This window comes from Ornithorhynchus anatinus, chromosome 6 (assembly GCF_004115215.2).
Source record: "Ornithorhynchus anatinus isolate Pmale09 chromosome 6, mOrnAna1.pri.v4, whole genome shotgun sequence".
NCBI lineage: Eukaryota > Metazoa > Chordata > Mammalia > Monotremata > Ornithorhynchidae > Ornithorhynchus > Ornithorhynchus anatinus.
The window spans coordinates 2,364,739-2,486,634 of NC_041733.1; the positions used below are offsets into that span (position 1 = coordinate 2,364,739).

The 121,896-nt window shown below is 50.9% G+C and overlaps 1 protein-coding gene across 1 annotated transcript; it reads right to left on the reverse strand.

Annotated features, from left to right (window-relative positions):
* Positions 1 to 11,164: 11,164 nt before the first annotated feature.
* On the reverse strand, positions 11,165 to 121,170 carry CHM (CHM Rab escort protein). Its single transcript, XM_029067881.1, is given in 18 exon segments — positions 11,165 to 11,853; positions 15,578 to 15,738; positions 22,888 to 22,986; positions 31,608 to 31,704; positions 33,427 to 33,490; positions 36,045 to 36,149; positions 47,435 to 47,512; positions 67,622 to 67,847; positions 72,230 to 72,350; positions 75,255 to 75,371; positions 79,853 to 79,885; positions 79,888 to 80,191; positions 89,207 to 89,331; positions 89,729 to 89,801; positions 98,292 to 98,358; positions 111,005 to 111,136; positions 116,630 to 116,696; positions 121,075 to 121,170. Coding segments are annotated over 18 exon segments (2,175 nt in total). The 3' UTR covers positions 11,165 to 11,643.
* Between the last annotated feature and the right edge of the window lie 726 nt (positions 121,171 to 121,896).

Consider the following 121,896-nt stretch of genomic DNA (forward strand, 5'->3'; position numbering starts at 1 on the left):
GTCACCCATCGCCGGGGACAGGTTCTTTCGGAATCGGGGCGGCGAGAGAAAGAGAGGGGCCGGGGATGGAAAACCCGAGTTTTGTATAGAATTCATTCCGCGGGGCGAATTGAATTATTTAGACGCGACAATCGGCCTTCCCTCTGGGGGGAAACATGGTGTTAAAGCTTCCCCTTTGGGAGGAATACACTGATATATTACTCCCGTGTGGGTGGACACCCGAGCCCACTTATGATTTACCCGCAACGCGGTGAGGCGGCTGGCTCCCACCCTGTGCTCACCCCACCCAGGAGGAATCCACCTTTGCGTTAGAGAAGCAGCGTGGCTCAGTGGAAGGAGCATGGGCTTTGGAGTCAGAGGTCATGAGTTCTAATCCCAGCCCTGCCACTTGTCAGCTGGGTGACTGTGGGCACTTCACTTCTCTGGGCCTCCATCACCTCATCTGTAAAATGGGATTAACACTGTGAGCCCCACGGGGGACAACCGGATTCCCCTGTGTCTACCCCAGCGCTTAGAACAGTGCTCTGCACCTAGTAAGCGCTTAACAAATACCAACATTATTATTATTAAATACACATGCATTAAACACGAATGAGTTACATATGAGTTACGTACACTTATGCATTAAACCCAGTTATGCATTACCCACTTAGGGTTACCGGCACCCTGTTCACGTCCCACTCGGGAGGCACCCACTTAGACATCAAATCCACTTATGTGCTACTCGCACTGGGTGAGACGGCTACCTCCCACCCAGTTCACGTCCCCCTGGGGAGGCGGCACCCGTTTAGACATCAAATCATTTTAAACGTTACATACCCACGGTGAGGCATCTGGCTTCCAACCCCACGAGCTCTCTGCAGGACGGGACACTCACCCATCCCACGGCTCCTCACTCGGTGCAGGCCGAGCGGCCTTCTCACGCTCTGGACGGAGGCGACTGCTGCAAATCCCATTCCTCTGCACAGAAGGTTAGAGGCGGCAGGTATTTTATCACCTGTGCCTTTAGGCCGTTCCAGCTTCCGGCCTCAGTTTATCCAATCTCTGCCCTCCCCCCCCCTCCCATTCCTAGTTCGATTGGCACGGGGGCGAGGGGCACCTTCTGTATTCCCAGTTTGGGCTGTCAATCTGGCAGTTTTGGTTGTGGGCTTCCGAGTTCGGCCTGCTGGCTCAGGAGGTCACGAGATACCATTTGACCTTGAGATGGTCGGGACCCCAGGGTCACCTGGGACAAGGCTTTCCCTGATTAAGCTCTCTTTTCCCCTGCTCCTTTTCCCTTCTGTGTCATCTCCGCGCTTGGGTCTGTGGAGTTGGAATTGGAGAAGCAGCGTGACTCAGTGGGAAGAGCCCGGGCTTGGGAGTCAGAGGTCATGGGTTCTAATCCCCGCTCTGCCACTCGTCAGCTGTGTGACTGTGGGCAGGTCTCTTCACTTCTCTGGGCCTCAGTGACCTCGTCTGTAAAATGGGGACGAAGATTGTGAGCCTCACGTGGTACAACCTGATTACCCTGATTATCCAAGCGCTTAGAACAGTGCTCCGCACATAGAAAGCGCTTAATAAATACCAACAATATTATTATTTATTGAGAGCTTACTATGTGCAAAGCACTGTACTGAGCGCTTGGGAGAGGACAGCAGAACAACGGGCAGTAGAACAATCCTGCCCAAAATGAGCTCACAGTCTAGAGGGGGAGACAGGCATTAATATGAATAAATAAATAAATATATAAATTTACCCTGTGTAGAGCACTGTACTAAGGGCTTGGGAGAGGGCAGTGGAATGGAGCTGGTAGACACGGTCTTTGTCCATGATAAACTTTGAGTCGCTTCACTTCTCTGGGCCTCAGTTACCTCATCTGTAAAATGGGAATGAATAATAACGATGGTATTGGTTAAGCGCTTACTGTGTGCCAGGCACTATTCTAAGTGCTGGATAGAAACAAGATAATCAGATTGCACACAGTCCCTGTCTCTCGGGGGCTCACACTCTTAATCCCCATTTTACAGATGAGGGAACTGAGGCCCAGGGAAGTGAAGTGACTGGCCCAAGGTCACACAGCAGACAAGTGGCGAGCCCTATGCGAAGGCTCCGAGCCCTGTGTGGGACGGTTTCAACATCCTTCCAACAGAGCAGCAGGAGGAACCAGGTGGGTCTGAACCACAAGGAGAGGCCAAAGTCATTTCCCGAGACTCAAAAGAAAATCCCCTCACCGCGCTCTGGCATTGGATGGCACAGCGGGCCATTTGGGGGGGGGGGGTGTTTCCTGATATACTGTCCTTGGGGGTCAGCGAGGCCTGAGTCTGACCCGAAATTTAATTCAGATGCACGTTTTATAGAATCTGCCACTGGAAGGCAAGTCATATTCTGGCGAAGGCGGAGAGTCCGAGCATCTGCACCAAGTCAAACAAGGCCCCGAGGAATAGGGGAAACAACTCCGGCTTCTGTCCTCTACCTTAATTACCAGGGAAAAGACATTTGATTGAACTACAACAGGTAGGAAGAGAGTTGAGAATTAACGGGCTATATTCCAACTCTAGCCCATGCACATTTATTTAGCAGCGTGGCCCTGTGGAGAGAGCAACCGCCCTAGTAGTCAGGAGACCTGGGTTCTAATCCCGGCTCCGCCACTTGCCCGCTGCTTGACCTTGGACAAGTCACTTAACCTCTTTATGTTTCGTCTGTAAAATAGGGGCTAGCTACCCATTCTCCCTCCCACTTTGCCGAGCACCATACTGAACGCTGGGGCACATACAAGGTAGTCAGATCGGACACGGTCACATGGGGCTCGTGGGCTAATAACACGGATGTTATTATTACTATTTACCCCATCGCTCAGCACCGAGGTACGTCTTATCAACTGCACCCTCAGTCGATTCCGCCCACCCTATCTGTAAATACTTTTGATGTCCGTTTTCTCCCGTTAGAGAGTGAGTTCCCTGTGGGCAGCGAATGCTCCTTGTACATGTTGTACTTTCCCAAGCCCTGAGAATAATGCATTGCATCCAGGGGGTGCTCAATAAGCTCCTTTGCCTATATTACACAGTCCTCTAGACTGTAAGCTCCTTGTGGGAAGGGAACACACCCGCTAGTTCCGTTGTTCTATACCCACCCAAGCGTCGGGTCCGGCGCTTTGCGTATAGAAAGCGCTCGGTAAATACTATCGATCGATCAAAGAACCGTAAGAAAATCATTCGATCTGGGCAGCGGCCGGACTCACTGAACACCCCACTGTCCTCCCTCTCGAGCGGGTTTATCTCAGAGCATCCGGCTAGTTTGTGATATACAATCGAGGGGGTGTCTTCCCACGGCCACGGCTACTGTTATAGTTATTGTCTGGTAGAGTTATGGCCCTAGAAGTAGTTTCTATTAAAGTTTGCTTTGATCAGACGTCCCATGCAGACCACGGTGATATCTGCTGGATTCTTCCCTGTCACGTCTCTTCGTCTCGATTGCCCACCGAGATTTACAGTGCCGCCGCAAACTCCCACCCAGATAGCGAGGCCCCCTGCTCTTATTATACCAGAGACCCGAGGCCTGTAAATAAAGATAATGGGGGAATTTGTAACAAATGCTACGCCCACTGAGAATGTAATTTTCGAATGCCAGACCGTCTCGCCGCTCCTCAATTTCTCGAGGCTTTGGGCAGGGTTTCGGGTGGTCTGGGAGATACCGAGTTCCATGAATAAAAACAGCCTAAAAAGTTCTGACACGGCACCGACGGTTTCCCCTAGGATTTAAGCCGACCTAAAGCAAGTCGGAAGGCCCGAATGGCCGACGTTAGCCTCTCGCATTCGGCTCTTTAGGGACGCCGATTTGCAACTGGCGGCATAAGATTTCCCACAGGCGAGAGAACGAGTTTGCCGTTCCGCAAAGGGAAAAACTTCAGCTGAGGTTGAGGAAGGGGGAAAACCTTTACGGACATCGTATTATCCGCTTCCACTGAGACAGAGCATGGCCTAGGGGATGGGCCTGAGTTCTAATCCCAGGCCTGCCATCAGCCTGCTTGTACGACCTCGGGCAAGTCATTGAACTTTCCTGGGCCTCAATTTCCCCATCTGTAAAATAGGGATTCATTACCTGTTCTCCCTCCTCCTTAGACTGCGAGTCCTGTATGGGACAGGGACCGTGGGAAGCAGCGTGGCTCAGTGGAAAGAGCCCGGGCTTTGGAGTCAGAGGTCACGGGTTCGACTCCCGGCTCTGCCCCTTGTCAGCTGTGTTGACTGTGGGCGAGTCACTTCACTTCTCTGGGCCTCAGTGACCTCATCTGTAAAATGGGAATTAACTGTGAACGTCACATGGGACGACCTGATTACCCTGTATCTACCCCAGTGCTTAGAACAGTGCTCGGCACATAGTAAGTGCTTAACAAATAACATTATTATTATTATTATTTCTGACTTGATTAACTTTTCATTCATTCATTCAATAGTATTTATTGAGCGCTTACTACGTGCAGAGCTCTGTACTAAGCGCTTGGAATGAACAAGTCGGCAACAGATAGAGACAGTCCCTGCCCTTTGACGGGCTTACGGTCTAATTGGGGGAGACGGACAGACGAGAAGAATGGCGATAAATAGAGTCACTCAACCCTAGCCTGGGCCTGGCCCAAGGCAAGTGCTAAACAAATACCACAGTTATTATGGTATTATTATACCACGACGACGCACCTTTTGAACATCATTTTATGTCTCTCTTCCCCACTAGAGTGAAAGCTCCTTGTGGGCACTTAATGTATTGTTCACTGCTCCCTGTGGGCGCTGAGTAAATACTATTTACTCAGGGAAGCAGCATGGCTCAGTGGAAAGAGCCTGGGCTTCGGAATCAGAGGCCCTGGGTTTGACTCCCGGCTCTGCCACTTGTCAGCTGTGTGACTGTGGGCGAGTCACTTCACTTCTCTGGGCCTCAATTACCTCATCTGTAAAATGGGGATTAACTGTGAGCCTCACGCGGGACGATCTGATTACCCTGTATCTACCCCAGCGCTTAGAATGGTGCTCTGCACATAGTAAGCGCTTAACAAATACCAACATTATTATTATTATTATTATTTACAACTACTCCTGCTTACACTGTAGCACTGAACCAGCTGGAACATTTAGCTCCTGTTCACCCCAGTGTTTAATAATGAGAAACTCTTCACCTAGTGGAAAGAGCCCAGTCCTGGGAGTCAGAGGCCCTGGGTTCTAATCCCGACTCCGCCACTCGTGTGCTGTGAGGCCTGGGGCAAGTCACTTCATTTGCCTGCGCCTCAGGTACCTCATCTGTAAAATGGGGATTAGGACTGTGAGCCCCGGGTGGGACGGGGGATGTGTCCACATGATTAGTTCGTCTCTATCCCAACACTTTGTACAGTGCCTGACATTCAGAAAGCGCTTAACAAATACGGTTGGGAAAAAAAATAATGCTGCATGGGGTGGGAATGGGCTAGCTCTACCTGGTGTGATTCCTCACTCTCAACAGAAATGAATCAAATGCACTTGCGGGGAGGGAGGAAAATGACTTCTCTCTCGGTTTTTTTTTATGGTATTTGTTACATTTTATGTTATTTGGGATGTTTTGAAAAGGGTGTGTCCATGGAATCGCTATGGGTTGGAAACAGCTCGACAGCATCTGAAGATTTTTAAGCGCTGACTATAGGCCTAGCGCTGTACTAAGCACTGGTAGGCAGATCCTACCTCTCCTACCTCTGCTCCCTTCTCTCTTTCCACCGCCCAGCCCGCACGCTCCGCTCCTCCGCCGCCCGCCTCCTCGCCGTCCCTCGGTCTGGCCCGTCCCGCCGTCGACCCCCGGGCCGCGTCCTCCCGCGGTCCCGGAACGCCCTCCCTCCTCGCCTCCGCCGAACCGATTCTCTTCCCCTCTTCGAAACCCTACTTAAAACTCACCTCCTCCGAGAGGCCTTCCCGGACTGAGCTCCTCTTCTCCCTCTCCCGCCCCCCTTCACCTCTCCGCAGCTTAACCCTCTTTTCCCCCCATCTCCCTCTGCTCCTCCCCCTCTCCCTTCCCATCCCCTCGGCACCGTACTCGTCCGCTCGACTGTATATATTTTCATCACCCTATTTATTTTGTTAATGAAATGTCCATCGCCTCGATTCTATTTAGTCGCCATCGTTCTTACGAGACGTCCTTCCCCTCGACTCTATTTATCGCCATCGTTCCCGTCCGTCCGTCTCCCCCGATCAGACCGTGCGCCCGTCGAACGGCAGGGACCGTCTCTATCTGTTGCCGACTCGTTCATTCCAAGCGCTTAGTCCAGTGCTCTGCACATAGTAAGCGCTCAATAAATACTATTGAATGAATGAATACAGGATGACCAGGTCCCCCATGCGTCTCACAGTCTGAGGAGAAGGGAGAACAGCTACTGAATACCCATTTTTCCAGATGAGGGAACTGAGGCATAGGAAAATGAAATGACTCGCCTCAGGCCACCCGGCAGACAAGTGGCGGAGCTGGGATTAGAACCCAGGTCTTCTGACTTCCAGTCATGAGCTCTTTCCACTAGGACACATGGATCCCCACCCGCCACGAGATGGGATCTAAGCTCTGATGACTCCCAAGCGTCTCCATGGCCGGACAAGGCTGTCAGGGAGGCTCCAGGGGCGGGGCAGAGTGGTGGGATTTGAGCCTTCATTTCCTTCTCTCCCACTCCCTTCTGCGGCCACCTGATTTCCCCCTTTCGTTCACCACCTCCACCGCCGTCCCCAGCACTTATGTACGGTTCTGTAATTTATTCATTTACATTAACGTCGGTCTCCCCCTCTAGACTCTAAGCTCGCTGTGGGCGGGGAATGCGTCCGCTCCATCCTACTCTCCCAAGCGCTCAGTACAGCGCTCTGCACGCCGGAGGAGCTCAAATACATATGATGGATCGATTGGTGAGGGGCAGGCACCCGTCAGCTGACCTCCAGCTCCGGCCTGGTCAGTCTGATCAGCGGGCTGGGCCGGGCAGAGGGAGGGGAGGTCTAAATCAATTAGTCAGTGCTAACAGGAAAATCCTCATTAAGGGGAGGAATGCAGACATCACAGAGCCCTTGTTTAAAAAAAAAAAAAGGTCTGAATATTGTATGTGTGCCAAGGTACTTGAAGGATAATACAGCTACTTGTTTAAAAATTCAATTAACCTTATCTTTCTGGAACTTGATTTATGAGTAATCGCCCGGATAAATGGCCAGTTTTTTAAAGAGCCGTGTTATCTTTTGAATGTGTCCTCTCTGACGGGCCTTAAAAACTACTTCAAATCCCCCGAAAACGACCCCCACCCCGTATGCCTGAACTGTTCAGTTCGGGAACAATTCACGGCTCAACGGACGATATCTGTATAAAGGCAACGTCCACGGTCTCTTCCATCTGTTGCACGCAAGCCCTCGGGTACTCGACCGCCATAGAGAGAAACGTTTCTGATTCTCATCCATCGTACAGACGAGGCAGGAAATAGTGGATGGAGCCCGGGCCTGGGAGTCCGAAGGTCCTGGCTTCTGATTCTGGTTCTGTCACTTGCTTGCCGTGTGACCTCGGGCGATTCGCTTTACTTCTCGGTGCCTCCGTTACCTTGTCTGAAAAATGGGGATTGAGACTGTGAGCCCCACCTGGGGCAGGGGCTGTGCACTGTCCCGGAACGCCCTCCCTCCTCACCTCCGCCAAACCCTCTTCAAAGCCCTACTGAGAGCTCACCTCCTCCAGGAAGCCTTCCCAGACTGAGCCCCCCTTTCTCTCTGCTCCCCCTCCCCTCAGCACTGTGCTCATTTGTATATATTATTACTCTATTTATTTTGTTAACGAGGTATATATCTCCTTGATTCTATTTATCTTGATGATGTTGTCTTGTCTTTGCTGTCTCCCCCGTTTAGACTGGCAGCCCATCACTGGGCAGGGATGGTCTCTATCTGTTGCCGAATTGTACATTCCAAGCACTTAGTACAGTGCTCTGCACATAGTAAGTGCTCAGTAAATACCACTGAATGAATGAATGAATGAACCTGATTTCCCCCAGTGCTCTAGTACAGTGCCTGGTACACGGTAAGGACTTAACGAATACCACAATTAATAATCATTATTATTTAGGCCACCATCGTCCTAGCCCCGGCAGGCCAGCCCGTGGTCTCCCCGCACATTGGCCCCATTTCCGGCAGAGAAGAGGTGCCCGTTTTCTTCTTTGCTTTCCCCTGGACCCCAGAGCACCCACATCCCCTTCCCCTCACGCAAGCGATCCCACCCCCCGAAAGGAGTTCTGTCTCATCCCTTGGGAAACGCAAGCACGAGTCGCCGCCTCGAACTTCTTCGAGGGTTGGGAGATTAACCGTCACCCTCGATGAGCAAACAGATGTGAGACATTCGCTTGCAAGTCTATTTTTAATTTCCCGATGCGGCTTACATAGAAACACAAGAAGAAAAAAAATAACACGGTCTTCGTTTCTGGAAGGCCACTTGAAAACCCACCCTTTTGGAAAATCCCGCTTTCCTTTCCCGACTTGCCGCTCGCCCCAGGATGTAGACGACGGAAAGAACGACCCATACATTGCATGCTTTCTGATATTAACTTAGGAACAGCAGCTGAGACTACGGCAAGAGGCAGGAGACTCCATTACCAACGGCTGGAAATTCATTCTTTTCTGCAAGCAAACTGAATCCGGTCTTCCAAGACCACACAATCACTGAGCAAGCAAAGAAGATTCCAACTCATCTCTTTGGAGGCTCCAAGATTTTCCTGGGGGCCCCTAGCTGAGAGGACATTGAAGAGGCAGACTGTAAACATTAACGGGAAGGTTTATTCCGTGCAAGCCGAATACCGTAAGAGGCGGAAAATGAATAAAAATTATAAACCGGGAGAGCCGTGTTCTTTTTTTAAATATAGAATACATTGACCTTTCTGGCATCCATCCTTGTTTGCGGCAGGCACGCTGACTGGAAAAGGATGGAGCAGAAGAAATGGATTCTTTCTGGTACTTTCACTATTGATTATAGCCCAAAGGTGAGAATTCCCCACTAGACTAAGATAATGATAATATTACTAATAATTATGGCATTTGTTAGGCGCTTACTACGTGCCAGGCACTGTACTGAGTGCTGGGAAGGACACAATTAAATTGGGTTGGACACAGTCCCTGTCCTACATGGGGCTCACGGTCTCAATCTCCATTTTACAGAGGAGGTGACTGAGGCTCAGAGAAATGAAGTGACTTGCCCAAGGTCACACAGCAGAAAAGTGGCAGAGCCAGGATCGGACCTTCTGACTCCCAGGCCTGGCCTCTATCCACTACGCCGTGCTGCTTCTCAACTCCTTGAGGGTGGGGTTTGTGTCTGTTAACTTAATGTTTCTCTTCCAAGTGCTTAGTCCAGTGCTCTGCACTGAGTAATCAATCAATCAATCAATCAATCAATCAGTCAATCACATTTGGGAAAGTACAAAATAACCAAGTCGATGGACATTTTAACTATTTTAACATTTTAACTATTTTGCCTTTATGGGTGTAAAATAAGAGCAGGGTCGAAGGTTTGAAATTCTCCTCCCTCCCCCACACCCCAAATTTTACTTGGATATTCAATTTGCCTTCACCGCTTGTATGAACTGAATGTATCGCGCTCTGACAATACCTCAATTCTACCACGAGACCTAGTTTCCGGCTTTCCAAACTGTAAATACTTCAGCTTGGGTACTAACGGTAGAGGGCATGGGAGAAAGGTGGAGGAAAAAAAGCAAAACCAGCTTTTAAAAAGAAAAACTTCTATTACATTCTGAAGCAACCATCGTTGCGTCGAACCCTATACTTCAGTGAGACTTAGAATCACTCTTACAATGACTCTTCTGCCCTTCGAAGCCCTACCGAAGGCACATCTCCTCCGAGAGGCCTTCCCAGACTAAGCCCCCCTTTTCCTCAGCCCCCCTTCCCTTCCGCATCACCTCGACTCGCTCTCTTTGCTCTCCCCTCCCTCTCCCTGTCCCACAGCACTTATATATAGCTATCATTTTAATTATATTGATGCCTGTTTACTTGTTTGGATGTGTATCTATCTATAATTCTATTTATATTGATGCCTGTTAATTTGCTTTGATGTCTGTGTCCCCCCTTCTAGACTGTAAACCCGGTGTGGGCAGGGATTGCCTCTCTTTATTGCTGAACTGTACTTTCCAAGGGCTTAATACAGTGCCCTGCACACAGTAAGCGCTCAGTAAATATGAGCGAACGAATGAACGGACCGAGGAACATCGCGATAGACTGTTTGCTCCTCGAAGGCAGGGATCATGTCTACTAACTACTGTGGTCCCCCGAGCGCTCAGCACAGGTCTCGGCAAAGAGTGAACACTCAATAAACATGCCCACGGGGGCCTAACTCCGAAAGACGCTCAAATAACACATTCCGTCTCCTCCTCCGACTTTCCCGCATTCATTCCCAGCATCCTGAGCAGCATCCACCCATCAGCCACATCATGCTCTACGGCACAAACTCATATCCATCCTCAGCACTGCCGTGTCTACGTTTAATCTACTGTACATCCAAGCACTTATTTGGGTTTCTCTACTCGTAGACCTTTTTACGTTTGTCGGACCTCCCTGCCCTGCAGGATTCTGAGTGCTAGAAGCCTTGGGCTTTCTTCATTTCCAAGCTCTCTGGGGGCTTCAGATTTGCCTGCGAGAGGAGGAGTCTGCGAATACCTCACGTTATCACAGAAAGCCTTTCTTAGGCTCCCGATGCCTCAGGGGGACTTCCTCCTATAAACTCCATCACCACAGCACCCTGATGATGGAGGAGGAGGCAGGGAGATAGCGTCACGGTTGTCATGGTGAAGCGGGTCGCCCAAGCTCACGGGTCCCGGGGGAGGGGGTGGCCGGACGAGAATCAATCAATTAATCAATCAGCGCTATTTATTGAGTCGCTTACTGTGCGCAGAGCACTGTCACTAAGCCCTTGGGAGAGTTCAATACAATAGAGTCGGAAGACACATCCCTTACCGAGACCAAATCCGCCCACCTTCTCCCCAGACTGCGGGGCTTCTGTTGAAACGCCAACGAGTTCGTTCTTAACTCAACCGAAGATTCGAAATGAAAACATTCACCGTCTTGGGCACGGAACGGTGTACCACGGATGAGAAGCTAACTTTGCTTAACCGGAGCGAGAGCTTCTTAGGCAAAATTTTCAACCTTCTGAAACTCAGAAAAACACCACTATCTCAAATAGGGACACGGACTTTATTTCAGGCCGACTGGACTATGTCATTTTATTCCTTCTGATTCGTACGAACCCGACTTGGAGGGGAACTTCACTTTCCTCCTTTCAGGAAGAGAACGCCATTTGGAGCAAGTGGAGGAAATGTGGTCTGGAGACCTCAAAAGACAATCAAAGGCCCCCCTTCCCTCCCTCGGCGCCCCCGGCCCCAGAAGGCGTGGTCCGCGGGAGGCTGGTCACCCTGCCCTCGGCCGAGGAACGGCCACCGGTTGGCCCTCTGCGAGGTGCCGAGGAAGCGGGCGTCCCCGGACTCTCCTTGGAACAGGACCACCTCCCCGCCGGACTCGCCTTTACCAAGTTGCGAATTCACGACCGAGAGGTGGGTGGAGGTCGATCTGGAACCGGGCTTCCGCAGCGGAGGTCGGACGGAGGCCGGGGCCGGGTCAGTGGAGGTGTGGGAGGAGTCTCCGGGCTAGCGCTTGCCTATTCTTCCGGGAGCTTGCTGCCCTCGCCCTCCTGGCCGCCCTCCGGCCCCGGGCCGCCCTCGGGGGTCTCTGACTCGGGGGTGGACGGGTGGTCAAATCCGGGATCCTCCGGCTGGCTCCCGGCCCCGTCGAAGACGATGTCTTCCGGGTTGGGTGGAGGCGGGCAGAACTCTTCGTTGGGGAGCAGGTGCTGGAACAGGCTCTCGGCCTGGCCGGGAACAGAGGGGAGAACGGGTTTCAGTTAAGGGCAGCTCTGGAAGTGCATCTACAGAGAAGCAGCATAGTTTAGTGGAAAGGGAACGGGCTTGGGAGTCAGAGGACGTGAGTTCTAATCCCAGCTCCTCCACTTGTCTCCTGTGTGACCTCGGGCAAGCCACTTAACCTCTCTGGGCCTCAGTTACCTCATCTGTAAAATAGGGTTTAAGACTGTGAGCCCCAGGTGGGTCATGGGCTGTGTTCAACCTGATTATTCTGTATCCACCTCACCACTTAGAACAGTGCCTGGCACATAGTAAGCATTTAACAAATGCCTAAAAAAAAAAATGCCCACCAAAACCCCACTTTGGTAGATCTCTTGCCAACCTGGGGCTTCGTCTTCATCGAACCTCTTCACGAGAAGCAGTGTGGTCTAGTAGAAAGAGCACGGGCCGAGAATCAGAGGACCTGGGTTCTAGTCCCGGCTATGTCACTTGCCTGCTGTGAGACCTCAGGAAAGTGTCCATTCTCTGTGCCTCCATTTTCTCACCAATAAAATGAGGATGAAATACCTGTTCTCCCTCTCCCTTAGATTGTGAGCTCCATGTGGGACAAGGACAGTGTCCATTCTGCTTCTATCACACTGCCCTCAGTGCTTAGTATATAGTAAGCGCTCAACAAATACTGCGACTATTATTATTCTTATGCCACCACATAGCCAGAACTTGTCCCCACCGTATGAACTCCACTGGGACATCCCTGACCGGTGATTTCCCACATTTTACTTCTTCTCCTCAAGATCTTATGGTCAAAGGGTAGGAGAAGTGGGTTAATGAAAAGCTTATAATAATCATCACCTGCCCAAGACTGGGTCTGATTCTGAAAGTTAAAAAGTCACCTAAGAGGCGAGGAGTTGTATTTTCAGGCTCGGCACAATCTGGAAAAACACGTTAGGATGATTTCCAAATGGACGCCGTCTCCAGAAACAATGGCCGGAGTGACCCCTTGGGATACGGTGGCTGCAACTGATGCGTCAAAGCAGAGGAAGATCATTTCCCATGCCAGCTCACTGGCCTAGATTTACTTGCTCTACAAGATCTGACACTCTTCCACTTCCTGGTTTGTGTTGCATAAGACCAAGTCTCAACTATTCATTACCGGTCCCAAACAATAATCGCTAACATTTCGTTTATGCTTGCTCCGAGGGTTTGACTTTGATTGAAATTGAACAATTTAAACAGCGGAGTACGCTTTCAGGTCTACTAGTTTTTGAGTTAACCTTATTCAATTGAAATCGTGCAAAAGAGTCAATAATAATTTCCCTTTGTTCTGGCATTCACTCTCAGTAATTAACTGAGTAAGTGGCAAGCCGGCTGAATGTTAGGTAACTACAAGTAACTGGTGGCGAAGTTTTCCTCGGCCGATTTTTCCAAACCCGATACTGAAATCTCGCCTTGCGTTTCATTCAATCGTATTTATTGAGTGCCGGGTGCAAATACTGAGCGCTTTGGAGAGTATAATACATCCACAGACAGACACGTTCCTGCCCACAACGAGCTCACAGTTCAGAGGGGGAGGCAGACATTAATATATATAAATAAATTACAGGTATATACATATGTGATGTGGGGACGGGAGGCGGGATGAAAGGAACAAGTCACGGGGATGCCGAAGGGAGTGGGAGAAGAGGAGAGGAGGGCCTAGTCAGGGAAGGCTTCTCGGAGGAGATGTCTCTTCAATAAGGTTTTGAAATGGGGGAGAGCAAGGATCTGTCCGATATGAGGAGGGAGGCCTTTCCAGGCCAGAGGCAGGACGTGGGCCAGAGGTCGGAGGCGAGAAAGACGAGATCGAGGCACAGTGAGAAGGTTGGTGTGACCACTGTGCTTCAGGTCAGAACTCCCACTGGCGGAAAATCAATCGACGTACCTTTAAATTATTTATTACAAATTACTTATTTTTTCATATTAAAGTCTGTCTCCCCTCTAGACTTGTAAGCTCACTCTGGGCCGGGACTATGTCTGCTAATTCTGTTGTACTGTACTCTCCCAAGCGCTGAGAAGAGTCCTCTGCACATAGTAGGCGCTCAATAAGTACCACTGATTGATTGAATCAATCAGTCAATAATAATAATAATGATGGTCTTTGTTAAGTGCTTACTATGTGCAAAGCACTGCTCTAAACGCTGGGGGGGGTGGGGGTACAAGGTGATCAGGATGCCCCACGTGGGGCTCACAGCCTTCATCCCCATTTTACAGATGAGGTAACAGGCACAGAGAAGTTAAGTGACTCGCCCAATGTCACTCAGCTGACAAGAGGTAGAGCGGGACTCCCACGCCATGCTCTTTCCACTGAGTCACACTGCTTCTCATCAATCAATCAATCAATCACTTTAACAGAGCGCCTGATTGGGTGCAGAACAGTGTACTGATGGCTTGGAAGAGTACCGCAAAGAAGGAAATATGATCCCAGTATCTTCTGCTTCCAATCTGCAGAATACTTTATAACAACAACTGTGACATTGGTTAATGGTTTACTTCAAGCGCTGGGGTCGACACAAGACGATCAAGTTGGACGCTGTCGCTGGGGCTCACGTGAATTCCATTTTACAGATGAGGAAACTGAGGCAGTGAGAAGTCCAGAGACTTACTCAAGCTCACACCTCAGGCAAGTGGCAGAGTGCAGTGTGCACTGTACAGTTTCCCCACCCGGAGGGTTGGTCAGCCGGAGAAGTGACTTATCTGTAAAAGGTTCTCAGCCAACCCTGAGTTCTCGGCAAACCCTGGGCCCACGTCTCTGGGTTTGGTGCAAGATGAACTTTGCCCAGACAGAAGAAACTGATGCGGGGCAAAGAGCGGTCCACGATTCACGCCGGATTAGAACTCTGACGATTTTAGGTCTTTTTGCCGGGAGGCTTTATCAGTGTCATTTTTTTTTTTTTAACTTAAAAAGTCTTTTGTCTAAAAGGGGTACATCAGTTTAAAATATAAATAATGGGTTAAAATTCACCTTTTCATGCGGTTCAATCATCAGTAATAGTAATAGCTCGGACTACTTTCTGTGGGGAGCATACTTCATCTATGGAGCTACTTTCATGGGAAGTAAATTACTGCTCCGTCAAGCAACACGGAGGTTAAATGTTATCCCGTAATTACAGTCTTCAGACTCCATATCTGAGATGGTGCCGGGGGTTTCTGTTACAAACCTCCGGGGCAAAGGGCTTACTTTTAGGTGTAGAACAAAAAGAAATTAAGAACTTCCTCAGTGGGAAAGGCAAGAAATGCACCTGGCTAAAACGAGCCACAAGTACCGTGGGAAGATCAACACTAAGTAACCATCCCAATTAAGAGAAGCAGTGTGCCTAGTTGATAGAGCACGGGCCTGGGAGAGAGAAGGACCTGGGTTCTACTCCTGGCTTTGACGCTTGTGTGCTGTGTGACCTTGGGCAAGCCACTTCACCGCTCTGTGCCTCAGTTACCTCCTCTGTAAAATGGGGGTAAAGACTGTGAGCCCTCACTGTGTCCAATCTGATTACCTCGTATCTACCCCAGTGCTCCGAACAGTGTTTGGCATACAGTAAGCGCTTAAAAAAAACACCACAATTATCGTTTAGGGTATGCTGCGAAGCGACGGCTAAAAGCAATCCCTGTTCTCCGATCGCCCATCTCCCCCAGGAAATGGGTCCCTCTTCTCGCTCCATCATCTCCCAACTCTTTTCCCTTTAAGGCAGACGGCTTTACCTGCTTGACCGCGTGATCGCTGCCTAAAGCCCCGCTGGGTCCAGAGCAAACGTAGACGTTGGACGGTAGATCGGTATACGAGTCCCTGGCGATGCCGGAAGAGTCCCTCATGTTGAAATAGAGAGCCCACAGAATGCCGGGCTTGTCCGCGTCTTCATTTCCTAGATCGAAAGACGGAAACCAAACCGCTCAACGAGGGGAAATCAAGAGACGACGTTACTAACTGCTCGACCGGAAGCTCCGGAATCAGAATGACTAGTTAGTGCGTGGATGGGTACGAGGATGGGCACAGGAGGTCTTCCAAACTCCCAACGCTTTTTCACACGGGATGAATCTGACGTCAGTTTGGAAGGTACAGGCCCAGCTGGCTCTCGGAGATTGAAAATATCGAGCAAGTGCGTTGCGAGTCTCCTGCCTCACCTCTCCGAGGGTATTTGTCGACTCCTGGCCTCCCAGGATACGACCCGATCGTATTTCCTTTCTCAGGGGGACTATTATTTGGAAATGCAGCCCCAAATAATGAAAACACCGCCAGTGTGGTGCAGGGAATGTTAACTGGGTTAAGACGGTCATTAGAATATTTTAAGCAATCAATGAAGAGGATTTACTGAGCACCTACTGTGTGCACAGCACTGCATAAATGCTCGAAAGAATTCAGTAGCGGTAGAAGACGCCATCCCTGCCAGACAATACCCCTTTAATTTTGCATCAGGATCATTAAATTCATAAAAGGTTGGCACTCTAAGGAGAAAGCCGGGGAAACCGAAAAGCCCATAAGATTGATAGATGCTCCTGGAAACAAGAGGATTATCAGGCTTTGACCTTAACATCTTTGGATGGCGAGAGAATTGCTTCATCTTTCTCGGGGGTCAGTTGGCAGCTAGGAAGGGTGATGGCCGGACAGAAGAGATGGGAACCGGAAACGACTCGGGTCTGTCAATGCCAAAGACGGACAGCGGGTTGCAGAGACTTGGCTGGGGGCCTTACGGTGGCTCTGGGAGCCGAGATCTGTCTCCGGACCTACCTGGTCTCCTCCGCCGGTTTCTGAGGAGATACATTTTTTTCTTTTAATGATAATACTAATGTTGGTATTTGTTAAGCGCATACTATGTGCACAGCACTGTTCTAAGCGCTGGGGGAGATACGGGGTGATCAGGTTGTTCCACGTGAGGCTCACGGTCTTCACCGACATTTTACAGATGAGGGAACTGAGGCACGGAGAAGTTAAGTGACTCGCCCACAGTCACCCAGCTGACGAGCGGCGGAGCCGGGATTAGAACCCATGACCTCTGACTCCCAAGCCCGGGCTCTTCCCACTGAGCCACGCTGCTTCTCTGTACCTTTATGCTTTATGTACCATATCTAACGTTACGAGCCATCACACCCTCTCTGGCGATTCCGGGATGGCCGGGACTCGGTCTTAGCACTGGACCAGACAGGGCCGGGGATAAGTATTAGATTGGATCGGTCAGGTATTTGGGAAACAGGGTGGCCTAGTGGAACACGGATCCGGGCGTCAGATGGGCCTGGATTCTAATCCCAGCGCCGCCCCTTTTCTGCTGTATGATCTTGAGCAAGTCACTTCACTTCTCTGTGGCTCATGTTACCTCCCCTGTAAAATGGGGATGAAGACAGTGAGCCCCAAGTGGGACATGGACTGTGTTCACCCTGATTAGCTCGCAACTCTCCCAGGGCTTAGGACAGTGCCTGACGTATAGTAAGCGCTTACTAAATACCACGAAAAGAGGGGCCTCAGAGGTGTTTCTCGGGAAAAATGAGTCATTCTCTAAGGACAGATTGTTTTCCTTTTGGAAGAATGGGCTTTGAAATGGTAATGATTCGATGTATTTTATGTATGTTATCCTCGAGACTGTAAATTCCTTGAGTGCAAGGAGCGTGTCTACCAACTCTGTTCTTCTGTACTCTCCCAAGAGCATAGAACAGTGCCTGACGTGTAGTAAGCGCTTAATAAATAGCAAAAAAAGAGGGGCCTCGGAGGGGTTTCTCGGGAAAAATGAGTCATTCTGTAAGGACAGATTACTTTCCTTTTGGAAGAATGGGCTCTGAAATGGTAATGATTCGATGTATTTTATGTATATTAGCCTCTAGACTGTAAGTTCCTTGAGTGCAGGGAGCGTGTCTACCAACTCTAGAGAAGCAGCGTGGCTCAGTGGAAAGAGCCTGGGCTTTGGAGTCAGAGATCATGAGTTCGAATCCCGGCTCTGCCACTTGTCAGCTGTGTGACTGTAGGCAAGTCACTTCACTTCTCTGTGCCTCAGTTACCTCATCTGGAAAATGGGGATTAAGACTGTGAGCCTCACGTGGGACAACCTGATTCCCCTGTGTCTACCCCAGCGCTTAGAACAATGCTCTGCACATAGTAAGCGCTTAAGAAATACCAACATTATTATTATTATTATTATTATTATTAACTCTGTTCTACTGCACTCTCCCAAGAGCTTAGAACAGTGTTCTGCACCCAGTAAGCACTCAATAAATACAATCAAAAATTGATAATGCCTGGCCACACAAGTAATGGGACAAATTTTGAGAAAAATTGAAAAAGAAAAATAAATGGAACTCTAGAGGATAAAATGCTTCCCTTGAGGATGGATGTCTTGAACAATATATGTATATATATACATACACATATATATGTATATACACACACGCATATAAAGTGTCCGTCTCCCCCATCTAGACAGTAAACTCCTTGTGGGCAAGAATCATCTCTACCTTCACTATTGTACTATACATTGTCCCAAACGCTTAGTACACTGCTTTGCACACAGTAAGTGCTCAATAAATACCATCGATTCACTGATTGATTGATCTTTTCCCCAAGAACAGGATTTAGCATCCTTCCCAAGTAATTTACAACAATGAACGAAACCCGTCGGGCAGGGAAAATCCAGGCTCGGTCCTGAGAAGCAGCGCTTTAATGTATTGGAAAAGTTCCCAAAGGCTCGTAAAGTTACTCGTTCCTCAGTTAAGGCAGGAAAATGAATGGAGCCCTCCCTTTCGGGTGACTTTGCCTCTTTGACCTGCCATGGCCCAGTGCACACTTTATCTGGTGATTCATTTTCAATAACTCCAACAGTATTTGTTCTGACATTTTAATTAAAATACGGCCACTACCTCATCCTGATGATGAAAAGGCCCGAGCGGTGGAGGGGGTGGAGGCGAAGGGGTGGGGAGGGAGGAGGCCCGGCTGTGGCGCACCTGAGGAGCCCTCTGCTCTTAGAACCGACCAAAGAATTCCTGTCAGGCCCTCAACCCCTCGCCGGCTGAAACGGGATCCCTTCAAACAGTGAGAATGAGGAAGAGAACAGTTCTCAGAGGCCGCCAGCTGCTGAGAAACCAAAAATCATCTCGCGACCGTCCTTCTTCTCTAGTTTTATTTCTCCTCTTTTTTTTTTTTCCAACAGGAAAAGTGTAGGTTTTTTTTTTTTTTAAAATGGACATTCCAGAGAGTAGGCGCCCGGGTGGGACTTGTTTTGAGAACATTCTGCCCCGACAATTCTGGCCTGGTTGAGTCTCCAGGCCGAACAAACAAGTATCAGAACACGGAGAATAAACGAAGGGGGAGAAAGTTCAGTATTTACGTAAGCGGGGCCCGAATCAAATTGAATTACCACGAGAATAATGGTCTGATTTGGAAAATGCAGTTGAAGTACAATTTACAATCGCGAGCTTCAGCAACAACTGAGGATATTTACGAAGTTTAAAAACCGGGAAAAGCTATCGGAGGCTGAGGGGCGGTGGCAGAGGTGAGACGAGCACAGGCCATGAGAACTCTGAAGATTTATGAACTTCTTCCTGGCTCATCCCAAAAGACGTCGGCCTTTGCTTGAGAAGGCAGCGTCTGTCCTTCCAGCGGCCCGGACGAGGGCTAATGCACATGACGAGAGGGGAATCGGTCAATCCAGCCGTTTATTGAGCGCTTACTGTGTGCAGAGCACTGTACTAAGCACTTGGGAGGGTACAACAGAACAGAGGTGGTAGTCACGTTCCCCACACGCATGCACGGAGGGAAGAGGATACACTTGAGTGTGAGCAGGGATGCCAACACTCAAAGGAAGTGTTGAAGAGATGAAAGTGATTCAAGGATGGGACCTGGCAAAAGCAACCCCAGTGGAATGATGATGATGATGGTATTTGTTAAGCGCTTACTAGGTGCCAAGGCCTATTCTAAGCCCCGGGGTAGATACAAGGTAATCAGGTTGTCCCATATGGGGCTCACAGTCTTGATTCCCCATTTTACAGATGAGGGAACTGAGGCACAGAGAAGTTAAGTGACTTGCCCAAGGCCACACAACAGACAAGTGGCAGAGCCAGGATTAGAACCCATGACACCTGACCGCCAAGCCCGTGCTCTTTCCGCTAAGCCACACTGCTTCGCGGATGGAAATGGAAGCGGAATGGAAAGCAATTGAAACCGGAGGTAGCGTGGCCTATTGGAAGAGGCTGAGACTAGGATTCAGAAAACCTAATCCCAGCTCCGCCGCATGCCGGCTGTGTGGCCCTGGGCAAGTGATTTAATCTCTCTGGGCTTCTGTTTACTGGTCTGTTTCAGTGGCGGTGAGATAGACGACGAGCTCTCTGAGGGACTAGGACTGTGTCTAACTCGCTAACCTAGTATCTACCTGGGCTATTAGCAACTAGTGAGCGCCTAAAGAAGGCCACAATTAAGATAAGGATGATCCAACAGATGGCAATAATGTCGGTATTTGTTAAGCGCTATGTGCAGAGCACCGTTCGAAGCGCTGGGGGAGATACAGGGTCATCAGGTTGTCCCGCGTGAGGGTCACGGTCTTAATCCCCATTTTCCAGATGAGGGAACTGAGGCACAGAGAAGTGAAGTGACTCGCTCACAGTCACACAGCTGGCGAGTGGCAGTGCTGGGATTTGAACCCATGACCTCTGACTCTCAAGCCCGGGCTCTTTCCACTGAGCCCCGCTGCTCTCAGTGTCTCTCCATGGTAGATGGTAGGTGACTGACAGGCAAAAGACCCCCAGATACCCTAAAGACCTTCTAACTTTTAACCCAGACGGTTTGCTTCCGTCACAACGGCAGCAGGCGTTGCCCTCCTGGAGCAAAATCCCAAGAACGGCCAGAGGAGGGATGCTTTGGTGCCTGTTTGGACTATGGCAAAGTCAAAGGTGGGAGGGCCAACCCCTCCTACCTTATCTCACTCACCTCCCACTCCAACCCGACCCTCACACCTCGCTCCTCTAACACCAACCTGTACCTCCATCTCGTCCCTCTCTCCAACCTGGACCTCCCTCCGCGTTCACGGCCGAAAGGCCGCCTCTCTCACCATCTCCAAAGCCCTGCTAAAATCGCATCCCCTCCAGGAGGCCTTCCCTGACTAAGCCTTCATCTCTCCCATTTAATCTCCCTTCTCCTTTGCCTAAACTCTCTGATCTTACCCCCGAGGAACCTGATGTTCACTCCGTCCCACCGCTCTTCAGTACATAACTCTAGATTCTCCCTTTCCCCCGTTGATAATTTATTTGAATGCCTGTCTCCCCGCTAGACTTTGAGTTCCTTGCGGGAAGGGAACTCTGAATTATTCTCTCCCAAGCACATCATACAGTGCTCGGCACACAGTAAGTGCTCATCAAATACCACTGATTCGTGTAGGGAACACCGAATTGACATCTGGAGTAGTGGCTAGAGCGCGGACCTGGGAGTCAGAAGGTCCTGGGTTCTAATCCCAGCTCTGCTACTTGTCAGCTGTGTGACTGTGGGCATGTCACTTCACTTCTCTGTGCCTCAGTTCCCTCATCTGTAAAATGGGGTTTAAGACTGTGAGCCTCACGTGGGACAACCTGAATAACCTGTATCTACCCCAGCGCTTAGAACAGTGCTCTGCATATAGGAAGCGCTTAACAAATACCAACATTATTATTAATCCCGATCTGCCACTTATCAGCTCCGTGACCTCGGGCAAGTCACTTCTCTGTGCCTCAGAAACGTCGTCTGTAAAATGGGGATGAAGACTGCGAGCCCTACGTGGGACAACCTGATCACCTTGTATCTATCCCAGTGCTTAGAACAGTGCTTGGCACACGGTAAGCGTTTAACAAATACCAACATTACTATTATGTGAAATAAACTTATCTGGCAGTGAAACCACAGGAAGATGATTCAGTTTCATTCACTTCCCTGAAGGGCATTCTCACTCTCGGTGTCTCTCAATGCACCTAGGGCCCATGAACCCTCTAGGTGCCAAATGAACAGTGTTTTGATGAGACCAGGGCAGGTGGGCTTCATTTGGGGTTTCATTCATTCATTCATTCCTATTTATTGAGAGCTTACTCTGTGCAGAGCGCTGTACTAAGCGCTTGGAATGTACAATTCGGCAACAGATAGAGACAATCCCTGCCCAACAACGAGCTCACAGTCTAAACTGGGGAGACAGCAAAACAAAACAGAACACAACAAAACAAGCAGTCTGGTGTAAACATCAAGATAAATAGAATCACAGATATATACACATCATTCACAAAATAAATAGAGTAATAAATAATATATATAAATATGCACAGTGCTCTGGGGAGGGGAAGGGCGGGAGGAGGGGGAACGGAGAGGGGAGGAGGAGCAGAAGGGGGGGGGCTGTGTGGGAAGGCCTCCTGGAGGAGGTGAGCTCTCAGTAGGGCTTTGAAGAGGGGAAGAGAGTTAATTTGGCGGATGTGAGGAGGGAGGGCATTCCGGGAGAGTGATACAACCGGGACAGGCGCCAACGGGGAACGGTGAGGAGGTGAGCGGCAGAGGAGCGGAGCGTACGGGGTGGACAGTAGAAGGAGAGAAGGGAGGTGAGGTAGGAGGGGGCAAAGGGATGGAGAGCTCTAAAGCCAACAGTGAGGAGTTTCTGTTTCATGCGAAGGTTGATAGGCAACCACTGGAGGTTTTCGAGGAGGGGAATGACATGCCCACAGCATTTCTTTAGGAAGATGATCCGGGCAGCGGGATGAAGGATAGACTGGAGCGGGGAGGGACAGGAGGAAGACTCTGCCCTCTAGACGGTTTGCTCGTCGTGGACAGGGAACGTGTCTACCAACACTGCTGTATCGTACTCTCCTATGCATTTAGTACTGTACTCTGCTTAGAGTAAGCGCTCAGTAAGTATTATTGACTGACTGATACTCTCTCCAGAGCATAAACCAAGTGCTCTTCACACAATGGAGGCTCAATAAATACTATTGGCTGATTCAGGGGTTTTGAGGGACAACGAGAGAGAAAATGGGTTTCGAAGGTCAAGCTGCCTCTGGGCCATTAGCTGTCCAAGACCCCTTCTCCTTACCTGGCTCGGTCTCGTCGTATGGGCGGAAAAGTTTCTGCACCACCGGTTCTAAATCTTCTCTTGCCGTTCCGGAGGACGTGCAGGTCAGATGGACCAAATCTATCCAGGGACGACGGTGTCAATGGTAAAGAGAGGAGGGAGAAAAAAAAGTTAACATCTGCTCATCCCCATTTATTTCTGTTAATGTCTGTCTCCTCCATAGATGGTAAGCTCATTGTGTGCAGAGTATCGTAATGAGCGCTTGGGAGAGTACAATACAACAGTAAACAATGTTCCCTGCCCACGATGAGCTGACACCCTAGAGGGAGAGACAGGCATTAATAAAAATAAATTACAGATATGTACCTAAGTGCTGTGGGCCTGGAAGGGTGATGAATAAAGGGAGCAAGTCAGGGTGACACAGAAGGGAGAGGGAGAAGAGGTAAGAAGGACTTAGTCAGGGAAGACCTCTTGGAGGAGATGTGCCTTCAGTAAGGCTTTGAAGGTGGGGCGTGACAGTAACTGTCAGATCTGAGGAGGGAGGGCATTTCAGGCCAGAGGGAGGATGCGGGTGAGGGGTGAGCGGCGAGATAGATGAGATCGAGGTACGGTGAGAAGGCTGCCATTAGAGGAGCAAAGTGTGTGTGCTGCGTTGTAGTAGGAGACTAGAGAGGTGAGGTGGAAGGGGGCAAGGTGATGGAGTGCTTGAAAGTCAATGGTGAGAAGTTTTCGTTTGATGCGGAGGTGGATGGGCAACGACTGGAGTTTCTTGAGGAGCGGAAAAACATGGCCGGAACGTTTTTAAAGAACAATGATCTGGCCGGCAGAGTGAAGTATGGACTAGAGTGGGGAGAGACGGGAGGCAGGGAGGTAAGCAAGGAGGCTGATACAATGATCAAGGCGGGATAGGGTAAATGCTTGGATTAACATGGTAGCAGTTGGGATGGAGAAGAAAGGGTGGATTTTCAGCTTCCCCTCACACTGGCTTCATCTATTGATAGGGTTTATTGAACGCCTGCTGCGTGCTGAGCACAGCACGAAGCATTTGGAGATACAGTGGTGTTGCATTCTGATGGCTGGGTGATAAACGGGACCTCTTTTACAGACAACAAGGACTCAATAGATGAAATTGACTGTTGATTGATTAAAAAAGCATTGGAGGAGGATGCTAGCCAACAGGAAGAGAGAGGTGTGCAAATAACCCCTTAGCAAAATGCAATCTAGAACAGGGAAACAGGCCCTGGGGAAAGTAGCCTCAACACCGAGAAGTCCAACGTCCAGGGCCAAGGAGGAGGGGAGGGGCCAGGAAGTCGAGAGCCGGCCGAGGGCCGCGAGAGTCTTGATATGGCACTAAGTCAAGATGCTCCCGGTGGGATGTACAGAATAATCAAAGATGCCATATAAGGTGAACCCGTGCTCCTTAAACCGATGAGACGGAGCTGGCAGAAGAGTACCCGGTTCTGGTGCGACGGTGAAACGGGGAAAAGTTAGGGGTTATTAAAAATGGAAAAACAGAAAAAAAACCAAAAAGAAAAGGTGAAACAGAGGACAGCTGGGAATCAGAGCTGAATACAGACCATCTAATTTTGTCTCGGGGTGGCCTCGGGAAGCTTGCAATACGCTGATTAATCAATTGACGGTTTTTATGGAGCGCTTACTGAGTGCAGAGCACTGTACTAAGCGCTTGGGAGAGTACAATTAGCAGACATGTTCCCTGGTCATAATGAGCTTACAGTCAATTTGCTCCTACTAACTCTGAAACACGCGGGTAGCTCTTTCTCCCTGCCATTTTAACAATAAAGACAGAGGCACGTGAAGTCATTATTTAAATATCGTGCAGAGGGATAAAAAAGGGAAAATTTCCCACACTTCTAGGTTGCCGCGGGCCCTACCTCTACTGCGATGAGACTGAACAAAGTGAAGATGAAGGTGAACGCCATAAGGAGACGACACAATTTAGTGGCTAAGAGGCACTCCAGTACTTCTGGCCTTGAGAAGGCCAAATTCAAGAACTGATTTGGCCTGCTCCTTTCCTAAATTTTCTAATTTTCCAAGAACGATGTCCTAGCAGAAAGAAAAAAAAAAAGGATATCCTCATGGACGCGACCCTTAAAAGATAATCAATTTTTTTTGGGGGGGGGGGGGGGTTGAGCCACTGAGCTATAAATCACCCAAGTTCACATCATTTACTTTCTATAAAGCCCGTTTTATTACCTTTGAGGCTGTGGTGGTGAGTCGCCAAGTCTCATCAGTATATATTTTGATTATGTTTGATTTACTCAGGTATAACTGCATTAGTTACAGTGGTTGCCAACATTTGTCTTCAAGTAATTCTTCCAGCAGGAAGAACGATGAGTTTAGCTCATGATTTCATCATTACGGCCTCAATTTTTAGGGCAAGTGAAGGAGTTTGGTTCCACTCAGCTAGCAATAGCGATTATGTGCCTGTCACCTATGCGATGTGATCAAGGACTAGATGTATTTGTATACTTACCTTAAGTAATTGTTTGAAGGGGAGAATCAGTCAGGTTAAAACCCATTTACAGCTAATGACTTAAAAATAACAGATTTATAGAATTTACCCGCTCTGGAATTCAGTCTCCCCTCCACACCCCGGCCCCCCCGAACACTATATTCTTTCAATATTTTGATTTTCATTAAGCCATCAGAACTGATGAGATCATCACCGGCTGAGTCTCGAAGACAAGACGGACGTGAAACGTCGGTGCTTGCAACGCATCAAACGAAGGACGAAGAAGAACAATGAAAAGAATCCCCAGAAAGTTTACCATTTTCTGAGTCCCGGTTGAAACAGAACGGACTCCAACGTGCGCCTTCTTAGATCACTGAGAATGACATCGATCGTCTGCACTTAATACAGTGCCCGGCGCATAGTAAGCGCTTAAAAATACTATATTAATAATTTATCCTGGCTGTAAACAGGGGCAGAGTTAAGGATCCTTTTAGCTTTTTACGCCTCACTCTAAAATGAAAAATCGGGGGAGGCGGGGGGCTCTCAGAGCCAAAACGAGTTTCATGAGCTCCCTCGATTTCCCATTACCTCAGCTCGGGACGAAGGGCAGACTTCCCTTTTGACCCGGAGAACTGATAAATCGGGATGGTCCCCCCGACGGCGATGGGGTAAGCGAGGGAACGATCATCACATGATCTATCCCTTAATATATTTCTTAAGGATTGAGGGCCTCGGCCTGAAAACCACTGGCTTCTCACGCTCTTCGCGACCTCACGATTTGCCTTCTGAAGAGTGATAACTTTTGAGGAAAAGGAACTCTTCCTTTGAACCTCACTAAGGAAGGAAAGATTTCAAACCTATGACTCTTGAGATGGGGTTTCAGCTACGTACGCCTATTCTTCTCCCTAGGAGAGACTGACATTCCAGAACTAAAACCTGGTAGGGCATCTCATTGGTTAGTGGCCACAAACCTTAAAATCAGATTCATTTATTTTCACTAGACATGCCCACAAGGACTTTCAGACACATGCCTTTTAAAATAGTCAAAGGAGTTGAACGTAGAAGCTTTCGGGGTCTTAAAGTCTCCCCTCACCTTCCCTAGTCAGTCTGATGGAAAGTTCTTTGCAATTCTGCGACTCAGGAAGTTCACAGCCAAAGAAAGGAAAATGATTAACACTGGGCAGAAGAAGCTGCCTCCCACTTAATAATGGCTGTTTCTGCCGTTCGGACAGAAGCGTGTCCGGGCCGGAGAGAAGCCGGGGAGGACGTTAATTTCATTTAGTGACAACAACGGATACGGAGATTTCCCGAGGGCTTCCGAATGTCTCCCCTCAGGGAATCCGCTGGAAATTAGACAGCAACCACCGGCAGTGAAGTGAATATCTTTCTGGCAAACCCTTCAATACATCTCAAATTGAATAATAAAAAAAAAAAGGACTCGAAGGGCGGTATAATGAAATTGAATCGGACGGATCAGAGGAGCCGACTCAGACGACGATGACCTCACCGGATGGCTGGGGCCACAAGAGCACGGGCCTGGGAATGAGAGACCCAACTTCCAGTCCAGGCTCTGTCACCGCCAGCTTTGTGACCTTGGGCAAGTCATTTAACTTCTCCGTGCCTCCGCTTCCTCCTCTAATAGAATGGAGATAAAATACCTCTTCTCCCTCCCTCTTAGACTGAGGGTCTCGGGTGGGAGATGGACCGTGACCCATCCCGGTGTATCCGAGGAATGGAGACGTCGGGCTCACGGGGACACCGGCAGCCCTGGTTCCCCTAATAATAATAATGATGGTATTCTTTAAGCGTTTACTATGTGCCAGGCACTGTACTAAGTGCTGGGGTGGATCGAAGCTAATCGGGTTGGACACAGTCCCTATCCCCATTTTACAGATGAGGTCAATGAAGCCAGAGAAGAAGAAGAATTGTGGTATTTGTTAATGAGTCTGTTGTTGGGCAGGGATTGTCTCTATTTGTTGCCGAATTGTACTTTCCAAGCGCTCAGTACAGTGCTCTGCACACAGTAAATGCTCAATAAATACGACAGACTGAATGGATGAATATATCTTTTATCCCCCCTAGTGCTCGGTGTCTAGGAAACCCTATTTAAAGATCTTCATTATCAGTACGGTCCCCCTGAGAGTTCTGCAGGAACCAGGAGAGACAGTGCGGCCCAGCGAAAGAGCATGGGTTTGGGAGTCAGAAGACCTGAGCTCTAATCCCGGCTCTGCCAACTTCTTGCCGTGTGACCTTGGGCAAGTCACTTAACTGTGCCTCAGTTATCTCATATGTTAAATGGGGATTCAATATCTGTTCTTCCTCCTACTTAAACTGTGAGCCCCATGCAGGAGAGGGACTGTGTCTGACAACTTGTAGCTACCCCGGCGCTTACAACAGTATTTGATACATAGCAAGTGCTTCACAGACACCATTAAAAAAAAAGAAAAAAGTCACAGATCTGCCATAAGAGTGACAGCTTCTCGAGGACAGGCAACAGGTGTCGTCAATCCATCACCAGTCTTTATCCAACGCAGACTGAGTGTGGAGTGCTTGGCATGATGCGCCGAAACCAAGACCCAGGTTCCGGGCCCCGGAGGTGCTTGCAATTCCCCGGGGGAACCAGGCGAAAACTGCTGATAAATAGTGAGAATGGGAGGAAGGACAAGGGCACAGAGGAGGCTGCACAAATGTGTCAAGGAGGAATAGCGGAATAAAGAATTGAAAGGACAAATAAAAAGGTTCAGACGGACAAAACTGCCAAGGATGAGTGGTGAAAAGTGCGGGCGCTAGGCTGATGCGCTTGAGGCGTGGTTAATCAGTGAGGGAAGACTTAAAGAAAGAGGTGGCATTTTGGGAGGGCTCTGAAGATCGGGAGCGCTGCGCTCTGGCAGATCCTGTGGGGAGAGAAGGCCACGTTTTCAGGCCGGGGTGGGAGACGAAGCCAGCAGGGGTCGGTCCAACGAGAGGCAGAGTTAGAAGGTGAGCGTGAGAGAAGAGTGTGAGCTGGGGAGTAGCGGCCGAAGAGAGTTGACATGCTAGATGGAGAAAGCTGGAGAAAAACCCGGAAGACAAATGCGAGGACTTCTCGCTCGATGACGGGAGGTTTCGGAGGACTAGAGAAATGGGTGTCGAGCAAGGGCTTCGCGAGGATGATCTTGGCGGCAGAGTGGACGGCCTGAAGCAGGGAGGGGCTAGAAGGACGCTAGGAGACTGATCTGATCAAATCAAGGCCCGGGCGGGCAGAGGTCGCTGCCTGGGTGGCGAGGGAGGGGTGGATCGATAAATCCAGTGGGATTTGTCGGTGTTTCAAACATGCGAGCTCAAAGAGTCAAGGATGACACCAAGGATTCAGGCTTCCGGGATAGGGAGGATGGTGGAATTGTTGACAGCAACAAAAAGGTTAGGGGGTGGAGGAGGAGAAAGAGGAGCAGGAACAGGTGCCAGTTTAAAAGGGACGTTCAGAATTAGACAGGTAATAATAATAATAATGTTGGTATTTGTTAAGCGCTTACTATGGGCAGAGCACTGTTCTAAGCGCTGGGGGAGACAAGGCGATCAGGTTGTCCCACGTGAGGCTCACAGTTTTTAATCCCCATTTTACAGATGAGGGAACTGAGGCACAGAGAAGTAAAGTGACTTGCCCACAGTCACACAGCTGACAAGTGGCAGAGTTCAGTTTGAGGTGTTGGCACGACTGTCTTGTATCTACCTCACTGCTTAGTACAGTGTTTGGCACATAGTAAGCACTTACAAAAACACTATTACTATTATTTTTATTAACGCTATTATGAGGGAACACGGGATTGTAGATCAGGTAAGAGAGCAGGGATAAAGAGGCAGATTTGGAGTCAGCCGTGCGGACGGAGCAGCTGACGCTGTGCGAGAGGGCAATGCGGTGACATAAGACTATGAGCAAATCGATCGATTGCTTTTTTAATTATTAAGCGCTTACTGTGTGCCGAGTACTGTACTAAGCGCTTGGGAGGGGAGTACAATATAACAGAGGTGGTAAACATATTCCTCGCCCACGAGCTTGGGGTCAGACCACTGGCTTATCCTGTCTCTCTCAGAATGGCAACAGGATGCTCGGAGGAACCACAAGACGGAGGCCCCTCTCTCAAACCTCATCCAGAAGCAGCACGGCGTAGTGGATAGAGCACGGGCCTCGAAGTCAGGTGGTCACGGGTTCTAATCCCGGCTCCCCCATTCTTGTTTGCCGGGTGACCTTGGGCACGTCACTTCACTTCTCTGGGCCTCAGTTACCTCCTCTGTAAAATGGGGATCGAGACCGTGAGCCCCACGTGCGAGAGGGACCGTGTCCAGCTTGATTTGCTTGGTATCCACCCCGGCACTTAGTACAGGGCCGGGCACATAGTAAGCGCTTAACAATTAATGTAATCATTCGTTATCACTATTATTATTATCCAGGGGACCCGGAGCTAGGTTGAAAGGAGAGGTCCCGAATCCCGGATAAACGTGTGGTGGGGATTTGTTGAGGGGGCCTTGGCTTTCCGTTTCTTTGAGCTAGAAACGGGAAAGGTTAACCCATGTCTACCTATGACTCTGGAAACCAAAGACGTATACGTGAGATCATGTATCTCATCATCGGGAGAAGCAGCGTGGCTCAGTGGAAAGAGCCCGGGCTTGGGAGTCAGAGGTCATGGGTCCGAATCCCGACTCTGCCACTCGTCAGCTGTGTGACTGTAGGCAAGTCACTTCACTTCTCTGTGCCTCAGTGACCTCATCTGTAAAATGGGGATGAAGACTGTGAGCCTCACTTGGGACGACCTGATGACCCTGTATCTCCCCCAGCGCTTAGAACAGTGCTCCGCACATAGTAAGCGCTTAACAAATACCAACATTATCATTATTAGTAACGACCGACTGAGCTGAAATGAGGGGAGGGGGAGAGGGAGCGCGGGGAGGAGGAGGAAGAAGATGAGGAAGAGAAGAATTGCAAGATTCCTAAAACCAAGTGCCACGACTCCACTAGTGGACAGAGTCCACTGGTTGTTCCCCTAAACCAAGGTACTTCAGAGCTAGGGTTTAGGAATGACAAAGAACGCTCTAAAATGCTCCCCGAGCAGGAAGAAGTTGGTTGGGAGCGGAGAGTTGGAGGGCCACTTTGGTGACAGTACTAATGGCCTAAAAGGACCGATAGAGACGTAGTTGTACGTAAGGTTCCGAGATGATGGTACAGATAGAGAGATTGGATCTGAGCGCACGTGGGTGACCGAAAGGGCATCTGGGGCCAACAGCCCCATCCCCCACTGCCCGCGCCTCCCCCTCCGCCCCTCCAAATCCACTGTTGGGACCCTGCTTAGATTCTCCTACGGGACAAGAAACTTAATGTAGAAAAGAAGGACGGATCCAGAAAGGAAGAAGGACCTGATGGCCCAACTCCTGCTACCCTGACACGGATTAGCAAGGCAGGGTGGGGGCTTTTTCTCCGCTGAGGCCATCTGAACTCCGCCACGGTCCCTCGTACTGGAAGTCCCCCGTGGGCGGGGGAATAGGCCCGGCCTGATCATCTTGTACCCAGGCCAGTACCGTGCTTGACACGTAGGAAGTGCTTAACGAATGTCACTATTATGAGCATTTAATAATCCGACGTGTATGTGTGTGTTTGTAAACTCGTTGTGGGCTGGGAATTTCCCGTTTATTGTTGTATTGTATTCTCCCAAGTGCTTAGTACAGTGCTCTGCACACGGTAAACGCTCAATAAATATGACTGTCTGAATGAAATGATTAGATACCGCCTCTCGACAGGAAGTAGGGCTATCCAGTCTTGGGAGATTTGTTGCCGATTTGTCCATTCCAGGCGCTTAGTGCAGTGCTCTGCACATAGTAAGCGCTCAATAAATACTATTGAATGAATGAAAGGAGATGCTGCACGTACCAAGGATAAATCAATGGGGGCAAAAGTTTCCTTGATCAGCAGTGACTTACTGCAGCATCTTGTTCTCCCTGCCTTTTTTTAAAAAAAAAAATGGCATTTGTTGAGCAATGACTTTGAACCAGGCACTGTACTAAGCGATGGGGTAAATACAAGGTTGGACACAGTCCACGTTCCACAGGGGTTCACAAACCCATTTTGCAGATGAGGCAACTGAGGCACAGAGAAGTTCGACGACTTGCCCAAGGTCACGCAGCAGGCAAGCGCCCTTATTCCCCGTCTCCCCCCACGGCTCCCTCCTCTCCCCTCGTCGTCCCCCGCCCGGCCGAAGAAGAATGCACCGGTACGGGATGCGGAATCGACTACGCTTACGGGTGCCCTTCATGCACGTCATGGTGGAGGAACACAGCTCGATGACCCGGACGGCCGGATGCCCCGCCTCCTCCGGGGGAACCGTCAGAATGGAAATCTGAAAAGGACACGCGGGGAACGTTATACGCGCCGTTACACGCCCGTTTCAATCTTTCACTGTGGCTCACCGCCAAGCTGAGGGTCTCTTTCGACACTTAAATGGATGTTTAAAAAATAAATAAATGAATGTAATAAAAAAAAACCCCACCTTGGCACGGGAGATTTTAGCCCAGGAACCGTTTTCATCGCAGAAAACAAATATGCAGGCGTGCTTCTTAATATCTAATATTTATATCGCCCCCCCATAAAAAGATCCACGCTTAGGCTGTCAGTCAATTCGGTGAACATTTCAGCAACCTCTGATGATAGCTTGGGAACTTTCTCTCCATACGGTTTTCTAAATTACCATTAGGATGGGATATTACCAACCTTAGCTTTTGCAATCTACATAACTTTACAGTTTAGGGTGCAACTTTTTTAAAAAAAACACACATATATTTCGAGCATCGGTAATGTCTAAAAAAAACCAGCTGGGGATTTCTGAATAAATATAGATGCCAGTCACCGCCATTCCCGTTTCTCCAGACTGAGATGACTCCCGCCAGGCGGGAACGACAAATGTGCAAGGAATGACGTACGGTTTCAAAGGGAATGGCTTAAAAATTCATTTGCTGGCTCTGTTCAAGAAACTCAGACCGTTGCCCGTACCCACGAGAGCTGGGGAGGAGAAGCAAACGCGTCGGCAAACGATACCCTCTGGGGCACGGGAGATTGGATCGGGCCATCTTAGATCCATAGCACCATCGCTTCCTCAGCTAGTTGGAGATCGGCTCTCGGGCTCCCTCGGCTGCTTCTCTTCCGAGAGGCGGAGGCCGTATTTTTAAGAACAGTATCCACCCCCTTACCCCTACAACACCACGCTATCCCACGCAAAAGCCCTCATCCACAAAGGGGTGTCCCTTAGCTAACGTTTTAGTCTGGAGAAGCGGGAACCGCGGTGACTTGCATCTGTATTTATTCGGAAACCTCCAGCCATTTTTTAGGCATTACTGGGGCTCGAGAAATATATGTATTTTCTACAAAAACATCCCGCCTTAAAGTGTAAAGTTGTGTAGACTGAAAAAGCTAAGGTTGGTAATTTCCCACGCCTAACGCTGATTCAGAAAACCGTGTCACACACAAAAGCCTTCCCCCGCGAAGGGGTCCCCTTAGCTAACACGGGACGACGATTCCAAGTCCCTGAAATACCCGGGCCGATCCCGGTGACCCCCTAATCCCACGCTGGTAAGGGATTCGATTCACTGGGGAGCTCAAAAGCAGGGGGCTGGGGGTGGGGGGGGGGGGGTGTCAGTGTGGCGGAAGACCCCCAAGTTGGCTCCCTCTATGTTTCCCCCCACCGCCATACCGGGTGGCGGACGAGCTGATGGATAACTTGGAGAGCGTGGAAATAATTGGGGAATGGGGAGAGACAGAGAGAAAGAGTGAAAGAGGTGTGTGTTTCGTGCAGCCCAGCCATTACTCTCTCATTAACGATAATGGACACTCTCAGCATTAAGCAGCTTGACTGCGGGGTCCGCTGTCTATTTCTCTTAGCCGGCCCGGGCTGCAGAAACCATTCTGCTCTTCTAGGAGGAGCCCTGAAGGCCAAGCCTCTGCTACCTAATCGGGTAAGACTAGTGCCCGGGGTCCGGCGAGCCGCACTTCGGGAGGCTAGACAGATCCCCACCCGAGAAGTTTGCCTTCGGCGACCGGGGATCGGAGAGTAGAGCTGTCCGGTTACCTGCTGGTCCGATTCCGCCTTCATCACTGACCGATCTGTAATGAGCACAGCCCTGGAGATCTGTCTGCAAGGGACGGGACAGGAGATCGGTCACTTAGAGTCAGCGGGGACGGTTCGACCGGACGTCTGGTCAGTCGACTGTATTTATCGAGCGCTTACTGTGTGTTGGGCACTGCACTAAGTGCTTGGGAGAGTACGGTATAACCACAAAAGAGACACATTCTCTTCCCCCAACAAACCTACGTCTAGAGGTTCCAAAGGGGCTAATCCAAGGGCGAACACCCTTCTCCCGCCCAAGGGACAGGCGGCCTCAGACGCGGCGCCCCGAGTTTCCCTAAGGGAATGCCTACTTCCTGCCCCAATCGAGCCCTTTTCCGAGTATCATTTCTACTGGTTTCCGTTGCCGGGGTTCCGCGGTTCTTGCGGGAGCTTCTTGCGGGCAGGGAACGTGTCTCGTGCTTTTGTTGTCCTTTCCAGGCACTTCATGATAATGATACTTGTTAAACACTTATTACGTGCCAAGGACGGACCTAAGCAGCGGGAGAGACACAGGATAAGCAGGTCGGGCACAGTCCCCGTCCCGCATTGGGCTCGCAGTCCAAGTGAGAGGCAGAACGGGCACTGAATCCTCGTTTTCCAGATGAGGAAACTAAGGTCCGGAGCTATTAAGTGACTTGTCCAAGGTCACACAGCAGGCAAGGGGTGGAGCCGTGATCTGAAAGCACGTCTTCTGACTCCCCGGCCCGTGCTCTTTCCATTAGGCGAGGGAGTAGAGAGCATCGCATTCAAGTAGGTGTACGATATTGACCTTTGATATTTCTGCTGCGACCAGAGTTGCTGAAATGATAGAGGAACATAGATGCCCAAAGAAAATAATGTAATTGATTTGGGTCCTAAAACAGGGGCCTTTCTTTGTGAGCCACAGGTGGTTTTTGGGTTTATTTGAGAAGCAGCGTAACCTGACGGAAAGAGCAGGGGCCTACGAGGCAGAGGCTCAGTGGAAAGAGCCCGGGCTTGGGAGTCAGAGGTCATGGGTTCCGATCTCGGCTCCGCCACTTGCCAGCTGTGTGACTGTGGGCAAGTCATTTCACTTCTCTGTGCCTCAGTGACCTCATCTGTAAAATGGGGATTAAAACTGTGAGCCCCACGTGGGAGAACCTGATCACTTGTATCCCCCCAGCGCTTGGGACCGTGCTTTTCACATAGTAAGCGCTTAACAGATACCACCATTATTATTATTATTATTAATCTTGGTTCTGCCAAATGCTTGCTGTGTGACTTTGGGCAAGTCATCTGACTTCTCCGTGCCTCAGTTTTCCAGTCCTCCCTCCTGCCTAGACCGTGAGCACTGTAAGCGACTAGGACTCCGGCCCACCTAGTTAACTTGCAGCGTGGCTTAGTGGAAAGAGCGCGGGATTGGGAGTTAGAGGATGCAGGTTCTGAACCCGGCTTCACCACCCGCATGCTGTATGACCCTGGGCCAGCCACTTAACTTCTCTGTGCCTCAGTTACCTCATCTGTAAAATGGGGATGAAGACTGTAAGCCCCACGTGGGACAACCTGATTACCTTGTATTTATCCCAACGCTTAAAACAGTGCTTGGCACATAGTAAGCGCTTAACAAATACCATAATTATAATGGTAAGCAGCATGGCGTAGTCGAGAGAGCACAGACCTGGGAGTCAGAAGATCATGGGTTCTAATCCCACCTCTGCCACTTCTCTGCTGGGGGACCTTGGGCAAGTCACTTCACTTCTCCGGGCTCCAGTTACCTCATCTGTAAAATGGGGATTGAGACCGGAAGCCCCACGTGGGACAGGAACTGTGTCCAACCTGATTTCCTTGGATCCACTCCAGCGCTTAGTACAGTGTCTGGCACACAGTAAGGGCTTAACAGAGGCCACAATTATTATTATTATTGCTACTGCATTTACCCCAGTGCTTAGAACAATGCTTGACACATAGTAAGCACTTAAAAATTCCATAAAAAAGAGTTACACTGCTTTATTAGAACTCTTTGGCCCCATTTACACAAGTCAATGTGGATTCAGAATGGACCTTTCCCTCCATTACTGAGGAGTCTCAGAAGCCTCGTTATTTGGGGAATGACACCTGGGGAGGTATTGATCAATGACATTTATTGGGTGCTTATTGGGTGTTCAGAGCACTTGTACTAAGCACTTGGGACGGCTATAACACAGTTGGTAGACACGTTCCCTGCCCACAAGGAGCTTAGAGTCCAGAAGGCGAGACATTTATTGAAATAAATTACAGATAGGGACACAGATGCTGTGGGATGCAGCTGATTTTTGGTTTAATTTGCATGACAAAGTGCTTAGTACAGTGCTCTGAACACAGTAAATAAATAGTAATAAATATGACTGAGTGAATGAATGATGAGCTGTGATAGCTTTTCGTTTCCTTTGCCAGTTTACCGGGTGCATACGGGATGGGCAGAGACAATAAAATTTATAAGGGCAACATACAGAGAGACTGGAAGAATAACCGACCAGTGTAATCCCTAGATAAATGTTTCTGCAGAATGCCATATTTACGCTGTGGGTTAGAACAGCTGTTGAAAGCAAAAAACATCACACTGTCATTTCTCCCGGCCTTACCCATACTGCACCGGTGAGCAGCTTTTCTCCGGAAGGTAACTATCTTCCACGATGAAATAGTCGGCATTTATTCTTTGACCAAAGTGATCGATAACCGCTTTGCACCTATAAAGACATGCAGGAAAAAAAGGGTCCGAAGTTACTCAGAAGCGTGAATAATATTTCCTATTTAGGTCTTGGCGCTTAGCTGTTTTACAAGGTTGTGAGGCTTCTTTAAAGTTTCTATTTATATTGATGCTATTGATGCCTGTTTGTTTGTTTTGATGTCTGTCTCCCCCTTTCTAGACTGTGAACCCGTCGTGGGTAGGGACTGTCTCTCTTTTGTGCCTAATTGTACTTTCCAAGTGCTTAGTACATTGCTCTGCAAACAGTAAGCACTCAATAAATACAATTGAATGAATACTGAGGTGTTTAGTTCAATGCCTCGCGCTCGGTAGGTATTCAATAATTGTCACTGGCTGGTCTCTCTGGATCCCCAAAAGATGCTCTATCATTTTCATTCATTCATTCAATAGTATTTATTGGGCGCTTACTATGTGCAGAGCACTGGACTAAGCGCTTGGAATGTACAAATCGGTAACAGGTAGAGACAGTCCCTGCCCTTTGATGGGCTTACGGTCCAATCGGGGGAGCCGGACAGACAAGAAAAATAGCAATAAATAGAATCGAGGGGATGAACATCTCATTAAAACAATAGCAAATAAATAGAATCAAGGCGTTGAACCTTGAGAACGTTAAACCGTTCTCCTCAAACGGTTATTAACCTGCAGAATGAAGGTCCTGTGATGTAGCCAACCACACTGCGTGTCACGTTACGATAAAGCAAAATAGAGCAACGGAGCAAGAATTTGCACTGCTAAACACGGCGCTGCCTGGAGCCTTTGAAACTTTCCATAGCTTACGCAGCGTGCTGGCTGAATCGGCTCACGGTGAGCCCGGCGCGAGGTCCGGGGGGACAGTGTGATCTTGGGCAAGTCACTTTGCTTCTCTGCGCCTCATCGACCTCATCTGTAAGATGGGGGTTAGCACTGGGAGTCCCATGTGGGACACGCACAGACTGTGATGATCATTCAACTGTATTTATTTATTGAGCACTTGCTGCATGCAAAGCACTGTAGTAAAGCAATAAAGCACTGTGCAAAGCACTGTACTATACTGTGTCCAATCTGATTACGTTGCATCTACCCCAGGGCTTAGTCCAGTCCTTGGCATATAGGAAGCACTTGAAAAATATCATAAAAAAGGAAAAAAAAAAAAAAAAGAGAAGGACCCGGTGAAAATGGTGCATTGGCCCCTCCCTCCTCGCCATGTGGCTCTGGAATTTATCTCCTACTGTGCCAGGCGAGTCCTTGGACGTATCACTGGCCAGAGCCTTGGTCCTCCCGAAAACAAGAAACCAGAACTCATCCCAATCTGGAATGCTCAAGATGGAATTATTATTATTTTTAATGGTATTTGTAAAGGGCTTATTACGTGTCAAGCACCGCTCTAAGCGCTGGGGCAGACGCAGGTTAATCAGGTGGGAGGCAGTCCCTGTCCCATGTTGAGCTCACAGGCAAGTAGGAGGGAGAACAGGTAACGAAACCCCATTTTACAGTTGAGGGAACTGAGTCACAGAGAAGTTAAGTGATTTGCCGAAGGTCACACAGCAGGCAAATGGCGGGGCTGGGATTAGAACTCAGGTCCTCTGGCTCACGGCACCATTTTCCAACCACTAGACCCCACGGCTTCCCGATGGTGGAACGTCCTGATAGAAAATGTCAGGCTGTCGAGACGGCTCTGTCCCGCCTGCTCTTCCCTTGAACTCTTCCCGGGTCGTGATGAAATCACTCTCCCCAAAGATCCAGTTCAACAGACGAGACGGCCATAGAGAGGTGAGACATTTCAACGCCGGAGTGGGATTGTTTTGAAATAAACCAAATCAGGATCACACTGTTATCGACGGGTGGAAGCATCGACACGGATAACGGGAACTACGTCTCAACTGTCAAAGAGGCCGACTTCCCGAAGTCGGACACAACAATCGAAAAGCCAGGGTTTGAAAAAATAAATCCGCAGAGAGGCGAAAAAAAAAATGAGATTTAATGTCCAGGAAATGATCACCAAGTCCTGGAGAAATGCAGTAATTTGTAGACTATGAATGCTAAGACAGGAAGCAGAGTGATGAGCAGTTAAGAACGAAGCCAGCGAGATGATAAAGGATTTAGGAGTAAAACCCTGCTCGACTGGTGGTGAGTCTTGCAGAGGTTAATCAATTAGTGGTATTTATTGAGTGCTTACTATGTGCAGAGCACTTTACTAAGCATTTGGGGAGTACAATACAACAGAATTAGCAGACAGGTTCTCTGCCCATAACTTTCAGACTTCTAAAAATAATAAAAGCATTATTAAGTGGTTACTATGAGTCGAACATTGCTCTACGTGCTGGCGTAGTTACAAGTTAAACAGGATGGACCCAAAAAGACCTTTAATCAAGGGTCCCGAAAATTCAAAACCAATCTCCGAACCCACGATTCCGCCTAGAAATATTTCGGCGGATATCGGTCCATGGAGGCTGCCCCAAACGAAGCCCCTTTTCCTGATGTGAAGCGCCAACTAAATTCCCAGAGAGCCAAGTTTTTGGTTTTGTCTGGTCTTTCTTAGAATTAGGAACGGAACTAATAGTCCGTTCATTTGGGAATGCCCTTAAAATCAAGAAGTGAGCCAAGTTGGATGCGTCTGCTCGATAATCATGGCTCCTTGTATTGTTTGAGACACAGGTTGCTGTTTTCTTAATGCTCCGAAAGGGGAAAACGGTTGATTAAACGTCATGTTTTATCACTCACGAGCAGTAAAAGCTACAAAAGGCTTTTTATTTTTGGGTTAAGTGTTTCTTTCTCGCTCTCTTTTGTTCAGGAAGAGCTATCTGGTCATACGTTTGATAATGTTTTAGGGGGCTGGGGGGCGGCGGGAGGAGGCGGAGAGTGCTTCTTTTAATATCAGTTTCCACTTTGCTTCAAAGGCTGATCATAAGGAGATTTCTTTCAAGTGCAATTTCCAAATAAGGAAAACACTTATGCACCGACATTATCAGGTCTCTGTCATCTGATATGTGTTGGGACAATGAATCATACAGAACCCTCCATTGACCTTCTTTCAATGTGTCTAGATAAAAGGATGAAAATTAGAATCCATCTCCTTGCAGTGCCACAAGTTATAAATGTACTTTATAGGGCTCATTATCCAAACTAATGGACTACAGGCGACATCCTTGAAATGGACTTACTAGCACTGACAAAGCCAGTATGCAATATTTCAGGAACAATATGTAAATGACTGTGTGTTTGCTATATCTTTTTATTATGGAAATATAAATTTCCATTTGTCACAGCTTCTCAGTTAGGGGCCAGAATTATTTTATTGGAAATGCACTTCTACTTTCCTCCACATAAAACGCGAGCAATTATTTTTAATGCGACCGCATTTGAAATATACTCGTATAAATTAAAATAGTCTAAATCTTTCTCAGATCAGCCAAATAAGCAGTATCTACCCCGCATAAAAGCATTAAGAGCGAGAAGACCAACACAGGAGGCTAATAGTGAGGGGAATTCAATTTGTATTTCCCTAAAGACAGGGCATGATATACTGATATTTCATGGATATACAGCGAACCACTGTGAGAGTAAGTCCATAATGGCTAGCAATGCAGTAATTCTTAACCAATTAACCCTCTTTACCTACACAAGTTACACTACATTACCTGTTTATGGCCTCTTTGGTTTTTTTTTCCCCTTAACCTTCCACCTTCCTTCCCTTCCCTGCTCACGAAACTCGAGTTCTTCTTTTTATAAAATACTTACTTGTCCAGAGGAGGGGCAGGGAGATACCTCGTGCTAGGAAAAAGTTTTTCATTCAGGACAGCAGGACGGTGAAATGACCCACTTCGCCTTGGGGGATTGCTTATTTTCAAAGGCTTGTAAATCAGCCCCACGAGGAGAGGATCCTTTACAGTGCCAAGGAAACTTCCAGAAAGCGATTCCTGGGGCCTCTCCGCTGTGGGGGCCTTGGAGCTGCCTTCCCAGCTCACTCACTCAGCCCCTGTAGCTCGATGTGGGCGGGGAATGAGCCCGCTGACTCTTTTATATTGGTACATTGTACTCTCCCAGGTGCTTAGGACAGGGTTCTGCACACAGTAAGTGCTCAATAACCGATCGATTGACTGCAGCCCTTAGTGGCCCCAACGACCTTGTCATTCATTCATTCATTCATTCATTCATTCAATAGCATTTATTGAGCGCTTACTATGTGCAGAGCACTGTACTAAGCGCTTGGAATGGACAAATCGGTAACAGATAGAGACGGTCCCTGCCCTTTGACGGACTTACGGTCTAATCGGGGGAGACGGACAGACAAGAACAATAGCGATAAATAGAATCGAGGGGATGAACATCTCATTAAAACAATAGCAAATAAACCAAATCCCCTCCCAATCATCGCATTTGGATCTGTACCTCCCTTCTTTGTGCATCGTGGATGCCCTCGGGTCTCACCCCCTTAAAGCACTTCCATACTCACCCCTCCTCCAGCATATATTTACACGTCTATTTGTAATTATTTTAATCTTGGTTTCCTCCTCTAGTCTATAAGTTTCTCGAGGGCAGGGATCTTGTTTATTTTTTTTTATTATACTTAAGTGCTTACTTTGTGCAGAGCACAGGACTAAGCCCTGGAGCAGATACAAGCTAACCAGGTTGGACACAGTCCACGTCCCATATGGGGCTCACAGTCTTAATCCCCATTTTGCAGATGAGGGAACTGAGGCCCGGAGAAGTGAAGTGGCTTGCCCGTGGTCACGCAACAGACAAGTGGTGGGGCTACGAGTAGAAGCCAGGTTTTCTGGCTCCCCGGCCTGTGCTTTAATCACTTTATTCCAGAGAGCCAAGTTTTCACTTTGTCCTAATTCCTTGAATTAGGAATGGAACTAGTAGTCCGTTAACTTCCCTTAACTTAGGCTGAGTGCAGTGCTCTGTACCCAATAAATGCTCAATAAATGCCACTGATTGAGTCTCATCCGTCAACCCTAGGCTTGGTTTCCGTCTGGTCACGGTTAGGGGTTTCATGGTGCCTCGCTGAGGGCTCTTTAATAAGAAACCAAGGATCAAAGCAGGGCGAACCTTGGGCAAACAAAGCCTGCTACTTTGAACACTCTGAAAAACGATGACAATTTTTTCTGAGCTCTGAGGTTCAGGGCCGTGGACACGGTGGTATCTGGATGTTCTGGGTCGTCAGGAACCGGGTAGGTTCCTCAGAGGCAGGGAACCTATCAACTTTATGCTGTACTGTCCCAAACGCTTAGTCCAGTGCTCTGCACAAAGTATGCGCTCAATAAACACCACTGGTACTGGCTGATTGAACCAGTTGGTAAACAAACAGAATACAGGCACCTGAATGAGATTAGTGGCTTATTTGTTTTACGATGACTATCTAAAAATGTATTTGACAACCTAGTAGAGGAGAAAAGGTAAATGAAGTGGAACTGTTCTTCCCCCAGAACACGATAACCCCCACGATGAGCAACCGAACCAAAGAAAATGAAAAACACAGCAGGCAAAGTTCAACAGAAGATCTTGTCCGAATGCCAGAGACAAACTCTGATGTAGACGGACATACTATGAAACCTACTAACCCCAAAACCACCTTTAGGGCTTCTGTTATATTTTACCCTCCCAAGTGCTTAGGAAAGTGTTCAGTATGCAGTACCTGCTCAATAAATACTACTGATGGATTGATTCTGCATTGATACCCATCCTCCACACTTCTGTATATGTGTTAATTCACTTGTCCAATCAGTTAACTATTCTGATTTATTCTGATATTTCATCCCAGCCTATTTGTTCTACTACTTTTCTGGTCTATGTGTGTGTATATATATCTCTCTCTATATAAATGGTATTTGTTAAGCATGTACTCTGCGCTAGGTACTGTACTGAGCGCTGGGGTAAAAACAAGATAATCTGGTCGGACACAGTCCCTGTCCCATATGGGGCTCACAGTTTCAATTCCCATTTTTCAGCTGAAGTAACTGAGGCCCAGAGAAGTGAAGTGACTTCCTCAAGGTCCAACAGCAGTTCAGTGGCAGAGCTGGGATTAGAACCCAGGTCTTTTCGACTCCCAGGCCTGCGCTCTATCCATTAGGCCACGTTGCTACTCGTGCCGTTCTTCCTCCTGCTCCCGTTCTTTGCAAACGTTCTGGGTGCCTGCCTTCCCCAGTACACTGCAAGCTCCTTGTGGGCAGAGAACTTGGGTTTGCTCCTGCGGTGCTTTCCTAATACTGAATACTGTGATTTCCACTTGAGTACGTACTCGAACAACTTTGGCCAATAGGAACTTTTTATATATTACGGCTCCTCAGTGACCAAGCTGACGGTGAAATCAGTTTGCAGAGTCGTCGGAGCACGGCTCCCCTATTTTCAGATCTCTGAGAAGGAAGCTTCTGAACCCTACAGACCTCCTGAACCTTGATTTATTTGTACAGTGGGAGCTGCGACACCCCCTTCTGCGCTGCCCTGACTTGCTCCCTTTTCTCATCCCATTTCTCATCTCGTTCACGTCCAAGACTGAGCTCCTTAGCTTCCCTCCCAAACCCCGTCCTCTCCCCGACTCTCCCGTCACTGCGGACGGCAGCACCGTCCTTCCCGCTCACAGGCCCGCAAGCTTGGTGCCATCCTTGACTCCGCTCTCTCGTTCACCCCACGCATCCAGTCTGTCACCAAAACCCGCCGTTCTCACCTTCACGACATCGCCCAGATCCGCACGTTCCTCTCCATCTAAACCGCTACCTTGTTGGCACAATCTCTCACCCTATCCCGACCGGATTACCGCATCAGCCTCCTTTCTGATCTTCCATCCTCTTGTCTCTCCCCGCTCCGGTCTATACTTCACTCTGCTACCTGGATTATCTTTCTAGAGAAACGCTCTGGGCATGTCATCCCCCCTCCTCAAAAGCCTCCGGTGGTTGCCTATTAACCTTCTCATGAAGCTAAAACTCCTCACTCTTGGCTTCAAAGCTGTCCATCCCCTCGCCTCCTCCTACCTCACCTCCCTTCTCTCTTTCCACCGCCCACCCCGCACGCTCCGCTCCTCCGCCTCCCACCTCCTCGCCGTCCCCCGCTCTCGCCTATCCCGCCGTCGACCCCCGGGCCACGTCCTACCTCTGGCCCGGAACGCCCTCCCTCCTCACCTCCGCCAAACTGACTCTCTTCCCCCCTTCCGAGCCCTCCTGAGAGCTCACCTCCTCCAGGAGGCCTTCCCAGACTGAGCCCCCCCTTTGCCTCTGCTCCTCCTCCCCTCCCCATCGCCCCGACTCCCTCCTTCTGCTCTACCCCCTGCTCCGCCCCACAGCACTTGGTATATTTGTACATATTTATTATTCTATTTATTTTATTAATGATGTGTATATATTTATAATTCTATTTTCCTATTCTGATGCCATCGATGCCCGTCGAATTGTTTGGTTTCATTGCCTGTCTCCCCCTTCTAGACCGTGAGCCCGTTGTTGGGTAGGGATCGTTTCTATCGGTACTTTCCAAGCTTGCGGTACAGTGCTTTGCACACAGTAGGCGCTCAATAAATGCGATTGAATAAATCCCCCCTCCCGGCCGCACGGCATGCATTCGCTCATTCATCCGTTCAATAATCGTATTTATTTAGCGTTTACTGTGCGCAAAGCACTGTACTAAAGGATTGGGAGAGTACGATCTAACAACAGATAGATTCCCTGCCCACAACAAGCTCACTTATGTACATATTTGTAATTTATTTATTTATATTGGTTTCTGTCTACCCCCTCCCCTTCAGATCGTAAGCTCGTCGTAGGCAGGGAACGTGTCCGTTATATTGTTATAGTGTACTCTCCCAAGTGCTTAGTACAGTGCTTTGCACACGGTAAGAGCTCAATATATACAACTATTTCGATGGACTTTTTAAGAGTTACCACTTGAAAGACGCTTCGAGGCTGTTCCTTAAAATGGCATGGCTCAGTGGAAAGAGCCCGGGCTTGGGAGCGAGAGGGCATGGGTTCGAATCCTGGCTCTGCCCCTTGTCAGCTGTGTGACCGTGGGCAAGTCGCTTCACTTCTCTGGGCCTCAGTTCCCTCATCTGGAAAACGGGGATGAAGACTGTGAGCCTCACGTGGGACAAACTGATTACCCTGTATCTACCCCGGCTTAGAACAGTGCTCCGCACATAGTAAGCGCTTAACAAATACCAACGTTCTCCTTATTATTATTATTATTACATCTAGCCATGTTGCGGACACAAAAGGCAAATCAAATCGAGAAGGGGTAAAATGTTCAAATTGCCATTCCACAATACATCCATAAAGGACTGGATAAACATTGGGCCCATTACCCCATCCGTAATTTATATATCCGTAATTTCTTCATTTCTACTAATGTCTGTCCCTCCCTCTAGACTGCAAGCTCACTGTGGGCAGGGAACCTGTCTATTATAACGAGCTTTCTCAAGCGCTTTCGTCAGGGTTCTGCCCACAGTAGCGTGGCTCAGAGGAAAGAGCCCGGGCTTGGGGGTCAGAGGTCATGGGTTCGAATCCCAGCTCTGCCACCTGTCAGATGTGTGACTGTGGGCAAGTCACTTAACCTCTCTGTGCCTCAGTTACCTCATCTGTAAAATGGGGATGATGCACACTGTAAGCGCTTAACAAATACCACCATTATCATTATTATTACTATACTAAGCGCTCAGTAAATATGATTGGTGGATATTATCTCCATTCATTCATTCACTTGTATTTACTGAGAGCTTACTGTGTGTAGAGCACTGTATTAAGCGCTTGGGAGAGTACAACAGAACAATAAACATATTCCCTGCCCACACGAGCTTACAGTCTGGTCTTCTGAGAAGCAGCGTGGCGCAGCGGGAAGAGCACGGGCTTTGGAGTCAGGGCTCATGAGTTCGAATCCCAGCTCCGCCACTTGTCAGCCGTGTGACTGTGGGCAAGTCACTTCACTTCTCTGGGCCTCGGTTCCCTCATCTGTAAAATGGGGATGAAGACTGTGAGCCCCACGTGGGACAACCTGATTCCCCTGTGTTTACCCTAGCGCTTAGAACAGTGCTCTGCCCATAGTAAGCGCTTAACAAATACCAACATTATTCTTCTAGGTCGCCATTGACAGTGTCTAGTCCCCGAGTTTCAGGGCGTGAAATGGCCTCTTTCGATGTTATCGCTACAACAGGGCCTAGCTCATAGTAGGCGCTTAACGAATACCATAATTATAATTATTATTACTAGCCTGCCGTCGTCTCTAGGGCTCTCAGAGGTCCCACACTCCCAGGAGGAAAGGACCGACTCCCCTCCTCCTCAGGAGGGGCGGCTCCACTTCACCTCTGTGGCGATTCACAGACGACGACCGGAAGGCCGACCTAAGATCACCCGTCGGGGCTGGGGGGGGGCAGAGGTTCTCCTCCCAGGACCAAGAAGCGCTCACTACATCGGGAGGTGTCTAGACGGGTACCACTGGAGGTGACGTCAGCGGCAGAACGGTTCAGAAAGGCCGCCGAGCGGGACGGCTGTAGCAAAGGTGTTGGTATTTGTTAAGCGCTTACGTTGTGCAGGGCACTGTTCTAAGCGCTGGGGTTGATACGGGGTAATCAGGTTGTCCCACCTGAGGCTCACAGTTAATCCCCATTTTACAGATGAGGGAACTGAGGCACAGTGAAGTGAAGTGACTTGCCCACGGTCACACAGCTGACAAGTGGCAGAGCCGGGAGTCGAACGCTCACTGTGGGCACGGCAGCGGACTGAGCGCTTGGGAGGGTTACCAGTGCTTGGCACATAGTAAGGGCTTAACAAACGCCATCATTATCATTGTCACTACAATACGACGGAGTTGGTAGCCGCACTCCCTGCCCGCCACAAGCTTAAGAGGGGTGTCACCCAAGAAAGGGGCATCGCCGAAATGAGGTTTTTTGTGAGGAGAGCCCAAGAGTCCGTAGGCCGGACGGAACCACCACCGGCCGCCGGTGAGCTGCCGCTACCGAGAACCCTTCTCCTCCGAACTGCTAACTTATCATTCACCTGTCACAGCCTCCCCGCTGGATTCTCCAGAAAAACGTCTCCGGAGACCATAACGATAAACCACGATTACCTCTTCACCGTCTGACCGCCCTTGTCGCTGAACACCATATTTTTCGCCACGGTACCCCAATTGTTCCATTTTCCATTTGGGCCGCAACTCTTGGCTCACGTTTTAAAGGCACGTTGCCAACTCTTCAACTTAAATCACCCCCGTCGCCTCGCCCCTGCCGATTCTACCTTGAGTTCTGGGTGCCCGATGGGCACTCCGATTACAGCCCAAGAAGCGGAAGGGTTCCTGCACGGGAATCCATCCGAAAAGTCTCCGATGAGGGCCCCGTGACAAAAAAACGACGCACCGGTAATTAAATCGAGCCCCTGGACATCCTTGAAGTACTGTAAGCCACCGAATTTTTGACTAAGCTGAATGTGCTTCCCATCCAGAGGCTGGTCCTTTTCCTTTCAGAACTTAAGACACCGCTCTTTTCACCTCTCCTAAAAAACAGCCTCCTCCGGATACGAAATGGGTAACCACCCCCAGGTCAACGGCCGGGCCGACCCATTCACACTCTGGTTTATAGCCGACGGTAGCCTTAATCTTTAGGGTGTCTCAATCACCCCGTTTCGAGAGCGAAGTCGCCGATCCCTGAAAATGAGCACATACGAATACGAAAACGTACACGGTACTCGGGGGTGAAAAATCGAGTGCCGAATTAAAGGGAAAAATGGGGGGTGGGGAGGAGCAGGAGGCAAATTCTTCTTATTTCAACTTAAAACCTGCCCCGAGGCCTGATGCTGTTGTAAAAGAATTTATCCTCAGATAAGATGGCAGCATAGTTTATGACAACAATCTACCTAAAAACTCATTAAAGTCTTTTCTCTGGGAGTGACATGCATTATCAGCAGAGATTAATCCGATGAGTCTTTAGGTGAGCTCCATTTTTAAAAATGCAATAACAGAGGGCTTTGTTGTCATCTGATGAAAATCAATTAGAGGTAGGTAAGGCCACAAGAAAAACTGACATCACTCATCACCAGCCCCCCGGCAGCTGAAATGATTTGTCTTCCAAGCTTGGGTGATCAGGAGCTGCAGTCATATCGCGAGGAAATTAATTTCGTTTCTATATTCCGGACCCACTTCCCTCGTTCTGGAGGACCTACACACAAATTACTTTTAATCAAGGTTGATATGTTATTAATACCAAGGAGGATCTTTGAAGAATCATTTTTTTTTTTTTTTTTTTGGACTTGACTCTGGCATTTTTCATCGGGGTTTGGTGAGCAAATAGAGGAAGGTTACTTCAAGTGTCCTTACTTTCCAGATTCTCTGTCCACTACGAGGCACTGGACCGAATGGCGAAGGCAGTAGATTCCTCCGAATACCGCGCACATCCTGGAGACGGAACGGAAAGAAGAGAGGGTTAACGGCGACTGTTCCGAATTAGGCCACGCTGTTCTCTTCCCAATTCTTTTCCCGTCTGTAACTTGTTCTTGGAAATTCAATCCAATTCGTTTCAGGCGTATTTATCGAGCGCTTACTGCGTGCGGGGCACTGTACCGAGTGCTCGGAAAGCACAGTTCGGCAACCAGTTCTCTTTGCATCCTCATTGGCGGGGTCCCCTTGAACAGAGGTGGCTTCGTGCCATTCCCCTCGCCAGTCACACCCATGAGGTGACGGTGTTTATTCAATCAATCGATCTTATCCACTGAGTGCAGAGCATTGGACAAATAATAATAATGGTGGTATTCGTTAAGCGCTTACTATGTGCCAAGCACCGTTCTAAGCGCTGGGGTAGATACAAGGTCATCAGACTATCCCACGTAGGGCTCACGGTCTTCACCCCCATTTTACAGATGAGGGAACTGAGACACAGAGAAGTTAAGCGACTTGTCCAAGGTCACACAGCTGACGAGCGGCGGAGCCGGGATTAGAACCCATGACCTCTGACTCCCAAGCCCGGGCTCTTTGGTATTTCTTACCACATCCGTAAAATGGGGATGAAGACGGTGAGCCCCAGTGTGGGACATGGACTGTTTCCCCACCTGATTAACCTGTCTGTAACCCAGCGGTTAGTACAGCGTCGAGCAAAAAGTAAGCACTTAATGAATACTGTAAAAAAAAAAAAAATCAATTGAGTAGGGAGACATGATCCCTGCCTACAGGGAGCATACGGACTAGATGGGGACTCAGACATTAAAATAAATTACAGATGGATAGGTATATAAGTCCTGTGGAGGCGGGTCGCTAATTTGGATGTAGTTCACTAGTCTGATTATTCTATTTGCAAATAATAGTAATTATTATTATGACGTTTAAGTATTTGTTACGTGAGAGGCACCGTACTAAGCACTGGGGTGGAGACCAGCAAATTGGGTTGGACCCAGGCCCTCTCCCACGTGGGGCTCATAGTCTCGATCCTCATTTTATAGATGAGGAAACTGAGGCACAGAGGAAGTGAAGTGACTTTCCCAAGGTCACACAGCAGACAAGTGACAGAGCCAGGATTAGAACCCAAGAGCTTCTATCCTCTACACCATGCTGCTTCCGTTTCTCCCCTGAGAACAGAGTCTCCTCGAAGGGCGGGGGACATTTGTTTCTCACCGTTTGATCCTTTCCCACGTAGTGAGTGCTCAACAAAAACGATTACTTCTATGGGAAGGACGGCATCACTGTCTTGAACTCGGAACCAAAGAGAATTCACTCTACAGTGTGTGAAGAGCTTGCCTCCAAGTCAGTCACCAAAGTGATCGTATTTATTGAATGTTTACTTATGCAGAGCGCTGTACTGAGCGCTTGGGAGAGTAATAATAATAATAATAATAATGTTGGTATTTGTTAAGCGCTTACTGTGTGCAGAGCACTGTTCTAAGCGCTGGGGGAGATACAGGGGAATCAGGTTGTCCCACGTGAGGCTCACAGTCTTAATCTCCATTTTACAGATGAGGGAACTGAGGCACAGAAGTTAAGTGACTTGCCCAGTCACACAGCTGACAGGCGATGGAGCCGGCATTCGAACCCATGACCTCTGACTCCCAAGCCCGGGCTCTTTCCACCGAGCCACGCTGCTTCTCTACGCTATAACAGAGTTGGTAGACACGTTCCCTAACTACAACGAGCTGACACTCTAGATGGGGACAGACGTTGACAGAGATAAAGGACACATATGGACCTAAGTGCTGTGGGACTGAAAGCGTTTAGTACAGTGCTCTGCCCGCAGTGAACGCTCAAGACATAAGATTGAATGAATGAGTAAAAAAGGGTGCAAAATCAAGTGCGAGGGTGAAAATCAAGTCACTTAAACCTCTCTGGGCCTCAGTTTCCTCATCTGTAAAGTGGGGATAAGATGGATTGTGAGCCCAATGAGGGTGTCTAAGCGTGTATCCCAGTACACAGCAGAAGGTGCTTAATAAACACTTATTAAACTTAATAAACAGCCTCCTTGCTGACCCCCCAGCCTCCTGTCTCCCCCCAGTCCAGTCCACACCTCCCTCCGGGGCCGGGATCATTTTGTTAATGACGTGTATATATCTATGACTGTATTTATCTTGACGCTATTGATGTCTGTCTACTTGTTTTGTTGTCTGTCTCCCCCGTTTGGACTGTGAGCCCGCCGTTGGGCAGGGATTATCTCTATCTGTTGCCCAACTGTCCATTCCAAGCGCTTAGTCCAGTGCTCCGCACATAGTAAGCGCTCAATAAATACTACTGAATGAATGAATTTTTCTATAGAAACATTCAGGCCACTCCTCACCACGGGCTTCAAAGCGGTCCATCGCCCTGCCTTCTCCTACCTCGCTCTGTTAACTCTCCTGCGAGAGAGGCAGCGTGGCTCAGTGGAAAGAGCCCGGGCTTGGGCGTCAGGGGTCACGGGTTCGCATCCCGGCCCCGCCCCTTGTCAGCCGTGTGACTGTGGACGAGTCGCTTCACTTCTCTGGGCCTCAGTTCCCTCATCTGGAAAACGGGGGTGAAGACCGCGAGCCTCACGTGGGACAACCTCATTCCCCGGTATCTCCCCCGGCGCTTAGAACGGTGCTCTGCACGTAGTAAGCGCTTAACAAATACCAACGTTATTATTATTACGACTACCCAGCCGGCACGCTCTGCTCCTCTAAGGCCAACCTTCTCACTCTGCCTCGATCCCGTCTTGTCTCACCGCCGACCCTCCGCTCACGTCCTGCCTCTGGCCCGGAACGCCTCCCTCATCGAATCCTCCGGACGATGACTGTGCCCACCGCTTCAAAGCCTCATCGCGGGCCCGTCTCCTCCGAGAGGCCTTTCCCGACTAAGGCCTCCTCTCCTCTTCTCCCGCTCTCTTCTCCGTCACCCTGCCTTGCTTAATTTCTTCATCCTACGGCCCCTAGGTACCTATTTATTTGAGAAGCACGAGAGGCGGCGAGAACCACGAGAAGCAGCGACTGGGAGTCAGAGGTCACGGGTTCTAATCCCGGCTCTGCCGCTCGCCAGCCGTGTGACCCTGGGCAAGTCACTTAACTTCTCTGAGCCTCAGTTACCTCATCTGCAAAATGGGGATTTATACCGTGAGCCCCATGTGGGACAACCGGATCACCTTGTATCCCCCCAGTGCTTAGAAGAGTGCTTTGCACATGGTAAGAGCTTAACAAATACCACCATTATTATCCATCTATCCATCCATCCATCCATCCATCCATCCATCCATCCATCCATCCATCCATCCATCCATCCATCCATCCCTGCCTCCCCCTCCAGCCTGGAAGCTCACTGTGGGCAGGGAATGTGTCTGTTTATCGTTCTATTGTACTCTCCCAAGAGCTTAGTACCGTGCTCTGCACACAGCAGGCGCTCAATAAATATGATTGATTGACTGATTGATTGATTGGACACATACACAGTGCAGAAGGACGCAGACACGGGGAGGAAAGATCCCACCACCGCTTGCCACGGGATGTCTGTCGGGACCCAAGTGCGCTTATTCGTAAAATGGGGATTAAAAGTGTGAGCCCCGTGGGGGACGGGGACTGTGTCCAACCTTTCATTCATTCATTCATTCAATCGTATTTATTGAGCGCTTACTGTGTGCAGAGCACCGGACTAAGCGCTTGGAATGTACCATGCGGCAACAGATAGAGACCGTCCCGGCCCGACGACGGGCTCACGGTCTAAAACGGGGAGACGGACCACGAAACAAGTAGCCAGGCGTCAATACCATCAAGAGGAATAGAATCAGATATATGCACATCATTAATAAAATAGAGTAATAAATAATATATACAAATATGCACAAGTGCAGCTCTCCGCACACAGTTAACTCCTCAATAAATAGCACTGATTAATATTAGCCTTCAACTCCCAAATCCTGGAAAAGCCCCACTTGCCTCAGCCCATATTTCCATATCATTATTATTATTATTATTATTATTGTTGTTGAACCCAGATGGCCGGCGGACCTCGCTTGGAAAACCACGGGCTATTTCTTCAAGTGAACGGCACATTTTTGCAGCGGGTCTGAGGGTGAAGAAAGCCACGTCTTTACTCAATCCAGAGTAGTTTACGGATCGTATCACTGAATATTCATTAAATAGGATTTATTGAGCGCTTACTATGTGCAGAGCCCTGTACTAAGCGCTTGGAAGGCACGATTCGGCAACAGATGATCCCTCCGGGTCAGGTTCAAGGGGTTTGGAATTATTACTCTTTTGCTTAATAAAAGTGGTTTTATGCTTCCGTAAGCTGCGACCGGTTGACTGCACAAAGCTGAGACCAGAATTTATTTTTAAGCATCACCGTCTCCATAAGGAAAGAGGCCACGACCCACGCGGGTGCAGAGCGGCCAAGGAACGACCCTCCTTCGGCTCCCCCAGCTCTGATCCCCGGGAAGGGGGATGGAAGGAGTCGGGTTCGAATCTGCACCGGGAACGCTGTGAGGGGTTACCTGGGGAGGGGGAGGGCAGGGGAATGTGTCTACTGAGTAATAATAATAATGTTGGCATTTGTTAAGCGCTTACTAGGTGCCGAGCACCGTTCTAAGCGCTGGGGTAGACACGGGGGAATCAGGTCGTCCCACGTGGGGCTCACAGTCTTCATCCCCATTTTACAGATGAGGGAACTGAGGCCCAGAGAAGTGACTTGCCCGCGGTCACACAGCTGACAAGTGGCAGAGCCGGGATTCGAACCCATGACCTCCGACTCCAAAGCCCGGGCTCTTTCCACTGAGCCACAGTGCTTCTCTAGGCACCGGGGTAGACGCAGGCTAATACAGGTTGGACTCAGTCCGTGTCCCACACGGGGCTCACGGGCTTAACCCCCGCTTTTAACAGATGAGGTACCGGAGGCCCGGAGAAGTGGAGTGACTCGCCTAAGGTCACGCAGCGGACGAGTGGATGAGAACGCGGGTCCTTCGGACTCCCGGGCCTGCGCTCCCTCCACTATTAGTGACCCCGCTCTCCTCGGCGTTCTGGATCTCCGCAGATCCGTCCAGCTCTCCCTTCGATTCTCCCTCAGCGGAGCCTTTCAGGTGCGCGCCGGGAAAACCGCGGGGCCGAGCCGACTTCCACACAATAGTCCATTCAGGGCGATCCGGCTCCGGCTAAAGTTCCGGGCCACTCTTCGATGCCGTCGGCCCCGAACGACAGACGCTTAAAACTGACATTCCTCTCATGAACTACCCGCAGCCTACACCGACGATGCCCGGGTCGCGCTGAAAGACAGCACACCTCCGTACTCCGCTTCAACTCTGCCCCGGTGACATCGAATCCCATTACGGCTAAATTAACAGTTGTGAAAATCCGGGGCCCGGTAGCCCCGGTCCCGCGTACCCTTTAAATGCAATCTCAGTTCCTATCGAGGCAGGGATCACCGGTTGTAATTTTTAACGCGGCTGCGAAACAATAGGACCCGTTAATAGCTGAACTTTTGACGGCGCTACCCGTGATGATTTATGAGTTTGTATATAATTTGATTATTCTATTAATTCTGCCGATTACGGTTTCGGTTAATCCAGGGAAGGTCACTTCCAAAATAAATCTTCATTACATTTCACGGAAAGCAACCGCCTCCGACTCGTCGTTTTCTTTAATTAAACACCGATGTAACAAGAAAGAAAATAGGCTGCGGGCTCGCCTCATCTGTTGCTCCCGGAGAAAGTTACAGTGTGGACGTACCGTACTCTGATCGGGATCTAACGAAACCGAAGACTTCTCTTTCTCTAATGGCTTGACTTACCGCTTAGCACTTAAAATACCATTAAAAACAAACAGAAAACCCCCTACAATCTGCCGCAGCTAAGCCCCACCCTACCTGAAATTCTGCACAGGGCGACTTTTTTTTTTTTTTAAATATTTTTCAGGTGCTTACCGCGTCACAGGCACTATACTAAGCGCCAGGGGAGATACGTGCTAATCTGTTCGTGTCCCATAAGGGGCTCACGGTCTTGATCCACATTTTACAGATGAGGTAACTGAAGCCTAATGAGTGATGATGATAAAAATTACGGCAGTTGTTAAAGCAGTGCTATTTGTTATGAGAAGCAGCGTGGCTCAGCGGAAAGAGCCCGGGTTCGGGAGTCGGAGGTCGTGGGTCCTAATCCCGGCTCTGCCGCTTGTCAGCTGTGTGATTTTGGGCAAGTCGCTTAGCTTCTCTGTGCCTCAGTTCCCTCATCTGTAAAATGGGGATTAAGACTGTGAGCCCCACGTGAGACAATGTGATTAGCTTATGTCAACCCCAGTGCTTAGAAAAGTGCTTGGTACATAGTAAGCATTTAACAAATACCATCATTATCATTATTATTATTATTAAGCGCTTACTACGTTCCAGGCACTGTACCGTGAAGTGACTTGCCAAAGGTCGTACGGCAGACAGGTGGCGAAGCCGGGATTACGACCCACGTCCTTCTGACTCCCGGGCCCGTGCTCCAACCACTGGGCCACACCGCTTCCCCTTTGCTGACCTTTTCATTCATTCAATGGCATTTATTGAGCGCTGACTATGTGCAGAGCACCGGACTAAGCGCCTGGAACGGACAGTTCGGCGACAGATAGAGACGATCCCCGCCCACCGACGGGCTCACGGTCTAATCGGGGGAGACGGACGGACAGAAAACAAGGCAACATAATCACGATAAATAGAATCAAGGGGACGGACACCTCATTAACTACATAAATAGGGTAATAAAAAATACAGACAAATGAGCACAGTGCTGAGGGGAGGGGAAGAGGTAGGGGGAGGAGCAGAGGGAAAGGGGGCTTAGCCGAGGGGAGGCGAAGGGGGCGGGAGCGGAGGGGGAGCAGAGAGGGAGCAGAGGGAAAAGGGGAAGCTCAGCCCGGGAAGGCCCCTCGGAGGAGGTGAGCTCTTGCCAGCAGAGAGCCAAGAGCCTTGATTCATTCCAAATGTGTAAACGGTACGTGTCTGTGACCCCTCCGGGTCTCCGGGAAAAGCCCCGCCTCGGTCGGGGGCGGCCGCCGAAGCCGCGGGGAGTTGGGCTCCCGCTCGATCCAGTCCGGCCTTTCGCTCCCGTGTGATACCGCGCGCCGCTCGCTAGGCCGTCCCAACTTGGGGTGGGGGCCGCAGGGCCAGGAGGGGATGGGAGAGGAGGGACGCCCGCCTCCCCCTCCCCGGCTCGCAGGCCACCTCTCTCCCTCGGCTCACAGCCCTTAAGGGCCTTCCCAGCCTGAGCTCCCTTCTCCCTCTGCTCCCGCTTAACCCTCTTCCCCCCCCCTCCCCCCCCCGTCTCCCTCCGCTCCTCCCCCTCTCCCTTCCCCTCCCCTCGGCACCGTACCCGTCCGCTCGACCGTACATATTTTCATCACCCTATTTATTCTGTCAATGAAATGTCCATCGCCTCGATTCTATTCGGTCGCCGTCGTTTTTACGAGGCGTCCTTCCCCTCGGCTCTCTTCATCGCCACCGTTCTCGTCCGTCCGTCTCCCCCCGGTTAGACCGCGAGCCCGTCGAACGGCGGGGACCGTCTCCGTCGGTTGCCGACTCGTTCGTTCCAAGCGCCTGGTACGGTGCTCTGCACATAGTAAGCGCTCAATAGATACTATTGAATGAATGAAAAGTGGCAGAGCCGGGATTAGAACCCACGACTTCCGACTCCCCAGCCCGGGCTCTTTCCGCTGAGCCTGCCGTGTGCCCTTGGGCAAGTCGCTTCACTTCTCTGGGCCTCGGTTACTCCATCTGTAAAACGGGGATTAATAATAATGATAATAATAATGACGGCATCCGTTAAGCGCCAAACGCTGTTCTAAGCGCTGGGGTACGTACAAGGTCATCAGGTTGTCCCACGTGGGGCTCCCGGTCTAAATCCCCATTTTACAGATGAAGTCACTGAGGCCCAGAGAAGTGAAGTGACTCGCCCACAGTCACACGGCTGCCGAGTGGCAGAGCCGGAATTCGAACCCGTGACTTCTGACTCCCAAGCCCGCGCTCTTTCCACTGAGCCACGCTGCTTCTCTTAAGACTGAGCTGGCTATTGTTTTCATGAGAGATGTTCATCCCCTGGATTCTATTTCTTGCTATCGTTCTTGTCCGTCCGTCTTCCCCGATCAGACCGTGAGCCCGTCGGAGGGCAGGGACCGCCTCTATCTGTTACCGATTTGTCCATTCCAAGCGCTTAGTCCAGTGCTCTGCACATAGTAAGCGCTCAATAAATACTATTGAGTGAACATAGGACAGTGCCTGGGTCCAACCTGATTAGCCTCTATCTACTTCGGTGCTTACGGTGCAGTGACCGAAACACAGTAAGTGCAGCGTGGCTCAGTGGAAGGAGCCCGGGCTTTGGAGTCCGAGGTCATGGGTTCGAATCCCGGCTCTGCCACTCGGCAGCTTTGTGACTGTGGGCGAGTCACTTCGCTTCTCTGGGCCTCAAGTTTCCTCATCTGTAAAATGGGGATTAACTGTGAGCCTCACGGGGGACGACCTGATGACCCCGTATCTCCCCCAGCGCTTAGAACAGTGCTCTGCACATAGTAACCGCTTAACAAATCCCAACATTATTATTATTATTAAAATGGGGATGAAGACTGTGAGCCCCACGTGGGACGACCTGATTCCCCTGTGCCTACCTCAGCGCTTAGAACAGTGCTCTGCACATAGTAAGCGCTTAACAAATACCAACTATTCTTCTTCTTCTTATGAACAAATAGCCTTCTCCCCCCCCCCCCCCCCAAATCCCAACAAAACCGCTTTTATCCTTCTAAACGATGCTGCAAACACCTCAAACGAAGGGGAATTTGGGAAGACAAAACCTCCCCGCAAGGAGTAGCTATTCTTCCCAGCCACCGCTCAGCACCATTCATTCATTCGATCGCATTTATTGAGCGCTCGCTGTGTGCAGAGCACTGTACCAGGCGCTTGGGAAGTACACATGCCGGCACCACACCCTCGGCTACGATGCGGGTTTCGATCAAAAGGTGATTTCCCAATTCAAAGTCTTTTCCCGTCACAGCCCGAGGAATAACGTGAGCCCGGACCCGAAAGCGGTCCCATGGCTTTATTAACGACGGTGCTCACTGATCTGTGAATAACCTGCAAAGAACGAAGATCACCGAGTTACTTTACCGATCTATCCATCCATCACCGCAGAACGGGTTTCAGAATGATGGATCGTCTCACCACCTTGCTGTTTATCCCAAGTACGACTCTCTCCTCAAGGGAAAGACAAACAAACGATCGAACCCCCTTGACCACGCTTACCTACAAGACTTTACGAATCGGCCCCTCCGCCGATATATACTAAAGCTAGAGGGTGGAAGGGTAGAGTGCCCTTTGGAATCAGGCACAGAAGTTCAGAAAATGACGGACGGTGGGTATTCTCCCAACTTTCGGGCTGTCTGGAATTTTACCAACCCCTCTGACGGATATATTTTTTATTACCCTATTTATTTTGTTAATGACGTGTCCAACCCCTTGATTTTACTTATCGTGATTACGTTGTCTCGCTTTTTCCCGTCTCCCCCGATTAGACCGTGAGCCCGTCATTGGGCGGGGATGGTCTCTACCTGTTGCCGAACTGTCCATTCCAAGCGCTCAGTCCGGTGCTCTGCACGTAGTAAGCGCTCGATACTACTCCGACTTGATTCTGACTTGATCCCATTTGAAGAGTTGGCGTGACGTTTCCACGTCACGCATCCACCACGTCTCCCTCGATTCATTCATTCAGTCGTATTTACTGAGCGCTTACTACGTGCAGAGCACTGGACTGAGCGCTCGGAACGGACAGTTCGGCGACAGATAGGGACGATTCCTGCCCACCGAGGGGCTCGATGACGAGCTGACCCAGCAGTCTGTGTCTATTAAAGGCATAAAGGGTAGTGATCATCATCATCATTCGACTTTCCTTAAGCACTTGTACACAAAGCGCTGTCCCAGTTTGCTGGGAGAGGTAAAAGACACAATCCTTCCCTCAGGGAGCTTACAATCTACTGGAGGAGAGTGTCTCCATAATAATAATTACGATGCCTAATAATCATTAAGATATTTGTTACGATTAGGTGACGCAGATTATTTTGGATGCTTCATTTTCTTGGGGCGGGGGAGGGGGGGGGGTCACCTCAATTTTCTCATCTGGAAAACGGGGATGAAATACCCATCTTCCTTCCTCCTCAGACTTCGAGCCCCATCTGGGACGGCCACGATCAGGGCGGTTTATCTAGGTCACGGGTTCGGATCCCGGCTCTGCCGCTTGGCAGCTGCGCGACTGGGGGCGAGTCACTTCACTTCTCTGTGCCTCAGTTCCCTCATCTGTAAAATGGGGATGAAGACTGGGAGCCCCACGTGGGACGGCCCGATTCCCCTGTGTCTACCCCAGCGCTTAGAACGGTGCTCCGCACATAGTAAGCGCTTAACAGATACCCAAAAAACCCCAACAAAAAACAAACAAACAAAAACAACCACAATAAGCACTTGATAAAGAGTACGATTACTACTCATATCACCTTGAACAATTCACACCACGTCTCCAGGTGTCAGTTTTTTCGGCTGCGAAATGAAAATAGCATTTGGCTCTCTCCGCTTCAGAAAGACTTGATAAAATGAGTTCTATCAGAGAGGCGATAGGCAAAGTACTTTAAGCTCTCAGTACAGTGCCCACCGCATAGGAAGTGCTTCACGAGTGCCGTTTAAGACCAAAAAAAAAAAAAAAAGCGCCTTGGATCAAGGCGTCTCGCGTGACGCGTCGTACGATTCAGTAAAGCATTCCTCTAAATAACGGGGGAAGTTACGTCTCCATCGTGCAAGAATCCGCTCTATTTCGCCTTTCGTCCCTACCCACGTCACGACTAAAACTCATCTTCCCCTCTCCCGGACACTTCGTGGCGAGCGGCGGCTTGGCCTAGTGGCAAGGCAGACTCTGTTTACAGCTCCGATATAAAATCGAGACGGCACGTGACCTCGTGGATAGAACGCGGACCTGGGAGTCGGCAGGACCCGGGTTCTGATCCTGCCTGGGCCGCCGCTCTGCCGGGCCATCTTGGGCAGGTCACTCCGCTTCTCCGTGACTCAGTCACTTCCTCCGTAAAACGGGGATTGAGACAGTGAGCCCCGTGCTTGGATCATTCCCCAGTGCTTTAGCGCAGTGCCCGGCACATAGCAAACACTTCAGAAATATCATCGAAAAATACTATTTAAATTCCTCTTTACCAACCCCAAGTGCGTCTGGCCCCCATCCCAGTCACAAAGGGGAGTCCCTTTCTCTCCAGAAGCCCCTGCCAGAAACAGGTGGAGGCCAAAGGCGGGCTGAAGCCAGGAAGAGGCAGAAGCCCCGGGGCAGAAAACCATCTGGGAGATGCTCTCAGGAGTCAAGGAAAAACCAAACGGTCCTTCAAGGAATTTTTCTAAAACCCGAGAAATCGACTTACGTCTCATTCATCACCTTAAGAGTAGAGGTTAGAAGCTGGGTGCTCTCGTGTGTCCTGCCAAATTTAAGGAGACGAGTACCCCCCGTCATCAGATCGATTTATACCACTTTCTTTCTGTTGCTGCGCTTGCACTTCGTTTCACGTTTCAACCATTCTTTATTTAAATCAGCTCTGCCCGCACTGACTGTCGACAATCTCCCCGCGAGCGCCGATTCACATCCTTCACTTGATAAACGACGGACTGCTAGATCAAGCAGCCGATTAGCAGCCTTTCCCCAAATAATAATAAAAATGTTGGTATTTGTTAAGCCCTTACTACGTGCAGAGCGCTGTTCTAAGCGCTGGGGGAGATACAGGGTCATCAGGTTGTTCCCCCGTGAGGCTCACGGCCTTCACCCCCATTTTACAGATGAGGGAACTGAGGCACAGGGAAGTGAAGTGACCTGCCCACAGTCACACAGCTAAGGGGCAAATATCCAATCGCCCCTGGCCCTCGCCATTCCTGACCCAGGGGTCCCGTTTTATTCATTCATTCATTCATTCACTAGTATTTATTGAGCGCTTACTATGTGCAGGGCACTGTACTAAGCGCTTGGAACGTGCACCGAACCAACCTAGCGATCTGTAAAACGGGGATTCAATACCTGGTAATTCTCTTCCGCTACTTAGACCGTGAACCCGACCGCCAGACAGGGACTGCGTCCGAGCTGGCTACGTTGGGCCGCCTGCCCGGCTTCCCGGCTCAGCCGCTTGCCAGCTGTGTGACTTTGGGCAAGTCACTTAACTTCTCGGTGCCTCAGAGAGCAGGGGGCTTTGGAGTCAGAGGTCATGGGTTCGAATCCCGGCTCTGCCACTTGGCAGCTGTGGGCGAGTCACTTCACTTCTCTGTGCCTCAGTCACCTCATCTGTCCAATGGGGATGAAGACTGCGAGCCCCACGGGGGACGACCTGATTCCCCTGTGTCTACCCCGGCGCTCAGAGCAGTGCTCGGCACGTAGCGAGCGCTTTACAAATACCAACATTATTACCCTGGTGCTGGATCCAGAGTAAGCGCTTAACAGATAGCATTAAAAACTAAAAAATCACCACAGGCCGTAGCTTCAGACTCCAGGCCACATTCCCCCTTCTTGGTGGTTTCCCGCCCCCGAGTCTGGGCAAGTGAGAATTTTCGTTCTCAACCGGAACTACCAAACGCACCCCTGGCAAGGTCTTTCAGATCCTCCTATTCCCCAGTTGGCGAGGCCACGTTTAGACTCGCCTCTGCTTCCCACCCCCCGCCTTCGTATCCCCTCACGCTTCGTCTAAAGCCCAGTGCCACTGACCTCTCCCACCGCCGGTCCTGCCGCCATCTTTGATGGCATTCACTGACTCGCTCGCCGTACCGAGCGCTTGGAGGAGCACAGTACAGTGACGAGCAGACACAGCCCCCGCCCACAACCAGCTTGCAGTCTAGATTCCCCGCGACGCAGGGATTCCGCCTCCACGGCAAATCGGAGGGAGGGCTGACGGCCCGACTGGTTGCCGGATTCCCGCCGACGGTGGTTGGGGGCGCTGCTCCGGGTGGGGCGTTGCCATCCCATCCCGTCGTCAATTCCGAGGCTCTGTAAAGACTGTGGGGGGGGCGGGAAGGGGGGGGACGAGTCTTCTGCCGTTTCTTTCAACTGTCCGCAAGGCCAGAACACGCCGGGATTGGTGACTGTTTCCTGGGGTCCCTCAGCCACCCAGGGGTGGGCCTGATCTCCCCTGGCAGCCGCTCATAACACAAGGCCTACCTCCCTGATCCTGTCGCTCTAGCACCCCAGCGTCCTTTCTCTTGCTCAACTACGGCTATTTTTTTTAAACCTCGGTCTTAATCCCCATTTTCCAGAGGTAACTGAGGCACAGAGAAGTGAAGTGACTTGTCCGAGGCCACGCAGCAGACGGGCGGCGGAGCTGGGATTAGAACCCACGTCCTCTGACCCCCCAGGCCCGTGTTCCTGCCACCAGGCCGTGCCGCTGCCCAAATCTTGGTGGGAAGACAGCAGGAGGAGCCTGCAGATACTCTGCTCCCCCTTCCTCTTTTTTTTGTTTTTCAATGGGATTCGTTAAGCGCTTACGATGGGCCGGACGCCGTTCTAAGCGCTGGGGTAGATACGCGCCGATCCAGTCGGACATAGTCCATGCCCCGGCGTGGGGCTGCCGGTCTTAATTCCCATTTTACAGATGGGGTAACCGAGGCACAGAGAAGCGAAGTAACTTGGCCGAGGTTACACGGCGCAGCCGGGGCAGAGCCGGAATTGGATTCCCAGGCCCGTGCTCTACTGACTGGGCCACGCGGCTTCCTCTTTCTGCACAGAGCTGTTGCAGAGGTCAACTTTTTCTCTTTTTAATAATACTGTCGGTATTTGTTAAGCGCTTACTATGTGCAGAGCGCCGGGGGAGATACGGGGTAATCAGGTTGTCCCACGTGAGGCTCACGGTCTTAATCCCCATTTTTCAGATGAGGGAACTGAGGCCCAGAGAAGTGAAGTGAAACACTCTGTGCTCAAGCTGCTTTGGGGAAGATTTTTCAACCGACAATTCTGGTATTAGTTAGGCGCTTACTATGTGCCGAGCACCGTACTGAGCGCTGGGGTGGATACGAACGTATCAGTTACTCGGTTACTCCACCCGTAAAATGGGGATTAATAATAATAATGGCGGCATCGCTGGGGTACGTACAAGGTCATCAGGTTGTCCCACGTGGGGCTCCCGGTCTAAATCCCCATTTTCCAGATGAGGTCACTGAGGCCCAGAGAAGTGAAGTGACTCGCCCACGGTCACACCGCCGCCAAGTGGCAGAGCCGGGATTCGAACGCATGACCTCTGGCTCCCAAGCCCGTGCTCTTTCCACTGAGCCACGCTGCTTCTCTGTGTTATCTGTTAAATACCTACAATGTGCCGCCGTACTGAGCGCTGGCGTAGATGCGAGGTAATCAGGTTGGACACGGTCTACGTCCCCTATGGGGCTCACGGCCTCAATCCCCATTTTCCAGGTGAGGTAACTGAGGCACAGAGGCCCAAGGTCACACAGCAGACAAGTGGCAGAGCTGGGATTATTCAATTACATTTCAATTGTACTTACTGAGCGCTTAGTGCGTGCAGAGCACAGTACCGAGTGCTTGGGACAGGACAATACAACCATAAACGGACACGTTCTCTGGCCACAATGAGCTTACGGTAGAGAGGACGAGCTAGAACCCAGGGCCTTAATAATGTTGGTATTTGTTAAGCGCTTACTACGTGCAGAGCACCGTTCTAAGCGCCGGGGTAGATACAGGGTCATCAGGTTGTCCCAGGTGAGGCTCGCAATCTTAATCCCCATTTTACAGATGAGGTAACCGAGGCACAGAAGCCAAGTGACTCGCCCACAGTCACACAGCTGACGAGTGGCGGAGCCGGGATCCGAACCCATGACCTCCGACTCCCAAGCCCGGGCTCTTGCCACTGAGCCACGCTGCTTCCGGTCCTTCTGATTCCCAGGCCCGCGTTCTCTCCGCTAGGCCGTGCCGCTTCTCCATCTTCATCAGATCTTACCCATTACCCTCTTTATCATGACCCTATTTATTTTGTTTTAATGAGATGTTCTTCCCCTCGATTCTATTTATCGCCCTCGCTTTTGTCCGTCTCCCCCGATCGGACCGTAAGCCCGTCAGTGGGCGGGGACGATTCGTCCATTCCAAGCGCTTAGTCCGGGGCTCTGCACACAGTAAGCGCTCAATAAATACTATGGAATGAATGAATCTTCTTGATCTGGCCACAGAATTTAGGCCACTTTTGAAAGACGGGGCAGTGGGTCGCAACCCTCCTTCGAACGCGACGGTGTCCTCCGCCGCGGTCCGCGGCCCCTCGTTTGGCCGTTAGAAGAGAATCCAAATTCGGACCGTTCCGACCTGGCCACGGACCAGGGCCTCCGTGACTGTCCGGCTGGGATACGCCCAGCTCCCGGCGTCCAACCCCGACGCCGCTGGGAGAGCGGCGATTCCGCGGGCCTTCTCGCTGCCTGACGATTCCCTCCGGGGGCCGAGCTGGCCATTAGGCAGGCGGATGACGAGACCGCCTCCGCTAGCGCTTCGCTAAGTGCATTTAGACAACCTTCGACTGCTCGGGTGGATCGATTGGCCTTTTGATCTGAGGGGCGGGAGGTTGGAAAGAAATAATGGAGTAAAAGCAGTAAAGTACAGGTAAGAGGGAAGAGGGTCAACGCCATCGAATGGTGTTAACGATCCGGAATCCGACCCAAGTCTCTATAAATAATCGTTTACGAACGAACGGAATGCGCGGTGCCACTTCTTCAATCCTCCTCGGTCAAACGACTTGTCTCCGCGGCCGGGGCAGCGCCTCCTTTCTCGGCTCGGCGCCGCAGCGGACAGGGCGCGGGCCTGGGAGTCGGAAGGTCACGGGTTCTAATCCCGGCTCCGCCCCCCCCGTCTGCCGTGTGACCTTGGGCGAGTCACTTGCTTTCTCTGGGCCTCAGTGACCTCGTCTGTCAAATGGGGCTGGAGACCGGGAGCCCCGCGTGGGACAGGGACTACGTCCGCCCCGATCCGCTCGAATCCGCCCCGCCGCTCAGTACGGTGCCCGGCACGTACTAAGTGCTTAACAAATAATATTATTACTCCCTCCGTGCGGGGTGATTTGGTGGCAGGGCTGGGGAAATCGCGCCTGGCTGGTGACAGATCACCCGGGTGCCCAAATCCCCGGGGACTGGGGCTGGTTCCTCCCCTCGGGGAGACCATCTCGGTCCTGACTCCGCCCTCCTTGGCTCTAACCAAGGAGGTTAGAGAAGCAGCCTGGCTCAGTGGAAAGAGGCCGGGCTCGGGAGCCAGAGGTCACGGGTTCGAATCCCGCCTCTGCCACGTGTCAGCTGCGTGACTGTGGGCAAGTCACTTCACTGGGCCTCGGTTCCCTCGTCTGTAAAACGGGGTTTAAGACCGTGAGCCCTATGTGGGACAGGGACTGTGTCCATCCCGATTATCTTGAAGATCTACCCTGCCTCTTAGAACAGTTGCCTGGCACACAGTAAGCGCTTAACAAAAAAGTACTGTTATTATTACGGCGGCCGGCACATCGTAAGCGCTTAACAGATATCCAATCCCATGACCGAGAGCCACTTGGGAAATTTTCAAGCTTCCAGGAACAGAGGAGTCGTCCCCAGGAGGACGGCCGACCCCGGGGCGCCGGTCTGTCGGGGCCCACCGAGGTCGCTCCACCTCACGGCAAAGGACGACGGGCTCGGATCATTTTCGGAACCCCGGGAGGTTCCGGAGGCCGGTCGGCAGCAAGCCACGCGACGCAGGGGATTCGGTCCGGATCGAACCGGGCCTCTCCCCTCGGACCCGCTGCCGGGCGGCGGGCGCTCTCAAAGGTGAACGCTCGGCGGCTCCCGTTCGAACCCCACCGACCGACCGGGAGGGAGGGAGTCGGGCCGGGGAGGCATTCTTCCGCCCGCTAAACCGGAACACAGTGAAGCTAGATGGCTTTCCTTCACATTCGGCTCGATTTACGAGGGCAGAAATCTCTCTTTTGCGCTTGACGTATCAGGGGGCGCGCAGTCGGGTACCTAGGTAGTTTAATTTTCTCTTCCAAAATTTAAAGCACTTTAAACCAATAGAGGTCTAATGCCCCTTTTAATCATAAAGGTGTCTTCGGTGGTTATGGACTGTCGTTCTGTTTATGCAGAATTCATTTAGAATGCAAGGATGTGACTTACAAATGTCTTTGAATCATTCACATAAATATGCATGCATGCCATTTATAACAGTAGCCTTGATGAGAACACACACTGTAACTGGCTGCGAAGAACGTTTAAGAGGCTCACATTAAAACAGAATGTAGGACAGTGGCGAGAAATCACAGAACAGGTGACACCTTGTTCTGATAACCTGGTGATAAAAACTGTAGGCTGTGATGTATAGGAGGTGGGGTTCCTACTTTAGGATACAGACGGAACAATACTCACCCGATTCCCTTAAGGATTTGGAGGGCAATCAGCCTAAGTTAAGTAAAATGCACACCAATATTTCAGCATATGGGCAAGTTTTATATATATATGCGTGTGCGTATGTACGTTCATATAATAATGTTGGTATTTGTTAAGCGCTTACTATGTGCAGAGCACTTTTCTAAGCGCTGGGGGAGGTACAGGGTCATCAGGTTGTCCCCCGTGAGGCTCACAGTCTTCATCCCCATTTTACGGATGAGGTCACCGAGACACAGAGAAGTGAAGTGACTCGCCCACAGTCACACAGCTGACGCGTGGCAGAGCCGGGATTCGATCCCATGACCTCGGACTCCCAAGCCCGGGCTCTTTCCACTGAGCCACGCTGCTTCTCATGTATACACACGACCCCACTAGAAATGGAGTTTATCACACCAGCGTTACCTTAAACCTTCCCCTTGGATTTTATGACGAAAAAAATCTTGTGATTTTTCTGATCTGAGTTGGAGCCCATCCATCCGACTTCACGCAATAGATTTCGAGCTTACGGACGGTTAAAAGTGAATTGGAAACGGAATAATACGAAGTATCATTTTACCACTGTGATATCTGTTAAACACTGAGTACGCGCAAACCACCGTACTAAGCGCTGGAGTTGACACGAGGCCTTGCCAGACCTCCCCCGCTTTCCTCTTCTCCCACTTGCATCGTGCTGCTTTGCTCCTTTGCTCTTCCCCTCTTCCAGTCCCACGGCACTTACGTCCAAACCTGTCATTTACTTATTTGTGCCGATGTCCGTCTCCCCTCCTCTAGACCGGAAGCTCGTTGCGGGCAGGGGATGCGTCCACTTACGGTCGCACTGTACTCTCCCGAACCCTCTGCACGTAGGAGACGCTCACTAAATACGACTGACTGAATGAAAGAAAATAAGCAGACGGGTCCCGGTCCCTGTCCCAAACGGGGGGGGGACGCTACTTACGTCTCAAATCAACCCAATCTTGGGAGAACTGGTGGCCTCGGACTAGAGCTTCAGGCCTCGACTTGGATCGACTCTAACTAGATGTCACTTTTCCTTGGAAAACGGTCGGCTGCGCTTACAGAATACTTCAGCCGGGAAAGAGGGCTGGAGAGCGAGAGGAGTAAGCGGGGAAAAGGAAGGGATTCATCGCTCGACTTTCGGAGGGGAAGGGAGTCAGCCGGGGTACGTAGGCGCTCACTTTCCACTTGAGATCGCCAGGGACGACGGGCCAGTTCTACGGAGCTCTGGAACGGATGGGCCTATTCTAATGATAATGATGATGGTATCTGTCAAGCGCTTACTACGTGCAGAGCACGGCTCTAAGCGCTGGGGGGGGGGGGGGGGGATACAATTCATTCATTCATTCGTCAGTATTTACTGAGCGCTTACTATGTGCCGAGCACTGGACTAAGCGCTTGGAACGAACGAGTCGGCAACAGACAGAGAGGGTCCCCGCCGTCTGACGGGCCCACGGTCTGATCGGGGGAGACGGACGGACGAGGACAACGGGTGATCCGATTGTCCCACGTGGGGCTCACAGCCTCAATCCCCATTTTACAGATGAGGTAACCGGGGCACGGAGAAGTTGAGTGACTTGCCCCGAGTCGGCACGATGCACGGAGCCGGGATTCGAACCCATGACCTCTGACTCCCAAGCCCGGGCCCTCTCCACCGAGCCGCTTCTCTAGAGTTCTCTAGAATTCGAGAGGGGACGGGCCGGCTCTGGAAGGGGGTAGACCGGTTTTGGGCGGGGAGGGCCGTCGACTGATTTCTGAGAAGAAAATCCAAAGGGTCTCTGAGGGTCGGGGGGCGACCGCACGGGAGGAGAAAGGCTGGGGGAGGAGAACGCGTTCCTCCATCCCATCCCCCTTCCTCCCTGGTCTCGCGGGAGCAGGTCCCGCACCCCCGCACTCACCCCCGCTCGTGCCTCAGTGGAGAGAGCCCGGGCTTCGGAGTCAGGGGTCGTGGGTTCGACTCCCGGCTCTGCCACCCGTCAGCTGTGTGACCGGGGGCAGGTCACTTCACTTCTCCGGGCCTCGGTTCCCTCATCTGTAAAATGGGGATTGACGGTGAGCCTCACGTGGGACGACCTGATGACCCCCTATCTCCCCCGGCGCTCGGAACAGTGCTCCGCGCACAGTAAGCGCTTAACAAATACCACCACTGATCATTTCTCTCAGTGCTCTCTAGTCAATGGGTGGTCGAGAAATTCCGGGGGCTTCCTGGCTGAGATCTGATCCAGTAGCATCTCACGTGCTCTCCTCGGTCTCCCTGGGGCGTAGAAACGAACAGCTTCCCAAGTCGGGACGCTTCCCACCGGCTTCCTCCCAGAGAAAGGAGCTGACGTTCGGGCTTACTCTAACCGGTTTCGGACCGTCGCCTGATTTTAACGATGATAAAAAGAATGATAGCGTTGGTATCCGTTAGGCGCCTACCACGTGCCGAGCACCGTCCTAAGCGCCGGGGTGGACACGGGGGAATCGGGTCGTCCCACGGGGGGCTCACGGTCTTCATCCCCATTTTACAGATGAGGTGACTGTGAGGCCCCGAGAAGTCAAGCGACCCGCCCGAAGTCCCACAGCTGACAAGCGGCAGAGCCGGGATTCGAACCCACGCCCTCCGACTCCGAAGCCCGGGCCCTTCCCACCGAGCCACGTCTCTAAGCGACCGGGTCCCGGGGCCCGGCTTACCTGCAGAAGCACTGGGGGATCTCTCCTTGGCCGTACAAAGGGAACAAAAAGGGAGTGTTGCCATAGCGCCCAAGACACTGAAGGAAGTTCTTCGTGGCTCTGAGACCTTCCAGGGTCGGGGTGGCCGCCTCCGACGTCATCGCGATGGAATGGAGGATGAAATGCTGTAGGTTCGGGGTTAGTTTCTGAGTCTTTAAATAGTCAGAAAAGGTACGTCCCTCGTAAGCTAGTGAAAGAGAGAGAAGCAGGATTGAAGAACCGCACCGGGACCGTCGCCACCCCCTTCTCACCCGTCAGGTCTCCGGTGACTCGCCCCTGATGGGAAACCCACCCCCGGAGATCCGCCTGGGGCCCTCCGCTCCAAGCGCCCGCAAGCACGGGGGAGGGATCACCGGAGGGGCAGCGGGGCTCGGCGGAAAGAGCCCGGGCTTGGGAGTCCGAGGTCACGGGTTCGAATCCCGGCTCTGCCCCTCGGCAGCCGTGTGACCGCGGGCGAGTCGCTTCACTTCTCGGTGCCTCCGTCCCCTCAGCTGCAAAATGGGGATTAGGACCGTGGGCCTCACGCGGGGCCACCTGATGACCCCGGATCTACCCCGGCGCTTAGAACGGCGCTCTGCACATAGGAAGCGCTTAACAAATACCAACGTTATTATTAGTCCCCGGAGAGGTGGGTCGCCTGTCGTTCTGGGGGGTTTTTCCCCCCCCCTAAATGGTACTTGTTCGTTCATTCACTTGTATTTACTGAGCGCTTACTGTGCGCAGAGCACTGTACTAAGCGCCTGGAAAGCGCAATTCGGCAATAAGAGAAAAATCCCCACCCACCCCGGGTCTACCCGTTAAGTACTTACAATGTGCCAGGCACCGCGCTAAGCGCTGGGGTGCGTTCGTAAAAACGTTAGGTCTACGAGCTGGTAAGTTGGACACGGTCTCCGTCCCTCACGGGGCTCACAGTCTTAAATCCCCATTTTACGGATGAGGCGACAGCCCCGGAGAATCTACGTGACGCGCAACCCCACGCCACACAGCGGATGAGTGGTGGAGCCGGGGTCGGAACCCACAGCCTCTGGCTCCCAAGCCCGCGCTCTTGCCTCTGGGCCGCGCTGCTTCTCCGGGTGGCCCGCATCCAAAGCAACAGCTGACAAGTGACTAGCGCTGCCCTGATCTCTGCGAACCCTTCGCTCCGGGGTTGAGAGAGAAGCCGCCGGAGGACGGATCCCACAGGGGGGATCTGGTACTACCCCTCTCGGCCACTGCGCGTCTTTGGGACTTACGGGACCCGGGTTCTAATCTCGCCTCCGCCCCGAGTCTGCCGCGTGACCTCGGGCGAGACACTTCACTCCTCTGGGCCTCGGTTACCTCATCTGCAAGACGGGGATGAAGACGGCGAGCTCCCTATGGTGGGGCACGAGCTGATTACCTTGCATCTACCCCAGTGACTGGCACAGCAGTGCTCGGCTCAGTGGAAAGAGCCCGGGCTTTGGAGTCAGAGGTCCTGGGTCCGAATCCCGGCCCGGCCACTCGTCGGCTGCGTGACTGTGGGCGAGTCGCTTCACTTCTCGGGGCCTCAGTTACCTCATCTGTAAAATGGGGATGAAGCCTGTGAGCCCCACGTGGGACCGCCTGATTCCCGTGTCTACCCCAGCGCTTAGAACAGTGCTCTGCACATAGTAAGCGCTTAACAAATGCCAACATTATTATACGATTATATTTATAATTCTGTTTCTATATCTAAAATTCTATTTATCCGTTTCGATGCTATCGATGCCTGTCCAGCGTTTGGTTCTGTTCCCCGACTCCCGGCTTCTAGACTGTGAGCCCGTTGGTGGGTAGGGATCGCCTCTGTTGCCCAACTGTACTTTCCAAGCTCTCCGCACGGTGCTCTGCACACGGTAAGCGCTCAATAAATACAGCTGAATGAACGAATGTCATACACGCTTAGATACCACCATTATTATCACTATCGAATGACACTCGCGATTTCACTGTGACACTGCCAACCCAGGGCTGCTACGCAGAACTTCCATCTCAGAGCGCCGACCTCCTGTCGACAGGAACGGAGAATACCAAATAAAGACAAACGAGAGACTCCTTTTCCAAGAGGCGTGTTGGGATTGTGGCTTTACATTCTGAACTACGTCACCTTTTGCGCTCGAGTCCGAGAAAACACATCGGAAACTCCCAGGCGACCGTTCTGTGGCCGAAAGACGGGCGCGTCTGATGCCCATTAAATAGGATTTAGGGACCGTTTACCAGTACCGACCGGGACTTCTAATCAAAGGATGGACGGTTTCTCGACGGCGGTGACGTTTACGGAAAGGGTGAGGTAACTCCCGGAACTGACGGCAGGCGGCCACATCCTGTCTTTTTTACGTTGAGGAGGAAGAGGGCCGGGCTGAGAGGGAAGGCCTGCCTCCCTTTTGGATGGTGAAAAAAAAGGCTCCAGCCAACAGATGGGCACCACAGAACAGGAGGTTTCTTCCTCTGGGGAAGGGCAGATGGAATCAGATGTTTCAAAAGGCTAAAGAAGAAGAAGAATAATAATATTGGGATTTGTTAAGCGCTCACTATGTGCAGAGCACTGTTCTAAGCGCTGGGGGAGATACAGGGTCATCCATCAGGTCGACCCACGTGAAGCTCACGGTTAATCCCCATTTTACAGATGAGGTCACTGAGGCCCAGAGAAGTGAAGTGACTCGCCCACGGTCACACGGCTGACGAGTGGCAGAGCCGCGAGTCGGACCCATGACCTCTGACTCCCAAGCCCAAGTGGCTCTTTCCACTGAGCCGCGCTGCTTCCCCTAATAATGCTAACTACAACTATAATATTATTTTATCAATATTACTATTATTTTGTCCCTATTTATTTTGTTAATGAGATGTACATCGCCTTGATTCCATTTAGTTGCCATTGTTTTAATGAGATGTTCAGCCCCTCGATTCTATTTATCGCTATCGCTCTCGTCTGTCCGTCTCCCCCTATTCGACCGCAAGCCCGTCAGAGGGCAGGGACCGTCTCTCTCTGTTCCCGATTTGTCCATTCCAAGCGCTTGGTACGGTGCTCCGCACGTAGTAAGCGCTCGATAAATACTATTGAATGAATGAATGAATGAATGTGAAGGGCTTACTTTAAGCCAAAGCACTGCACTAAGCAATGGGGTAAATACAAAATAATCAGTTTGGACACAGTTCCTGTCCCAAACGGTGTTCCCTGCCTACGGGGGAGGGAGAAGGCTATAAACCCGTTGTGGGCAGGGATTGTCTCTCTCTATCGCTGTGATGTACTTTCCAAGCGCTTAGGACAGTGCTCTGCACACAGTCACCGCGCAGTAACCACAATCGAATGAATGAATCTAGTCCCCATTTTACAGGTGAGGAAACTGAGGCCCAGAAAATTGAAGAGGCTTGTCGATCAGGCGGTCGCACTTATTGAGCACTTACTGTGTGCCGAACACTGTACTAGGCGCTCGGGAGAGAGTGCAATACCGCAAAATAACAGAGACCAATTCCCTGCCCACAGCGAGTTTACAGTCTAGACTTGGCCACGGTCATACAGCAGACACGTGGCCGAGGTGGGATGAGAATCCAGGTCCCCTGACCCCCGGGCCCGTGCACTTTCCACTACGCCATACTCTCTCTCTCTGCTCATGTTTGTAGGACCACAGCTCAATATCCTGTCCCAGACGAACCTGGTGGCCTTATCACATCACAGCCCGCACAGCAGGCCCGCTTTGCTGCCTGGCAAGGACTTAATAATGACGACAGTGATGGTATTTGTTAAGCGTTTACCACGTGTCAAGCACCGTTCTAAGCGCTGGGGTAGATACAAGCTAATCAGGATGGACACCAGCCCCGACACGTGTGGGGCTCGGTCTTCATCCCCATTTTACGGATGAGGCAACCGAGACGCAGGAAGTGAAGTGACTTGCCCGAGGTCACAGAGTTGACAAACGGGGCGGAGGCGGCATTGGAACCCAGGACCTTCCGACTCCCGGGACCTGCGCTCTATCTACCAGGCCATGCCGCTTCCCGGCATACGGCGATTTCCTTTCGGCGACTCCGGATTCGCCGGGGCAAAATTTTACGAAGGGTTTTCCCAATTATTAGTCTTCCATTCGCTTTTATGTTCAATGAGCCCCCTTCTGTCTCCCCGCCAGGTCCGGCGCTAACAGGAAAAACGTGAATTTGCGTTCTACAGAACTACGAAGTCACCCGGGTTACACGTGCCCTTTTTGATCCCGCTCAGACGCATCTGTGGCATTTCTAAAGCGGAAAAAAGAACGCGGGGCAAGATGTCGCCGGAACCGGCGGGCGGAAAGTCCGCCCTCTCGATCGTCAAAGAGTACAACCGAGAATCAGCCGGGAACAGGACAGAACGAGCGGTTGTTTCTCTGTCAAGAGACTGGAAGACACAAACAAAATCCCCTTTGAAGTCTGAGGAGGTGGCAGGGAATGCCGGGGTGACTTTCCACGACTGCTTTCCGAGGGTAACGGCAAAGGTTACGATTCAGAATGAATGCAGAAAGCGAGACGCGTGAGAAGCCGGGCCCCGGTGATCGCCGACGGAAACAGGGTGGGAAGGGAGCGTACGGCCTAGTGAAAAAACTTCACCTCGGTATTCCTCGGGATGCTGCTCGTAGTCCGAACAGAAGGTAAGAAACTTCATCAGCATTCTCTTCTCGACCATAGTAAGTTGCTTGCTGTTAAAGACGTCTGCTCTGGAGCACGGCACCTACGGAGTATTAAGACCGCTCGGTAGGGAACCGTCTTAGCGTACGCGAGCTTGACGGGGTTAGTCCTCTAAACAAGCAAATGGGTTCGGTTGGCTGCGGAACTACTTGCAACCGTGCTCTCTCGCCCATTTCTGGAGCTGCTTCTGAGGGGCCTGGATGACCGATATCTCCCTCCTAGGCGAGGAGCACGTCGACCCAAATCTCGAACTTTTACGTTGGCGATATGATCAGCTCTCTCTCCCCTATCGTAACAAGCTGTGCGACTGCGGGCAAGTCACTTCACTTCTCTGTGCCTCAGTTCCCTCATCTGTCAAATGGGGATGAAGACCGTGAGCCCCACGTGGGACGACCTGATTCCCCTGTGTCTACCCCAGCGCTTAGAACAGCGCTCTGCACAAAGTAAGCGCTTAACAAATACCAACATTATCATTATTAATTTCCCCACCTTCCAAGCCTTACTAAAATCCCATCTCCTCCAAGAGGACTTCCCCGACTAAGCACTCTCATTTCCCCTATTCCCTCTCCCTTCTGCGCCCCGTCTACGTACTCGGATTTGTAGCCTTTAAGCACTCGACTTTCACTCCGCCCTCAGCCCCACAGCACTGATGTTCACATCTGCCATTTATTTTATGCCCCCTTCCCCTCGGAACTGTAAGTTTCCGGTGAGCAGGGAATGTTTCTACCGACTGTCTCTTTTTGCACTCTCCCAAGCGCTTAGTTACGACGTTATTACGGTACTTGTGAAGTGTTTACCCTGTGCCAAGCACTGTTCTAAGCACCGGGACAGGGACGAGTTCAGTCATTCAATTCATTCGATCGTATCTATTGAGCGCTTACTGTGTGCAGAGCACTGTACTAGGCATCAGGTTGGTCACGGTCCCCGTCCCAAATGAGGCTCACGGTCTCTCATTCGTTCGTTCAGTAGTATTTATGGAGCGCTTACTAGGTGCAGAGCACTGTACTAAGCGCTTGGACTGTACAAATCGGTAACAGATCCGTCTTAATCCCCATTTTCCAGATGAGGTAACTGAAGGCCAGAGAAGATAAAGCAGACAAGGGGTGGAGTCGGGATTAGAACCGAGGTCCTTCTGACTCCCAGGCCGGGGCTCTATCCACTAAGCCACGCTGCTTCTCTGTTGCTATTTCTGCACAGTGAGCGTCCAGTAAATACCACCGAATGATCGACTTGGATCGACTGATTGAACGACTGACTGACTTACGGTCAGAGCTGGTTCTCACGGCTATTAGAGTTTCACCTATTAGAATGTCTTGGCCTTCTGCGGACTTTCCCGCATATTTAGTTCAATGCACCCGATACCCAGTCGGGGGTCAAAAACAGTCCCTATTACCGATCGATCGGTAGTATATGGTGAGTTAATAATAATGTTGGTATTTGTTAAGCGCTTACTATGTGCCGAGCACTGTTCTAAGCGCTGGAGTTCTGACTGTGTGCAGAGCACCATGCTAAGCACTTGAGAGAGTATGCTGGAATTAGTTGACGGGATTCTTGTCCTCGAGTAGCTTAAGGTCACTACGGTTTGAATGCCACACGTTCTTCAATCTGATAGTTAAATGGCCCTCCCGCCTTCAAAAAATGACCGGGATGGTATTTGTAAGCGCTTACTATGTGCCGAGCACTGTTCTAAGCGCTGGGGTAGACACGGGGGAATCAGGCTGTCCCACGTGGGGCTCACGGTCTTCATCCCCATTTTACAGATGAGGGAACTGAGGCACCGAGAAGTTAAGCGACTCGCCCACAGTCACACAGCTGACAAGTGGCCGAACCGGGATGCGAACCCATGACCTCTGACTCCATAGCCCATGCTCTTTCCACTGAGCCCCGCTGCTTCTCCATCCGACTGGGATGAGGAATATCCGCTGGAATTCTCAAGTCGTTCAGTCAGTTGATCACATTTAGTGAGCGCTTAGTATGTGCGGAGCAGCGTGGCTCAGTGGAAAGAGCAGGGGCTTTGGAGTCAGAGGTCATGGGTTCGAATCCCTGCTCGACCACATGTCAGCTGTGTGACTTTGGGCGAGTCGCTTAACTTCTCGGTGCCTCAGTTCCCTCATCTGTAAAATGGGGATTAAGACCGTGCGCCCCACGTGGGACAACCTGATTCCCCTGTGTCTACCCCAGCGCTTAGAACAGTGCTCGGCACATAGTAAGCGCTTAACAAATCCCAACATTATTATTATTGACCTTATTATTAAGCGCTTAGAACTAAGCCAGCACTCCCGGTTAATTTCCAACACTGACTACCTTATAAAAGTTACCCCATCAGGCTGGTTTTAATAAAAATAAAAATTATTATTGTATTTAAGCGCTTACTATGTGCCAGGCACTGTACTAAGCGCCGGGGTGGACACAAGCAAATCGGGTTGGACACAGTCCCTTGCCTCACGGGGGGCTCAGTCTCAACCCCCGTTTTACGTATGAGATAAGTGAGGCCCAGAGAAGTGAAAGTGACTTGCCAAGGTCACACAGCAGATAAGGGGCAGAGCCGGGATTAGAACCCATGACCTCCTGACTCCCAGGGCCACGCTCTATCCACTTTACACACTTTCCGAAAGAATGCTCTGGGGAATAGGGGAGGCTTCCTGGGAAAATAGCGCCCGTCGGGATGGCACGCTATTAGCGCTGGAAGACGCCGGCAGGGCCAAGTACCCAGGGCTGGTCAAGGCACGGCGGGTATTACAGTGCGCGTTCCTTAACGTGGGATTCGTCCGGGATTTTCCTTAGTGCCCGCGACTAGGAGAACTCAGCGTACTTGAAAAACAACAGGCCAAAGTAGCAACACTGACCTCTGTCAGCCACAAAATCCCTCATGCTTACAACTCTAGATCATTCCTAAGAATCCATTCCGATTTTGTTCTGTGATGAGGAGACTCGATCATTACAGTACCTGTTCTACTCTTCCGTCTCGAAAGGTCAAAATCCTGGTGACGTTTTTAAACTCGGCATATCGACTGACGTTTGATTTGATGAGAAGATCAATTAACGGTCCTCGAGAATAAAGCAACTGTATAAACAAAACAGAAACGTGTTTTAGGGGAGGGGTGTCCAGGGGACACCGGACCGACGACGGAAAAATGGCAAACCAATGCAGTCGGAGTGGACTTGTCTTTCTACGGCCTAATGGGACTGATTTTTGACATTGGGATAAACCTCCATCTTTGACATTCTCCAAAGGGAACAGGTGACTGGTAATACTCATCAACAGATTACAAGGTGAAGGCTTGTCGGGCTGAAAAGAGACAACGTGGTGACGAAGAAAATGCCGATCGTTATTAAGGCAAACAAAATGCAATGTTTTCATACGGTGCTGAGCCAGACGCGCTTGGTGAAATTCCCCAATATTTTACACGGGGTGGACGAGCTGAGGGTAGAAAGTGAGGAGGATGGACATTGCCATTTCTCCAGAGCCTGGATTTAGTCTCTCGGCGCCAGCTCCGCTCAACCCCATTTGGATTCAGTGCTCTTCGACACGTGCTAAATTTCCACTCATTCATTCATTCATTCAATAGTATTTATTGAGCGCTTACTACGTGCAGACACTGTACTAAGCGCTTGCAATGTACAAATCGGTAACAGATACAGTCCCTGCCCTCCGACGGGCTTAGGGTCTGATCGGGGGAGACGGACAGACAAGAACAACAGCAATAAACAGGATCAAGGATCAATAGGAACACTCAGTGTTCGGCCTAACGGGGAGCCTCCGTTTTTGTCATTCTATAAAATACAGAGGTTTCGAGATCAAAAAACGAGGAAATAAGATACACTTTGCCGGTTTTAAAGGAAAAAAAGGAGCACTTCAAAAACGGAATTCTAGCCAACAGACCGAACATCAGAGGGGTCACTTGGGACCTTCGGTAAATCAATGTCAGCTAAGTGAACTTTTACGAACTCTAATATCAGTCCAGCATCGGGCAGAACCAACCAAATCGGCACTGCCCTTTCGGACACAGTTAACCTAGCTTACTGTCTCGTGCTCTCTTCTTAGAGGGTCGATTTTCTAGAGAACAAAGGTAGATGCTTCAGAACTATCTGTGGTTAAATGATGAAGACCTACATCAGAATCAGTACTTGGCTGCCAGAGTGCACAACCAAACAGAATGCAAGCCAAAAAAGCTCAAAACACACATACGCCAAACAGGGCTACTCAAAGAAATATGGACACACCATGGCACAGAACACAATTTATCTGGTATATCTTAACTGGATTGAACAAACTCACCGCTGACTGGCAAATGGAAAACGCCCACCCAACCCTCGACTGTGAATTTATCCTTCCCTGTACCTGTACTGTGGTCACAGACTGCTGCAGGAAACAAGGACCGGTAATTTGGGTGAGGCGAGAAACGAAGAAGATATCATTAAACAAATGACTGGAACGGCTGATTTCCCAGAGTTTCCTCTCCTGAAATCCTCCAGAGAACGGGAGAGTATAAGCCACCCAAGTTTGGGAATGAGTGCTGAGCTGTTTGATTTGGAAAAGCTTCATTTGTGCATTGCTTGAGCAGGAGAAACTAGTGAGGGAGATTCGCCAGCGGGTAAGACACGGTAGGGAAGGGGCATTCTCCCCCTTCGGACCGTCAACGACGAATCTCTCTAACTTGTGAGTGAATCATTAAATCGCCAAACGCGTATCTGGGTAACTGCCCAGTAAGAAACAGAAGCAAAATCCCAAATAAAGACCAAACCAGAGAGGGTGCAATTAGTCGGCCATCACAACCCTACCGTCCTGAATGGCATCAGTTATTTCCTGAAAAGGACTGGCTATCTGCCTCGTGGGCAGATGCCAAGGAGGTTCCTGCTTCTGAGGTTCCTGCTTCTGTGTCATCCTCACATTAATATGGCACCACCGTGTATATACTAATGCTAATAATAATAACTATGGTATTTGTTAAGTGCTTACTAAGTGCCAAGCACTGTTCTTGTTGGTTCTGTTGTTGGTTCTGCCCAATGCTGGACTGATATTAGAGTTCGTAAAAGTTCACTTAACTGACATTGATTTACCGAAGGTCCCAGTGACCCCTCTGACGTTGGGTCTGTTGGCTAGAATTCCGTTTTTGAAGTGCTCCTTTTTCTCCTTTAAAAACTGGCAAAGTTTATCTTATTTCCTCGTTCTTTGATCCCGAAACTTCTATATTTTATAGAATGACAAAAACAGAGGCTCCCCGTTATGCCGAACAGGGTAATCAGATTGTCCCACGTGGGGTTCACAGTCTTACTCCCCATTTTACAGATGAGGTAACGGAGGCACAGAGAAGTTAAGTGGCTTGCCCAAATTCACCCCAGCAGACAAGTGGCAGAGCCGGGATTAGAACCCATGTCCTCTGGCTCCCAAGCCCGTGCTCTTCCACTAAGCCAGGCTGCTTCTGGACTCACTGATTCAGGGACAGTGGAAAACTTCCAGACCGGCTGATTTAGATAAAACAACGGAAGCAGTCTCTACTCAGTAACAAACCTCTGGTCTTGATGGGCTGGCTCAAGAATTTTTATTCAAGTCTGAAGACCCCTTAAAATGAACCTCGATTAGCCTCAAAATCTAACTTTTGATCGTCATCTTTTACCGTCGCTCAAACGGCCCACGGTACTGCTCATTCGACTGGACGATCGCTTTGCCCCCTCAGAGGGTCTATTACCGACCACTGGATCACTTCTTGTTTTCTACACAACTCGGAGTCGAAAATGAAGAGCCTACTACTAGTTTCGACAGAGACGAAGGGGAGACTGGGTCGATCGCCTGTGAACTACCAAGTTTGAGAGGAAGCAGTCGACAGTGTTACCTCGATGGAGTTGGGGCTGCGCGTCCGTCTTGCACTCGCTCCCCATCGTCTCCCCAACCTCCCGGACTTGGTCGAAGGCGATGGCTTGGGCGTCAAATTCAACTTCTGTCCACCCGCCGGCCCCACAACCGCCAATCTGAGGAGATTCTTGTGGCTTCCCCTTGCCACACCTTCTGATCCTGTGGTGTATTTTTTTAATGGTATTTATTAAGTGTTTAGTATGTGCCAGTCGCATTGATTGAACACTTCTGCGTGCAGAGCACTGTACTAAGCGCTTGGGAGACCACCACATTAAACTGACACATTCCCTGCCCACAGCGAGCTTACGGTCTCAGGCGCCGTCTAAGCGCCGGGGTGGATACGAGCTAATCGGGGTGGGCGCATTCCGTGGCCCAATGGGGCTCACCGTCTTAATTACCGTCTTAATCGCCTTCCAGAGGAGGCAATGAGGACCAGAGAATAATAATAATAATAATGTTGGTATCTGTTAAGCGCTCACTATGTGCAGAGCGCTGTTCCTAAGCGCTGGGGGAGATACAGGATCATCAGGTTGTCCCACGTGAAGGCTCACAGTTAATCCCCATTTTACAGATGAGGTAACTGAGGCACCGAGAAGTGAAGTGACTTGGCCCACGGTCCACACAGTTGACAAGTGGCAGCGCTGGATTCGAACCCCACGACCTCCGGGCAAGCCCGGGCTCTTTCCACTGAGCCACGCTGCTTAGTGAAATGACCTTGCCCCAGGTCACACAGCAGACAAGTGGCGGGGCCGGGATCAGAACCCAGGGCCTCTGACTTCCAGGCCCACGCCCCTTCTACTAGGTCATGCTGCTTCTCTAGCCACAGTGCTTTGTGGCGCCTGGCGCATTTATTCCTGTTTTTGCCTCCTGTTGTTTTTCAGTCTGCCTTTTTTATCGTTTAACCTTCCTTATTTGATCGCTACCAGGCCTCCCTCCCTCAATCTTCAAATGAGAGCCCCTTCGAGGGCCAGGAGCCGTGTCTAATTCACATCCAATCATTCTTTTTCCTAAAGCCAGTCCGGCGCTCTGCACACGGTAGGTGCCTATGAATACTGTTACCGGCCTACATTACTTAACCCCACGGTAGCTTTACGACGAAATGAAAGATTTCCCAAACCAGAGCCGTAACCTAGCCTTCGCTGCCACCGGGTGCTTAGAACGGTGCTCTGAACATAACGAGCACTCAATCAATACCCCCGACGGACTGATCAAAATTTCCAGCCGCCTTATTTTCAGAAGAGAGCAGGGTCGGAAAACGAATCCCACAGATGATGATAATAATGATGATGGTGGTATTTGTTAAGCGCTAACTACGTGCAAAGCGCCGCTCTAAGCGCTGGGGGGACAGAGGGCGATCCGACCGTCCCACGGGGGGCTCACAGTTTTAATCCCCATTTTACCGGATGAGGTATCTGAGGCCCAGAGAAGTGAAGCGACTTTCCCCCAAAGTCCCACAGCTGGCGAGTGGCAGAGCCGGGAGTCGAACCCGTGACCTCCGGCTCCGAAGCCCGGGCTCTTTCCGCTGAGCCACGCTGCCCTCCCCAGAGCACAGAACGCTCATCCTACACAGGTGAGAACCCCAACCTGCGACCCGAGAGGCCCAGACCGGCCGTTTGCTCCGAGGGCTCCGGGCTCGGCTGCCCCGGGGGCGATGACAGGGCGACTCTCCCCTTCGAGGACGGACACCTAACCTTGGACACTAGGTCGATTGTTAAACCGCCTCCCTTTCCCTCACGATCTGGGAGTAGGTGATGGGGCTACTCCTGGGCCGTCGGGTCCGGTTTTCCTCGGGGGGCGCGTCTCCCGAAGGGGCGGGCCGGGCGGGCGCCGCCTCGCCGGAGCATCCGTCCTCCGGCGGCCTCTCCTCGACGCGGCTCTCCTCGGCCGCCTCCCGGCTCTCCGTCTCGGGTGAGGGGCCCTCCTCCGGTGGGGACGGAGGGCCCTGAGCGGCGGCAGAGTTTAGGGGGGCGCCGTAGGCGGGGTTCTTCTGCAGGGCCCCCGCTTCTTCCACCTCCTCCTCTGGATCTTGGCTGCACAAAGGGCGACGGAGAGATTACTGACGACGGGCAGCCGGCCCGTAACCCTCTATACTTTTAAGTCGTCGTATGAGGGACTAATTTATATTTATATTAACGTTCTGTCACCCCCTCTAGACCGTAAACTCGTTGTGGGCAGGCAATGCACCTGTTTACTGTCACACTGTACTCTCCCAGGCGCTCAGAACGGTGCTCTGCAAACGGGAAGTACTCAATAAATACGACGACGGGTGAATCTGTAAGGTACGCGGTGGCAAGTGGCCTCGCTAATGACGGTGATAATAGTAATAATAATGACTATGGTATTTGTTAAGTGCTTACTATGGGCCAGGCACTGTAGTAAGTGCCGGGGTGGGTAGAAGTAAATCGGGTTGGACGCAGTCCCTGTCCCACTTGGGGCTCACGGTCTCGACCCCCATTTTACACAGGAGGGAGCTGAGGCCCAGAGAAGTGAAGTGACTTGCCCGAGGTCGCACAGCTGACAAGTGGCGGAGCCAGGATTAGAACCCACGCCCTTCTCTCAGGCCCGTGTCCCATCCACTACTCGTCTGCTACGTGACCTCGGGCACACGTTCATTTAATTCTCTGGGCCTCGGTTATCTCGTCTGTAAAAATGGGGATTAAAAGTGTGAGCCCTGCATGGGATAACTTGATTACGAGAAGCAGCGTGGCGCAGTGGAAAGAGCACGGGCTTGGGAGTCAGAGGTCATGAGTTCGAATCCCGGCTCGGCCACTTGTCAGCTGTGTGACTGTGGGCAAGTCACTTAACTTCTCTGTGCCTCAGTTCCCTCATCTGTAAAATGGCGATGAAGACTGTGAGCCCCACGTGGGACAACCCGATTCCCCTGTGTCTACCCCAGCGCTTAGAACAGTGCTCTGCACATAGTAAGCGCTTAACAAATACCAACATTATTATTATTACCCTCCATCTACCCCAGCGCTTGGAACGGTGCTTGGCATATAGTAAGTGCTTAACGAATTCCATAATAATAGTTATCATTAGGTCACGCTGCTCTAGGCGCCGGGGTAGATAGGAGATCGTCAGGTCAGACTCAATCCCCGTCCCACACGGGGCTCGTAGTCGACGGAGGAGGGAAAACAGGTATTTACTCCGCATTTTACAAAGCGGGAGACTGAGGCCCGGAGAAGTTGAGTGACCCGCCCCCCCCCCTCGCAACCGCCTCCACAACTCAACTACCGTTAGAATTACTACCGTTGGGGTTTTTGATGGAAACCTGAGCCACCTCTCGTTGAGCTTCCGACACTGGAAGAGCGGACATCCTCGGAAGCGGCGTGGCCTGGCGGAAAGAGCGGGTCAATTCGCTCAATTCGCTTCTCTGTGCCTCAGTTTCCTCATCTGTGAGCCCCGTGTGGGGCAGAGGCAGCGTCCAACCTGATTACCTTATATCTAATACGGGGCTTGGAACGTGGGAAGCACTTAACCAATACCACCGTTAACCGGCCCACACCGGCCGCGGTCAGTCTTTTTCTTTCGAAAGAAAATCCAGAATGATACATTTCAAATTACCGAAATTCTGGGGCAAAAACCAGAAAAAGGTAATGAAGACGAAAACTAAGTTAAAGCGACAACAGAAAAACATATGTCTGCCATAAGTCTTCATTCATATTCCCAATACTGAAGGCATCCGTTTTCCATTTCAAATGGAATACTGGATCTTCCCTGGCCGACGTACCATCAAAATTAATATTCCACCGCCCTAGTTTTAAATTACGGGAGACCCCAGCTCTTGCCACTTTTGCCCTCGTCGCTATCTCGCTTCAACGATACGATAAAAATCCCGAGCGAATCGTTCAAATTCAACCTTTGCGCAGACGAGGTTTTCCACCGATTCACTAAAAGGCGAAACCTTGAGTAAATCCTGAATATTATCGCGCCCCGTTCATCGACTGACGGCAGTAACAAAGGAACACCTCCCAGCGAATGTGTCCTATTAATGCCTTGGATCATCTACCCTTCTAGATAGGTCAAATGAAAAATTGCCGACCAGCTGGTTAATTTATTCAGCACAGGTGTTCGCTATTTATTTTTCAGCCATTTCCCTTTTACTTTCAACGCAGCTTGTTGCGGGGACTGTATTCTTTTTCTCTGACGGATGCGCTTTGTTCTAAGGCCATTCATTTTACATTTGCACAGAATAGCATATACCGCCGCACAGCTGCCCGTTCTTTCCGAACCGCGTTTGACGGTTACCCCGGAGAGGTTACCGGAGGTCCGCTGACCCTCCCTCGCAAAGGAGAGAGGGTCCGGGACATATCGACCGAGAGATCGTGTGGTCCAAGCGCTCTCGCCCCAAGGGACCCTATTCGCATACGCACGGCGGCGCAACGGAGACGCGCTCCGAGAGTGATAACGATAATAATAACGATGTTGGTATTTGTTAAGCCTTACTCTGTGCAGAGCACTGTTCTAAGCGCTGGGGAGATCCAGGGTCATCAGGTTGTCCCCACCGGGGCTCACAGTTAATCCCATCTCACAGATGAGGTAAACTCAGGCACGGAGAAGTGAAGTGACTTGCCTAAGGTCACACAGCTGACAAGCGGCAGAGCCGGGATCGAACCCATTGACCTCCGACTCCCAAGCCCGGGCTCTTTCCACTGAGCCACGCTGCTTCCCTAGGAGTGATCCTTGCTGTCCGTCGGCCAATCGATAATATTTAGTGAGTGCCTTTGGTAAGCAGAGCATGGAGTCAACTGCCTTGGGGAGGGTCCTTTGCAGAAGCCCGGGCTTGAGTCAGAGGTCACGGTGTCGAATCCCGCCTCCGCCACTTGGCAGCTGTGTGACTTGGGAAGTCATGTCACTTCTCTGGGCCTCGGTTACCCCATCTGTAAATGGGGATGAAGACTGGGAGCCTCACCTGGGACAACCTGATGACCCCGTACCTACCGCAGCGCTTAGAACGGTGCGCTCTGCACATAGTATGCGCTTAAATACCAACATTATTACTTGAAGGAAACTGGGGGAGGAAGGGAAGGAAAGGGCGACAGAGAGAGAATCGACCTCTCCCTCACGTTCTGAAAAGGCTAACAATAATAATCACGGTATTTGTTACGCGCTTACTTTGTGCCAGGCACTGTACTGAGCGCCGGGGGGGGGGGGTTACAAGCTAGTCATTCATTCATTCAATCATATATACTGAGCGCTTACTATGTGCCGAGCACTGTACTAAGCGCTTAGAATGTACAATGCGGCAACAGATAGAGACAATCCCTGATCAACAGCGGGCTCAGAGTCTAAACGGGGGAGACGGACAACAAGACAAAATAAGCAGTCAGGCGTCAATACCATCAAGATAAACAGAATCATAGATATTTACACATCATTAATAAAACAGAGTAATAATATATACAAATACGCACAAGTGCTGTGGGGAGGGGAAGAGGGAAGAGCAGGGGAGTAAAGGGAATGGAGAGAGAAGGAGCGGGCTCAGTGTGGGAAGGCCTCCTGGAGGAGGTGGGCTCTCAGCAGGGCTTGGAAGAGGGGAAGAGAGTTAGTCTGGCGGATGTGGGAGGGAGGGCGTCCCAGGTCGGTGGTAGCACGTGGGCCAGGGGTCGACGGCGGGACGGGCGAGACCGGGTCAGTCCCTGTCCAATGTGGGGTTCACGGTCTTAATCCCCATTTTCCAGATGAGGTAACTGAGGCCCAGAGAAGGGAAGCGACTTGCCCGAAGGCGCACGGCAGACAAGTGGCCGAGCCGGGATTGGAACCCGTGACCTCCTGTTAGAACCCACGACCTCGTGACTCCCAGGCCCGAGCTCTATCCATTAGGCCATGCTGCTCAGCCATGACGACAAAAACCGAAATGCAGCACACACACGAAAACTGCCCCTAAGCATTAGAGGCCGCCATTGAAAATGGCCACTTCTAAGATTATGAGCCCTATAGGAACCTGATTTGATTGTAACTAGACCAGCGCTTAGTACAGTGCCTGGCACATAGTATTTGTTGCCAGATTGTACTTTCCAAGCGCTTAGTACAGTGCTCTGGACACAGTAAGCGTTCAATAAATACGACAATGAAGGAAGTGGTTAATAAATACCAAAAAAATAAAAAAGAATGACTTTTGGCAGTTGTAAATGCACCCAGTGGCTCATAATCACCAGCAGAAAAATTTGAGACACACATCCGGTTTTCCTTGAACGCAGAACCCCGCGTTACGGAGGACCTACGAACACCGCACTGAGCGCTTGGGAGAATGCTGCACAGTAAGCTGACGCGCGCGACCTGGTGGGAAGAGCACAGGCCGAGGTACAAGCAGCATGGGGAAGTGGATAGAGCCTGGGCCTGGGCGTCAGGAGGTCACGGGTTCTAATCCCGGCTCTGCCGCTAGTGTGCTGGGTGGCCATGGGCAAGTCACTTCACTTCTCTCTCATCTGGAAAATGGGGACTAAGACTGTGAGCCCCTCGTGGGACAGAGACTGTGTCCAATCTGGCTAGCTTGCATTCACCCTAGCGCTTAGTACGGTGCCTGGCACGTGGTAAGTGCTTAACAAATGCCATAATTATTATTATTCTATCCTGGCTATGTCATTTGTCTGCCTGGTGACCTTGGGCAAGTCACTTGGCTTCTCCTTGCCTCAGACGCCTCTTCGGTAAAACGGAGATTAATTCGGCTCCCTCCTACTTAGGCTGTAAGCATCATACGGGACAGGTTCTGCGTCCAGTCTGCTTAACTTGTATCTAGCCCAGCGCTTACAACAGCACTTAACAAGTATCAAAATGATCATTATTATGACTGTAATCCATACAGAATGGAATAAAAAAATGAATGGTGGTATCTGTTAAGTGCTTACCACGTGCAAAGCGCTGTTCTAAGCGCTGGGGGATACATGGTGATCGGGTTGTCCCACGTGAGGCTCACAGTTTTAATCCCCATTTTACAGATGAGGTAACTGAGGCCCAGAGAAGTGAAGTGACTTGCCCAAAGTCACCCAGCTGGCAAGCGGCGGAGCCGGGATCAGAACCCACGACTTCTGACTCCCCAGCCCGGGCTCTTTCCACTGAGCCACGCTGCTTCTCAAATGCCAGCCTGCGACAGCTTATCATTCAGTACATGATTCAGGAGAAGCCGTGTGGCGCAATGGCTGGAGCACACGGCTGGGAGTCACTTCGCTTCTCTGGACCTCTGTTACCTCATCTGTAAAATGGGATTAAGAGTGTGAGCCCTGTGTGGGACAGGGACTGTATCCAAACTAACAAATCCACCCCAGCGCTTAGAACAGTGGTTGGAACATAATACGTGCTGAACATGAACCACAATAATAATTATTATTAAATCCACGGTACGCCAGCACCTGAAATACCTGCAAAGTGCAATTCCCCATCACCGCCCTCGACCAAGGCGACGAAGCGGTGATCCTGAAGCCCGAAACCACGGAAAGGCAGGCTGGGCCCATGGGGGGGTCACGCTGACTCCAATGTTGCCATGATGTGGGGGATTCATTCATTCATTCAATAGTATTTATTGAGCGCTTACTATGTGCAGAGCACTGTACTAAGCGCTTGGAATGAACAAGTCGGCAACAGATAGAGACGGTCCCTGCCCTCTGACGGGCTTACGGTCTGATCGGGGGAGACGGACAGACGAGAACGATGGCAATAAAATGGATGCTTATTGGCTCCACCCACTTGCTGTGTGATAGCCCCCAAATTAATAACAATAATGTTGGTATTTGTTAAGCACTTACTATGTGCAGAGCACTGTTCTAAGTGCTGGGGGAGATACAGGGTCATCAGGTTGTCCCACGTGAGGCTAAACTCATTGTGGGCAGGGAATGTGTCTGTTTATTGTTACCGCGTACTCTCCCATTTGCTCAGTATAGTGCTCTGCAAACAGAAAGCACTCAAAAAGCTCAAAACATTTCCTTCTTAAATGCTTAAGGAAAATAAAAATCTAGACTTCGTAATACTGACAGAGTAATCGACTTCCACTTTCCCCACCTTTCTTCGGGCTTATTAAAAAGGCAAACTGGTTCTAAAATACTAAAAGCCCAATGTTCGTAAAGAGCTTACGTTTCCACAGAAACCACTGCGACGCTAGAACTTGAGAGGGCAGGACTGCAAACGATTTAGGCCCTTGAGCGAAACGGTATTTGGCTTACGATAACCCGTGTCTTCCCCTCTTTATTGCTGACCTCCTTCCACAAAGGTGAAGGGAAGAAGAGCCTTTCATTCACCAAAGATACTCAGCAGGTTTTCATCAATCCTTTCGGGAGTAAAATCCGACAGCAAAACACAACACAACGAGAAAACCAACACACCCTAGAGCAGCTCGACCACTTCATCCGAATACCAGTTTCAGTCACTCAACCTCCCCGTCCCCATCACCTCCAACCCCTCCCTCTGCTTGATGCCCCTCCCCGCCCCATAGCACTTGTGTGTGCAGATATATTTATATATACATATATATACATGTATACGATCGTACTTTCCAAGCACTTACTACAGTGTTCTGCACACAGTAAGCGCTCAATAAATACGACTGAATGACTGAATATAAGGACTAAGTGCCTGGGAGAGGCAGTAGAGAGGGAAAATAGGGGGGGGAAATGAGCATTTAGTCCAGGAAGCCTTCTTGGAGGAAATAATAATAATATATTTGTTCAGAGCTTACTATGTTCCAAGTACAGTACTAAGCACTGGTGTAAATATAAGATCAACAGGTCAGAACCCCTCAATCGTAGTTATTGAGCACTTACTGTGTACGGAGCACTAGCTGTGTGACTGTGGGCAAGTCACTTAACTTCTCTGGGCCTAAGTTCCCTCATTTGTAAAATGGGGATTAACCGTGAGCCTCACGTGGGACAACTCGATCACCCTGTATCTACCTCAGCGCTTAGAACGGTGCTCTGCGCATAGTAAGCGCTTAACAAATACCAGCATTATTATTATTGCTCAGCGCCTGGTAGAGTCCAATACAACAATATCACAGACACATTCCCTGCCCATAACAAGCATCCCTGCCCAACACAGGGCTCGTATTCTAAGTAGGAGGGGAGAAGAGGTATTGAATTCTCATTTTAATGATGGGGAAACGGAGGCCCAGAGAAGGTAAGTGATTTATTTGCCCTAGGCCACACACAGCAGGCAAGTGGAGGAAGGTGCGGATCTGTCTACACGTAGAGGGAAGGAGTTTCAGACCCGAGGGAGGATATGGGCAAAGTGCCCATGGCGGGCGAGGGACAGTGAATTGGTTGGCATTAGAGGGGTGATAATAACAGGGTTGGTATTAGAGGGGTAAAATGCGTGGGCTGGGTTGTAGTGGGAGAGAGCTGATTGGGTGCCTCAAATCCATCCACTCATTCAACCGTATTTATTGAGCGCTTACGGCGTGCAAAGCACTGCATTAAGCACTCGGGAGAGTACGATATAACAACAGACAGCTTCCCTGCCCACAACGAGCTCACAGTCTAGAGGGGGAGACGGACATTAATAGACATAAATAATTATGGGGATGGGAGGGAGGGGGATGAATGCAGGGAGCACGTCAGGGTGAAGCCCACCCCGCCGTCGACCCCTGGGCCACGTCCTCCCCCGTCCCGGAACGTCCTCCCTCCTCACCTTCGCCAAACTGATTCTCTTCCTCTCTTCAAAGCCCTACTGAGAGCTCACCTCCTCCAAGAGGCCTTCCCACACGGGAGGGAATGAGTTCTCCAAGGGAGTGGGTGTAGATGGAGAACAGAAGGGGACCCAGAACTGAACCTCGAGGGACCCTCACAGTTAGGGGGTGGGAGGCAGAGGAGGAGCCCACGAAAAAGACTGAAAATGAGCAGACAGACAGGAGGAGAACCAGGAAAGGTTGACACTGGTCTGTGAAGCCAAGGTTGGATGACGTTTCCAGAAGGAGTGGCCCAGAAGGGAGCGGTCGACTGTATCAGAAGCAGATTGAGAGGTCGAGGGGGATTCGGATGGAATAGAAGCCACTGGACTTGGCAAGAAGGAGATCGAGGCGAAGAAGAGCTCTTCGCCAGCCTGCACGGCCCGTTTGGCAAAGATCCCAGTGCGATGAGATCTCCGTTCACCATCATCACCTCGGCACAGCAGCTGGGGTTCACCGAGTGGTCTGCGAAGCGGATTTTGTTTTTTGCGGATTCCGCAAGGAGGAGATCAATGGTGACCTTTGAGAGGGTCGCTTCTGGGGAGCGAAGGGGTCGGAAGCCAAAATGGAGGGGGTCGAGGAGAGAGTTGGGGGAGAGGAACTTGACAAAGTGGATGTAGGAGGGAGATGGAGCGATAACCATAGGGAGCCATAGGGTCAACGGAGCGTTTTTTTAGGATAGGGGAGATATAGGCATGTTTAATGATAACGGTATTTGTTAAGCGCTTACTATGTGCAGAGCACCGTTCTAAGCGCCGGGGTAGATACAGGGTCATGAGGTTGTCCCACGTGAGGCTCACAGTCTTCATCCCTATTTTGCAGATGAAGGTACCTGAAGCACAGAGAAGCGACTTGCCCACGGTCACCCAGCTGACAAGTGGCAGAGCCGGGATTCGAACCCATGACCTCTGACTCCCAAGCCCGGCCTCTTTCCACTGAGCCAGCAGTGGGGAATGTGAAAATTTGAAGATGGCAGTTGGGGAAGGAAGAAGAGAGGGGGCAAGTGCTTTGATGAGGTGCAACCGAATGGGGTCTTTTTATCGTGATTTCGTTGTCTTGTTTTTGTCCATCTCTCTCCCCCGATTAGACCGTAAGCCCGTCACTGGGCAGGGACTGTCTCTATCTGCTGCCGAACTGTACATTCCAAGCGCTTAGTACAGTGCTCTGCACGGAGTAAGCGCTCAACAACTACTACTGAATGAATGAATGGGGTCGGATGCCCAGCTGGAGCGGGTGGATTTTGAGAGAATCCGACGGTGAGGAGTTTCTGCTCGATGCAGGAGGGGATTACATCGATCACAACTGAAACCCCATCGCTGAGAGGCGCTTCCATGGAACCAGAAGACGGGCCGAGGGGCTTTTGTTTAACTTCAGCCCTATCTCACACACTCACCTGGCATAACAAAAAACCTCTGCATGTTGAATGGTTTCATCCTTTTGGTTCAGAGCAATGGCTTCTTCCGTTTCAAGGAGGAGATCTTGCCACCCGGCCCTTTCTTCACCCCGGTTGCTCTTCTCCTAAAGTACGCAAAAGGAAGAAGTTTGGACGGGGAAAAATTGGTCAAAACCAAAAGCTCGGCGGTTCCAAGCTTTTCGGTTTGGGAAGGAGGGCCCCCTTCCCAGCTGGTGCTAACACACCTGAAGGAGTCGCTGCACGTACGCTTGTGTGGGGGGCGGGGAAAGGAACGGGACACGGACAAAGTATTTTATGTATGAGTGCATATGTGCAAGTCTGCGCTTGTTCTTCAAATTAATGACATTTCCTTGTTCTTCAAAAAAAAGTTCGTATAAAATCGTAACCACCCTACACGGAGTGGCATTTTTTTGACAGATTGGTTTTTCGATGGGCCGTGCGTACACGAATCGCACCACCGCAATGTCCTGACGGGAAAGGCTGACTGCTCTGGCTCTTTACCTGGAATTCCTTCAGCCACGACAACAGGCCCGAAAAACTGAAACTGGCCCAGTTCCCTCCATAGTAGTTCCTTCTGCACCAGAAACAAAAGGAGAGGAAAAAAAAAATCAAATCATTCGTATTATTTCAAATCGACAGAGCTGGATCACGTAATTGATTTACCTCAAAGAACAAAGGCACTCTCCTGTCCGGATTCTCCTTACCCAGCATAAGTCCCCTCTGCCCTCGCACCTCATCCCAAAGACGTCCCGTACAAAGCCTAAGATCGGCACACTCCTACGGGATTAGGCATCAGCCTAAGGTACTCTGGCATCCCTTCCGTTTTTAATTTTTTCTTTCCGATTTGTCCTGAACCTCACCATCTGGCGAACTCGTCCAATTAAGTACATGAAAGAGGCGGCCTGGCTTTCAGATGTGCGGCTTGGCCGACCGAAGCGGGCTCCACGGTCTGGACCGAGGAAACTTTTTTGGTTTTTTTTTTTTTTTAATGGTAATTTGTCGAGTGCTTCCTCTGTGCCAGGCACTGTACCAAGCACCTCGCGAGGTAGATAGAAGCCAATCGGTCGACACACTTTCCTGTCCCACCGGGGGCTCAGTATTGAGGGGAGGAAGATTGCCATCACTAAAACTGTCTGAAGAAGCCGCTATCCAAGGGCCTGGTGGACAAGGTAATTTGTTCTCACCTATCACAGTAACGAACGGAACGTGGTGCGCTAAACCGAATCCGCGGCTGAGAAATATAGTAGATCTGTCGTATATATTAATAACGACTACTTGTTAATATTGTTAAGTGCTTACTTTGTGATAGCACCGTACTAAGCGCATGGGGTGGATACAAAGCAAATCGGGTTGACACAATCCTTGTCCCACCTGGGCTCACAGTCTCAATCACTCGTTTTACAGATGAAGTTAACTGAGGCAGAGAAGAGAGTGAGGACTTGCCTAAGTCACGTAGCAGACAAGTGGCAGAATGCAGGATTAGAAACCACAACGTACCGAGTCCAGGCCCAGGCTCACACGGCGGCCCCGCCCTTCCCAGCCCACCCCTCCCAACCCTGGATCCTGGTCTGTGATGGACACGGGGAGAGATCTTGCTGGACCCGCGGCAAGGAGAGAAACAGCGTGGCTCAATGGAAAGAGCCCGGGCTTGGGAGTCTGAGGTCGGGGGCTCTAATCCCGGCCCGCCGCTTGTCAGCTGTGTGACTCTGGGCAAGTCACTTCTCCTCGTGCCTCAGTGACCTCAACTGAAAAGGGGGATTAAAACTGAGCGCCCCACGTGGGACAAACCCGATCACCTTGTATCCCCCCCAGCGCTTAGAACAGTGCTTTGCACACAGTAGGCGCTTAACAAATGCCGTCGTCATTATTTGCCCGCAGGGCAGAAAGGGAATCCCCCTCTAGACTGTGAGCTCCTTTTGTGGGCAGGAATGTGCCCGTTTTCTGTTGTGCCGCACTCCCCCAACTGCTTTGCACACGGTAAGAGCTCAATAAATATGATCGAATGAATGAAAAGACTACTTTCCTCCCAGTGGCCGTCTAGCGGCCGGCGGCTCCAAGAGGGCTCCAGAGGATTTGGGACCGACTGTTATTTCTGGGGTCTTACAGATTTTGGCAAAAGAACTCACCCCGCTGGGGCATGGAGCAAAATGGAGAAAAGACCAAGCTTTCCTCAAAGCGAAACACCAGCTCAAAACACGCGTAGAGAACAGCGCGTGCCTAGTGGATAAGACCTGGGTTCTATTCCGGCTGCGCCACTTGCCAGCCGTGTGACCTTCGGCGAGTCAGTTCGCCTCCCTGGGCCTCGGTCACCTCAACCGTAATACGAGATTAAGGGTGTGAGCTCGGACTGTCGCAGATCTGATTTGCTCGCATCTGCTCCGGAGCGTCTCTCCTGTAGATCGACGCCTTATCGTGCAGGAGGGTTTGCGTACGCGGATGGAGCTCAGAGCTCTGCTGCATAAGGCTACCCATAAGGGAAAGTCTAAGCCGAAACGTCGGACAGAGCCGATCGCCCAAGCAGCGGCACGGGAAAGAGTCACAGCCACGACGATCGGGTGATCAAAAACGTCGATCGAGGACGACGGCAGGGACTCGGGGTTTTTACTGCACGGGAGAAGGCCGGCGGGAAACCGTTCCGTATCTTTGCCGAGGAAGGTCTACGGATACGCATACCGGAACGACTTTAGGACAGAAGATGGGGACATTCTGAAAAGCGTGTGTCATGGAGTGGCTAGGGGTTGAAACGACCGACAGCATTTGAGAAGGAGCCCAGAGCTTGGTACAGTCCCTGGAACGTAGTAAGCGCTTAACAAATACCATTAAAAAAAAAAAAAAATCATCCGGGGATATGGGTCATTCATTCATTCAACAGTATTTATGGAGCGCTATGTGCAGAGCACTAAGCGCTTGGAATGGACAATTCGGCAACAGATAGAGACAATCCCTGCCCAATGACGGGCTCACGTCTAATCGGGGGAGACGGACGGCAGGGCAAAACAGACCGAAACAAAGACAACATTTATCACATAAAAACTCATCCGTTACCAACAAGCACAGGAGGGTGTTCCCACCGGTCGGGAGAGCTTCTCCATCAGATTCCTCCACGCCAAAACCAACTGGCCCTTTCCCTCTGCCAATTCCCAACTGGCAGCCTTCGAACCGGCTCCGTCGGGGCGGAGAACAAATGCCCACGAGACGACGATGGACCGAAATGGGAAGGTTGGGTCCGAGGCCAAACGTAAATTCTAATCTGGGCGCCTCGCCCCCGGCAGCTACAACGGGCTCCTTTCGTTCGCTCTTCGGTGCGTGTCTGTGCGCCGGGCTCTTACGGCGCTTTGGGGCGGCCGAACGAGTGATCGACAGAGGCCTCGTATAATGAGCTGTGACGAACCTTAACGATGAATAGGCCTTTCGTAATTGAAAAGGAGGAGAAAACCTGAACGTTTAAAACTCAGGAGAAGGCTTGGAGCGTTACCTCGATTCCCCACCCCCCGCCAGATTCAGGCATTTGGCTCAAACCAAGAGAGGCCAGAATGGAAGGATTATTCATGAGGAAGCAAAAACACACGCATGTATGCATATGTTATGGACACCTCTATATATACCCATAAATATACACGCACAGATAGCGATACGAAAAGCAGTACGGTGTAGTGGGTAGAACATGGGCCCCGGGAGTCAAAAGGTCATGGGTTCTAATCCCAGCTCCGCCACTTGGGACCTTGGACGAGTCCCTTCACCTCTGTGCCTCGGTTACTTATCTGGAGAATGGGGATTGAGACTGTGAGCCCCAACGTGGGACAGGGACCGTGTCCACCCAATTTGCTTGTATCCACCCCAGCTTAGTACATGCCTGGCACATTCATTCCATTCATTCAATGTATTGACTGAGCACGTGTGCATGCAGCTCTGTACTAAGCGCTTGGAAAGTATGATTCGGCAACAAATAGAGACAAACCCTACCCAACAATGGGTTCAAAGTCTAGAAGGGGGAAGACAGACAACGAAACAAAACAAGTAGACAAGCATCAATAGCATAGTAAGTGCTTAACAAATACCATAATAATAATAACATGTACATTGTGAGACCCTAAAGAGGAGCAGAGAAGCATCGTGGCTTAGTGGAAAGAGCCCGGACTTGGGAGTCAGAGATCGTGGGTTTGCATCCCAACTCTGCCACTTGTCAGCTGGGTGACTTTGGGCAAGTCACTTAACTTCTCTGTGCCTCAGTGACCTCATCTGCAAAAGGGCCTAAGACTGTGAGCCCCACGTGGGACAACCTGATTACCCTGTAGCCACACCGACACTTAAAACGGTGCTTGGCACCTAGTAGGCGCTTAACAATACTAGAAAAAAAAAAGAGGGATATTTGTGCACACTATAGGAACCGAGAAGCAGCCTGACCCAGTGGAAAGAGTATGGGCCCGGAGGCCAGAGGACTTGGGTTCTAATCCTGGCTCTGCCACTTGTCTGCTGCTTGACCTTGCGCAAGTCACTGAACTTTTCTGTGCTTCAGTTACCTCACCTATAAAATGGGGATTAAGACAGAGGCCAGTGGACATGGGTTCCACCTGATTATCTCGCATCTACTCCAGCATTTAGTCCAGTGCCTGGCACACAGTAAGTACGGAACAAATTCCATTAAACAATCAAAACCAAAAATTCCAAAAAACCAGATTCCGTTCACTCTGAGTAGTCCACCTTTTGGTCCTGGTGCATCTCCCTTTAGTAACTTCAAGTTTCAACGGGATGCCAACCTCCCATTTTGAATTGCAAATTACTTTTCTAAATCACTTAACATCTATCCTTGAAATTTCACATGTCAACAGCTCATTAATATCTACAGTGAATGTAGCGCTCTGAAAAGAACCACAGATTTTACGTTTATTGAGACAGATCGCTGGCATGTAGAAATAGAGCTCCTTCAGATACAATTTGGCAGAAGCTAACTTTAGTTTAAAATCTGCCTAGAGGAATTTATGGTGACCCGGCAATGAAGTGACTATTTTGAATAAGATTAGCTGCTGTTGATGGTGATGCTTGGACAGTGTTTATAAATCAACAGGGATCGTACTTAGGATCTTATAATGGGCCACTTTGGAACCGTCAACCATCATCACCTATGGGGTAGATCATGATAAATGCAAATAATGGCTGCAGATTAAAAGTAATAAGTCGATCTCCACAAGGTAATGAAAAGGGGAGATGAATGTACATAACTCGAATCTAGAGTTTGGCCTGTGGGTTTTGCATCTCTTTATTTTCATCCCCTTCCCCGTTTAGGTGCGAGATATCACAGTATTCCATGATAGTGTCTTGATTCAAATCAGTTGTCCCCCTGGACTGTAAATTCGTTGTGGGAAGAGAACGCGACTATCAACTCTGTTATATCGTACTCAACCAGGTGCTTAGAACAGCGTTCTGCACACAGTAAGCACTCAATTAATATGATTGGTGGATTGATAGTAGTCCCTTTGGACAAGATCAAGCTAAACTGTGTCACATCTTTGAGAAAACCTAAGCCCATACTAGATAGATAAATCCGTGCTGTGGTTTTCTTGCTGAATACTTAAAGAATCTTGCATTCAATAGTGAGATTAACCCTTTTTTACTACGGTTACAAGAGCCTGTGCAAGTTGGATTCATTCATTTCTGAACGTCACAGCAGGGTTCAGAATGGCAAGACAGAAGGAATGGTCAGGGAGTCAAAAGTATCAAAAAGTTACAAAGCTCCTCCAGTGGTATTTGTTCACACTGCCAAAAGAAAAAAAAAATAAAATGCATCGGATTGGGATAATTTCACATTAAAAAAACAAGGGTGAAGCTCTCTGCCTACACGTCTAAATAAAAACAATTTTCATTTTCAAATTTAAAAACAATTCTTGAATTCCTCTTTTTTCTCCGTCCCCCTTGTCACGGTGACAACCGAGATTCTCAGTTCGTTCCGGCAAACAGAACAGTTCCACCTGTCCCACGGACTCTTCGGAAAACGTTCCACCCCTGCCCACGTCGGCCGGGAAAACAGACACGGGAGGGGAAGCAGATTTCAATTTGTGGGATCGCAGAATGTTAAAGGAAATGCAAACTCAAAAGCAAAACAAAGGTGATATGAAAAAAAAACCCCTCAATAATCTAATACCGATGCTTCCGGTGACACTTCACCTTTTAATCTTTGGGTATTTCACACTCTGCTATCTGAGCTCTCTCTAAACTTCTGTTGTCGTGGAAAGGCATGTTTTAAGTGCTCACTTGCACACAGTGCCGCGTTAGAGTAATCCAATACCGGCAGAGCCGACACGGTGCCTTGCCCTCTGAGAATTACACGCTAAATCAGACGACTTCAAGGCGGCCGGGTATCTGCAGAAGGATCTACGGCCCCTCTTGACTGGGCAAAACAGGAAGCAGAAGAGCCCGGAATAATATTCTGCGATTTATTCGCTACCCGGGCTGGAGCTTGGGGAGCTTTCTGAGAAAGGAAAAGGTGAAAATTGGGCTGGGGAGAAAAACTGTCACCTCAGAATGGCAGCTCCTTAGATATGACATCCTGGGCCAAATTCTTCTCCAACTTGAAGGGGCACCAGGGTTCCATTTCCTGCATCCGAGGGCCTCGGTGGGCCTCGGGAGAAAAGGGTTTGAAATGGAATCGCTAAAAAAAGAAGGGCGGGCCACACCGCCTGCTTCACGGACAGTGTGGCCTACTGGAGAGAGACGGCGGGCCTGGAGTCAGAAGGACCTGGGTTCTAATCCCAGCTCCGCCACTTGTCGGCTGTGTGACCTTCGGCAAGTCACTTCACTTCTCTGGGCCTCAGTTCCCTCGCCTGGAAAATGGGGATTAAGACCGTGAGCCCTTTGGGAAAGGGACTGTGTCCAATTCTATTATCTTGTATCTACCCAGGCCCTTAGAACAGTGCCTGCCACACAGTCAGCACTTAAATATCACTATTATTACAATTATTCTCATTAGTATATGCTGCTGACAACTGAAAGCGCTCAGTTACTTAACCCAAAATGCTCTCGCCTACTTAACCCAACTCAAAAATTTCGCGCCTCAGTGGAAAGAGCCCGGGCTTCGGAGTCAGAGGTCATGGGTTCGACTCCCGGCCCTGCCACTTGTCAGCTGTGTGACCGTGGGCAAGTCACTTCACTTCTCTGGGCCTCAGTGACCTCATCTGTAAAATGGGGATTAACTGTGAGCCTCACGTGGGACAACCCGATGACCCTGTATCTCCCCCAGCGCTTAGAACAGTGCTCGGCACATAGTAAGCGCTTAACAAATGCCAACGTTTATTTATTTTTATTTATCATATTTTGATCATCTATTCTCTAGGAAACAATCTTTAAAAATGGAGTCCAAAATGACTTGAAAAATTTTTCTTTCTGCTTCTCCTAGGATTTTCACACCCAGTGCTTTTTCTATCTTTAGAGAAACCTGAAGCCAATTCCTTCTTCCAACTCTGACTCCTCCCAAGTGAGCCGGCAATTGTATCTAAGTTCCCATCTGATATACTTTCCCAGAACTTAGTACAATACGCTGCACATGGTACACGCTTCATACGTGCTCTTACCATAATTAAGTCCTTAAGAATCACGAGAAGCAGCATGGCCTAGAGGGAAGAGCACGGGCCTGAGAACCAGAGGACCTGGCTCCTAATCCTGGCTCCACTAACTGCCTCCCGAGTGACCTTGGGTAAGTCACTTCACTTCTCTGTGCCCCCGTTGCCCCCTCCTACTTAGACTGTGAGCCCATGTAAGGCAGGGATCCTGTCTGACCGAATTAATTAAGGGGGTAGAGCAGAGGGAGGGAGTCGGGGCGATGGGGAGGGGAGGAGCAGAGGAAATGGGGGGCTCAGTCTGGGAAGGCCTCCTGGAGGAGGTCAGGTCATGGGTTCTAATCCCAGCGCCACCACTTGTCAGCTCTGGGACCTTGGGCAAATCACTTCACTTCTCTGTGCCTCAGTTACCTCATCTGTAAAATGGAGATTGAGACCGTGAGCCCCACCTGGGACAACCTGATTGCCCTGTATTTACCTCAGTGCTTAGAACAGTACTTGCCACATAGTAAGCCTTAACAAATACCACAATTATTATTATTAACAGGACAAGGTAAAAGGAGCCTATGGTGAGCAGAGGTATTTCGGAAGATCTATATTTCTTCTCAGAGAACTAGAGAATTCTAAAAAGAACTCCATTTTCAAATCAATGCCTCCCAGTTTTAGAGTTGGCCCGAGAGAGAGAGAGAAAGCAAGAAATATAAATGGCAACCTCTGAAAAGTCCCCCAGTAGCTGACAAACCCTCTGACCCCAGGGGTAGGGGTTTGGGAATTCTAAAAAAGCCAAGACACAGGAGGTGAGGTATGACATATCTGGTTTATCCACGAACGCAACTGAGGTTTCTACTCTTCGGAAGAACAGAACACTGAACGTTTGTCTTCTTTTATTTTCAAACCAGTATTTGTTAAGCATTTACTATGTGCCAAGTACTATACTGAGCACCGGGGTATTTACAAGATGATTAGGCAGGACACAGTCCCTGTCCCATTTGGACATCTCAGTCTAAGTTAGAAGGAGTAGGATTTAATCTCCATTTTACAGATGAGGAAACTGAGGCACAGAGAAGCGATCTGCCCGAGCGGACAAACGGCAGAGACGGGATTAGTCCCCAGGGCCCCTGACTCCTAGCCCGTGCTCTATCCACTAGGCTGCACCGCTTCTCTGTTGGCAGAGGGTACCTCACCATTTTTAAAAGGGGGGGGGGGGGGGAAGGTCACCAAAATCCTTCCGTTCCACGGCAGCTCACGGACATTAAGGTTCTAATCCCGGCTCTGCCACTTGTCTGCTGTGTGACCTTGGGCAAGTCACTTAACTTCTCTGTGCCTCGGTTACCTCATCCGTAAAATGGGGATTGAGAGACTGTGAGCCCCACGTGGAACAGGGTTTGTATCCGACCTGATTACCTTGCATCTACCCCGGCGCTCAGTACTGTACCTGACAAATAATAAGGACTTTCCAAAGACCACAGTTATTATTATTATTGGGCGTCACACAAGGGGGTGGTCATACTTACGAATCGACGTGGAGGACCCTCTGCCCGCTCCTGGAACACGCGGCTGCTATGATGGACTCAGGCAAGCCTACGGAAAACAGAGCCGGGTGAAACTTTACATTTCCAAGTACGACGCTTACACGGGCACTTCAAGTTAGCAATAGGTCTCAGTCACAGCGTTCTAAAAAGGGGGTCGGATCGTTTTACCCCGCTCCACTGAGATTGGATTCCCGTGAATAGCCAGGTAGAAATTGAAAATTCATTATCAGATTAAGGTTAAAAAAAAAAAAGGACCACTGGAATCGTTTTTACCTGCAAATCTTTTCACCGTCACAATTTCCACTGGCCTCAGAAGAGGGGAAGCTAAACGTTTCTCCTGTTTGGAGCTGCGATTCCCTGACTTAATTTTTTCATTGAGAGGTTCGAAAAGAACAGAATTCCTGTTACATGTTATTGCCATTATTAATAGTACAAATTAGGTCAGACCAGAACAGTAAATACTGCATTCATTCTTACCCTAGGAAGCTGTGCTATCATGCTTAGCTGGAGGATTTTTTTTTTTTAATCCAAGTTTCCTAAGAATATCTAATAGCCAAGAACTTGAAGGATCATATTCCTCCAGAACTTTTCTATGACTTTTTTCATTTAAAAGGCTTATAGTCCCACCGACAGGGCAGGGCTTCCTCTCACCCAGATACAAAAAGTTAATAAACCAAAGTGAAAGCGTGCGGTGGGGTTGTTTTACTACAGTGAAACCTACTGAAAAATCTGGGAATTTTTCCACTGGGAGAAAGTAAGAGTTGAATCCATTAGACCCAAGCTGATTGAATAAACTGGACATTTGAATGGTGACGGTGAACATCAAATAATAGGCAGATCTTTCTACACTACTGGTCTCATTTCTATTCGGGGAGGTGGGCGTAATAATAATGTTAGTATCTGTAAAGCGCTTACTATGTGCAGAGCACTGTTCTAAGCGCTGGGGGAGATACAGGGTAATCGGGTTGTCCCACGAGGGGCTCACAGTCTTAATCCCCATTTTACAGATGAGGTCACTGAGGCACAGAGAAGTGACGTGTCTTGCCCACAGTCACACAGCTGACAAGTGGCGGAGCCGGGCGTACACCCTAATAGTGTGCAAAATCCTTGTGTGCAGGGAACATAAGCGCTTAGTACAGTGCTTTGCACACAGGAAGCTCTCAGTAAATAGGACTGACTGAATGTGTCAGTTCTCTGTTCTGCACTTCCCAAGGGGTCAGCACAGTGCACCGTACCAGAGGGCTCTCAGGAACACGGGCCTGGGAGTCAGAGGACGCAGGTTCTAATCTCGGCTCTGCCATATGCCTGCTGCGTGATCTTGAGCAAGTCACTTTGCTTCTCTGTGCCTCAGTTTCCTCATCTACAAAAAGGAAATTCAATACCTGTTCTCCCTCTCACTAGGCTGGGAGCCCTGTGTGGGACAGGGACTGGGTCTGACCTGATTATCTCGCATCTGCCCCATAGTACAATGCTTTGCCCATAGAAAGTGATTAACAAATACCACCATTATCATTATTACGATTACTATATACCGAGCCAACTGGAATACGACTGAAAAAAAAAAACCCACATTAAAAGCCATCTCCAGCTGCTTTCACTGATAAACTCCAGCATAAACTACTTCAGAAGGCCCCGGTTTTAGTATTTATTGCTATTGTTCTTGTCTGTCCGTCTCCCCCGATTAGACCGTAAGCCCATCAAAGGACAGGGACTTTATCTGTTGCCGATCTGTCCATTCCAAGCGCTTAGTACAGTGCTCTGCACATAGTAAGCGCTCAATAAATACTAGTGAATGAATGAATGAATAAGCGCATTAGTTATACGCCAGTCTGCGCTAAAAAGAAACAAAACAACAAAAAACACCCACCTTCAGATATTAACTATTTAGCACTTTTAAATATCTTTTAAAATACAGATCATTTAAAAACTAGTGTTTGGAAATAAATCTCTCTCAGATTTCAAACGTAAGTAGACTTCAACTTTGTTTTTACCAGCAGGCTGCAATTAAGCCAGGACTTTGGAAGGTTGAGCCTACTTAGTTGTCCATCCTATTAGAAATAAAGTCCAGTGATGGGACGTTTCCCAGTGGGGCCGGGGGGGCAGTGGAGGGAGAGGGCAGGGAAAAGGGAAAATCGATCAATCGATCACTGGTACGTCTTGAGCGCTGTGTGCAGAGCACTATACTAAGCGTGAAGGAGAGTATTCACTCTTTCGATCGTATTTATTACGCGCTCACCGAACAGTAGAGGAGAGTATAATACAATGGAATTGGCAGATGTGTTCCCCGCCCACCAGGAGCTTTCAGTCTAGAGAGGGGACACAGACATTCTCTATTTATATATTACACGTAAGGGAAAAAGTAGTTTCAGAACATGTACCTAAACGTTGGGGGGCTAGGGGCCCCGGGAGAGCCCCCTCAGACACAAAAACACGGCTCCACGACAAGAGAGTGTTCGACGAAAGAGCCCCAGACGCAAGTACCGTTTCCCGACGGGATGTATTAAAAGAATCCGGGCTTTCCCAAGATGCAGAAAATTGACTCGGGCAATAAAAATATATTAAAAAAACGGGGATTAAAACCACCCCCCAGGGGCGACACGATCAAATACTAATGTAAAAGATGCGTCGGTCGGTAATGATCGGGCCCAGAGGTAAATATAGTCCTTAATTGTCAAAATGTCAGCTTTCACCTTCCGTTCGGCAAAGGACGGCCCCCCGCGCTGACGGCCTCCGTTAAATAGATGTCACTGCCGAATGCTGAATTGAAGGGGCTTTAATCCTCCTATTGAAATCGGTCAAAATCCTTCAAAGGGAGGGGAAGGGGCACGCTTAAGCCAAGGTAAACTTCGCTGCCTGAAGCGAGAGAGCCACACCGTAAGTAATGCCCGCATTAAAATTCAAGAGCGCTATCCTGAAAGAACGCTAAACAGGAGAGCGTCGGTATCGGAAAGGCTGCGTATGCATATCAATGTCCCACCTCCAAAGCAAATAACATCCCTCTCTGTGCCACTAAAGCTTTGCTACAGGAGACCAGGGGGAGCGACCGAGCCAGTTAACTCCTTTCAAGGACGTAAGAATTGGGCCAATCTCGCCGGCGCTACGAGGAGAATGACCAGTTTCACCCAGGAAGATCGAGACTTGACCGTCTTGGCCTTGGATTTCTTTTTTTTTTTCTTCCACCACAAGCAAATATTAGTTCTTTGGGTAAAGACACCCCCCCCCCCAAACACCGAGGTGGCCTGCCACGGCTCCGCTTTCTGAGGGACTTCTGTTCCCCTGAAGAAACGTTTCAGAAGCTCGGGAGGGGGCGGGGAGAGTACGTGGCCAACTTGCCCCGGCCCAGATTCTCCTCCTCAGACCGGTCTGGACGCGTTATCTGTAGAAAATCGAGGGGACGGAGGCTAAAACTAAAGAGACCGGAAAAATCGGGGCAGAAGATAGATCACGAAGTCGATATCCGTCCGCGCCGACCAAGACGTCCTGCGGAATAACACCCTCGGACGTCCGTTTTTCAAAATTCTCTCTCAATCCAAATCCTGGAGGTTCAACTTTATAATTCACAACTATAATATTTAGCTTAGTTTTCCGTGATCTATTTTTAAAACTATATTAGTATCTGGAATTGATTTTCCCAAACACTATACTTACATAAGATAAACATGAAATAAAGTACTTACACCACTCCCGGCATATCGAACAATAAATAATAGATTCCCCTGACAGGACTTTGATGACCTGGCAAAGCCCGAGTGCTTTCAGCCAAAATCATATGAAACCATAAATCACTCTTTATTTTATAGAACATTTCAAAATGGATTCCTGCTTTCTACCTTGAAAGTCATTTCATGTGTTATTTATAACCGGTGAAGACCAGAATGGAAAGAAAATTGCATAGAACTCGAAAATTTACTGTGACTGCCTTTATAAAGAATAACTTCTTTTTAGGAAGAAAATTAGAATCGCCGGCAAGAAAAATCCTGGTCCACGACGAGCTTTTAGAAAGCCACATCCTTTATTTTATAACTTAAACAGCCCCGGACACAGACCTTCTGCACTATCGTAAACAAGCGCAAACAGCATCAACGTCGCAAAACTCACCGACCGACGAAACCGAGGATGTTCGGTTAAGACTGAATATTTAGCTCCTGCTCCAACAGCTGACATAAAATGGCACTGGAAAATTAGGGCCAGAATGTCACCTTACACTCTAGGATTCTTGCTGGTGTTGGTCTCTCGTCATAAATCCCAAACTACTTGCACAGTTTCTCTCTTGAGTCGCCTCCTTAGCGGCTCTTTTTCAAAATAATAAAAAGAAGAACCAACGAGACGCTTCTTCGTTCCCTGGGGAAATGCAGTCGACACCGCCTTGGCCCAGATTTTTCTGATAGATTTTGAAGGCTGAGGCTCCTTCCTGAGGACAGGATATTTTCCTGCTTGAAGCAGCGTGGCTCAGTGGAAAGAGGCCGGGCTTGGGAGTCAGAGGTCATGGGTTCGAATCCCCGGCCCCGCCACTTGTCAGCCGGGTGACTGTGGGCGAGTCACTTCACTTCTCTGGGCCTCAGTTCCCTCATCTGGAAAATGGGGATGAAGACCGTGAGCCTCACGTGGGACAACCTGCTTACCCTGTATCTCCCCCAGCGCTCAGAACAGTGCTCTGCACGTAGTAAGCGCTTAACAAATACCGACATCATTATCTGTTGCCGAACTGTCCATTCCAAGCGCTTAGTCCAGTGCTCTGCACGTAGCGAGCGCTCAATAAATACGATTGAATGAATGAACTTGGCTGACGGTCCTCTCCCGGTTCTCCTCCTATCTCCCCGGTCGCTCTTTTCCAGCCTTTTCCGTGGTCTCCTCCTCTTCCCTCTTCTAAAGGATCTTCTTGGAGAAGCAGCGTGGCGCAGTGGAAAGAGCATGGGCTTTGGAGTCAGGGCTCATGAGTTCGAATCCCAGCTCTGCCACTTGTCAGCTGTGTGACTGTGGGCAAGTCACTTAACTTCTCTGGGCCTCAGTTCCCTCATCTGTAAAATGGGGATTAAGACTGTGAGCCCCACGTGGGACAACCTGATTCCCCTGTGTTACCCCAGCGCTTAGAACAGTGCTCTGCACATAGTAAGCGCTTAACAAATACCAACATTATTATTATTATTATTATTATTAAAGCGGGGTCCCTCAGGCTCAGTTCCTGGTCCCCTTCTAGTCTCCATTTACACCTCGCCTTGGGGAATTCAACTGCTCCCTCGCTTCAACTACCAGCAGAAAGCAGGGTGGTCAGTGGAAGAAGCCCGGGCTCGGGAGTCAGAGGTCACGGGTTCGAATCCCGGCCCGCCATTGTCAGCCGAGGACTTTGGGCAAGTCGCTTCACTGGCCTCATCTGCAAAAGGGATAGAGACTTGAAGCCCCACGTGGACAACCGATGAAGTCCACCCTCATCGTCCCCGTATCTCCCCCGGCGCTCGGAACGGTGCTCGGCACGTAGCAAAGCGCTTCGCGGATCCCACCGTCAAACGAATCAACTACCACCTCTGCGAGGAGGAATTCCGGGTCGATCGCTCCACCCGAGACACCTCTCCTCCTCTGCAGTCTCGCAGACCGTGCGCCCGTCGGAGGGCAGGGACTGTCTCTCTCTGTTCCCGATCCTGTCCGTTCCAAGCGCTTAGCCCCAGTGCTCTGCACCTAGTAAGCGCTCAATAATACTATTGAGTGATGAATGAATTTCCTCCGGCCTTCAGGACCTCTCTGCTTGGGCGCCCCGCCGGCGTGTCCAACTTCACACGGCCTAAACGCAAAGCCTCATCTTCGCACCCAGACCCTGTCCCCCTCCTTGACCTTCCCGTCACCGTAGGCGACCCCACCGCCCTCCCTGCCTCCTGTAGACTCTAAGCTCCTTGTGGGAAAGGAACATGTCTCCCACTGACCCTGTATCCACCCCAGCACTTAGTCCAGTGCTCTGCACATAGTAAGCGCTCAATAAATACTATCGAATGAATGAAGGTGGGTTCTCATCCCGGCTCTATCGCTTGGCTGCCGTGTGGACCTTGGACACGTCACTTCACTTCTCTCATCTGTAAAGTGGGGATTGAGACTGTGAAGCCCCAAGGGGAAGTGGACCGTGTCCAACCCGATTCATTCGTATAATAATAAGAATAACCGTGTAGTCGTTAGGCACTTCCTATGTGCCAAGCTTTGTTCTAAGCGCTGTGGAAGATACAGGGTATCAGGTGTCCCACGTGGGGCTCCCAGTCTTCATCCCCTTTTACAGATCAGGTCACACTGAGGCACAGAGAAGTGAAGTGACTCGCCCAAAGTCACACGGCTGACAACTGGCGGAGCCAGAATCGGAACCCACGGCTTCTGGCTCCCAAGCCCGGCTCTTTTCCACTCGGCCACGCTTCTTCTACCCCAGCGCTTAGTACAGTGCCCTGCACACAGTAAGTGTTTAACAAATGCTCTTTTTAAAAATGACATTTCAAAAACCACCATAAAAGACTATTTATTGGAACTGGCCTTGTGAGGCTGCCTATGAGCAAAGCTGAACCCTCCGTCGGTGGTTTTTGTTGAGTGCCTACTACGTGCAGGGCACTGTACTGAGCACTCGGGAGAGGACAACGCAACAAGAACTCGCAGACACGCTCCCCGCCCGTAAACTCAGAGCCGGGGCACTTGCTCGGGGACGATTTTTACGTGACTCTCTGTGGGCAGGGAAGCGCGTTCTGTTATACCGGTACAATGAACTCTCCCAAGCGCTCAGTGCAGCGCTCTGCGCAGGGTAAGCGTTCGATAAATACGATCGAGTGACCGAAAGGGGAGCAACGAGAGGAGAAACACGGAGACGAGCGACCCAGGCCGTCGGCATTTCTCTCTCTCCACCCCGGCAGCTTCAGTGGCAAGTTTAAAAGCATCTTATTATTTGAAAGGGTCTTTCCGCCACCATCCTAATTATGTTTTGATAGCACGGCGGCTCATATGCCGATATTGTTTCCGCCAAGATTCGGACGAAGTATTATCCCAAATGAGGTTTGCCTCGGCCGAATTATCTCTGTTTCGTCTGTCATAACCGTGGAATCCCGAGGCGCCTGCCAAAACGCCAGAATCGATCCCAAAAAAACACCCCCGGAAAAACAACCGCGCAGGTACGGGCGATATCTCTCGAGCTGATGTGACTCGGGAAATCGTTTATTCGGCACCCCAAGAGCGTCCTGATAATCCGGCTCGGCGTGACCTCCTCAGAGCACGGAAATTAGAAGATGTCGAGGGGGAGGAGGGGTCAAAAGCGTACGGAGCCCAGACCCGGGAGTCAGAAGGACCTGGGTTCTAATCCCGCCTCTGCCGCTTTTCTGCTGTGGGACCCTGCGCAAGTCACTTCCCTTCTCTGTGCCTCGTCTGTAAAATGGCGACGAACGCCGTGAGCCCCGCGTGGAACACGGACTGTGGTCCATCCTGGTATCTACCTCGGCGCTTAGGACGGTGCCCGGCACACATAGTGAGCACCTAAAATACCCCGTCTTATTATAGGAAGCAGCGGGTCTAGCGGACAGAGCCGGACCCGGGGGTCGGAGCGACCTGAGTTCTAAGCTTCACTCTTGTCTGCTGCGTGAGCTCGGGCAAGTCACTTCTCTGGGCCTCAGTTTCCTCATCTGTCAAACGAGGATGAGGTCTGTAGGCCCACAGGTGGGACGGGGACGGGGTTCAACCTGATTAGCTGGTATCTACCCGGCGCTTAGACCGGTTGCCCCGGCACCCGGTCGGCACTGAACGACTACCATAAAGGAGGAAAATAAAATTGCCGGCAGTGGTAATGGGAGTTTGGCTTAATCAGGAGACCGGGGAGGCCACGGTGGCCTTTCCCCGACTCGGGCCCCGGGTCTCCCGAGGCCTGGCCAACCGCGCCAGGGACAGGCGCCCGCACTTACCAGCCGCCGCCGTGGAGGGACGGGGCCCGGCCTCTCTTGGCCTCACCGCTTTAACCTCATTGTTAAATGGGGACTCCCTCAATACCTGTTCCCCTTCCCAATCGGGGACCGTGCTCAACGGACCGTATCTGGCCTCAGTGGCATCCTACCAGGCTTGAGAACAGCGGCCTGGCGCGGCACGGCGAGCCCCTTAATCCCAGTTAAAAGCGAAGAAACCGAACGTCCCGTCGGGCATGACGGGCCGCTGCTGATAATACCTAAGTTGGTAATTTGTTAAGCGTTTACTACGTGCCAAGCACTGTTCTAAGCGGCTAGGTTGCCCCACGTGAGGCTCACAGTCTTCATCCCCATTTTCCAGATGAGGCCACCGAGGCACCGAGACATGACTTGCCCACAGTCACAGCGGCTGACAGGCCGGCGGAGCCGGGATTAGGACCCACGACCTCCTAAACCCGGGCCCTTCCCACCGAGCCACGCGGCTTCTCTGATGGGAAGGGGACAGCCCGCCCATCACCCGCCGGGGGTCCGACACTGGCCATCCTTGGTCCCTCGAAAAAGATGGTTCTCATTCCCCCTCCCCGACCCTCTTTGCGAGCCCGAGGGGGGAGCCGGGGAAAAGCCGAGGGAAAAGAGTTTCGGGGGAGTGACGGGGTGGCCCTCCGTCCAGCCCCGGCCACGCCGGGACGGCGGACCCCCGGGGGGCGGCCGGGCCTCCACCCCCCAGAACCGGCCGGGGACGACGGACAAGGGACCCACCCAACCCGCCGGGTATCGTCCGTCTCCCCGCCAAGACCGTAAGCTCCCCGAAGGCAGGGCATGGCAATAATGTTAATAACGTTGGTATTGTTAAGCGCTTCCTACGTGCCGAGCACCGTTCTACAGCGCTGGGGGAGACACAGGGGAATCGGCGCGGTCCCACGTGGGGCTCACGGCCTTCATCCCCATTTGGCAGATGAGGTAATGAGGCCCAGAGAAGCGACCTGCCCACAGTCACACAGCTGCCAAGGGGCGGCGCTGGGATTCGAACTCATGGCTTCTGACTCCAAAGCCCGGGCTCTTTCCACTGAGCCACGCTGCTTCTCTGTGCCAACCAACTCTTGTAATAATAATGTTGGTACTTGTTAAGCGCTTCCTAAGTGCAGAGCACTGTTCTAAGCGCCGGGGGAGATACAGGCTCATCAGGTCGTCCCACGGGAGGCTCGCAGTTCATCCCCATTGGACAGATGAGGGAACGGAGGCCCAGAGAAGTGAAGCGACTTGCCCACAGTCACGCAGCCGACAAGCTGTAGCGGACTCTCGGTCCAGTGCTCGCCACATGGTCGGCGCTCAACGAGTATCGTGGAGCGACTGATCTCGCCGGCCCTCCTAATGATAGAAGTTGGCCGTCTGGTCCCTGGGGAGTGCCGGGCACTGTACTAAGTGCCGGGATCGAGACAAGCCAAGAGGGTTGGATAGAGTCCCCAGGCCCCATGGGGTTCACGGTCTAAATTCCCCCAAGAGGTCAGTGAGGCCCAGAGAAGTTCATTCCTTCAATAGTATTTACTGAGCGCTTACTACGTGCAGAGCACCGTACTAAGCGCTTGGGATGGCCAAATCGGTAACAGAGACGGTCCCCGGCCCTTTGACGGGCTTGCGGTCGCATCGGGGGAGACGGACAAAAATAATAGCAATAAATAGAAGCGACCTGCCCGAGGCCACCCGGCAGAGGAGCGGCGGAGCCGGGATTAGAACCCAGGTCCTTCGGACTCCCAGGCCGCGCGTACCGGGCCACGCTGCTCCTCCCTGCCGTCATCCGCCCGGGCCCTCGGACCACAGCGGCCTCCTTTCGGGCGAAAGGAGCGATACGGGCTCGGAGACGCCGTTGGAAAACGGTACAGCTCGGTACGCTGCTCTGCGCCCGCTAAGCGCTCAGCAGATACGACCGAACGGATGAAAACGAAACCCGGCAGCCGGGCGGGAGTTTCCGCTAACCGGCTCGCGTCCCCGCTGTGATCGCAGGATGGGTCGGGAAGCCGCTTCCTTAACGTCCTTCACCCCGATCCGCAAACCCTACTTAAAACTCGCCTCCTCCGAGAGGCCTTCCCAGACCGAGCTCCCCTTCTCCCTCTCCCGCCCCCGCTTCACCTCTCCGCAGCTTAACCCTCTTCTCCCCCCCGTCTCCCTCCGCTCCTCCCCCTCTCCCTTCCCCTCCCCTCGGCACCGTACCCGTCCGCTCGACCGTACATATTTTCATCACCCTATTTATTCTGTCAATGAAATGTCCATCGCCTCGATTCTATTCGGTCGCCGTCGTTTTTACGAGGCGTCCTTCCCCTCGGCTCTCTTCATCGCCACCGTTCTCGTCCGTCCGTCTCCCCCCGGTTAGACCGCGAGCCCGTCGAACGGCGGGGACCGTCTCCGTCGGTTGCCGACTCGTTCGTTCCAAGCGCCTGGTCCGGTGCTCTGCACATAGTAAGCGCTCAATAGACACCACTGAATGAACGGATGAATCTTTACAAATCCGATCCTGCCCGATCCCCAAGTCTGACATCATTTCCAGAGAAGCGGCGAGGCCCGGCGGGAAGAGCCCAGGCCTCCCCTCCAGACCGTGAGCTTGTTCCGGGCAGGGAAAGTGTCCGTTTACCGCTATAGTCTCCTCTCCCAAGCGCTCAGTACAGTGCTCTGCACACAGCAAGCTCTCGATATGACCGACGATGAACAAGAAGAATAACTATAATGACGACGGTATTTGCGAAGCGCTTACTATGCGTCAGGCACTGTGATAATGATGATAATGTTGGTATCTGTTAAGCGCTCACTATGTGCCGAGCACCGCTCTGAGCGCCGGGGTAGACACGGGGGAATCGGGTTGTCCCACGTGGGGCTCACGGTCTTCACCCCCATTTTACAGACCAGGCGACCGAGGCACCGAGAAGTCAAGCGGCTTGCCCACGGTCGCCCGGCTGACAAGTGGCCGAGCCGGGATTCGAACCCATGACCGCGGACTCCCAAGCCCGGGCTCTTTCCACCGAGCCACGCTGCTTCTCACTGTACTGAGCGCTGGGGTGGATACGAGCCAAGCGGGTGGGACTCGGTCCGTGTCCCGCGTGAGGCTCGCGGTCTCCGTCCCCGTTCTTTTTTTACAGACGAGGGAACGGCGGCCCGGAGAAGTGACTTGCCCGAGGTCACGCGGCAGACCAGCGGCGGGGGAACGGCTCGTCCGTTATTAGACCGTAGAAGTACGGAGAGGCAGGGAACTTAAGAGCCCGGGCTCGGGAGTCAGAGGTCACGGGTCCGAATCCCGGCTCCGCCGCTCGTCAGCCGGGTGACTGTGGGCGAGTCACTTCACTTCTCCGGGCCTCCGTCCCCTCATCTGTGAAACGGGGACGGCGACCGTGAGCCCCACGAGGGACGGCCCGATGGCCTCGTATCCCCCAGCAGCGCTCGGAAAAGTGCTTTGCACCCGGGAAGCGCTTCCCAGATACCGGCATCATCATCATCATCATCCCTATTTTATCGTCCAGGGCCGTGGAGTCGCTTCTGCTTCGTAGCCGCCGCGTGGCTGTACTCTGTCCCGAGGTTCCCGTCTCCTCCGTAACCCGTAACCCTCCTAACGGTTCCTCCGTCCTCGTCGCTGTGGTCTCCGTCCGCCCAGCAGCTGCCGGAGGTTCTGCCTCCCCCACGTTTTCCCCGGACTCTTCGTAGCATCGGCGTCTTCTCCGGAGAAGCGCTCCTCCCGATTCTGTGGCCCCGCGACGCCCATCTAAGTCATCTTGGCCTTCCGATGGACGGATGGGGAGAGAGGCGGAGAGGCGGACGGCCTCGCCCAAGGTCACCAAGCGGGCCAGGGGACCGGAAGCCGGTTCTCCGACCTCGTCGCTCTCCCCGGCGCTTAGTACACTGCTCTGTCCACTCTAGGCGCCCCCCCCTAAAGAGGAGTGATCCCTTCATTAACGTCCTGCCTGCCCTCGCTCTCGGACCAGTCGAGTACGCTCGGGCGGGAGGAGAGATGGGAGGGAAGGAAGGAGGGAAGGAGGGAGGGAAGGAGGAGGGAAGGAAGGGAGGGAGGAGGGAGGAGGGAGGAGGGGAGGAGGGAGGAAGGAGGGGGGAAGGAGGGGAGGAGGGGGGAAGGAGGGGAGGGAGGGGAGGGAGAAAGGTAGAAAGGAAGGAAGGGAAGAGAAAGGAAAGAAGAAGGGAGAAAGAAAGAAAGGAAGGAAGGGAAGGGAGAAAGGAAGGAAGGAGAAGGAGGAAGGAAGGAGAAGGGGAGGGAAAAGGAAGGAGGGAAGGGAAGGGAAGGAAGGGAGAAGAAAGGAAGGAAGGAAGAGAAAGGAAGAGAAGGAGAAGAAGAAGAAGGAAGGAGAGAGAAGAAAGGAAGGAAGGGAGGGAGAAAGGAAAGGAAGGAAGGAGGAGGAGAAGGAGAGAGGAAGGAAAGGGAGAGGGAGGAAAGGAAAGGAAGGAAGGGGAGAGGAAGGGAGGGAGGAGAGGAAAGGGGGGAAGGAAGGAAGAGGAGGAGAAAGGTAGAAAGGAGGGAGAGGGGAGGAAAGGTAGAAAGGGGAGGGAGGGGAGAAAGGGCGGGAAGGAGGGAGAAGGAGAGAAAGAAAAGGGAGGGAAGGAGGGAGGGAGGGAGGGGGAGGAGGGGGAGGGGGAGGGAAGGAGGAGAGGGAGGGGAAGGAGGGGAGGAGGAGGAGGGAAGGAGGGGAAGGGGGAGGAGGCGCCGGTCCGGCGCGGCGCGTGAGGCCGAGGTCCCGGGGTCGGCGAGGGGCTGGGGGGGGTCCCGGGGGGGGTCCGGCGGCGGTGGGGCCCTACCGGTGCCGAGAACCACCACCTGGAAGCGGGCGGCAGCCGCTCCGACATCTTGTCCGCCGGCCGAGGCCCGGGGCCCGGGCCCCTCACGTGACCGCCCACGCCCCAACCCCGCGCGGAACGGCTGGCGCGGGCCTGCCGGGAGTCGGAGGCCCCGCGGGCCTCGGGAGTCGTAGTTCCGCGGGAGACCCGGCGGGGAGGGAAGGGGAAGGGAAGGGGAAGCGGCCGGGCTGGGGAGCCCCGGGCCGGGGGTTCGAATCCCGCCCCCGCCCCGTGACCTGGGACCCCGTCGCTTGGCTGGTCCGGGCCCCGGTCACCTCTCTGGAAAAATGGGGATAAACAATAATAATATAAATAATAATGTTGGTAGTCGTTAAGCGCTTACTGTGGGCAGAGCGCTGTTCTAAGCGCCGTCACCCAGCTGCCAAGGGGCAGGGCCGGGATTCGAACTGAGGACCTCCGCCTCCAAAGTGCATGCTCTTTCCCCCGAGCACGCTGCTTCTCGCCTGGGAGCCCCCCCCCCCCCCCCCCCCGGGGGGGGACCACCCAAGGACCCTCTCTCTCCCCCAGCGCTTAGAACAGTGCTTGGCGCTTATCGAATCGCACTGTTAGCACCGTGGTTCGATGGGGGTATTTGTTAAGCGCTTACTACGGGCCGGGCGCCGTTCTGAGCGCTGGGGGAGACACGGGGTCATCAGGTTGTCCCACGTGGGGGGCTCACCGTCCTCATCCCCATTTTACAGATGTGGTCACTGAGGCCCAGCGAAGTGAAGTGACCGGCCCACGGTCACCCGGCTGGCAAGGGGCAGAGCCCGGGAGTCCGAACTCATGACCTCTGACTCCCAGGCCCCGGGCTCTTGCCACTGAGCTCGGTGAAAATGAGAATAATTGAAAAGAATGATCACTGGTGTGACTGGGGGGGCGCGTCACTTCACTTCTCTGGGCCTCGGTGACCTCATCTGGAAAATGGGGATGAAGACCGTGGGCCTCACGTGGGAACCACCTGAGGACCCTGTATCTCCCCCAGCGCTTAGAACGGTGCTCTGCACACAGTAAGCGCTTAAAAATGCCCACATTATTGTTATTATTAATAATGATCAGCTGTGTGACCTTGGACAAGTCACTTCACTTCTCTGGGCCTCAGTGACCTCATCTGCAAAATGGGGATTAATAATAATGATGATGATGATGATGGTATCGGTTAAGCACTTATTAGGCACTAAGCAGCTGGGCTAGATACAAGGCAAGCAGCGTGGCTCAGTGGAAAGAGCCCACTCTTGGGAATCAGAGGTCATGGGTTCGAGTCCGCGGCTCTGCCACTTTCTCAGCCGTGGCGCCTGTGGGCGAGTCACTTCACTTCTCTGGGCCTCAGTTCCCTCATCTTGTAAATGAGGGTTAACTGTGAGCCTCATGTGGGACGACCTGATGACGCCTGTATCTAACCCCAGCGCTTAGTACAGTGCTCGGCACATAGTAAGCGCTTAACAAATACCAACGTTATTATTATTATTATTATTATTATTATTATTATTAATCCCCATTTTCCAGATGAGAAAACTGAGGCACAGAGAAGTGAAGTGACTTGCCCGCAGTCACACAGCTGACAAGGGGCAGCGCTGGGATTAGAATCCATGATCCTTGACTCCCAAGCCCTCTTGAGTGTATTTATCGTGATTAAGTTGTCTCGTTTTTGTCCATCTGCCTCCCCCCGATTAGGAGGGCCTGTAAACCCGTCAGTGGGCAGGGATCGTCTCTCTCTGTTGCCGAATCGTCCATTCCAAGCGCTTAGTCCAGTGCTCTGCACGTAGTAAGCGCTCAATAAATACAATTGAATGAATGAATGAATGAATGAATGAATTGGGGATGAAGACTCTGAGCCTCACGTGGGACAACCTGATGGCCCCGTATCTGCCCCAGTGCTTAGAACTGTGCGCTGCACATAGTAAGCGCTTAACAAATACCAGCATTGTTATTATTATTATTGTTTAATACAAATAAATCAGTGACAGACACGGGCATAAATGTTGGGGGCTGGGAGGAGGGGGGGAGGAGCAAAGAGAGAAGGTCAGGGTGACGCAGAAGGGAGTGGGAGATGAGGAAAAGTGGGGCTTAGTCTGGGAAGGCCTCTTGGAGGGGATGGGTCTCAGCTCTGTGCTCATTTGTATATATTTTTATTGCCCTATTTATTTTGCTAATGAGGTGTCCATCCCCTTGATTCTATTTATCGTGATTTTATTGTCTTGTTTTTGTCCCTCTGCCTTCCCCGATTAGACCGTGAGCCCCTCAAAGGGCCGGGACCGTCTCTATCTGTTACCCAATTGTCCATTCCCAGCGCTTAGTACAGTGCTCTGCACGTAGTAAGCGCTCAATCAATACTATTGAATGAATGAATGAATGAATGAAAGGATTGTATTTACTTTATCGTACCCTTCCAAGCGTTTAGTACAGTGCTCTGCAAGGATATTAGCACTCGATTCAATAATAATTATGGTATTGTCTAAGTCCTTACTATGTACCTAAGCTCTGGGGGCTAGATACAAGATAATCAGGTCAAACACAGGTCCTATCTTACCTCGAGACTGATTGAATAATTGTGGTATTTGTTAAGTGCTTCCTACAAGCCAAGCACTGTACTAAGCGCTGGGGTGGGTGCCGGCAAATCGGGTTGGACACAGTCCCTGTCCCACATGGGGCTCCCAGTGTCAATCCCCATTTTACAGAGGAGGTGACTGAGGCCCAGAGATGTGAAGTGACTTGCCCAAGGTCACAAAGCAGAAAAGTGGCAGAGCTGGGTTTCGAACCCATGACCTTCTGACTCCCAGGCCCCGGCTCTATCCTGCGGGCTGTAAGTCTGATGGGAGATGGTGGCCAAGGGGAGGGGGAGGAGTCTCGGGGGCTCCTTGGCTTTTTCCCATTCACACATTAATTTTTTCCTATTTATTGAGCACTTACTGTGTGCAGAGCACTGTTCTAAGCACTTGGAGAGTCAAATATAACAATAACAGATACATTCCTACCCACGGCGAGTTTACGGTCTAGAGAGGAGATAGACATTACTAAAAACGAGAAGCAGCGTGGCTTAGCGGAAAGAGTCCGGGCTTGGGAGTCAGAGGTCGTGGGTTCTAATCCCGACTCTGCCACTTGTCTGCTGTGTGACCGTGGGCAAGTCGCTTCACTTCTCTGTGCTTCAGTTACCTCATCTGTAAAAATAATAGTAATGTAATAATCCTAATGTTGGTATATTTGTTAAGCGCTTACTAGGTGCAGAGCACTGTTCTAAGCGCTGGAGGGATACAAGGTGATCAGGTTGACCCACGTAGGGCTCACAGTCTTCGTCCCCATTTGACAGATGAGGCCCAGGGAAGTGAAGTGACTGGCCCACGGTCACACAGCTGACAAGCGGCGGAGCCGGGATTAGAACCCACGACCTCTGACTCCCAAGCCCGGCCTCTTTCCACTGGACCGCATTAAAATACGGGAGCCCCACGAGGGACAATCTGATTACCCTCTATCTACCCCAAGCGCTTAGAAAGGTGCTCAGCACATAGAAAGCGCTTAACAATGCCATGCTTATTATTATTATAATATATAAATCACAAAATATGTGCATAAGTGGGGTGGGGCTGGGAGGGGCGATGAATGAAGGGAGCAAGTCAGGGCGACGCAGAGGGAGAGGGAGAAGAGGAAAGGGGGGCTTAGTCGGGGAAGGCCTCTTGGAGGAGATGGGCTTTCGGTGAGGCTTCGAAAGGGGGGAGAGAGTAGTGATTGTCCACAAGGCCCCGAGGAGAAATCCGAATCCAGTCCCCCCCCCCCCCCCCCCCCCCCCCCAAAACCCATCGGTCTTCAAAAGCAGCGGAACGGATCCCTGCCGAAAAATCCAGAAAAATCACTTATGCCCAAAACCACCAGTTTCATTTTACATTCGCCGTGAAGAGCGGGCTTTGAAAATCAGACCAAGTCAAGTTTGGACGGCAAACTTGAGGGAATTTCGTTTTAAATAACTTGATTGATGATGTTGGTATTCGTTAAGCCCTTACTACGTGCCGAGCACCGTTCTAAGCGCATGGGGTAGGACACAGGGGAATCAAGGTCGTCCCCACGTGGGGCTCACAGTCTTCATCCCATTTTACAGATGAGGGAACTGAGGCACCGAGAAGTGAAGCGACTCGCCCAAAGTCACACAGCTGACGAGTGGCCGAGCCGGGATTCGAACCTATGACCTCTGACTCCAAAGCCCGTGCTCTTTCCACTGCGCCCACGCTGCTTCTCTACCCCTCCTCCTTTCAAAAACAGGAGAATGGCTTCAAAGAAGGAAAAACGAGGCAGTTTTTTTAAAAAGGAAGTAATAATAACGTCGTATTTGTTAGGCGCCTTACTATGTGCCGAGCACTGTTCTAAGCGCCGGGGGAGATAACGGGGTCATCGGGGTGGTCCCACGTGAGGCTCACGGGTCCTTCATCCCCATTTTACAGACCAGGTCACTGAGGCCCAGAGAAGTGAAGTGACTTGCCCCCAGTCACACAGCTTGACGAGTGGCGGAGCCGGGATTCGAACCCCTGACCTCTGACTCCCCAGCCCGGGCTCTTTCCACAGCATAAACGAAGCTGTCCCGTCTATCCTGATTTCGCGTCGAGATTTTCATGCGTTCGCCTGAGCTCCGTTAATTTAGTCGCGGCCACTGAAGTGATTTGTTACGAATTAGTTCAAGGCAGGGCGACGATAAAAAACGGACGGAAAAAATAATTTGTCGAATGATGGGATGCAAATGAATAGCGTTTTGCGCTTCATCTTCTCAGTGAGGGTCTTGACTATGTTTCGGCAGTTCTAATCGACGGGTGTAAGTTCAATGAAATAGAGAGAAATTTGTAACCGAATCCATCGGTTGTGCAGTTTAATTATGTTGGTGTACCACTTCTATTTGTTTCTAATGCAAGGGATTCATTGGTAAAATGAATGCCCATTCTGTGGTCTGTTATGCAAGAAAATGTTCAATCCGGTGTTTGATTTACTCGGTTAAATCTTCTTTATTAGATGTGTTTATTCGTCCGTGCAGAATTGGGTCTGCTGCTCTCTGTTACTGTGACATTGCAATTAAGGAACTAAAGACACAAAAAAATAGGACACGAAAAGTTTGGGAAATTCCCACCCAAACTATTCATATATTTACGTGGTTTTGCCCAGGCTTCTTTCCACTTCTCTGGGAAGACGCAAATGCGTTGGGAACCCTTTCTGCTCTGCAGAAGTTGATAAATTTAGCAGTCAGGCAGCATGAATAATCATTTCGTCAAAGTAAACTGGTACTTAAGACAGATTTTTGATCCGGCGGATAATGACTGCTGTCATGCAACTGATTGTCGTCTCAGGAACGAAACTAACAGGAACTCGGAGAATTTGGGTTTTAATCGATAGAGCGGGTGATGAACGAGAAAATACTGATGCTCTTTCGAGCTGGGGAGAGCCTGAAATTTCACCCGGGCCTCCTTTCGAACGGATCTCTTCGGTATTTATTTCTATCTCGTGGCTTCTTTCCCAAGTCTTCTTCTCTTCGCCTTGTCTGCCGTTCAGATCGATCTAAAGCTAGTTGATTTTCGGCATCGCGATCGGCGTTCGAACAGCGCCAATTCTTACGCTTATGAATTTTGCCACTAACCGGGGTCTGGTTCACGTTAGATTTCCTTCCAGATCCTTTGTGCACCTGAAGAAAGAGAAAGATTTTAGTTTGGGAGTTTGGGCCTTGTAATAAGGTGTTAATAGGCCCTTGGCTGACTCGTTCTGTTCCACAGATTTTCAAGGTTTTCGGACGGAAATACGGTCCCGGGGTCGGAACTGTGAGAAGCAGCGTGGCTCAGTGGAAAGAGCACGGGCTTTGGAGTCAGAGTTCATGGGTTCGAATCCCGGCTCGGCCACTCGTCTGCTGTGGGACTTTGGGCGAGTCACTTAACTTCTCTGTGCCTCAGTTCCCTCATCTGTAAAATGGGGATGAAGACCGTGAGCCCCACGTGGGACAACCCGATTCCCCTGTGTCTACCCCAGCGCTTAGAACGGTGCTCGGCACATAGTAAGCGCTTAACAAATACCCACATTATTATTATTATTATTAACTGTTGTGGGAACAGCTTTATAAGAGAGTCACAGAAGTGATTGTAAATGTGACACCCTCCCTTTATACGATTTAATAATGTTGGTATTTGTTAAGCGCTCACTACGTGCGGAGCACCGTTCTAAGCGCTGGGGGGGAGACACAGGGGAATGAGGTCGTCCCCCGGGAGGCTCGCAGGCTTCATCCCCATTTGACAGATGAGGGAACTGAGGCCCAGAGAAGTGAAGTGACTTGCCCACAGTCGCAACAGCTGACAAGGGGCCGAGTCGGGATTTAGAAGATTATTACTCACGGCCGCGATAGAGAAGCAGCGGAGTCTGGTGGCGAGAACACGGGCCTGGGAGTGGGAAGGACCTGGTTTTAATCCTGCCCCCGCCACTTGCCTGCTCTGTGACTTGGGCAAGCCACTCCACTCCTCTGGGCCTCAGTTACTCCGTCTGAAAAATGGGGATTGAGACCCGTGAGCCCCCATGTAGGGCGTGGATCGTGTCCAGCCTAATCGATTAGCTTGTGTCTGGTCCACTGCTTAGCAGAGCTCCCTGGCGCTTAGTAAATACCATTAAAAAAATGAAAAAGAAATAGAGCGTTCTTTTTGAAAACAGAGGGGGCGGCTGATGTGCGCCTTCGACGGGGATTGCCAGTAGCTCCTGCCCTTTCCCTAGACTGGAAACTCTCCGCGGGCAGGGAATGTATCCGTTAGAGCGTACTCTCCCAAGTGCTTAGTACAGCGCTTGGCACACAGTAAAGCGCTCAATAAATACCAGCGACTGATCGACTGACTGAGCTCAGGGTGGAGCCGACACGATAGGAGAATCCAGGCCCTCTGCAGGCTCCGCTTGTCTCTCCGAACTTAGCAACCCACCAGTGCTATTTACTGAGTACCTCCGCCGCTTGTCAGCTGTGTGACTTTGGGCAAGTCACTCAACTTCTCTGTGCCTCAGTTACCTCATCCGTAAAATGGGGATTAAGACTGGGAGCCCCTATGAGCTTCCAAGCACTCTCTGTCTTTATCGACCAACCAGCCAGTGCTGTTGACTGAGCTCCGACACAGTGCCGAGAAACCATCTGCACTTATCAACCAACCGACCAGTGCTATTTACTGAGCACCTCAGTAAATAGTAATAATAATAATGTTGGTATCTGTTAAGCGCGTACTACGTGCAGAGCACTGTTCTAAGCGCTGGGGGAGCTACGGGGGAATGAGGTTGTCCCACCTGAGGTTCACGGTCTTCACCCCCATTTTCCAGATGAGGGAACTGAGGCCCAGAGAAGCGAAGTGACTCGCCCGCAGTCACACAGTTGACGAGGGGCAGAGCCGGGATTCGAACCCATGACGTCTGACTCCCGAGCCCGGGCTCTTTTCACTGAGCCACGCCGCAATAGGAAGTATTCAGATATGAAATGCCAACTGTAATGATCAACCAACCAATGCCATTTACTGCACACCTCCCAAGTGTCAAGCACTGCCTATGGATAATCAACCCACCAACCAATGGTATTTATTAGGTGCAATAATCATAATGTTGGTATTTGTTAAGCGCTTACTCTGTGCCGAGCACCGTTCTAAGCGCTGGGGGAGCTACGGGGGTCATCGGGTTGTCCCACCTGAGGCTCACGGTCTTCACCCCCATTTTACAGATGAGGGAACTGAGGCCCAGAGAAGCGAAGTGACTCGCCCGCAGTCACACAGTTGACGAGGGGGCAGAGCCGGGATTCGAACCCATGACCTCTGACTCCCGAGCCCGGGCTCTTTCCACTGAGCCACGCTGCTTCTCGTATGCAGAGCGCCGTATTAAATGTTTGAGAGAGCGCCATATAACTGAGTTGGTAATAATAATGATAATGATGACGGCATCTGTTAAGCGCTTACTATGTGATGAGCACCGTTCTAAATACAGTGCTCGGCACACAGTAAGCGCTCAATAAATACTGTTGAATGAATGAATGGGTTAGAATAAGCCGAGATAAGATTAAAATGGGGCTTAATCCCCATTTTTCAGGCCCAGAGGACTGAAGTGACTTTCCCCCCCAGGTCACCCAGCAAACAACTGGCAGAGCGGGGATTAGAACCCAGGTCCTTCTGACTCCCAAACCCGGGCTGTATCCATGAGCAGCAGCGTGGCTCAGTGGAAAGAGCCCGGGCTTGGGAGTCCGAGGTCATGGGTTCGACTCCCGACTCTGCCCCTTGGCAGCTGGGTGACTGTGGGCGAGTCGCTTCTCTGGGCCTCAGTTCCCTCATCGGTAAAATGGGGATGAGGCCCGTGAGCCTCACGGGGGACAACCTCATTCCCCCGCATCTCCCCCAGCGCTTAGAACGGTGCTCTGCACGTAGTAAGCGCTTAACAAACACCCACGTTATTATTATCAGGCCAGGTCCGACCACCGACCCTCCACGGCGGCAAAGGTCACCCGGGAGATTGCGGGGTGTCCAGGAGAATTGGGGTCCATTCTGGATTTCCAGGAGAGCCTTCTGCTTCCCAGAAAGGCGGAGCAGCCGCCATCCGCCGTCCGTCCGGACCCCGGCGTCCACACAAATTGTTCATTCCACCCACCGGGCATCAATAGAGGGAAACAAAACGAGGCCCCGGGTTTCCGAAGGCGCCGGCGGAAGGCCGCGACCCACTGAGAACCGCCTGTCCGCCCTCCCCGGCCCGCTGTCCAGCTGTATTAGACCGCTGAATAGCCGTTGGGTTCACCGCAGTTGAACCGGGATTAATGCGGGCAAGTTTTCCGATCGTCCAATCGTATAAATTCAATCTGGGGCAGATTCGAGCCGGGGGAGAGGAGAGAGAAACAAGACAGAGCAAAACAAGACAAAAAAACAATCCCAGGTTTGTTTCCCACAGTTGAAACCCAAAATACAAAAATGGATCGGGCCTCCAAGGGGTTGCGGGGGACGCTCTCTGCGTCAGACTCCCTGGCTCCCTCCCACTGGGATTTTTGGGCTAAGCAGGCGTCCTCATTAGGAAAATATTCGTTCAGTCGTATTTATTGAGCGCTTACCGCGTGCAGAGCACCGTACTAAACGCTTGTAGCCCAAGAGTCTGAAATGTCTACAGAAGAGGTTTGGAAGAAACTCTCTTAGCTCCTCACCTTAGACTGTGAGCTCCATGTGGATCGGGGATCGTGTCTATATAATAATGGGTGGGATTTGTTAAGCGCTTACTATGTGCCCGGCACTGTTCTAAGCGCTGGGGTAGATACAAGGTAATCAGGTTGTCCCGTGTGGGGCTCACAGTCTTCATCCCCATTTTACAGATGAGGTCACTGAGGGTCAGAGAAATGAAGTGACTTGCCCAAACTCACTCAGCTGACGAGTGGCGGAACTGGGATTAGAACCCACCACCTTTGACTCCCAAGCCCGGGCTCTTTCCACTGAGCCACGTTGCTTCGGGACGTCTAACCGTGTCTAACCGGATGTTAGGGTACAGTGCTTAGCACATCATAAGCAATTAATAGATACCCCGATTTCTTTTTTTATGGTACTTGTTAAGCGCTTACTCTGTGTCAGGCACCATTCTAGGCTCTGGGGTAGGTACAGTAATAATGTTGGTGTTTGTTAAGCGCTTCCTAAGTGCAGAACACTGTTCTAAGCGCTGGGGTAGATACAGGGGAATCAGGTTGTCCCACGTGAGGCTCACAGTTAATCCCCATCTTCCAGATGAGGTAACCGAGGCCCAGAGAAGTTGACTTGCCCACAGTCACACAGCTGACAAGTGGCAGAGCTGGGACTCGAACCCATGACCTCCGGCTCAAGCCCGGGCTCTTTCCACTGAGCCACGCTACTTCTCTAAGGTAATCCGGTTTGACACAGCCCCTGTCCCACACGGAGCTCACGGTCTTACTCCCCGTTTTACAGATGAGGTCACTGAGGCTCAGAGAAGTGAAGTCCAAGGTCACCCAGCGGTGGAGCCGGGATTAGAACCCGGTTCCTTCTGACTCCTGGGCCCGGGGTTTAACCGCTAGGCCGCACCCCTAACAGCAGCACGGAATAATCTTCCCACCTTCTCACGATCCTGCCTCCGGACGGAAGCTCCTTTTCGCACTTTTTGCGATTCTTCCATCCCATGTGGCAGATGATGATGATTAGGGTACCTGTGAAGCACTTACTATGTGCCGAGCACTGTTCTGAGCGCCGGGGTAGATACAAGTCAATCGGGTCGGACACGGTTCCTGTCCCACGTGGGGCACACTCTTGATCCCCCTTTTCCAGATGAGGAGACCGAGGCCCGGAGAAGTGAAGCGACGTACCCGGCTGAGGTAGATACAAGTCAATCGGGTCGGACACCGTTCCTGTGCCACGTGGGGCTCACACTCTTGATCCCCCTTTTCCAGATGTGGAAACCGAGACCCAGAGAAGTGAAGCGACGTACCCGGCTGAGGTAGATACAAGTCAGTCGGGTCGGACACCGTTCCTGTCCCATATGGGGCTCACACCCTTGATCCCCCTTTTCCAGATGAGGAAACTGAGGCCCAGAGAAGTGAATAATAATGTTGGTATTTGTTAAGCGCTTACTAGGTGCCGAGCACTGTTCTAAGCACTGGGGTGGTCACAGGGGAATTAGGTCGGCCCACGTGGGGCTCACAGTCTTCATCCTCATTTTACAGATGAGGTAACTGAGGCACCGAGAAGTTGAGCGACTTGCCCAAGGTCACACAGCTGACAAGTGGCCGAGCCGGGATTCGAACCCATGATCTCTGACTCCAAAGCCCGTGCTCTTTCCACTGAGCCACGCTGCGACGTACCCGGCTGAGGTAGATACGGGTCAACCGGGTCGGACACGGTTCCTGTCCC